At 44.1% G+C, this 112,728-nt stretch overlaps 2 protein-coding genes across 14 annotated transcripts; one reads left to right on the top strand and one right to left on the bottom strand.

The window, feature by feature from the left end:
• Window positions 1-13,127: 13,127 nt before the first annotated feature.
• SLC2A3 (solute carrier family 2 member 3) lies at window positions 13,128-102,648 on the bottom strand. Of its 7 annotated transcripts, none has more exons than XM_006933485.5 (11): window positions 102,524-102,648; window positions 100,569-100,646; window positions 27,112-27,204; window positions 26,431-26,591; window positions 24,283-24,523; window positions 23,850-24,012; window positions 22,959-23,146; window positions 18,504-18,608; window positions 18,039-18,140; window positions 17,364-17,567; window positions 13,128-15,680 (listed from the first exon to the last, which is right to left on the bottom strand). In XM_006933485.5, the coding sequence occupies exons 2-11, from the start codon at window positions 100,587-100,589 to the stop codon at window positions 15,462-15,464; spliced, it is 1,497 nt and encodes a 498-aa protein (XP_006933547.1). In that variant the 5' UTR covers window positions 100,590-100,646; window positions 102,524-102,648; the 3' UTR covers window positions 13,128-15,461. The 7 variants fall into 7 exon arrangements, with proteins under 7 accessions (XP_006933547.1, XP_006933546.1, XP_019690022.1 ...); XM_006933484.5 differs by lacking the exon at window positions 102,524-102,648 and adding an exon at window positions 102,097-102,365; XM_019834463.3 differs by lacking the exon at window positions 102,524-102,648 and adding an exon at window positions 102,103-102,365.
• LOC109501443 lies at window positions 49,156-92,069 on the top strand. 7 transcript variants are annotated; one of them, XR_006600521.1, is made up of 4 exons: window positions 49,156-49,565; window positions 49,985-50,065; window positions 65,919-68,368; window positions 91,934-92,069. XR_006600521.1 is itself a non-coding variant. In XM_045061333.1 (3 exons), the coding sequence occupies exons 1-3, from the start codon at window positions 49,530-49,532 to the stop codon at window positions 66,450-66,452; spliced, it is 651 nt and encodes a 216-aa protein (XP_044917268.1). In that variant the 5' UTR covers window positions 49,156-49,529; the 3' UTR covers window positions 66,453-68,639. The 7 variants fall into 7 exon arrangements, 2 of the variants coding, with proteins under 2 accessions (XP_044917268.1, XP_044917269.1); XR_006600519.1 differs by lacking the exon at window positions 91,934-92,069 and adding an exon at window positions 70,057-71,271; XR_006600522.1 differs by lacking the exon at window positions 91,934-92,069 and having other exon boundaries at window positions 65,919-67,318; window positions 68,230-68,639.
• Window positions 102,649-112,728: the final 10,080 nt, after the last annotated feature.

Genomic DNA, 112,728 nt, shown 5'->3' with positions numbered 1-112,728 from the left:
CTCTGCTAATAACCCTTATTCTCCTAAATGCCTTTCCCACCGTTACCTTGTAGACCTTGTAGGGCTTCTCCTCTGCTAATGGAAGTATTCCACGGGAGTCCGCCCTCAGACCTGTCCTATTACCAGTCTTCATGCTTTACCCTTCTTTGTCAGTGGCACCCCTACACCTCTAGGCTAATTGTTCTCAAGTCTGGATCTTCAGTTTAAGAGTCTGCAGCGCCCAGATCTCAGACATGTCTGCCTACTTGGTATCTCCATTTACACTAACCTGATTCTGCCACTCAGTTTCCTCATCTGTAGAATAGGCGTGAGTAAGGGGCGCCTGGGTGGCTCAGTCGGTTAAGCGTCCGACTTCGGCTCAGGTCATGATCTCACAGTTGGTGGGTTCGAGCCCCGCGTCGGGCTCTGTGCTGACAGCCCGGAGCCTGGAGCCTGCTTCAGATTCTGTGTCTCCCTCTCTCTGCCCCTCCCCTGCTCATGCTCTGTCTCTCTCTGTCTCAAAAATAAATAAACATTAAAAAAAATTAAAAAAAAAAAAGAATAAGTGTGAGTAATACTTTTCTTTGTGGTGAGGATTGGCGCTAACGTAGGCAAAACCCCCCAGGTAGGCACTCAGTGAATGGTAACCGTACTTCTTATGGACATTTCACTGGCATTGCAAATCTAGCACGTCCAAAATCAAAACCATTACCTTCTTCCCACACTCCTCTTTCAGGATTTTCTGTGCAGGTTCATGGCAAGATAATCCATCCTATTATCATAGCCAGATCCTGGCAGTTATCCTAGGATATTTACTTTCCTTCAACTACCATATCCAAATAGTTCCTAGTCAAGTCTACCTTATTATTATATTCCAAACCACCCGGCGGGTTTCCATATTAGCTACTAATATTGAGCACCAACTGTGTAAGAGTTTTTTTAATACTCCCTTGAATATTCATTTAAAGAGGATATTGTGGTGCACCTGGGCAGTTCAGTCAGGAAAGCGTCCAACTCTTGGTTTCGGCTCAGGTCATGATCTCACGGTTCGTGAGTTCGAGCCCTGAATCAGGCTCCGCGCTGACAATGCAGAGCCTGCTTGGGATACTCTCTCTCCCTCTCCCTGTCGGTTGTAGACTACTTAATATAAAAATTAAGAAGTTTAAAAAAAACATTACAGATTGAAGGGAGAGTGATTTGATATTTGGTATGGCCCTTCTGAAATGCAGTCAGATAAAAAGACCCAAACCAGGTTCTCTCCAATTAAACTACACTCCAATTAAAATCCCAGCCCTACCATTTGTGACCTTGAGCAAGTTACTCTGCAATCTTTTGTGTTTCAGTTTTCTTGTAAGTCATGCTTAAAGCTATTTCAAAAGGTTCCTGTGAAGATTGAATGAGACATTCATCTAATAGGATTTTTTTTTTTTAGCTCATGGACTATAGGCAATAAATAATGTCAGTTATGGGCATAGAAATACAAAATGTGAATAGCCTTCTATCACTCCTGCGAATGTATGCTAAGTCATTATTCAGCCAACTACATAAAGAAACTCATTGCATCAGTGTTGGGAGTAGCCAAAAAAAAAAAAAAAAAAAAAAAGAAAGTCTAAATGTCCATCAATAGGACTTCGCTTAAATATGTCCTGATAAATCCATCTACTGGAGTATTTTTACAGCCATTAAAAGCAAATAAGGGGTGTCTGACTGACTCAGTCAGAAGATGCAACTTTAAAAAAAATTTTTTTTTAATGTTTATTTTTGAGACAGAGAGAGACAGAGCATGAGCAGAGGAGGGGCAGAGAGAGAGACACACACACACAGAATCCGAAGCAGGTTCCAGGCTCTGGGCTGTCAGCACACAGCCTGACGTGGGGCTCGAACTCACCGACCGGGAGATCATGACCTGAGCTGAAGTCGGACGCTTAACTGACTGAGCCACCCAGGAGCCCCAAAGATGCAACTTTTGATACCCAGGTCGTGAGTTCGAGCACATGTTGGGTGTAGAGATTACTTAAATAAATAAATAAATAAATAAATATCGAACAAAAATTTTCTGGTGGTAAATTGTATTTTCTCCCTTTGTTTCTTAGTCTCCCTTTGTTACTGATTTATCAATTACATTAATCTTCAAAGAACTAATTTTTAAATGTTAATGTTTTTCTCTAGCCTGTCTGCTTTCTATTTCACTAATTTCCACTGTTTATTTTTCCTAAAGAATTTTTTTTAACGTTTTATTTTATTTTTTGAGAGGCAGAAAGAGAGCACAAGCAGGGGAGGGGCAGAGAGAGAGGGAGACACAGAATCCGAAGCAGGCTCCAGGCTCTAACCTGTCAGCACAGAGCCCGACACGGGGCTCGAACCCACGAACGGGGAGATCATGACCTGAGCTGAAGTCAGATTCTCAACCGCCTGAGCCACTCAGCCACCCCCCCCCCACACTATTTGCATTATTATTTTCTTTCTTTTACTAACTTTGGGTTTAATTTGCTTGTCTCTTTTTTAGCTTCATAAGAAGAAAATGATATTTGGGTTTTATTTATTTATTTATAATTTTAATGTTTATATTTGAGAGACAAAGAGAATGAGTGAGCATGGGGTGAGGGGGCGTGCGCCCATCAGCCAGGGAGGAGCAGAGAGAGGGAGACAGAAGATCCCAGGCCGGCTCTGCCACAGACAGCAGGGAGCCCTATTCAGGACTCCAACTCACAAACCGTGAGATCGTGACCTCAGCCTGGGCAACTGACTCAGCCACCCAGGCGCTCCACATATTTTTCAATATGATCACTTTCAGCTCTAAATTTCTGTCAAAGCTCTGATTCAGCTGCAGCCCACAAATGTTGATAAGTTGTATTTTATAATTTATTTAGGAATATTTTCCAGTGTTCCTTGTGATGTATTTTTTGGTCCATGGATTACTTACTCACAATTTTTCTTTCTTTCTTTCTTTTTTTTTCTTTCTTTCTTTCTTTTTTCTTTCTTTCCAAGTCTTTACTTTTATTTATTTTTATTTATTTATTTATATATTTTTTTAACGTTTATTTATTTTTGAGACAGAGACAGAGCATGAGCAGGGGAGGGGCAGAGAGAGAGAGAGAGACACAGAATCTGAAACGGGCTCCAGGCTCTGAGCTGTCAGCACAGAGCCCGACGCGGGGCTCGAACTCACAGACCGTGAGATCATGACCTGAGCCGAAGTCGGATGCTTAACCGACTGAGCCACCCAGGTGCCCCCCAAGTCTTTACTTTTAAATAGTCTCCACCCCCAACATGGGGCTTGTACTTACAACCCCAAAATTGAGAGTCACATGCTTCACCGACTGACCCAACCAGAGGCCCCTAAAGTTTGTTTTTAATTCCCAAGCGTTGTGATTTTCTAGTTGTAATGTTATTACTGATTTCTAATTCAGTTCTATTGTGGACAGAGAATATACTCTGTAAATCTCAGTGTTTTAAATTTTATTAAGACTTATTTTATGGCCCAGCATGTTGTTTACCTTGGTCAACATTCCGTGTGCATTTGAAAATGATGTGTATTTTTTAGTCACTGGGTGGGTGTAACATTCTTTAAATGTAACTGAGATAAAAGTGGTTGGTAATGTTCACATCTTCCATATACATGCTGATTTTTGACTACCCTGCTCGTTAGTGAGAGGTGGTGATTAAGCTCCAATATTTTTTATTTGTTTATTTCTCTCTTTAGTCTGCCTGTTTTTACTTCACGTATTTTTTTTTTTTTAATTTAATGTTGGGGCGCCTGGGTGGCACAGTCGGTTAAGCGTCCGACTTCAGCCAGGTCACGATCTCGCGGTCTGTGGGTTCGAGCCCCGCGTCGGGCTCTGGGCTGATGGCTCAGAGCCTGGAGCCTATTTCCAATTCTGTGTCTCCCTCTCTCTCTGCCCCTCCCCCGTTCATGCTCTGTCTCTCTCTGTCCCAAAAATAAATAAATGTTGAAGAAAAAATTAAAAAAAAAAATTAATGTTTATTTTTGAGAGAGAGAGAGAGAGCACACATGTGTGTGAGGAGGGGAAGGGCAGAGAGAGGGGGCCAGAGGATCTGAAGCAGGCTCCCCACTAACAGCAGAGAGTCTGATGTGGGGCTCGAACTCACAGAAACATGAGATCGTGACATGAGCCAAAGGCAGACTCCCCACCAGCTGAGTCACCCGGGTGCCCCTACTTCATGTATTCTTAAATAATTTTTTTAAGATTTTATTTTTCAGTAATCTCTATACCCAAGATGGGCTCGAACTCATAACCCTTAGATCCAGAGTTGCATGCTCCTCAGCACCTCAAGTAATTTTTTAAAAAAATTTTTAATGTTTATTTATTTTTGAGAGACAGACAGACAGACAGAGCGCAAGTGGGGGAGGGGCAGAGAGAGAGACGAAAGAGAATTCCAAGCCGGCTCCACACTGTCAGCACAGACCCTGAAGCAGGACTAGATCTCATGAACTGTGAGACTATGACCTTAGCTGAAACCAAGAGTTGGTTGTTTAACCAACTGAATCACCCACTCAGGTGCCCCCAATATTGTAAAGATAGTAATGCTTCTCAAATGAACTCATATTCAATGTTATCCCAGTTAAAATACCAGAAGGATTTTCACTGGAAGTTGAAAAAATTAATCCTGAAAAATTCCAAAGGAAAATGAGGAGGGAGTAGCCCTGCAGCCCTTAAAATATGTAAGCAATTTGGTGCTGCAGAAAAAAATAGATCAATGGGACAAAGATGATCCAAAATATCCCCAAGTACATATGCAAAAAAAATTAATTTTTTAAAATGATGGGGCACCTGGGTGGCGCAGTCGGTTAAGCATCCGACTTCAGCCAGGTCACGATCTCGCGGTCCGTGAGTTCGAGCCCCGCGTCCGGCTCTGGGCTGATGGCTCAGAGCCTGGAGCCTGTTTCTGATTCTGTGTCTCCCTCTCTCTCTGCCCCTCCCCCTTTCATGCTCTGTCTCTCTCTGTCCCCCCCCCCCAAAAAAAAATAAATAGATGTTGAGAAAAAAAAATTTTTTTTAAATGTTTACCTATTTTTGAGAGAGTGTGAGGGGAGGCGCAGAGAGAGAGGGAGACACAGATTCTCAAGCAGGCTCCAGGCTCTGAGCCATCAGCACAGAGCCCAATGCAGGTCTCAAACCTATGAACCTGAGCTGTGAGATCATGACCTGAGCTAAAGTTGGACACTTAACTGACTGAGCCAGTTAACCCAGGTGCTCCTAAACATTTTATTTTAAAGTAATCACTACACCCAATGTGGAGCTCAAACTTAACAACCCGTAGATCAAGAGTCACATGCTCTACTGACTGAGCCAGCAAGGTCCTCTAAATAACTCTCTCTTATTATTATTATTTTGTTAATGTCTGGGTTGACAGTTTTTGTTTTCTTTCTTTTTTTTTTTTTATTGAGAAATAGAGGGCACAAGTGAGCGAGGGTGTGGAAAGAGAGAATCCCACAATGGGGCAGACAGAAAGAGAGACAGAGAGAGAGAGAGAGAGAGAGAGAGAGAGAGAGAAGCAGGGCTCGAGCTCACCTGATGCGGGGCTTGAACTCAGGCACCTTGAGATCATGACCTGAGCTGAAGTCAGCTGCTTAACCGACTGAGCCACCCTGGTGCCCTAAATTAACTCTTTTAATTAAAGTTTGCCTGGCATGTCGTCTTCTTCTTCTTCTTCTTCTTCTTTTTAATTTGTTTTAAGTTTATTTATTTTTGACACAGAGAGAGACAGAGTATGAACGGGGGAGGGGCAGAGAGAGAGGGAGACACAGAATCGGAAACAAGCTCCAAGCTCTGAGCCATCAGCCCAGAGCCCGACGCGGGGCTCGAACTCCCGGACCGAGAGATCGTGACCTGGCTGAAGTCGGACGCTTAACCGACTGAGCCACCCAGGCGCCCCGTGACATCTCTTCTTTTATTCTTTTCCTTTTAGGTTTCCAGACTTCTAGACTCTCATTAAAGCCACATACCTGTTTGCCAATTCTTCCAGCTCCACTGGTCCCAAGCCATAGTCACCTCTTACCAGGATAATTACAGTGGCTTCTAACTGTCCCTCTGCATCTATCCTTGCCTAAATTTAGTGCAAAATTTCTTTTAGGTATATGACTAAGGATGGAATTGTTGGGGCATCAGGTAGTTGTATTTTATCAGTTACCTTTTGCTCGTACAGCCCCCGAATACAGTAGCTTCAAATAACAAATTTTTCTTATCCCTCATGAATCTGCAAATAGGCTAGGAGTGGTCAGCAGATCCAGGCTGGGTTTGGCTAAGCTTAAAGCCACAGATCGAGTTGAGTGAGGCTTCTCCCTGAGGCTTGGACTAAGATATCTCTACCTGCTTATTTTGGAGGCCAGTCTAAGTTTGCAGCAGTTACCCAGGGAAGCTCTGCCCTTGCCAATGGCAGATATGAAAGAGGGCAAATGATAGTAAGGCATGATCTCTTAAGGCAGAACTGACATAGCTATTTCTTCTGCCTTATTTTATTGGTCAAATCAAGTCATATGACTGAGCCTAAAGTTAAAGGAAAGCATAACAAAATAAAAAAAAAAGGGGCCCCTAACTGGCTCATTTGGAGATGCATGCAACTCTTGATCTCAAGGTCCTGAGTTCAAGTCCCATAGTTGGGTGTCGAAAATACAAATAAATAAACAAACAAACAAGGAAAATGGAAGCACACTCCTCTCTTATAGTAGAAGGAACTTGTCTTAGTCTGTTAGGGTGGCTGTAACAAAAATACCATACTAGGTGGCTTATAAACAACAAAAGTTTATTTCTCATGGTTCTGGAGGCTAAGAAGCCCAAGATCAAGCCACCAGCAGGTTCGGTGTCTGATGAGAGCCTGCTTCCTGGTTCATTGACTGCCATCTTTTTGCTGTAATCTCACATGAGGGAAAGAGAGAGGAAGCTTCGGGGGTGGGTGGAGAGCTTCTGTAAGGGCTTTAATCCCATTTATGAGAGCCCCACCCTTATGATCTAATCATTTCCCAAAGGCCATACCATCTAATACCATCGCCTTGAGGGTTAGGAAGGAGTTCACCATGTGAATTTGGGGTTGGCGGGGGACCCAAACATTCAGACCATAACAAAACTACAAAACCACTTAGTAGAGAGCATGGAATTGGGGGGTGGGATGGGGTGGGTGAAGAACTGGGGCGATGCATTTTCAATTTTTCCCAGAAAGCCACCGCTTTCTCAAGTGGTGGTACGATTTTACGCTCTTACTTAGCGGTAAAAACAGTTCCCATGTTTGCACAGCTGATGGTTACGGTTACGAAGTTTCGCCATGGCACGGACAATAACAACAAATGACTTAAAGTTGATCCAGTTAGAAAAATCTTAAAACCATCTTAACTGCTATACTGTGAGTGTCCGTGTCCCTTCCACCCCCAGTTTATTTGTTGAAGTCCTAATACTCAATGTGATGGTATTAGTTGGTGGGGTCTTTGGGAGGTGATAAGGTCTTGAGGGTAGAGCGCTCATGAATGAGATCAATGCTGTTATAAAAGGGGTCCAAGAGGGCTTCCCTTTCCCTTCCACCACCTAAGGATACAACCTGAAGTGTGCAACCCAGAAGGTGGCCCTCACCAAAGCAAACTGGCACCCTGATCTTGGACATCAGGCTCCAGACCAGAACTATGAGAAATAAATTTCTGTTGTTTATGAGCTACCTAGTCTGTGGCATTTTGTTAAAGCAGCCTGAAGAGACTAAGACATGAAGCATTTGTAAATGTGTAGATCAATTTGGGGCGCCTGGGTGGCTCAGTCGGTTGGGCGTCCGACTTCAGCTCAGGTCATGATCTCGCGGTCCGTGAGTTCGAGCCCCGCGTCGGGCTCTGGGCTGATGGCTCGGAGCCTGGAGCCTGCTTCCGATTCTATGTCTCCCTCTCTCTGTCCCTCCCCTGCTTGCACGCTGTCTCTCTCTCAAAAATGAATACACATTTAAAAAATTAAAAAAAAAAATGTATACATCAATTTGACTCAGGTCATGATCTCACAGCTCCTAAGACGGACCCCTAGTAGGGCTCTGTGCTGACCGCACAGAGGGGGAGGCTGCTTGGGATTCTTTCTCTCTGCCCTTCCCCCATTCATGAGAGTTCTCTCTCCCTCTCTCTCGCTCTCTCAAAATAAATAAATATTTAAAAAAATGTACAGATAAAGTAGTGTTAAGTATAGTCATGCTCCCGTGAAACAGAGATCTAGAACTTTTCATCTTGCAAATATGAAACTCTGTACCCATTAAACAAAAAGCTCCCCTTTTCCTCTTTCCCTGGTCCCTGACAACCAGTGTTCCACTTTCTGTTCCTGCGACTTTAACTACACGAATTTATTTACTTACTTACTTACTTATCTATTTATTTGGACTATTTTAGATACCTCATACAAGTAGGATCACCCAGTATTTGTCTTTTTTGACTGGCTTATTTCACTTAGCCTAATGTCCTCACAGTTCATCCATGTTGTAGGATATGACAGGATTTCCTTCCTTTTTAGGGTTAAATAATATTCCCTCAGATAAATATACAGCATTCTGTTTATCTATTGATCCATTGATGGATTTTGGGGTTACTTTCACTTATTGACTGTTGTGAATAGTGCTGCTATAAACATGGGTATGCAAAAATCTCTTCAAGAACCTGTTTTCAATTCTTTTGGATATATATCCATAACTGGGATTGCTGAATCATCTAGTGTTCTATTAAAAAAAATTTTTTTTAATGTTTATTCGTTTTTGAGAGACAGAGACAGCATGAGTGGGAAAGGGGCAGAGAGAGAGAGGGAGACACAGAATCTGAAGCAGACTCCAGGCACTGAGCTGTTAGCCCAGAGCTCAATGTGGGGCTCGAACCGACGAACTGTGAGATCATGAACTGAACTGAAGTCGGATCCTTAAGGGACTGAGCCACACCGGCGCCCCTTATGGTGTTCCATTTAAAACTTTTTGAGGAACCTCCATAGTATTTTCCATAATGGTTATACTATTTTACAAAACCACCAAGAAAATTAAAAACGTTTGTGCTTCAGGGACGCCTGGGTGGCTCAGTTGGTTAAGCGTCCAACTTCATCTCAGGTCATGAGATCATGCATGGTTCGTGGGTTCGAGCCCCAGGTGGGGCTCTGTGCTGACAGCTTAGAGCCTGGAGCCTGCTTCATATTCTGTGTTTCCCTCTCTCTCTTCCCCACCCCCACTCACACTCTGTCTCTCTCTCTCTCTCTCTCTCTCTCTCTCTCTCTCTCAAAAATAAATCAATATTAAATAAATAGAAATAAGAGAGGCAGAGACAGCGCACGAGGAGGAGGAGGGACAGAGAGGGATGGAGCATTCCAAACAAGGCTCCACGCTGCCCGCACAGAGCCCGATGCGAGGCTTGAACCCACGGAACTGTGAGATTATGACCTGACGCCCAAATCCAGTCGGAAGCTCAACCCACTGAGCCACCTTGGTGCCCCTGGAATTAATTTCTGAAATCTATCCTAACTCACGTGATTCAGTCCCATCAATTAAGTCACTAAGCCTAGGGCAATCCAGGAAGGGTAGTTAAAGTCGCTTCATAAGAAGACAGGTGGGGAACACCTGCATTGCAAGGTTTGCTGGGTTATGACCTGGACCAGAGCCAGTCAGTAATCGTTCTAACGCTCTCGAACAAAACGGACTCAGGACTACAGGTTTGCGGCCGCCCACGCCTGCGCAGTGAGGGCGCGGCCGAAGCCCCGCCTCTCGCGGGGTCTGCGGTTTCCCAGGCGCCAGACCAGCTTCCAGGGACGCCGCGGAGGGCGGAGGAAGTGGCTGGTCGAGGCCGCAGGGCTGGCGGGGCTCCGCGGCCTGGGAACCCCCGCGCTCAGTGCGCCCTGCAGCAGGGGTCGCGGAGAGAGCAGGGCGGCGACCGGAAGGAGGAAGGTGGCTGGGTGCCTTGGCGGACGGCGGGTTGCAGCCGCGCCGGCAACCAGGGCCCGGATCAAGGACACAGATGTAACACTGGGTGATTCGTTGGCGTCACTCTTTGGGGATCGACACCCGGGAGGTTCTCTGTGGTGATGGGCCGGCGTGGGGAAGACCGGGAACGCAGAGCCAGAGCTAGAGGGCTGGGGCCTCACCAGCAGCCTGGCCCCCCGCCTCATCCGGCAGCACCCACTCCAACCTCAAGGGCCACCTTCTCCCTTTCCTCTTTTTCACTTGCCAAAACCCTGGGCAGGGACCGCCAGCCCAACCTCAGCGGCAGCCGCACAGTGGGAACTTCAGCCAAATATCTGCAACAAACACTTTCGGTTATACATACATACATACATACATACATAAATTCATTCATTCATTCATTCAACTTGAATTTCATCGAAGCACAGGTAGGCTTTGGGAGGTGTGGAAATGGCAGATTCAGCCAACGATCGCTTCGGCCGGCCAGCCATCTAACAGCTGTGCCGCTTACCGATTTATTGCCTCACAGCTCCAAATTCATCCTTCAGTACCTGTTGGTAAGGGATAGAATTCCTTGAAATCATTTCTTCTTGAGAGCGTTAAGCACAGTGAAGTTTTCTCAGTAGATGGTGCTGCGGATTCCGGTGGCCGCACCACAGGTGACAGGACATTCGGGGGCACCCTGCCCCAGCCACACACCCAGAATGCAAGCTTCTTCAGTCACCTCACCGCCTCTGCCTCTGTCTGGCAATCACTTTCCACAAGGCCCAAAGCGCCACCCTCCCCCCCCCCCCAACCATGTTGATGTCCCGACTCCCTGGGTACCCTCGATTGTCCCGCCACTAGCTGTGGCTCACCTGCAGTTGTTCCCTGCTTCCCTGGCCACACTGGCTCTGGCCTGTGCAACCCAGCACATTTCTCTGCCATCCAGTAGACTGCAACCGTGCCTTTTCCAGTAAGATCTGAACCTCAGCTTTGGGGAGATGCCCTCTCTTCCAAGTCTCTCTTTGGATACTCTCCCTCAGCTCTAGGATACCATATTGACTTGTCCTATCTATTATCTTTTACTTTTATTATACCTCAGTATCTTTTTTTCCCCCCAGCCTCATGATCAAGAGTCGCATGCTGTACTGACTGAAACAGCCAGGCCTCCCTTGGTATTCTTTATATTACATTTTCCCTGCTTAAATACTTGTGCGGTTTCTTCGGTGTATTTGTTTAAAAAAATTAAAAATTATTTGTCCTCCCCCCCCCCCCCATCAATCAATCAACCAGTCACTGTGTGGTTTCTGTTTTCTGATTGGAACCAGACTGATAACGCTTAAACATGTTAGATGTTCAACAGTGTGCGACGTATGAGTGAGACAGACCAGGTCCTTGCTTTTATGGGGCTTATATTCTAGAGGTTGTTTACTAAGACCTAACTCACAAGGTAGACTGAGCCGCACAAAATGTCGAGGCCCAGGGGTGCCTGGGTGGCTGAGTCGGTTCAGCGTCCGACTTCAGCTCAGGTCACGATCTTGCGGTTCGTGAGTTCGAGCCCCGCATCGGTCTCTGGGCTGACGGCTCAGAGCCTGGAGCCTGCTTCTGATTCTGTGTCTCCCTCTCTCTCTGCCCCTCCCCTGTTCATGCTCTGTCTCTCTCTGTCTCAAAAATAAAGAAAGGTTAAAAAAAAAAATTAAAAAAAAAATGTCGAGGCCGAATATTCTAAGTACAAGGGGCCAAGTGTAAAGAACCTACTGATAATGAACTTGACGTCTTTGAAAACTAGAAGGCCCAGTGTGGCTAGTCTGTGAGCAGAGTGTCAAGAGATGAAGTTGAAGAAGCAGACGTTTTCCCCGAACACATTTTCAGGGCAGTTTTGAAAATGAATGAAAGCAGTATGCTGGAAGTTACACCAGGGCGATCGCAGTAAACTGGGATGTGTGGTCCCTGAATTAACAGGCCACAGGAAAGGAGTCTGCAAGCTAGTTTGTGACAAGATGTAATTGGAAGTCTTTAAGATCAGTCTGGTTGCCCGAGAATGAATTACAAGGAAGCAAAAACAGAAAAAGGGAGCTGCGATCCCCACAATCATGGAGAATATGGTGCTCTCCCAGGGCTCTTTCAGGTCAGGGTTTCATCCTCATTACCCGTCACGCAGAGTACCAGTGGAGGGGTTATGTTGCCAGTAAGGAAGGCTTTATGGAGCTCACGCCTGGACTAGATAGAAATAAAAAGTAGCCGTTCACGTGTCTTTAGGAAGTGATTGGAAATGTAGGGGAGTGTCAAAGTAATAAATGAGGGCATGAAAGGGTTAATGAGAGGGGTGCCTGGCCGCTCAGGTCATGATCTGGCGGTCCATGCGTGTGAGCCCCAGGTCGGGCTCTGTGCTGACAGCTCAGAGCCTGGAGCCTGCTTCAGATTCTGTGTCTCTCTCTCAAAAATAATAAACATTAAAAAAAAAAAAGTGTTAATGAGTGATGAAGTGGGTGTGGGTGTTTTCCTGTATAAATAGGAGCTACAATATGGTAAATCAAACTGAAAAGGTAGCAGGGACCTTGCCCTGGGTGGGTGGGGGAGTGATCCGTCGGGGGCTTAAGTTTTGTTTTGTTTTTTTCTGTAGTTGGCTGGAAGCTACTGAAGGATTTTGAGTAGGATGGCAATATACATACAGTATGGACGTCTTAATCAGTGTAGGATGAATTTCAGAGAGCAAAGACTAGCGGGGAAAGGAAGGAAGCAAGCTTTTCTCAAGAGAGAAAAGCAGAATTCTCATTCAGGAAAGGAAGCAACGGTGATTTATGGAGTGTGCAAAGCAACGCTCTAAGGCTTTTCATTTCATCTGTGTGATAAACATGCATCGCTATTTTTATGTGTACTAGACTCTCATAAAGAAACTTACTCAAGGGGCGCCTGGGTGGCGCAGTCGGTTAAGCGTCCGACTTCAGCCAGGTCACGATCTCGCGGTCCGTGAGTTCGAGCCCCGCGTCGGGCTCTGGGCTGATGGCTCAGGGCCTGGAGCCTGTTTCCGCTTCTGTGTCTCCCTCTCTCTCTGCCCCTCCCCCGTTCATGCTCTGTCTCTCTCTGTCCCAAAAATAAATAAACGTTGAAAAAAAAAAATTAAAAAAAAAAAAAAAAAGAAACTTACTCAAGGCAGCGACAGGCACTGTGTGGCCAAACCAGGACTTAAAGCCGATTTTGTGTTCCAGGAAGGACAGAAACACAGCAAAGCACAAATGAAAAAAGACAAGCCTGTGTGATGTCATATGTACATTCAGGATTTTTATTTCAAAACAAAGAACCACAATAACATTAATAATAGAAAATCCATTTGGAAATATTCACAATCCGGTCGCTGCGAAATGGGAAGACTTCCACCTGCTAACTGCCAACCCACTGTTTTTGAGGAGCCAGACGTAGAAGGGCGGTTAGAGGAAGTCACCTGTTCAAAGCCCCATTCCAAAAGCTCTGCGAGTTTTGTTTTGTTTTGTTTTGTTTTCCAGTGGCTCAACGACCAGAGGGAACAGTGAGAACTGGGAAGTAAAATACTGTCATAGGCAAGGGTTTGGCTAAAGGGCCTGAACTGTGTAAGCACCAAGGAGAGAGAGGGTGATCAAGCAACATACGAAAGAGGGAAGACAGAGTAAATGTCATGGGGTCCAATCGCCATTTATTCAAATACTGGGAAACTAGAGGATTTGTGGAGGTGTCCGTGAGCTGGGGCGAACAGAAACCCCTCCATCTCATCTAATTCTCCGAAATGCTCCAGAGTTAGAAGTCTTCAGTTTGTTTCTTTGTCCTCTTAAAAGAAAGGCCTCCCACTACCCCATGACTCCCCTCCAACGACCTCCAGAGGCCACATGTCCTGATCTCACACTTCTTTCCTACTCCCACTGTCTGGGTCTAGGGTGAGATGGAATCTACCACCAGTAGTCTCCTTAAGGAATTCTCCCCCATCTCTCCAACAGGGAAAGGTAGCCAGATGAGACTGAACTGTATAAAGTCTGGAAGAAAACCCTAGATGCAAATTCCACCCAGAAGAGGCAGTGTTCTCTGTATATAGAGAGATGAGTTTTAACACATTCTGTTCGAAAGGGGGGGGCTGTAGAACACCGAGGAAACAAGTTACCAATAAACTACCTCACCCAGAGCAAAGTGTCAGTGCACATACATTCATACTCTCTCAAGTGTGGGTTACACTGCACATTTACTCATAACTGTCTCAAATGTACGGCCCCGAAGGGCACTTGACGTAACACTATGGAAATATGGCAACAGATGAACACACATGCAATGACCGTAAAGCGACAACATATAGTTCAACTGGATAATAATCGTTCAGGAAAAGACCCACCCCCAGAGCTGAGGTTACAAATTCAAGGTAGTTACCAACATTCTCCTCTGAATTCTTTTAAAGCTATGGCTTAAAACAAAATAAAAATCAACAACTAAAATCTCCTAAAGAATAACATTTAGAAATACTGAACCTCTACCAAGAACCAATATTTTGGGATGCTCATTGGGGAGGCTCTCCCACCAGGCAGGTGGTAGGAGCTCATTAAAAAAACAAAATACAAAAAAGTGAGTCTACTACAAGGGGAGGGAGTTGTTTGGTCCAGCGAGGGGAGACCGGATTGCTAGAAACCGCCTTCCCTTCTCCGGACTCCAGCCAAAATTAGAACCCGTTAACCACCATTAACTACAATGCCCATCTCAATAATAACCCGAGATTTCAAGTAACACTACATAAAATCTTAAACAAAGAAAAAAGTTCCAAAGGTAACCAGTAGCTTCTTAATACAGGCACATGACTTCTCTGAGAAATTTAACTTGAGAGTTTCCACCTGAAGGACAGAAATCGCTGAGAGGCAACGCGCAACGTTCACGCGCCCCATCGTACCCCCTCCGATAACACATTACTTTTCTCCGCAAATCTTCCCTTATTGCACCTTGACCTCGCCAGTATCGAATCTTCTACCCTATAAACCTCTCTTTAAGCGCCTCCCTCTAACCTCAATTTCCTTACGTTTCCATTATTTGGTAAAATTACTTCACACTTAAAAAAATAAATATTTATGCAATAAAACCAGAAGGTAAAAATAAATAAAACTCAAGTTAATCTGCTCTGCAGAGAGCTGTATGGAAGCGAGGAAGGTGCTCGTATTTAATCCCTCTCTGCCCTCCACACTCCTGTAGATCTGCTTCCTGGTAAGTCTGGGGTCAGGGAAACTGTACCTCACTCTTACTCCCCTGTAGGCCCTTGTGGGGCCATAGTAGAAGCCAAGGGAGGAAGAGCTGGCAATGTTGTCATAAGCCAAGTGGCCAGTCCCTCCGGAGATGAAGCTAGGTTCACTTGGTCTCTTCTACACGGAAGAGAAACGTCCAAGAACTGAAATGTTTCGAAAGCCATTGAAGATACAACTAAGTCCAGCATTGGGCTCCTCTGAGTGCTCATGGTGTGTGAGGGAAGAGAAAGGAATCAAGTAGCAGCATTCAGAAACAGTCCTGGGTTACAACCTGATGAGGTCTCTCCCTCCTCTGGGGAGAGGTTGCTTTTCCGTGTTGGGAGGGAGGCGGGGAGGAGGCACGGCTTAGACGCTGGTGGCGGTCTCCTTCACGGGCTGGATGCTGTTCATCTCCACGATGGGGCCTTTCTCACCTCTGACAGCCTCCCTCGCCTGCCCTTCGAAGGCTCGTGTGATTTCCTCAAAAGTCCTGCCACGGGTCTCCGGGACTTTGAAGAAGGTGAAGATCAGGAAGATAACAAGGAAGCCGGTAAAGATGATAAAAACGTAGGCTCCTAAATAGAACTAGTGAAAAGATACAAAAAAAAAAAAAAAAAAAAAAGGAGCATCAGGGTCAAGTCTGGTCGTGGCCAAACTCGTTTCCGTGCCGTCCATTTCTAGTAGGCTCCAAGACATAACCTCTCCGCATTTAACAAGAACATCAAGGCTTCCTCAGAGATTTACGATGCCCTTGCTAACTTACTAGATTTCTCTGCAATTTTGAGCCGTTCTTTTCCCTCTTCACTAAAGTTCCCTGCTTCTAAATACCTACGGAGTAGTTTAGGACTGTTGAAGATGATTTTTAAAATCCGGGTTTCTGGGGCGCCTGCACGGCTCAGGTGGTTCAGTGTCCCACTTTTGATTTTGGTTCAGGTCCTGGTGCCAGAGTCATGGGACTGAGCCCCGCATCAGGCTCGGTACTTAAGCTAGAGTCTGCTCAAGATTCTTGCTCTTTCCTTCTGTCCCTCCCCTGTGTGTGCTCTCTCTCTGTCACTCTCTGTTAAGTACAATTTAAATAAAACAAAATCAGATCAAATCTGGGTTTCCGAAAGACTCACAGAAATAGGAACTGCTTTCCAGAAGTCCACTGCAAGTTCCTTTATTTAAGGAACCAACTCCAGGTCATTTTAGAATAGGAGCTGTCTCATCCATTCATTGACATCCCTTTGTGTAGTGAGCCTTAAAGGTCACGGAGTCATGAATGCGAATTCAAATTATGGATTTAAGTGTTGGTTTGGAATCCCTGGAGGCTTAAAACTATCATTGTTTCTAGACAGAACTATGCCTGTAATCACCTCGGACTGGTGGTCTTTTAATAAAAGTTCCCAGTTTTAGGGTGCCTGGGTGGCTCAGTTGGTTAAGTGTCTGATTCTTGATCTCAGCTCAGGTCATGATCTCATCGTTTGCGGACTTGAGCCCCGCATCGGGCTCTGCGCTGACAGCACGAAGCCTGCTTGGGATTCTCTCTCTCTCAGCACCCCCTCACCCATGCATGTGTTCTCTCTCTCTTTCTCTCTCTGGGGGGCGGGGAGGGGTGGGTTCCCAGTCTTAACCCTCCTGCTTCAATCCTTTTTTGCCATCATTCCTTCTTTTTCTATATGCCATTGAAAATGAGAAAGAAAATCTGTTTTAAAACACTTGATATCTAACCCTCTGTGGTGTCAGGAAACAGATTTTAAACCTGTTGGCTTAGGTGAGCTGTTTTGTTTTTTTTTTTAATTTTTTTTTTCAACGTTTTATTTTATTTTTGGGACAGAGAGAGACAGAGCATGAATGGGGGAGGGGCAGAGAGAGAGGGAGACACAGAATCGGAAACAGGCTCCAGGCTCTGAGCTATCAGCCCAGAGCCCGACGCGGGGCTCGAACTCACGGACTGCGAGATCGTGACCTGGCTGAAGTCGGACGCTTAACCGACTGCGCCACCCAGGCGCCCCAGGTGAGCTGGTTTTGAGACTGGCTAGGTGAATTTCATTTTCTTTCTTTCTTTTTTGAGAGAGAGGGAGAGGGCACAAGTGAGTGAGGGGCAGACAGCGAACCCCCACAAGGGGCAGAGAAAGAGGGAGGGAGAGAGAAGTGGGGCTCACCCAAAGTGGGGCTCGAGCTCACCTGATGTTGGAATGGAACTCATGAACCATGAGATCATGACCCGATGCTTAACGACGGAGCCACCCAGGCGCCCCTAGGGGAGATTCGTTGTAATTTACTTACTGCAGCTGAAGGGAAGAGTAGCCCCACCAGAAAGTTGGAGGTCCAGTTCGAACAACCAGCCACTGCCATGGCAGCTGGGCGGGGTCCCTGGCTGAAGAGTTCGGCCACAATAAACCAGGGAATGGGGCCTGGGCCAATTTCAAAGAAGGCCACGAAGACCAAGATAGCAGCAATACAGACAAAACTCATCCAGTTATAGTTATCCTATATGAGAAAGGAACAAAGGCAAGTGAGTACTAAAAGACAGCACAACCTGGCTAGGATCTAGCCTCCCAGAGACGGGGACCTACTGAACACGAAAAGCTCCCTGTGCCGGGGTCCAATGGGGTTACTGGACTATCTAGCCAAAAGCCCTGGGTTTTTGAATCCTAACCGTGTGCTCACCTCACACACAGGTCATTTTCACATTGAGATCATTTCACTGTCCGTAAAATGGGAGTCATTATTACTTCAAGATTACTTTAAGAATTAAATTACATAGGGTATTTTACAAGCCACATGTTATACGGATACAAGAATTGTAACAGCTTAACTACCTATCTCCGATGATCCACTTTTCTTAAAACTCTGGGCATGTGACCTTACGGATCTTCCCACCTGTGTCACGGAGGGTCACCTGTAACCTCTGCTACCCGCCTCCCCCCGCCCCCCTTCTTTTCCTCCAAGAGCACTCACCTTTAGCAACAAGGAGATGGTCATGAGGATGGAACAAAAAGCCATCCCTCCAAGGCCAATCATATGCAGGGTCCTCCTCCCTGCCCTTTCCACCAGAAACAGCTATAAGGAGAATAACAGAACATGAAATTTCTGCTTTCCCTTTCGTGAAAACGCCGCATGAGTTACCCGAATCTGCCTTCCCAATGGCAGGATACTTGTTATGGTCACCCCGCCCATTTTAGTTCCAAGCTCAAAGCATCCCCGCACACCTCCCTCCTTCTCATGCACTTCCTGTTTGCTTGGAGGGAGTGAAGTCTACTTACACCCATCACTCCATAGCTTTTCTTTCCCCGAAGAACAGGCCAAAAAGGTTTAGGTGATGGTAGGGAGGTGGAAGGCCATGAAACCCATCTTTGAACATGTGTAGTAAGAACTGCCCCCCACCGGCCCGGCCCCCGCAAACTACCAAAGCACCCAACTTACAGAAACAACGGTGAAGATGGTATTAACCACACCCGCACCAATGGTGGCGTAGATTGGCTCCTCGACGCCCGCATCTTTGAAGATGCCTGTTGAGTAATAGAACACCTAGTGGGAAACAAAAGATGCAGCTCTGAAACCGCAGTCAAACAGAGAACCCTCAAAAAATAAACTCGACCGTCCCAGGAGGTTAAGGGGGTCCTTTCTGGGGTTTTCTTGTTCAATCACGGTATCTTTTCTGCAAATGAATTATCTTCTGAATCTTACCTCTTATTCTCTTCTTAGTTCTTGTCAATTCTAGCTGCTTGTTTCCATTTTTTCTTGTACGCTGACTCCTGCTCCACTTAAGTCTCTTCCTTAACATCTTTTTTACCAACTTAGATCTAAAGGTTTAAGTCCTATTAATTTTTTCAACTAAGCCTTGTGTGTTTTAAAGTTTTTTTTTTTTTTTTTTTGGTAAGATCTACACCCAGTGTGGGCCTCGAACTCGTGACCCCAAGATCAAGAGTCAAACGCCCTTCCAACTGAGCCAACCAGCAGCAAGCCCCTTAAGTAAGCTTCTTCAATAGATAACTACCCTAGGCCTGAAAACAGTGATAGGTACACTGATATTCTAATTTGATGGTGAAGCAATTGAGGAGTAACCTCAAGCCTGCTCATGTAATTAGAGGCAGAACTCGGGCTAGAATTCCTAGCTCTGGGTCCATCCCAAGTGTTTCAGGAAGTAATACCTCCTATCATTTTAACTTTATACTATTCAATAAGCTGCTATTTAACGTGTACGGTTATGTATGGCTGCTACAACTACCCTGGTTAAAGAGATGTCAAAATATTGGACTCAGACTTCAAGGTAATAAGGGAACAGTGCCTGGCAGTGTCTAGATCATCTAGGCTCAGTCCCTCAGGTTTGAGTCAAGAGTTTATGATTTCATCCAGAGTGTTTGTTTCTACAGCAAAATTCGTCAGACTTTTTCATGAATATAAGCATCAATACTGGGATTTACCTTTCAAGAAACAACTCTTACCACCTCAGATAGAAGCCACGTATATTTGTATTTTCTAAAATAAGACTAAGGCTGTGCTTTTTACATTTTTTATTTTTTTTAAGTGTATTTATTCTTGAGAGATAGAGATAGAGCGCAAGCAGGGGAGGGGGAGAGAGAGAGGGAGACACAGAATCCGAAGCAGGCTCCAGGCTCTGAGTTGTCAGCACAGAGTCTGACGCGGGGCTCGAACTCGTGAACTGCGAGATCATGACCTGAGCTAAAGCCGGATGCTTAACCGACTGAGCCACCCAGGCGCCCCGAGGCTATGCTCTTAATAAATTTTTTTTCTTAAAGTTTATTTATTTTGAGAGTGCATGTGGGGGAGGGGCAGAGAGGGAGGGACAAAGAATCCCTACCAGACTCTGTGCTGTCAGCATGGAGACCAGTGTGGGGCTCGATCCCACAAACCATGAGATCATGAGCTAAAATCAAGAGCAAGATGTTCAACCGACTAAGCCAGACAGGTGCCACAAGGCTGTGCTTTTGGAAGCAGATCTGCGGGCTCTTGGCTTAGTCAGTAGAACATGCGACTCTTGATCTCAGGCTTAGAGTTCAAGACCCACATTGGGTGTAGTTTACTTAAAAAAAAAAAAAAAAAAAAGAAACTAGGGCGACTAGCCAGCTCAGTCAGTAGAGAATGCAGATCTTGATCTCGGGGTTCTGAGTTCAAGTCCCATTTTGGGTGTAGAGATTAGTTAAAAATAAAATCTTCAAAAAAGGCAGGCAGGCAGGAAGGAAGGAAGGAAGGAAGGAAGGTAGGGAGGAAAAAAGATTTGTAGTATCATCCCAATCAAAAATTGCTGCTCTAGAAGAGAAGGGGGAGCTAAGACTGCTAAAAAAAATTCTAATAATACTTAATATTATAAAGCTTGTGAGAAAAGACATTTGAACAGTTAAACCTAGCAATGAATAGTTATGGCAATACTCTCTCTTATCTAAAAGCCTATACAACAAAAACCTAATGCATTCGTACACATCTCATGGAAAGTTCTTACAGTCAAATTACCTTGCTATTTGCTGCTATCAAGCGGGATTCAAGCTAACTCCTACATCATCTCACCCTCAAGCAGTTTTACTCTGCTAGGTAAACACTACCCAACCTCTGACCCTCTGCCTTTTCTAAGGAAATTAGAAAACACCGTTTACTCAAATGTAGGTTGAAAAAGTGTTTTCACACATCATTTCCTGAAGTGGGAGGAGTCTGTACTGCAGAGTGCTAATTTATCATTTGTAATTTTTCCAAGAGTGGGCTTTTTCTGATCCTGCTTCACAGGGCCCGCATTGGAGCCTAAATTATGCATGCTGGGTGCGAGTGAGGCACCTAGGGTGCAGAATTTAAGGAGGCGCTCATGCTTAGGACCACTGACTTGCACCTCGATGCCTCACTCTAGTCCCAGCCCTGCTGTTCTGGAAAGTCTTCAGAGTGTATTTTACTACAGTGATTTTTTTTTTTATTAAAAAAAAAATATATATATATGTACACACATACAAATATACATATATATATACACAAATATACATATATATATATACATATATTTTTTTTTAAGTAACCTCTATAACCAGCGTGGGGCTTGAACTTACAACCCCAAGATCAAGAGTTGCATGTTATACAACTGAGCCAGCCAGGTGCCCCAGCAGTGATTTTTACAGCGACAAAATTTGAGAACGAGATTCACTGAACTATCTTTCCTCCCAATTTCTGATATTACATCCTCCAACCCTGCATGAGAAGCACTGCTATTTCAGATACAAGCAACCTTCTTGGCGTGTTACGGAGAAAAGGCCAAAGGCCAACTTACTACAAAATGATCTAATCATATTGATCAGAGAGTGATGAGAGGGGCATCCGGGGGGGGGGGGGGGGGCTCAGTTGATTTGAGTGTCCGACTTTGGCTCAGGTCGTGATCATAGTTTGTAAGTTCGAGCCCAGCGCAGGGCCCTCTGCTGTCAGCATGGAGCCTGCTTCGGCTCTAAGTAACCCCTCCACCCCCACCGCCCCTCCCTAGCTCTCTCTCTCAAAAATAAATACACATTAAAAAAAAGAAAGAAAAGACTGGTCAGAAGCTCTCAAGGCATTCATCTGAAATTTAAAGAGGCAGGACAGCAATGTGTCTCAATTACAAATATTTTATCTGCAAATGGATAGAAGGTAGGGGAATAAATACCCTCTCTTACCACACCGAAGACTCAAATGCTGAAAGGTGATTACATGCATAGAATGTAAGTTACCTGCCAACTGTCAGCTTCCATTTTGCTCCCACTTTAAACGATCAGAGTCACTATTCTAGTTGTAAATATACATATAGAATAGTACATGTATACCTCTTGAATGGATTGCCTCATTATTCCCCTGGGCTTTACCATGCTTTCTAGACTGTAAAGTCCTGGGAAAAAAAAGCCACAGCAGTAAATTCTTGGATCTACTTTAGTTGTATGGCTTACATTATCTTTGATGACATGAGATAAGACTGAGCAGAGTTAGGGGCACCTGGGTGGCACAGCTGGTTAAGTGTCTGACTCTTGATTTCAGCTTGGGTCATGATCTCATGGTTTCTGGGTTCGAGCCCTGCATCGGGCTCTGCGCTGACCTCGCAGAGCCTGCTTGGGATTCTGTCTCCTTCTTTGCCCTTCATGCACTCTCTCTCTCTCTCTCTCTCTCTCTCTCAAAATAAATAAAAATTTAAAAAAAGACTGACCAAAGTTAAAGACAACTGGAAATAAAAAATGAGTGGGTCAGAAAGAGGATTAATGAAAAGTAGATAAATTTGTAATGTCCTATATACTGAAAATTTGGAAGAGGACAAATGTGAACCACAAGTTCCAAGACTAAAGGTGATGAATTTTTTGTTTGAATTTATCTTATTTTTCCACATGGAAAACGTGCTGCAGACAGAATCTTAAAGCAATAAAACAGGGGCGCCTGGCTGGCTCAGTCAGGGGAGCGTTTGGACTCTTGATCTCAGAGTTGTGAGTTCGAGCCCCACGTCGGGTGCAGAGATCACTTAAATAAATGAACTCTAGGGGCGCCTGGGTGGCGCAGTTGGTTAAGCGTCCGACTTCAGCCAGGTCACGATCTCGCGGCCCGTGAGTTCGAGCCCCGCGTCGGGCTCTGGGCTGATGGCTCAGAGCCTGGAGCCTGTTTCCGATTCTGTGTCTCCCTCTCTCTCTGACCCTCCCCCGTTCATGCTCTGTCTCTCTCTGTCCCAAAAATAAACGTTGCAAAAAATAAATGAACTCTAGTAATAAGGAAATAAAAACCAACACTAAGTCAGAGCCTGGATAACCAACACTTTGGAGTGGCCGCCATGTGGCGAGCGTCGTGGGGTGACCACGCCAGCACCTGGCACCGCGGTCAGGGGAGTTAAGTGCAACGTGGGCCCGCCCCCTCAGACGTGGAGCAGATACTCACCGCGTTGATTCCAGAGAGCTGCTGGGAGAGCTGGAGCATGATGGAAATGATAATGGGCTGCTGGTAGCTGGGCGATCTGAAGAGCTCCAGCACCGTGGGTTGCTTTTCTTGTGCCATCCTAGCACTCTCATCTTTCATCTCCTGGATGTCCTGAGTCACATCCGGGGTGCCCCACAATCGCTGGAGGACTGGTAAAACAAGCAAACCAAGGATAAGGTTAAGGTGCTGACCCAAGGTCATTTTCCCCGTAACAGCTGGGAAGAGGCCACGCGAGACGAGCCTTGGCTAGCATCCGTGCCTTAATCGGCTTCTCTCTTAATTTTTTTTTAAGTGTTTATTTATTTTTGAGGGGGGGGTGGGGCAGAGAGAGGGGGGACAGAGGCTCTGCACTGACAGGCTGACAGCAGCAAGCCGATGTGGGGCTTGAACTCACAAACCACGAGATCATGACATGAAGTCGGACACTCAGCACTCCCCCCTTTTTAATTCTCACATCATTCTTTAGGGGTCGAATCGAGGGGTGCCTGGGTGGCTCAGCCAGCTGAGCGTCCGACTTAGGCTCAGGCCATACGTGAACTCACAGCTCATGAGTTTGAGCCCGGCGTCGGGTTCTGTGCTGACAGCCTGCTTCGGATTCTGTGTCTCCCTCTCCCTCTGCCCCTCCCCTGATTGTGCGCGCGCACTCTCTCTCTTAAAAATAAACATTAAAAAGAATTTAAAAAACAAAAAAAGAAAGAGAGAAGAAAGAAAGTTTCTGACATGAGAGCCATCAGGAAACCCTTCACTCGGGTTCTGAGGGGCAAGGGAAAGGAGAGGACAGACCCAACACCCTCGTCCTGAAACAGACCGCAGCCCTAAAATTCCTACAGTGAGGGTGTGAGGGATACTCACTGTCCTTGGCGTTCTCCTCTTCCTTTCTGTTAATGAGCAAGAATCGAGGACTCTCCGGGCAGAAGGGAAGGGCTGCGCTTTGTAGGATCGCGGGAATGATGGTGAAGCCCAACAGCAGGGGCCAAAGCTCTTCTGTCCCCAGGATGACTTTCAGGCCAAAGATCTGGAAGCCAGGCAAAGAGGCTACCATAAATCTCATCCTTTCCGAGCCACGGTGGATTAAAAACGAAATTCGGAAAACCCTCTGTGCTTTTACCACAGGAAAAGAAAAAGTCTGTTTCTTCTCCTTTCTCTACCCTCCCTTGCTTCCGAAGCTGTCTGGGAGTTGTAGTAATGATACCTGAAACTTACGTAGTTGAATGCGTGCTAGAGATTCAGGACTACTCTATGTTAACTCATTTAGGGAGCCATGAAACTGACATTCAGGAAGTACCTGAGCCACGAGAATCCCGACGACGATGCCTAGCTGGTTGAGAGTGCCAAAGGCCCCCCGCAGGGCGGTAGGCGAGATCTCCCCAATGTACATGGGCACAAAACCTGTGCAGAGGCCGCAGAAGAGGCCGATAATCAATCGGCCCAGGATCAGCATTTCAACCGACTTGGCTATTTTGCAGAACCCCATAAGGCAGCCACCAGCGACAGCCAACAGGTTGACGATGAGCATCGAATTGCGCCTGAAAGGTTACATGAAAACACAAGAGAAATTACAAAATAGGCCCAGTCTCTCTCCTTCTTTCCTTGTCTTTTCACCCTTCTCCAACCTTCTCTTTTTGGTCTGACTTTTCCTTTTTCTGTTATCAGAACATTTCTAGCTGGGATAACCAGGATCGGCGGTTCTTACACCTCTGTGTGCATAAAATCACCTAGAGAACTTGTTTAAGATTCTCCTAAGCCCCAGCTGTAGCCAGAATCGCAGTAACCACAAAGGCCAGTAGTTCCCAAAGTTGGCCACAGACTAACAGCATCAGCTAGAGATCTGCAACAAATTAAAATTGTCCCATCCACCCAATTTATTGCATCATTAGGGTGGAGCCCAGCAATCTGATCCCCAAAGCAGTCCAGGTGATTTCATTCAAAGAGAAGGTTTGAGAACCACCGCCCTGGGCAATTCTGCTACAGCTGGTCCAACACATTCTAGAGAAATTTTTGGACCAGTACTGATCTCTGTATGCTTCTTACTGAGTCTTGTTATAACGTAACTGCTTAGATGTCACCAACAAGTAACAAAGATAGAGTTCAGACACATGTTTTTCTATTTGTAAAAAGCAGACCGCCTTGCAGCTCGCCTTCTCTAAGGCTAACCTGTGGGGAGGCCGTCGACAATTAGTATTGAGAGCCAGAATAAAATAATAAATTGTCGCATTTGTGTGTTAGATGTGGGAGGCAAAGCCACTGGAACAGCTAAAGGATGACAAGGTAAGAGGTTAACACTGAAAAATTACCACAGATGTTGGGAAGAACCAAATCTAGATTCTCCCCTCGGGAGGCCCACTGGAATTACCCGGGGGAGCTTTGAAATCCTGGGGAGATCTTTGAAATCCTGGGGAGATCTTAAAGGTACATCCCAAATCATCCCTCATTCTCTCTTTTGCCTTTCTCTGCATTCCTTTCCCTGGGTCCCCACCTCTCTCTAGGAGAGAGGTTCTTTCTCTCAAGAAAAGAACAATTGGAAGAAAGTCACGTGAATTGGGAGGTCCACATTAAAATTTCAGTGACTTTAGTTGACACAAGGTGCCCTCGACAATGCAAGCCAAACAATGATCAAATAAAACTGGTTGCTTTAATTTTTTAAAAAGTTGAATTCCATTTGTGTTTCCAGGACATCTCATTAGCAGATGAAATGGTTCCTTCACCAGAATACTGGAAGTATTCTGCTAAGACATTTTAATCAAGTTAGCACAGAATGAGGAGATACGATTTTCTTTTGGGGGAGGGGGGAATGTCAGTTCAGTTATTTGGCCATTGTCCACACGTGCCACAGACCAAGGATTACAAAACGTTTCCTCCCGATCCGGCTTTGTAAAATAATGCAAACATCTGCACGAGACCGCAAAGTTTTTAAGAAAAGCAAACAACTTCTGACCTTGTGAATATAAACAGGTTTCTGGGAAATTCCACAGTGCACTTTATTAGGGAATCTTGAATTAGCTTATGCTGGACTGCCAAAGGCTAATCTCTTGACGGGCAACACGGCTTCAAGCAAGGGCAGTCCTATTCAGTGCCTGTTGGACTAAGCTTGCCTTGATCAGATTGGGGAATGCTCTCATTCAAATACATCCTTACCTCCTCCCCCTCCCTTTTTTTTTTATTTAAGTTTTTATTTACTTAGAGAGAGAGAGAGAGAACGAGCAGGGGAAGGGCAGAGAGAGAAGGACAGAGAGTCCTCCCAAAGCAGGCACTGTGTTGACAGCAGTAGGAAGCCCGGACGTGGGGCTCAAACTCAGGAACCATGAGATCTTAACCTGAGATGGACGCTTAACGGGCCACCCAGGCGCCCCATAGCCTCTCCATCCTGATTCTCAATACCTATTCTCAATGCAACCGGCATAGCCTCCTTCTTTGCCCAGTTTCTAGTCAATACCTGCCAAAGCGGTTGACAAAGAGTCCAACGGAGAAGGAGCCAATCATACCACCGACGGAGAAGATGGCCACAGCCAAAGACCAGAGGGAAGTGAGTAACACCTCATCGCGAGGGTTGTTGTGTGTGTTATTCAGAGTGTTGTTGAGAAAGTCCTTTATGATCTGCAAATTAAAATGGTGGGTGGGCAGGCAGACTGTTACACTTGAATGAGAGAAGGGACAAATATGGGCGATCTTCTCCTCCCTAAGAAAACAGCATTACGATTACTTTATAGGTAGAGAATCCAGTGAGTGAACAGATGGGATTGGAAGAGACCCAGAACATACTGGAGTTAATGGCAGCTCCGAAAAGAACAAGCTTGATTTGTCCTGAAAATCCCAGTAGGTAGTAGCACCGATATTCAGTGACTACCCCAGTCCTCCCAAGAACCCCCCACCTCCCCATTTTCCCACCATCACGACAGGGTGAGAGGAGAACGGGTCCAGTCACGGGTTTAAGGAGCAACTGAGTTTTTTGCTTTAATGATTCAGCTATAGACTTCCCCACCGTTATTCTGCCTCTTCAGCCTTAGCCGAGCTAGGCACCAAGTTTGACTGAAATTCTTCACTCTTGAAACCCTACTTCAAGGAATCATTTCCCTATTCCAAATTCTAACCCTTAACTCTAGTTTCCGGCACTCACCATCTCGGGAGCATTGATGACTCCCGTGTTGTAGCCAAACTGGAAAGAGCCTATCGTAGCGATGGAGATGGCAAAGATCAGCGGCGCCGTGACCTGGAGTGGGGAGGGAGAGAAGGGAAAAAAAAAACAGTCCTTACAACTCTCGATTGAGTACTAGGAGCACTTGGCTATGAGCAGTATGCAAAGAACAAAAACTTAATGACATTTAGGTAACGAATGGGGAACACAAAACAACAGGTTGTACTGAAGAACTTATCCAGAGATGTGCAGACCATTACGTAAACTTGGGAGAAGTGGCAAGATACTATGGGAAGAAAGTTAAGGGGACCTGGGTTAATTGGTTTGAAAGTATTAAAAAAAAAAAACAGCCCCAGATAAAAGCAAGCATAGACCTGGGGCTTCCTGGAAGTGGATTATTTTGGAAACAGTGTCTCTCCTGTACCCCAGATCCCACTGAAGCCCAGAGTTGTGGTGGTGGTGTCCTCATCACTGGGCTGTTCTTATCTCTCGAGATAATGTAATCTACAGCATCTACCCACAGGTATCCAGGTCCGATTTGAAATTCTTCCTGTTTACTTGATAACGTACCGCTGCCCCCACCCAGCAGGGGGCGTGCACTAGCTCCCTTCCATCCCAACACTGGGGAGACAAGGTGGGGAGGAGGGAGTCGTCTTTCACCTTGCTGGAGTAATTCAAGTGTTATCTGAAATTTCCAGCTCGAGGTAAGCCTAATTGTTAAGCCTGAAGACATCTTCTGCAGCGCTCTCCCAGTCCTTCCTTTCCTTGTACCCCCTCCCTGTCCGATTAGACTGAGTGGCTGGCTAGGAGTTTCCGTTCTCCAAGCTGACCTTGTACCCTAGGCAACTAGGCCTAAGTACCTGAGTGCCCCCGCCCGCCCCGTACACAGCTCTTTCTGCTTAATCCTTTTCCCATCAGTAAGCACCTCTTCTTTTCTGCCTCACCTCATCATTTACTATCCTGAGGGCCTTTTCCTCCCCGCCCCCCCCCCATCTTCATCCCTTCTCTTATTTTCATTTATTTTCAAATAAGTTTACCTTGGTGATGATGCTTTTCTCCTTGCAAATATTGCATACACAACACACGATGACCTATTAATGTATCGTGCACTCACAATCGCAATCACAATAAGGGCCCCGGGAATTCTATCTCCTTAGTATCCAGGAACTCCTATAGGTTATAGAGCAGATGGCTGAACACTGACCCAGGCCCCCAAACCAATCCCAGGCCTTTTCAAGGTCTAATGCTTCCAGAGGAATCTTTGCGCTCGCTCAGAGACCCACGCTTGTCATCAACACAGCCAGGCAGCCTTAACACTCAACCATCTCATCCTCGCATCCTCAGTGCATGTGATTATGTAACAAAACAAAAACACACACAAAAAACCCCCTGAGAAACACACACAACTTCTCCCGGTGTCTCTCCCTACGACGGAAAGGTGAGCGGGACGGGGATGAATCCTTGATAGGCTCTAACATCCAGAGTAGTGGCCAAATTGTGGCACTGCAGGCTGGAGAAGCGAAAAGGCCTGAAGATGGCTAGATGACTTAGAATAAAACCCAGCACAGTCATCACCACTGAGTTCGGCCTTTCTGAGTGTGCCCCGCAGGCGCAAAAATAATTGATAATCGTATCATCTCTTACCTTATGTGTCCCCATGGCCCTAATTTAATTCTTTTCCAGTCTTCAATAAAGATCTAGGAGTGGGATCCCAGAGCCACCTCTTGCAGTCAGCAAAACCTCCAAAATGTCCTTCTGGGCAGCAAGTTTTTCTCCAGGTCCCCAGGACCGCTCCACATGTCCCCCTCACTCTCACCGTTAGAGCTCGCCGGCTTACTTATTTATAATCTCTGCAAAGGGTGGAGCCTGCAAGGGAGACAAGCCCCCCGCCCCCCCAGCCCCACCCCACACCCGCCTCTAGTGATCCCGTGACCTCTCGGAATTTTGTGACCTCAAATTCTACCCCCACCCTAGACGACAACTCCCTCCCTCCCCTTGTTTCAAAACCACATCCTTCACCCTCCCCACTCCGTTTTTTAAGCTCGTCCTCCTTCCCTCTTCTAATAGCCGCTATATAGCCTCTTAGTTTCACAGACAAAATGCTACCAGGAAAGGCTGGAGGGAGGGCAAATACACTTTAATTTTTGCTCTCGCATCTGCTGGGAATTAAATTAACCTATAAAGAGAGAATAAATGCTATTTATATAAGGCAAAGTTGACTGGGTGCTACTATCTGAGAGTTAAGGTTGCTTGAAGGAGTGTAAGCAGAAAGATGCATAATGCTATGAATTTATCAGCTGCTTTTTGATTACAGGCTAGGTCTACAATCTTGAAGGGGAAGGAAGGGCAGTTTGAGAGAAGAAACGCAAACAAGGGAAGAATTGGACCAGGTTTTGGCTCTCCTTGTCCTCGGATTAGTACAATCTCTCCCAGGAGGAAGAAAACCTGAGTATCTGGGAGCCAGACCAACTTCCCTGGGGTGCAGGAAGGAAAAAATCAACTGCCTATGGGATCGGATCCAAACTCCTTAATACGGCATTCACCATACCACCCATTCTGAATCCTACCCATTCTACAATGTTTTGCCTCTACTCTCAGGTTTATAGCGTCTACAGATGGAACAATTACCAAATTCAGTTAAACACGTATTTGCTGCACACGCAGTACACGTCAGATGCTCTCCAAGAAGTTGGGGACTCGTCAGTATGTAGGGCAAAAAACTTCCTGGCTTTTAAGGAATTCATAGCATTTCCCTTCTTCCACTTACCATGTTTGTTAAAAAGGGACAAGCCCAACTGATTCTTACACACTGGAGAGAATGATCAATAGCCTATTAATTACGGACTGTGAATTTCTTGAAAGAAAAGAGTGAGATAAGTATCCGATTTCTAAGCCATAGGAGACAATTGACCAAGATGAGTAGGAAAAACAGATAAGAAAAATGTGAACAGAGGAAGATGGAAGGATAACAAGAGGAGAGAGAGAGAGAAGAGGCTCCAGGGTGAGAGTAAACAAAGAAGACAATTTAGTTCTGATTAAAGAGTTGGGGGAGAGATAGTATCGAGGCTTTGCTGGTGGTGTGTGTGTTGGGGGGTGGATAACACTGGTCAAATTCCTAATTTGTAGCCTAGCAACCCCTTCACTATGGGGGAAGAGGGTGCCCAGTGATAGAGCAGTAAATGGACATAATGTTTCTAGTTGGTAAACCAGGGAAAGTGCATCCCTCTTTGGGGTTTTGGTTGAGGGCCTAGAATTCAAACTGATGCTACTGGACCTGAAACAAACCAGAGTATGATATCTCTCTCTTTTTTACAGCGAGGATATTTTCTAAATCCAACTGTTAGCGGAGAGAACCGAGGATGAGTGAAACGTGACATCCAAGAAAACCTTCCCTGAGGTCACACCTCCCTTCCCCCCACTCACTCCGGGTCCTTCCAGGAAACACTGAGCCTAGAGGCCCCTTTAGTTACCACAGCAACTGAATTGAGCAGCCAAAGGACAAAGAATATCCTGTATGGCAGCGAGGTCCGATGGAAATAGAGTCCAAGCACTTATGTAATATAAAATTTGCCAGTAGCCACATTAAAAATTTTTAAAGAAACGAGAGGGATTAATTTAAAAGTAATTATTTTATTTGACCCACTATAGCCAAAATAATATCATTTCAGTATGACGTCCATCTAACAATTATTACTAAGGTAGTTTACTTTTTTTTCCCCTAAGAAGTCTTTGAAATTCAGTGTATATTTCACATTTAGCATACATCTCCATTTTAGGCTCTAAATGTTCTATAGTTAAAGTAATATGGCGTCTATCAAAACAACAAAGTTGTGTTTGATCGGAAAATATTTTAAATGAATAAAAATGAACAATTCAGCTCTTCAGGTGCATGAGCTACATGTAAATACTCAACAGCTACATGAGGCTCATGGCTGGACCTTGCAACTTAGAGTAAGAGGACCATGATGCCCTGTTTTCCTCTGGTCTTTTCTGCGTCCTTCCTTTCTTCCTTCCTTCCTTCCTTCCTTCCTTCCTTCCTTTTTCTTTCTTTCTTTCTTTCTTTCTTTCTTTCTTTCTTTCTTTCTTTCTTTCTTTCTTAAATTTATTCATTTAAATTCAAGTTAGTTAACATACAGTGTAGTATTGGTTTCAGGAGTAGAACCCAGTAATTCATCACTTATGTACAACACCCAGTGCTCATCCAAACAAGTGCCCTCCTCAATGTCCATCACCCATTTTCCCTGCTCCCCAACCCCCACCCCCATCAGCCCTCAGTTTGTTCTCTGCATTTAAGAGTCTCTTATGGTTTTGCCTCCCTCTGTGTTTTTATGTTATTATTATTATTATTATTTTGGTTTTGAAAAATTATGTTGCTGCTTCATCTTTTTTTTAAAATTTATTTATTTTTAAATTTACATCCAAGTTAGTTAGCATATAGTGCAACAACGATTTCAGGATAGATTCCTCAATGCCCCTTACCCATTTACCCCATCCCCCCTCCCACAACCCCTCCAGCAACCCTCTGTTTGTTCTCTATATTTAAGACTCTCTTATGTTTTATCCCCCTCCTTGTTTTTATATTATTTTTGCTTTCCTTCCCTTATGTTCATCTTAAAGTCCTCATATGAGTGAAGTCATATGATATTTGTCTTTCTCTGACTAATTTTGCTTAGCGTAATACCCTCTAGTTCCATCCACGTAGTTGCAAACAGCAAGATTTCATTCTTTTTGATGGCTGAGTAATAACTCCATTGTATATATATATATATATATATATATATATATATATACCACATCTTCTTCTTTTTTTAATGTTTTCATTTATTTTTGAGACAGAGAGAGACAGAGCATGAGCAGGGGAGGGGCAGAGAGAGAGAGACACACACACACACACACACAGAATCCGAAGCAGGCTCCAGGCTCTGAGCTGTCAGCACAGAGCCTGACACGGGGCTAGAACTCAACGGACTGTGAGATCATGACCTGAGCCAAAATCAGACGCTCAACCGACTGAGCCACCCAGGCGCCCCTAATACCCTCTAGTTCTATCCATGTAGTTGCGAATGGCAAGATTTCATTCTTTTCGATTGCCGAGTAATACTCCATTGTATATATATACCACATCTATCCATTCATCCATCGATGGACACTTGGGCTCTTTCCATACTTTGGCTATTGTTGATAGTGCTGCTATAAACACGGGGGTGCCTGTGCCCCTTCGAAACAGCACACCTTAGATAAATACCTAGTAGTGTAATTGCGGGGTCATAAGGTAGTTCTATTTTCACTTTTTTAAGGAACCGCCATACTGTTCTTCAAAATGGCTGCAGCAGTTTGCATTCCCATTTATCTTATTTCTTATCTTTGCTTTTATTTATTATTTGTCTCACAGTGTCACTCTTGGCTCTAAATCACTTTATCTTTTCTTTCTCCTTCTCCTTAGGCTTAGCATGATTATTCTTCAATGTTTTGCAAGGGCAAATGGCACAAATAAAAGTAAAAAGTAGGTCTGTATTACCCCCTTCATTTACTCAGAGCAGGCTCCGGCATAATTCCAGAACACAGTTTTTGCCCCAGTAATTATTTGCCCAATGGTTAATGAAATAACAAATGTAATCATGAAGGCGCAGGATTTATGTGTCCCAAATAAACGCGTGTAAAACAGCTATGGAGAAAGATAAGACTGCAGGTTAAGTTTTGGAAATAATTTTGTAGAATATTTCCTTCTTGGGGAAAAAGGAAGGAGGGCGAAAGGGAGAGAGATGTGAAACATATTTTGTCTGGCTAACTCAGTCTGAGAAAATTACCTTAAAAAAAGGTAAGCCACAGGAACAGAGAGCATTCTACTTGTGGCAATATATGTACTTTTTTTTTTAAAGGTTACAACTGGAATTCAACTGAATCTCAAGAATGTAAAAGTGTGCTGACATATTGAGACACATGCTTCTTGGGGACGAGGGACCTAATAAACTCCTGACCCGAAACCAGTCAGTGCTGGGCTTGTCCCCCAGAGTAACAGACATCCATTAGGTAATCCGCACCCTGGGCAATAGCTAACAGTTGCTCAATACATCTCTGCGTTGGTATGTTTTGGGGAGATTGGTTGGTTGATTGGGCTCTTCGATGCACTTTGAGAGTAGGTCCCACTAGATCCCCAACTCTAGTTAGGAGTTACAAGCTCTGGTGATTCATTTGGTGATTAAGCTAGGGAAGGCCACCAAGGTAAATAAAACATGTATCCTGTATCATTCGATTGCTGTGGGACGTTCTTCCACCTTTACTGAAAACAAAAGAGGAAATGTGGTGGATACATTTGAAAATGGAATAGACTGGGGAGAAATGTTACTAAATTCCCACCTCATAGTTTATTATTTTTTTTTTAATTTTTTTTTCAACGTTTATTTATTTTTGGGACAGAGAGAGACAGAGCACGAACGGGGAAGGGGCAGAGAGAGAGGGAGACACAGAATCGGAAACAGGCTCCAGGCTCTGAGCCATCAGCCCAGAGCCCGACGCGGGGCTCGAACTCACGGACTGCGAGATTGTGACCTGGCTGAAGTCGGACGCTTAACCGACTGCGCCACCCAGGCGCCCCAACCCACCTCATAGTTTAATGTAGGTCTGCTAAGAAGAAAGTAATGAACGAAATAATGGCCTGAAGTCTCCTAAATCCAAATACAGCTATCTGCAGACCACAAATCTCAATCCTAGCTTCTTGCTAGTCTGTGGGAGGCTGTTTGCTACTGCGATAACTCAGTGGGAAAACAAACCAAAAAATCCTGGAATCGAGAAATACGGGTTTGAAACACGTAGAGTTACAGACAGAGAAAAAAACTGCTTCTTTCACAGGCCAGTGTAAATGGCATTTCAAGGCTCACCAAATAGCTAAAGGCTAAAGATCGCCAGAGTTAATTCTACTCTTTGCTTTGTATTTGTAATTTTCCTCATAAAGAACAACTTTTGTTGCAGCGTGTTATTTTCTAATCTTCCTCTACCACGTTAAGTGCAGTCAGAGTTCATTTGGAATCCAAAAGCACCAAAGAAAACACAGGGTAAAGAAAGAAAAAATTTGAGAAATGTTGATTTTCTTGTCTGAACTGGGTTGCAACCATTCATCACTCTAGCTGATCCTGAAGCACCTAATCCCAGCTCTCAGACCCTTACCACTCTCCCCTCCTCAGATTTCCTTTAAAAATCACTCCATCCCACACCACCGCTGAGATGAATGACACTAAATCGAAATCTTAATCGGATCATTCTCCTACTCAAATATCTTCAATGCTTATTGAATAAAGTCTAGATCAGTGCTGTCCAAGAGAAACATGTGAGCCACATATGAAATTTAAAAATTGGGGCGCCTGGGTGGCGCAGTCGGTTAAGCGTCCGACTTCAGCCAGGTCACGATCTCTCGGTCCGTGAGTTCGAGCCCCGCGTCAGGCTCTGGGCTGATGGCTCGGAGCCTGGAGCCTGTTTCCGATTCTGTGTCTCCCTCTCTCTCTGACCCTCCCCCCCGTTCATGCTCTGTCTCTCTCTGTCCCAAAAATAAATAAAAACGTTGAAAAAAAAAATTAAAAATTTCCAGTAGTCACGTTTAAAAAAAGTGAAAAGAAATGAGTTAATTTCAATACTATATTTTATTTAACTTAATATATACATATGCCAAATATTACCATTGCAACCTGTAATTAATATAAAAGTTATTAATGAGGTACTTTCTGTCTCTTTTTTTGGTACTAGATCTTTGTTTATTTTTTGTCTTTTAATGTTTATTTATTTTTGAGAGAGAGAGAGAGACAGACAGACAGAGCGTGAGCTGGGGAGGGCAGAGACAGAGGGAGACACAGAATCGGAAGCAGGTTCCAGGCCCTGAGCTGTCAGCACAGAGCCAGACGCGGGGCTTGAACCCACGAGCCTTCGAGCTGTGAGATCATGACCTGAGCCAAAGTCGGCCGCCTAACTGACTGAGCCACCCAGGCGCCCCTGGTACTAGATCTTTAAAATGCAATCTGGGGGCGCCTGGGTGGCGCAGTCGGTTAAGCGTCCGACTTCAGCCAGGTCACGATCTCGCGGTCCGTGAGTTCGAGCCCCGCGTCAGGCTCTGGGCTGATGGCTCAGAGCCTGGAGCCTGTTTCCGATTCTGTGTCTCCCTCTCTCTCTCTGCCCCTCCCCCGTTCATGCTCTGTCTCTCTCTGTCCCCCCCCCAAAAAACAAAAAAAAACCAACACGTTGAAAAAAAATAAAATGCAATCTGTATTTTGCATTTACAGCGTATCTTAATTGTGACACTAAATTTTCAACGACTGAGGCGAAATGATGAAGTTGCATTTAACAAAAACATTTTGTAGTACTTCTAATATTTTTACACTGCTTCACTTTTTAAAAATTGCTTCTTTCTTTCTTTCTTCCTTCCTTCCTTCCTTCCTTTCTTTCCTTTCTTTCTTAATGTAATCTCTATGCCCAACATAGGACTTGAAATCAACACCCCAAGATCATGATTTGCATGCTTTACTGACTGAGCCGGCCAGGTGCCCCAACACTTCTTCAGATTTTAAATACAAACTTAAATGAATTAAAATGGGATGAAATTAATAATTAAACTCCTCAGTCACACTAGCCGCACGGTAAGTATATCTCCTCTTGCCCAGGCCAACCTGAGCCAACTGTCAGGGTTTGAACAGGCCCCATGTACCTTTTCATCGGTATGCTTTATTATATCCTTTTTTTTTTTTTTAATTTTTTTTTCAACGTTTATTTATTTTGGGGACAGAGAGAGACAGAGCATGAACGGGGAAGGGGCAGAGAGAGAGGGAGACACAGAATCGGAAACAGGCTCCAGGCTCTGAGCCATCAGCCCAGAGCCTGACGCGGGGCTCGAACTCACGGACCGCGAGATCGTGACCTGGCTGAAGTCGGACGCTTAACCGACTGCGCCACCCAGGCGCCCCTATTATATCCTTTATAATAAACTGATAAATGTGACTAAATGTTTCTTTGAGGTCTGTGAGCTGCTCTAGCAAATTAATCAAATCCAAGGAGGGGGCTGTTGGAACCTCTAATCTACGGCAGTTGACGACCTGGGTTTGCCATTGGTGTCTGAAGCGGAAGGAGAGGGAGGCTGAGCTTTTAATCTGTGACATCTGCTGCTATCTCGGCTGGATTGTATCAGAGCTAAGTTGAATTGGGAAGGGCATTCTGTTATCCTCAGCTGAGAATTGAGGAGTTGCTTGGTGGTGTGAAAATACACACATCAAAGGCTGCCGTAACTATTCACCACAGACTGGATGGCTTGAGCAACAGGAATTTATTTTTACACTTCTGGAGGCTGGGTGTCCAACGTCAAGGGGTTGACAGGTTGCGTTTCTCCTATGGACTCTCTCCTCGACTTGTAGATGGCCCTTTTCTCTGTGTGTATACATTCCTGGTGGCTCCTGAATGCCCACATTTCCTGTTCTTATAAGGACATCAGTAGGATTAGATTAGGCCTGACCCTAAAGGCCTCATTTTAACTTCCTCACTTCTTTCCAGGCCCTGTCTCCTAATACGATCACACTCTGAGGTACTGGGGGTTCGGACTTCCGTATGAATTTTGGGGGGACACAATTCGGCCCATAATACTATGTTATCGGAGACTCATTCTTCTGTACTCTTTCATCTTGAATATCCTTCCCAACTGGCTAACTAGTGGTCATGCATACAATAACCAGTATCTCTTCCCCCTTGTGAAACCTTCACAGACAAACCAAAGAAGATAAGGTTTCCTTCGGGTCACAATCTATCTCAAACATACCTATATTATATTACTTACTAAAATCCCATAGCAATTAGTTGTTTACATATTTGCTTACCTTTCTAATTTGTGAGCACTCTGAAGGCAGAGATTTTATTTACCTTTATGTCCACAATGCCTATCAAATAGGTGAACAAAAAATGTTTTTTATTTTTTTAGTATTTTTTTCTGTTTGTTTTTAGTTTTGAGAGAGAGAGAGAGAGACAGACAGACAGAACACAAGTGGGGGAGGGGCAGACAGAGAGGGAGACATAGAATCCGAAGCAGGCTCCAGGCTCTGAGCTGTCAGCACAGAGTCCAATGTGGGGCCTGAACTCCCAAACCGTGAGATCATGACCTGAGCTGAAGTCAGATGCTAAGCGGACAAAACCACTCAGGCGCCCTTATTTATTTCTAAGTAATCTCTATGCCCAATGTGGGGCTCAAACTCACAACCCTGAGATCAATAGTTGTATGCTCCACCGGACGCAGCCAGGCAGGTACCGCCTTAATTAGTAAATTCTACAACATGATTATAGAAGCGCTTTGTTAATAAAGGTAGTGATTCATAGATGTCTCAGAAACTATCCCTAGAAAAGAAACTTCTTTTAGGGATATACATGGGTGTGGCTTGATTAACTTGATTAAGGTAATACAGTTTCCTTTATTTCCCAAGAATCATTCCTTAATGTATTCAAAGTTCACAAGTATACTAGCATTCCTGAAGCTTTATTTTTTATTGGTAAAGCATAAAGCCAATTAAAGAAATGTACAATCAGTCTTGTGTCTGTTTCACTGGCACCACCCATCTCTGAAGCTCCATCTAATCAGCCAACCAAACCCTCTGACATTAAAACAAAACAAAATAAAACAAAAACACCTGTAGTAATAGCCTAAGCTATTACCACTTAATTTGTAAGCACATACTTTTGAGGACTTGTTATCCATACTCTTTAATGCTATCGGCTATACTCCTAAGTAAGTGTCTTGAAATGTGTGTTTTTGGTAAATATCTGTTAGGACTTCTAATTTTATGTTTAAGTCTGTCGCCAGTTTCAAAGTGGACACTTTCTAAATGTATTTAGCATAGACAAATCTATTATCATCCCATATTATTGTGTATATTACTTTAAAAACGCTTTGCTATTATTGGTTTACAAATTTATCTCCCCAAATACATTGTGAGCTTCCTGAAAACCATGAGTACACCTTATTTGGCTCAATATTCTGATTATCTGATACATTGTAAGTGATAAATAAATGTTTGTTGAGAGAACTGCATAAATGAGTGCCGATCAGGCAGTAATTGCTAAGGATTCAAATAGAACTGAACAGTTTCTTGGTTGTGTTTTTTGTTTGTTTGTTTGTTTTTAAGATTTTATTTTGGGGGCACCTGGGTGGTTCAGTTGGTTAAGCAGTGGGCTCTTGATTTCCCCTCAGGTCGTGATCTCACAGTCATGAAAGTGAGCCCTGCATCAGGCTCTACACTCTGCTTAGGATTCTCTCTCCCTCCCTCTCTCTCTGCCCCTTCCTCACTAGTGTGTGAGAGTGCTCTCTCTCTCAAATGAACAAATAAACAGAAAGAAAGAAAGAAAGAAAGAAAGAAAGAAAGAAAGAAAGAAAAGAAAGAAAAAGTAATCTTTACACCCAGTGTGGGGCTTGAATTCACAACCTTGAGATCAAGAGTCATATGTTCCATCAACAGAGCCAGCCAGGTGTCCCTGAACATAGTTTTAATTGTATTTATATCTTGGCTGTCTCTAAAAAGAATGTGTTAACAAACAAAAGAATAGTGGTCTGTATTTCGAAAACAAAAATACTCATTTGATGGTTAAAATTTGATATCATCTACCATTAAGATGACTAATTCCTTTTTAACTCATTCTGTAAGTACAGCATTACCCTTATACCAAAACCAGACAAAGACATTACAAGAAAAGACAACTATAGACCAACATCTCTCATAAATATAGATACAAAAATGCTTAAGGATATATTAGTAAATTTAATACAAACATTAATAATAAGAATTTTTATCCATTATGACCAATTAGGACTTATTACAGATATGCAAGGAGTGTTAATATTTGAAAATCAATTAATTTAATCCATCATACCAACAGGTTAGAAATGAAAACTCCCATGGTCATGTCAATAAATGCAAAAAAATCATTTGACCAAATCCAACAGTTTTTCATGATTTAAAAACTTTCAATAAACTAGGAATACAGAAGAACTTCCTTAACTTGATAAAGAATGTCTACCAAAAAACCCACAACTAACAACATACTGAAATGCCGAAAAACCCAAAGCTTTCCCACTAAGATCAGAAACAAGGTAGAAATGTTCCCTCTCACTACTCCTTTGCAATATTAGCTAGAAATACTAGCTAATATAACAAGACAAGAAAAGAAAGGAAAGACCTAAAATTCTGTTTGAACATGACAGGATTGTCTATAAAGAATAAAATACTGGGCTGCCTGGGTGGCTCAGTTGGTTAAGTGTTCGACTTCAGCTCAGGTCATGATCTTGTGGTTCACTAGTTTGAGCCCCGCGTCGGGCTCTGTGCTGACAGCTCAGAGCCTGGAGCCTGCTTCAGATTCTGTGTTTCCCTCTCTCTCTGCCTTTCCCCTACTTGTACTCTGTGTCTCTCTCTCAAAAATAAAAAAATAAAAAAATAAAAAAAAGAAAAAACATTAAAAAAAAAAAGAACTTAATAAAACAAACAAACACAAAGAATGAAATCCTGAGATGCCTGGATAGCTCAGTTGGTTAAGCGTTTGACTCTTGACTTTGGCTCAGGTCATGATTTCACAGGTTCATGAGATGGAGTCACACACTGGGCTCTGAGCTGACAGCTCGGAGTCTGCTTGGGATTTTCTTTCTCCCTCTCTTTCTGCCCCTCTCCCACTCTTTCTCTTTCACTCTCTCAATAAGTAAATAGATAGATAGATAGATAGATAGATAGATAAATGAACAAATAAATAAACTTGAAAGAAAACCAAAAACTATAGAATCAGTTTTTTGATTTCCATAAAATAACTTACTGGGACACTGAATGGGATTGCACTGGATCCATAGTTCAAGTTAGGAAGAAGACCTGACATCTTGAAAATGTTGAGTCAGCTGAGCCACCCAGACACCCCATGATTCTCAATTTTATATGAAGCGGCCTAAGACCCAGAATAGCCAAAACAATATTGAAGGAGAACAAAGTTGTGTAACCGATGTTACCTACTTGACTTCAAGACTTACTATAAAGCCACAGTAATCAAGACATTGTGGTATTGGTGAAAACAATAGACAAACAGATCAATGGAACAAAATAGGGAGCCCAGAAAGACCCGCATGAATACAGCTGACTGATTTTTTACAAAGAAACAAAGGCAACTTAGTGGAGCAGAGATAGTCTCCTTCTCAACACATCGTACTGGAACAATGGTACATCGACAGGCAAAAAAAAAAAAAAACAAAACCCACAACAATCTAGTAACAGACAGATCTAACACTTTTCGCAAAATTAACTCAAAATGGATCACAAATCTAAATGTAAAACACAAAGTTAATAAACTCCCAGAAGATAACATGGGGAAAAAAACCGGGATGACCTTGGCTATGGCAATGACTTTTTAGACACAACACCAAAGGCACAATTCATGGAAACAATATTTGGTAAGTTGGACTGTGTTAAAATGGAAACTTCTGCTCCGCAAAAGACACTTTTTCAAAATGGTTATTTATTTATTTATTTTTGAGAGAGTGAGTGTGAGTAGGCCAAGGGCAGAGAGAGAGGGAGACAGAGAATCCCAAGCAGGCTCCATGCTGTCAGGTGCAGAGCCTTACATGGGGCTCAAACTCATGAACCAACCATGAGATCATGATCAGAGCCAAAACTGTCAGCTTAACTGACTGAGTCACCCAGGGGCCGCAGACACTTTCAAGAGAATGAGAAGACAAACCACACACTAGAAGAAAATATTTGCAAAAGACACATCTGATAAAGGACCAATATCCAAAATATGCAATGAACAGTTAAAATTCGACAACAAAAAAACCAACCTGATTAAAAAAGAGGCCAAAGACCTCAGCAGAAAGAAGATGTACAGATGGCAAATAAGCATATGAAAAGATGCTGCACATTATATGTCATAAGAGAAATGCAAAATAAAACAACAATGAGATACCAGTACCACCTATTAGAAGGGCCAAAATCTGGAACACTGACAATACCAAATGCTGACGAGAATGTGGTGCAACCAGAAATCTCATACATTGCTGCTGCGATTGCAAAATGGTACAGCCACTTGGGAAGACGGGTGGTTTCTTACAAAACTAAACATACATCTACCATACAATCCGGCGATCCTGCTCCTTGGTATTTACTCAGAGGAGTTGAAAATGTATGTCCACACAAAAACATGCATACGCATGTTTACAGAAGGTTTATTCATAATTGCCCAAACTTGGAAGTAACCAAGATATCCTTGAATAGGTGAATGTATAAACAAACTGTGGTACATGCAAACAATGGAATATTATTCAGTCCTAAAAAGACATGAGCTCTTGAGCTATGGAAAGACATGGAAGTCTCTTAAATGCATATTACTAAGTGAAAGAAATCTACTCCAATTTTAAAAACAGTGGCTGTGTCCATTTCATTTCCGTGTCTCTTCCTCCAACATCATTTCCATCACCCTCTCCACACTTGGTACGATACATTATTTAGAGGAGACACTAGATAAGTATTCGGGGGGATTAAATAGTTTCGTTTTGGAGACTGTGCTCTGTGGGAGTGAATGTATTGACTGGACATGAACTCTTCATTCCACTGGTAAACCAGAATGCCACTTAAAATTTTATAATCTGTTTCTTTGCAATTTCATTAGCACAACTTGCCCTTTAAGCCCTGCCTAATCAGTCAACTAGGCTTGTTCCTTGTCGCCTCTTTAATGAAATCAAATGATTAATTTCAATTGAACAATCATTTGGTCAGAATGTCTCATGAAAAGAACAGTGAACACCATACCCCTAAATTTCTTTGAATATATACCCTTATTTGGTGCTCATGTTCTTAAAAACTTCATTTCATGCTTTTAAGTCTGCTTGTCAACACCAAGTAGTTATTTTTTTTGATCAAGTATTTTTTTAATACTTAGCAGAGATTAAAGTGATTTTACCATGCCATAACATCATGTATACTATACCTATTGTTAATAATCACTAATAATATTGTCAGGGGGCACCTGGGTGGCTCAGCCGGGTAAGTGTCCAACTCTTGATTTCAGCTCAGGTCATGATCTCACGGTTTGTGAGATCGAGCCCTGTGTCAGGCTCTGCACTCACAGTGATGGAGTCTGCTTGGGATTCTCTGTCTCTGTCTCTCTGTCCCCTGATCATACACATTCTCTCTCTCTCAAAATAAAGAAATAAACATAACAAATAATATTGTCAGAATATTCTTGACACAATATCTAGACAGATAAGTAGGTCATCATAGTAGACAAAGGGAGACCTGAAGAAAAAGGAAGAACCAGGTTACTGGTTCAGGAAGGAAAGGAAGTGAGTGTCTATGTCACAATTCAAACTAAAAAATACCACTGCCTTATACAATAGCTGCCCACAAGCAGCCCCATACTAACCTCTCCCATATGCCAACCTAATTCTGAAAGATAAGCAGCATGCAAAAAAAATATCGGGGTTTAGATTTATAGACACTCTCTAGTGTTTTCTTAACTGGTCTTTCGGGGTTAGAGAGCAAGTGACACTCTCTCCTTGCAGAGCATCTCAGTGCTTCCCTGAAATGATCACTTACCACTAAAGCAGAAGTTCCTTCTCTGACACCTCCCTTCACTGATTACAGCTGCCTTGAGTGGGGCATAAATATCTTCCTCACTCATTAAACACCCTTTTTATTTATTTATTTATTTATTTATTTATTTATTTATTATTAAAAAAAAAATAATGTTTATTTTTGAGAGAGACAGAGAGAGAATGCAAGTGGGTTAGGGGCAGAGAGAGAGGGAGACACAGAATCCGAAGCAGGCTCCAGGCTCCGAGCTGTCAGCACAGAGCCCGACGCGGGGCTCGAACTCACGAGCTGTGAGATCATGACTTGAGCCGAAGTCGGACGTTCAACCGACTGAGCCACCCAGGCGCCCCTTAAACACCCTTTTTTTTTTTTTAAATTTTTTTTCAACGTTTTTATTTATTTTTGGGACACAGAGAGACAGAGCATGAACGGGGGAGGGGCAGAGAAAGAGGGAGACACAGAATCGGAAACAGGCTCCAGGCTCCGAGCCATCAGCCCAGAGCCCGATGTGGGGCTCGAACTCCCGGACCGCGAGATCGTGACCTGGCTGAAGTCGGGCGCTTAACTGACTGCGCCACCCAGGCGCCCCTTAAACACCCTTTTTAACACCTAGCAGAGACTTGGCATTATTATGTTATCCACTGTCCTTATTATCAACACTAGGAAGAATAGGTAGGAGAGACAGAATAATCACAGCTTACTATAATTGACCAAGCAGAGGATTGGGGGTCGAAAGAGCAGAATCTGAGTCCCAGCTCTGAAACATGAACTAGAGTTTAGACATTTGAACAGGTCACGTAACTTCTCTGTCTCAACCTCAGTATTTTAGTTGAAGGCCATAATACTCAGCTCATGGGATCATTGAGAGAAATGAGATAATGTGAAAGAAAAGAAAGAGAGAAAGAAAGAAAGAAAGAAAGAAAGAAAGAAAGAAAGGGAAAGAAGGAAAGAAAGAAAAAGAAAGAAAGAAAGAAAGAAAGAAAGAAAGAAAGAAAGAGGGGGGAGGGAGAGAGAGAGAGAAAGAAAGAAACAAAGAAAGAAAGAAAGAGAAAAGAAAAGAAAAAAGAAAAGAAAAAAACCCTCAAACTCTAAAGCTCTGGCAAATATATACATTCATTCATTCAGTCAATCATTTATGCAGTTTCCCTCAACTGTTCATTGCCTACTACACGCTAGGCACAGTTCTAGGTGCAGGTAATACAAATGTCACTAAGACAAGTCCCTACCCTCAAAGTCCATACCCTAACCTTAAATTTGAATATGGAAGGCGTAGGTGATGGTTAATTGTTTAAAACGATTTTATTTATATATTTATTTTAGTGTATTTATTTTTGAGACAGAGCATGCACACGTACACGCATGGGTTGGGGAGAAGCAGAGAGAGAGAGGGAGAGAGAGAGAATCCCAAGCGGGCTCCACACTGATAATGTGCCCCTTTAAGATTTTATTTTTAACTAATCTCTACACCCAACATGGGGCTCGAACTTACAACCCTGAGATCAAGAGCTGCATGCTCGAGGCGCCTGGGTGGCTCAGTTGGTGAAGCATCCAACTTTTGATCTTGGCTTAGTTCATGATCTCACAGTTCATGAGTTCAAGCCCCATGTGGGGCTCTGCACTGTCAGTGCTTGGGAATCTCTCTGTCCTTCTCTTCCCTCTCTCTCTGCCCCTTCTGCAAAAAAAAAAAAAAAAAAAAAAAAAAAAAGAGTTGCATGCTCTACTGACTGAACCACCCAGGTACCCCTGTGATGGTTACTTTTATATGTCAACTTGCCTGGGCCACAGTGCCTAGAAATTTGGTCAAATATTATCCTAGATGTTTCTCTGGGGGAGTTTTCAAGTGAGATTTACATTTAAATTGGGGGACTTTGAATGAAGCAGATTGCCCTCCATAATGTTGGTGGACTTCACCCAATCAGTTGAAGGCTTGAAGAGAACAAAGACTAATATCCCCTGCTCCGCCTCCAAGCAAGAAAGAATTCTGCAGGCGATGGCCTTTAGAGAGTCTCCAACCTGCCAGCCCACCCTGCTTGGACTTGCCAGCCTCCATAAGTAAATTCCTTAAAACAAAAATCTTTTTCTATATATACACATCCTGTTGGTTCTGTTTCTCTGCAGGGCCCTGACAAATTTTGTTACCAAGAAATCGAATGCTGCTATAGCAGATACCTAAAAACCTAGAAGTGGCTTTGGAGCTGAGTAATGGGTAGAGGCTGGAAGCATTTGGAGGTACATACTAGTAAAAGCCGAGACTGTCTTGAAGAAATTATTGCTAGGAATACGAATGGGAAAGGTGATTCTGGTGAGGTGTCAGACGAAAATGAGGAGCATGTTATCGGAAACTGGAAGAAAGTTGGTCCTTGTTGTGAAGTGGCAAAGAACTTGGAGGAATTGTGTTCTAGTGTTTTGTGGAAAGGAGAACTTGTTTGTAATGAAATAGGATATCTAGTTGAGGAGATTTCTAAGTACCGTGTAAAAAGTATGACTTGGTTTCTCGTTGCTGCCGATAGGAACACAGGAGAAGAGAGAGATACATTGAAAGAGGAACCGTCAAGCAACAAGGAACCAGAAGATGAAAATTTGGAAAATTCTTAGCTTATCCATATTACAGAACAAGAATGCTTGCTCTGGAGAGGACACCAAGGGTATGGCTGAAAGTTCACTTGATACAGAGATCATGAGCACAACGCATGGCTTTAACCTGCCACCTTAGTAGAATCTAGGAATGGAAATGGTGTTATGTCAGTAGACACACGGCCAGCTTGGACTATGGGCACAGAGACAAGATAAAATGAAGGAAGGTGAAGCCTGCTAGGATTCTACAGGACGGGACAACAGAACTATCACCATGGGATGTCTTTCAATAAGAGGTAAGAATGACACTGAAGTTGATTCAGAGATCAGCAGGGTTGCCTCTCCTACCACAGGCCAGAGCACAAGGGCCCTCAAGGAAAGGCTGTCACCTCAGGGGGCCCCGAGGGCAGAGTACTGAGCCAAGGAGGGTTATCTTGAGACTTAAATCTAATGAAACAGATTTCTTGGCTAGGACACCAAAAGCACAGGCAACAAAAGTAAAAAAAAAAAGGCAAATGTGTCTCCATCAACCTTAAAAACCTTTGTTCATCAAAGGATACAATGAACAAGGTGAAAAGGCAACCTATGGAACCAAAGAAAATTTTGCAAATCATATATCAGATAAGGGGTTAATATTCAGAATATATGAACAGCTTAACAACAAAATAATTCAAATAACCTGATCAAAAATGGGCAAAGGATTTGAATAGACATTTTTCCAAACATGATATACCGGTGACCAACAGGCACGTGAAAAGATGCTCAACATCGATAATGATCAGAGAAATGCAAATTACGACAACAATGAGAAATCTCTTCATGCCCATTACAATGGCCATTATCAAAAACAACAACGACAGAAAATAACAAGTGTTGGTGAGGGTATGAAGAAATTGATACTCTTGGGCACTGTTGGTTGAATTGCAGAGTAGTACCATTGTCATGGAGAACAGCATAGTGGTTCCTCAAAAAAATTAAAAATAGAACTACCCTATGATCCAGCAAGCTCCCTTCTAGGTATATATCCAAAAGAATGGAAAGCAAAGTCTTTTTTTTTTTTTTTATTTTTTTTTAACGTTTATTTATTTTTGAGACAGAGAGAGACACAGCATGAACGGGGGAGGGGCAGAGAGAGAGGGAAACACAGAATCGGAAGCAGGCTCCAGGCTCCGAGCCATCAGCCCAGAGCCCGACGCGGGGCTCGAACTCGCGGACCGCGAGATCGTGACCTGAGCTGAAGTCGGACGCTTAACCGACTGAGCCACCCAGGCGCCCCTGGAAAGCAAAGTCTTAAACAGAAATATCTGCACATTCATGTAGCACACCCAGGACTATTCACTATCGCCAAAGGTGGAAGCAATCCGAGTGTCCATCAAGAGATGAACAGATAAATATCCAAGGAATATATATATATCCAAGGGAATATTATTCATCCTCAAAAAGGAAGGAAATCCTGTCACATCTTACAACATGAATTGACCTTGAGGCCATAATGCTAAGTGAAATAAACCAGTCATAAAAAGATAAACACTGTAGGATTCTACTTATAGGAGGTATCTAAAGTAATCACAGTCAGGGGCGCCTGGGTGCCTCAGTTGGTTGAGTGTCCATCTGACTCTTGATTTCGGCTCAGGTCATGATCCCAAGGTTGTGGGATCAGGTCCCGTGTTGGGCTCTGCGCTGACTGTGCTGAGCTTGCTTGGGATTCTCTCTCTCCCTCTCTCTCTGCCCCTCCCCCGACTCTCTCTCTCAAAATAAATAAACATTAAAAAAAATAAAAACCTTAACAATCTCTTTAAAGGACCTGTCTCCAACTACAGTTACATTCTAAGGTACTAGAGGCTGAGCATTGAGCCCGACTGAGATTCTCTCTTGCTCTGTGTCTCTGCCCCTCTCCCCCAATCGCGCGCCGTGCTCTCTCTCTCTAAAATAATAAACAAATAAATAAACAAAGTAGTCACACTCATGGAAACAGACAGTAGAATGGTTACCTGGAGTTGGAGGGAAAGAGAAAAGGGGAGTTGTCCTTTAATGAGTATAAAGTGTTTGCAAGATGAAAAGTTCTGGATATCTGTTCCGTAACAATGTGAATACACTTAACATGTCTGAACTGTACACTTATGGATGGTTAAGATGGTAAAAAACTTTTTTAATGTTTATTTTTGAGAGAGAGAGCACATGTGCATGTGCAAGCGTGAGCAGGAGAGGGGCAGAGAGAGGGGAAAGGAGGATCTGAGGCAGGCTTCAGACAGCCCGATGCGGCCTCGAACTCACGAACTGTGAGATCGTGACCTGAGCCAAAGTCAGACGCTTAACCAACTGAGCCATCCAGGTGCTCTAAGATGGTAAATTTTATGTTATGTGCTTTTAACTGCAATAAGAAAGAAAGAAAGAAAGAAAGAAAGAAAGAAAGAAAGAAAGAAAGAAAAAAGGAAGGAAGGAAAGGAAGGAAGGAAGGAAGGAAGGAAGGAAGGAAAGAAAGAAAGAAAGAAAGAAAGAAAGAAAGAAAGAAAGAAAAGAAGGAAGGAAGGAAGGAAAAAAAGAAGAAGGAAGGAAAGAAAGAAAAAAAGAAAGAAAGAAAGAAAGAAAGAAAGAAAGAAAGAAAGAAAGAAGAAAGGAAGGAAGGAAAGGAAGGAAGGAAGGAAGGAAGGAAGGAAGGAAGGAAGGAAAGAAAGAAAGAAGAAGGAAAGAAAGAAAGAAAGAAAGAAAGAAAGAAAGAAAGAAAGGGAGGGAGGAAAGAAGGAAGGAAGGAAGGAAGGAAGGAAGGAAGGAAGGAAGGAAAGGAAGGAAGGAAAGAAAGAAAGAAGAAGGAAGGAAGGAAGGAAAGAAAGAAAGAAAGAAAGAAAGAAAGAAAGAAAGAAAGAAAGAAAGAAAGGGAGGGAGGGAGGAAGGAAGGAAGGAAGGCAGGCAGGCAGGAAGGAAGGAAGGAAGGAAAGAAAGAAGAAAGAAGGAAAGAAAGAAAGAAAGAAAGAAAGAAAGAAAGAAAGAAAGAACGAACTAATGGGGTTTACCTTGCTAGATTTTAGATTTGTTTGGTAACTCGTCAGCCCTTTTTTCTTTCCAGTTTCTCCCTTTTGGAAACAGAGTGTCCGTCTTACGCCTGTCCCACTACTGTATTTTGGAGGCACGTAACTTGTTTGCTTTCACAGGTTCATAGCTGGAGAGAAATGTTCCCTTAGGATGAATCATACCTCCAGTCTCACCCATATCTGATCCAGATGATACTCAGGTGAGACTCTGTATGTAGACCAGATGCTAGAATGGGATAAGAAAGACTTTTGAGGCTCCTGGGATGGAAATGAATGTATTTTGCATGTGAGAAGGACATAAATCTGGGGGTGGGGCAGAGGGTGGGTGTTATGGATTGAACTGTGCCTTCCTAAAATGTGTATGTTGAAGCCCTAACCTATAATACCTTAGAGTGTAAGTATAGCTGGAGACAGGACCTTTAAAGAGGTTATTAATTATTTTTAATGTTTATTTATTTTGAGAGAGAGAGAGGGGGAGAGAGAGAGAGAGTGGGGGAGGGGCAGAAAGGGAGAGAGAGGATCCCAAGCAGGCTCAGCACTGTCAGTGCAGAGCCTGATGCGGGGCTCGATCTCCCAAACTACGAGATCATGACCTGAGTGGAGATCAAGAGTCGACGCGTAACTGGCTGAGCCATGCAGAAGCCCTGAAGTTATTAAGTTAAAAAAATTTTTCTTTAATGTTTAATTTGGAGAGAGAGAGACAGAGAGAGAGAGAGAGAGAGAGAGGAGCAGAGAGAAAGGGAGGTGCAGAATCCTAAGCAGGCTCCAAGCTCTGAGCTGTCCACACAGAGCCCAACGTGGGGCTCAAACTCACAAACTGCGAGATCATGACCTGAGCCAAAGCCGGATGCCCAACCGACTGAGCCACCCAGGCGCCCCAGAAGTTATTAAGTTTAAACGAGGTCATAAAGTTTAAATGAGGTCATAAGAATGGGGCCCTAATCCCAAATGACTGGTGTCCTTGTAGAAAGTGAGACACGCTGGGGATGTACACACAGAGAAAAGGCTATGTGAGAACGCCATGAAACGGCAGTTTACCGCGAGGAAAGAGGTCTTATGAGAAACCAACCCTGCCGGCACCCTGCCCTTGGATTTGCAGCCCCCAGAACTGTGAGAAAGCAAATTTCTGTTATTTAATACAACCCAGTCTGTGGTATTTTGTTACAGCAGCAGGCTAATGCGGCAGATAACAAGCAAACAAGTAAATATATAATCTCAGGGAATGATAAGGGAGCACTTTGAAGAACAGTGGAGCAAGGTAAGATAATAAAGAATTGGGGGGGGGGTATATACAATGGGGGAGTTAGGATTGATCTTAGCAGAGATGGCATCTGAACAGAAATCTGAGTGTCAGGAGGGAGCAAGTGTAGGGAGCTTTTTCGAGAACAGCATTTCAAACAGAAGGCAATTGAAGTACAAAGACGCCAAGAGGAGGGGAAGATGTGTGCTTGGCATGGGGCCAAAAGCCTGCTCTGCGGGAGTGTTGTGAACCAGGAGCAAAGAGGGAGGAGAAATGATGTTGGAGGGTTAAGCAGGATTCTGATCATCTAGGCCACTGCAAGCCGTGGCAAGGATTCTGGATTCTATTTTAGAGGTGACAGAAAGCCAGGAAGCTACCGGGCCATTTTAGGTTTTAAGGCAAACCAGTGACATTAGTTGATTTATGTTTTCCAAAAGGTCTCTGCTGTCCAATGGAGAAGATGCTGGAGGAGAGCAAGTGTGGAAACACAGAGACCAATTAGGAAGCTGCTGGTCCAGGTAAGAAATGATGGCGACTTGAACTTGGTAGGACCTGAATGAGAGTAGTAGTAGTGGAAGCAGTAAGTGGTTGGATTCGAAAAGATATTTTCAATATAGAACCTATAGGGTTAACCAAAGAGTCTAGATGGTGGGTGCGAGTGAAGAAAAGAAGGAGTAGAGAATGATCCTCAGGGTTTTGGTCTGAGCAGCTGCAGGCCTTGGGTTGCTATTTACTTCAATTAGGAAAGCAGAGAGAGGAGCAGGTTTGAGGGGTCAAATCAAGAATTTTGTTTTGGGGGCACCCAGGTGACTCGGCCGGTTAAGTGTCAGACTCTCGGTTTGGGCTCAGGTCATGATCTCACGGTTCCGTGAGTTCGAGCCCCGTGTGGGGCACTGTGCTGACAGTGCAGAGCCTGCTTGGGATTCTGTCTCTCTGCCCCTCCCTACCAACCCTGTCTCTGTCTCTCTCCAAATAAATAAACTTACAAAATTAAAAAAAAAACAAGAGTTTTGTTTTAGACATGTGAATACTTTAGGATCTGTGCTAACAACAGGACACTCTCCTCCTCTTCATCCTTAGATTCTGTGATTCTAAAGATGCAAAGGATTTGGTTTCTGTCCTCAAGGTCTCATGGAAGGGGATGAAGAGAAACATATAAACCAGGGCTCGGGGGTTTTATTATTCTTATTATTAGTACTTTATTTTAGGGAGAGCAAATTTAAATTTGCAGATAAACAGAGCAGAAGGTACAGAGGGTTCCCATATACCATCCCGGCTTTCCTATTTTTAACATCTTACATTAGTGGGGTATATTTGTACAACTGATGAACCTACCTTGACACATCAGAGTCACCCAAAGTCCACACTTTACACGGGGGTTCACTCTGGGTCTTGTGCGTTTTGTGGGCTTGGACAAACATGTAATGACATGTATCTGTCGTTACAGTATCATAGTGAATAGTTTTGCTGCCCTAAAACGGCTGTGTTCTGCCTATTCATCCCTCCTCCCCTCAACACCCCATCCCCTGGCAACCAGGGTTTTGACCGCTTCCATAGTAGTGCCTTTTGTAGAATGTCATACATAGGTATTCCTCGGTGAGGTTGCAGGTTCGGTTCCAGACCACTGCAATAAAGCAAATATCATAATAAATCAAGTCAAGTGATTTTTTTTTTTTTTTTTTGGTTTCCCAGGGCACAAAAAGTTATATGTACGCTATACTACAGTCTATCGAATGTGCAATAACACTGTGTCTGATAAAAAAAAACAACAACGATGTACATACATTAATTTAAAGTATTTTATTGCTTGGGCTCCTGGGTGGCTCAGTCAGTTGAGCAATCGACTTTGGCTCATGTCATGGTCTTGCGGTTCATGAGTTCTAGGCCCCACGTCGGGCTCTGTGCTGACAGAGCACATAATAAAAGCATTAAAAAATTATCTTATTGCTTAAAAATGCTGACCTTTATGCGAGCTTTCAGCAAGTGGCAATCTTTTTGTTGACGGAGAGTGTTGCCTTGATGTTGATGACTGATGACTGATCAGGGTGGTGGTTGCTAAGGAATGGAGTGATAGTGGCAACTTCTTCCTCCTCCTCTTCTTCTTCTCTCTTCTCTCTTCTCTCCTCCTCCTCCTCCTCCTCCTCCTCCTCCTCCTCCTCCTCCTTCTTCTTCTTCTTCTTCTTCTTCTTCTTCTTCTTCAAGTAAGTTGTAGGCCCAACGTGGGCCTTGAGCTTAAAAACCCCAGATCAAGAGTTGCATGCTCTAGTAACTGTATCAGCTGGGCACCCGTGGCAATTTATTTAAAATTTTTTTTAATGTTTGTCTATTATTGAGAGACACAGAGACACAGAGAGTGAGCAGGGGAGGGGTAGAGAGAGGGGGAAACACAGAATCCGAAGCAGGTTCCGGGCTCTGAGCTGTCAGCACAGAGCCCCACGCGGGGCTTGAACTCATAAACTGCGAGATCATCACCTGAGCCGAACTCGGTTGCTTAACCACTGAGCCACCCAGGCGCCCCCCATGCCCCATGGCAATTTCTTAAAATAAGAAAACAGTGAAGTTGGCCCCATTGATTGACTCCTTTCACAAATGATTGCTCTGTAGCATGCGATGCCCGTTTGATAACATTTCACCCACAGTACAACTTCTTTCAAAATTGGAAGCAGTCCTCTCACACCCTGCTGCTGCTGCTCTATCAGCTAAGATATATGTAATGTTCGAAATCGGCTGTGGTCATTTCGACAGGCTTCACACCGTCTTCAACAGGAGTAGGTGCCATCTCGAGAAACCACTTTCTTTGCTCATCCGCGAGAGGCGATTCCTCATCTGTTCAAGGTTTATCTTGAGATTCCAGCAACTCAGTCGCAGCTTCAGGCTCCACTTCCGATTGTAGTTCTCTTGCTGTTTCTACCACATCTGCAGGTCCTTCTCCACCGAGGGCTTGAACTTCTCAACGTCATCAAAGAGATTTGGAATCACCATCTTCCAAACTCCTGTTCACGTCGATACTTCAACCCTTTCCCATGAATCACAGATGTTCTTAATGGCATCTAAAATGGTAAATCCCTTCCAGAAGGTTTTCAATTTACTTTGCCAAGATCCATCAGAGGAATCACTGTCTATGCTAGCTAAAGCCTCACGAAATGTATTTCTTTTTTCTTTTTTTCTTTTACTTTTTTTGTTTATTCATTTTTGAAAGACAGAGAGAGACCGAGCACAGGCAGGGGTGGGGCGGAGAGAGAGGGGGACACAGAATCTGAAGCAGGCTCCAGGCTCTGAGCTGCCAGCACAGAGCCTGACGCGGGGCTCGAACCCAAAAACCATGAGATCATGACCTGAGCCGAAGTCGGACGCTTAACCGACTGAGCCACCCAGGCGCCCCCAAAATGTATTTCTTACATAAGACTTGAAGTAGACCTATTCTTCGATCCGCACCCTGCAGAATGGCTGTTGTGCTAGCAGGCGTGAAAACAGCAGGAATCTCGTCGGACATCTCCATCGGAGCTCCTGGGTGACCGGGGGCGTTGTCAATGAGCCGTCGTGTTTGGAAAGAAGACTTTTCTTCTGAGCAGTAGGTCTCAGCGGTGGGTAAAATATTCAGCAAACCACGTCGTAAACAGATGTGCTGTCGCCCAGGCTTTGCTCTTCCAGTTACAGAGCGCAGGCAGAGTCGAGTTAGCAGAATTCTTGAGGCCCTGGGACTTCCAGAATGTGCACGAGCACTGGCTTCAGCTTAGTCACCAGCCGCATTACCCCTTGCAAGAGAGTCAGCCTGTCCTCTGAAACTTCGAGGCCAGGCACCGACTTCTCCTCTGTAGCTATGAAAGTCCTAGGTGGCATCTTCTCTCCGTAGAAGGCCGTCTGTCTACACTGAAGATCGGCTGGCTGTTTAGCGTGGCCGCCTTCGTTAATTATCCGAGCTAGATCTTCTGGACAAGTTGCTGCAGCTTCTATGTTAGCACTTGCTGCCTCACCGTGCACTTTTATGTTATAGAGGTGATTTCTTCCCTCAAACCCCCTGAACCAACCTCTGTTAGCTTCAGACTTTTCTTCTGTGGCTTCCTTGCCTCTCTCAGTCTTCCTCGGATTTTTATTTTATTTTTAAAATAAAGTTTATTTATTTATTTTGAGGGAAAGGGGAAGAGAGAGTGGGAGAGGGGCAGACAGAGGGAGAGAGGGAGAATCCCAAGCAGGCCGGCACAGCCTGACGCGGGGCTCAAACCCACAAACTGTGAGATCGTGACCTGAGGCAAAACCAAGAGTCGGAGGCTTAACCAACTGAGCCACCCAGGTGCCCCTCAGCTTCATAGAACTGAAAAGACTTAGAGCCTTGCTCGGGGTTAGACTTTGGCTCAAGGAATGTTGTGGCTGCTCTGATCATCTATCCAGACCAGTGAAATGTTTTCCATATAAGTAATTAGGCTGTTTCATTTTCTCATCATTTCTGTGTTCACTGGCATAGTGCTTTCATTTCCTTCATAAGTTTTCCTTTGCACTCGTAACTTGACTAACGGGTACAAGAGACCCGGCTTTCACGCTCGCTTGGTTTTTGACGTGCCTTCCTCACTAACCATAATCATTTCTAGCTTTTTTTTCCGTAATTTTTTTAATGTACATTTATTTTTGAGATAGAGAGAAACAGAGTGTGAGTGGGGAAGGGGCAGAGAGAGAGGGAGACACAGAATCGGAAGCAGGCTCCAGGCTCTGAGCTGTCAGCACAGAGCCCGATGCAAGGCTTGAACCCACGAACCACGAGATCACAACCTGAGCCGAAGTCAGATGCTTAACCGACTGAGCCACCCAGTCACCCCATGATAGCTCATTTCTTTATCTCTTCTTCTATAGGTCATATCTTTTTTTAGCCCTGTATAATAGTCCATTGGATGCACCACAGCTTGTTATCTGTTTACCTCCTGAAGGGCATCTTGGTTGCTTCCAAGTTTTGGCAATTATAAACAAAGCTGCTATAAACCTTCATGCACAAGTTTGTGTGTGGATGTAGAGTTTATTTCCAAATTTGAATTTAAATTCTAGTTAGTTAACATAGAGTATAATATTGGTTTCCGTTGCAGAATTTAGTGATTCATCACTTACATACAACACCCAGGGCTCATCACAACAAGGGCCCCCCTTCATGCCCATCCCTACTTAGCCCATCCCCCCTCTACCTCCCCTCCAACAACCCTCAGTTCTCTATCAAGTGGATGTAGATGTTCAATTCATTTGGGTAAATACCAAGGAGTGTGACTGCTGGATCATAAGCAAGTATTTTAAATGTCAACTTCTGCACAATCGCTAATAGAAAACACAGACTTCTGCTTGCAAGAAGCAAAGAGCTCTGTTTAAGTTCCTTAAGTTTACTCTGGCAGTGCTCTAAAACCATAAATGTCTTTTGTTCTCTTTGTGGCTATTAGTCTGACACTATCACCAGGATACCCCTGCCTGGCTCATTTACAGGAAGACAGCTACTAAACACTGATAAGTGAAGTGTTCACACTGACTCATATCCACCCTTTCAAAAAACCATAACCAAGGGCCAATCTGTGGATGGCGTAAGGAGCAATGCCACTACAGTTCGATGCAGTGTTTCATAATTAAGGTCTGCCTTCTTTCAGCAGGACACTTACTTCCCCAACTTTGGTGGCCCTCCTGCCCGGCACAGGCCAGGTCCTCAGGAAAAAAAAAAAAAAAATCCACCAAGTTCTCTAGGAGGAAAAAGGCTGTTTGAAGCTCTGGGGTGGCATTTATTAATATGGGGTTCTGAGATGGACACAATCCCCCTGCAAGTCAATGCAAAAGTTGCGTTTCAGTGTACTTTTCTGACCATAAGCTCTTATGACAGTCTCAAAAAGGGAGTACAAGACCCAGAAAACAGGCGAAGGAGCTGCCAAGCATTGGCTATGGTAGGAAGGGGGAGGGGAGGCATCTGGGGGTTTCTGGGTCATCGGTGGAATTGCAGTGTGGAAACCACAGGCATTGTCTGCTTTCAAGCTAGTTCCCCTCCCACTCCGAGATGGTCTGAGCTCCAGGTGGGATCACAAAGAACAAGCTCTTTTTCAAGCCAGAGGCTCTAATTCCCTCCTAGCAGGGGGGAGGTTAAGAGAAAGCAGTCACAGTGCCATTTATTATTAGGGTACTTGAGCGAGAAGTATGACCAACCCTCCTAACAGGACAGACATAGTGGGAAGAGACTAAAAAACCTCCACCTTCACTCCTCCAAACAGCCACGTATTTTAGCTTTGGCGTTCAGCAACTCATCACGGAAGAGATGTGTGAGGCACTGGGGGCTTGAGCTAAACTGAGAACCGTGGATTCTCCTTATCAGAACTGTCCATACTACATGCACTCAACAAATTTCATCCAGTGTTTATGATGTGCCAGGCAGTGTTCTAGCCACTGTACTTATAATAATTTTATGTCTCCCATACGTGCTTCATTTACAAGTGCCATGCAATCTTTCTAGGCAGTGAAAAATCAGCTTCCCTAATTTACACATCTTCTTTTCAAATAGCTGAGGCCACCGGCCTTCTTGTTTTCAGCCCCGAAATTGAAGCAGAAGTCGCTGGAATATTTGGATGAGGCGGGCCCAGAAACCCAAGAATTTCTTCTTGGCTGTGCTACCCTGTAGGTTAGCCCCGCCTGCTTGCGTTTTGAGGCTACGTAAGCTGGTGCAGACGTGCTTTGTAGACCGTCTGCCAAATCTCCTAAGCGACCAGTTCCATCACTCAAGGGTGACCAAAGGTTCCTGTCGTTTTTTTTACTCTTCTGCTTCTCCCCTCCTCCCACGGAATGTATTTTCGTGCTGATGCTACCAGGGATGCAGGCAATATCTTTATCTCCCTTTTTTGGCTGTTTTTCATCCTTTCTGGTTCTTCCCTATTTGACACGAATCTGTACAATCTCCTGGGTGTGTAAAACTCGAGTTCTTCTTGAATGGTTGGATGTGAACTTATTGCATGATTATGTACCTATTTAAAAAATGTGTGCAAAAAAATGTGACTTTGATAGCCTGTCCCTACGATCCTGTAACCGTATGAATGTTCAAATGTGGGAGAGTTACTCTGATTAAAATCACAATCTCAATTCTTTAAATATTAGGTTCCAGGTGGGCTTTTTAAATCCAGTTTAATTCCGGTTACATATAAATGGGTATTTTCAGATAATTGGAAATAAACAAGTTTACACACGTTTTTGCAAAATTAAAGGAAAAAGGTAGTCGATTAAATTCATGCCCTTGTTCAGTGGTCCTTTAAGGGTTCGGGGCCTTTTATTGATATTCTTTGGCTTTCTCCCTCTTAATACTATTAGAGGGAAGAGGTATCAATTAGTTAACTAATTAATACTGTACTAAGAATAAGGAAGAAAGACAAATGGCCTGGAAAATCCATGATGGGATATAGGTCAGGGCTAATTCATCTATTCGTTCATACGGATCTGTAGGTTGCCAGGCCCAGTTTTAGATACTAAGGGTATTGTGGTCAAGGTGGTAGAACTCCATTCTCTGCTTGCATGGAGCTTAAATGTGTATTGGGGTTATGCACACATTTTTACTTTTTTTTTTTATTTGGTTGACAGATTAGCTTTAATATGATTTAGTACATTTTTACTTTTTATTTCTGCTTTAAAAATTTCTTTCTTTAGGCTTTTAATGCTTATTTTTTGAGAGACAGAGAGAGCGTGAGTGGGGAGGGCCAGAGAGAGGGCCAGAGAGAACCAGAGAGAACCCCAAGCAAGCTCCACACTGTCAGCACAGAGCCCTATGTGGGGCTGGAACCCACGAACGGTGAGATCATAACCTGAGCTGAAGTCGGACGCCCAACCGACTGAGCCAGCCAGATGCCCCTAAAAAATTATTTTAAAACAACAGTAGCTAAGACCATGGATTCTGGGGCCAGACATCTTGGGTTTGAACTCTAGCTCTGCTACTTACATGGTGTGATCTTGGGAAAGTCAGTTAGCTTCACTGTGCTTCTATTTCCTCATATGTAAAATGAAGGCAATAATAGTCTACTTCTCAAGATTCGTTATGAGGATTAGATTAAATCAGTCACACACAACAGTGCCCAGTATATACTGTCATGTAAGCATCCACAAAGAAAAGAAAAAAGAAACAGACATATCTACTTAAGAGTCGAACATATATATGCTCAGAGATAAAGAAATTACTGCAAATCACAAACGAAAGTCTAGATCTTCATTACTTTTAAGAACCTATACAGTTCCAGGGTGCCTTGGGTGACTCAGTCAGTTAAGCATCCGACTTCGGCTCAGGTCATGATCTCGCAGCTCATGAGTTCGAGCCCCGCGTCGGGCTCTGTGCTGACAGCTCAGAGCCTGGAGCCTGCTTCCGATTCTGGGTCTCCCTCTCCCCTGCTCCCCCTCCCCTGCTCGCACTCTCTCTCCCTCTCTCTCTCTCTCTCAAGGATAAAAAAACATTAAAAAAAAATACAGGTATGCATATTAAAAAAAAAAAAAAAGAACCTAAATACTTTCCAAAGATTCTCTAATTACATGTGAGAAGCTCACAAATTTTCTTCTCTGCAGTAATTGAAGCTGTATTTATTGAGTGCCAGGTTCTCACCACGTTACTTCGTTTACAATTCACAATAGTTTAAATTTAGTATTACCATCCTGATTTCCCGTGAGAAATCTAGAAGTAATTTGCTTAAGGACCATAGTTCGGGGCAAAGCTAATTGTCTGACTGTACTTCTACACTATATTGCTGTATATTACAAGAAAGATACAGTCCATGTAGGTTTACAGCAAAGTATCTGGGATAGCCAGTGTTTCCCCATCCCCACCCCCATCTCTTTCCTCCTAGAAATAGAGCTTGTTCTTGATCCCTTCTTAAGCCGCTGGTCATAAACAGGAAGCATGGCTGGGGTGCAATAACTCTGAGGCTGACGATATGTGGTTATTCAAGAGTTGTGGGGAAAGGGAGCCATCCCCCCTTAGTGGTGCAGTAAGGGTCTTTATTCTCAGGCTATCGCAAGAAGATCCTCATAGATGGAGGGGAGATGAGGAGAGCAGGAAAGGAGGCGACGTGAGGGACAGAAAGCTCCTGTTCCTCATCAGCGTTGGCTCTGACAACAGAAAATACCGAAGGGCAAAAAGGCAGCATCTCCTTCAGGAGTAATGGATTTGGGGAGCCGGTCCTTGTACCACCTATAAAGCAAGAATACTTTTGACATTTTCCCATGGTTGGAAAAAATGAAAAAGAATACTGTTTTGTGACTTGTAAAAATCGCATGAAATTCAGGGGCATTTGGCCGGCTCAGTTGGTGGAGCGTGTGACTCTTGATCTCGGGGTCATGAGTCCGAGCCCCATGTTGGCCATAGAGATCACTTTAAAATATTATATGAAATTCAAATTCCAGCATCCATAAGTAAAGTTTTGCGGGTACACGGCCACACTCATTCATTTACATATTGTCAGTGGCTGCTTGTGCACTACAGTGTCAGAGGTGAATAGTTATGACAGGGACCACGGGGCCCCAGCAAGCCTAAAATATTTAGGATCTGACCCTTTAGGTCAAACTTGCCAGCTCCTGAGTTAGACAATGGAGGAATCAAGTGAAATAGTTCCTAAGTCGGGAGAATCCAGGGTTACATAGGTCCAGGTCAGGGGAAGGAGAGCAAAGGGCAGTACAGCTGGATTAGAGTAAGGGGAGAATAGAATACAGCCGGGGGGTGGGGGGTGGGGGTGGGGGGGTGGATACTGACAGCTTGAGTAGCAAAAACCCCCTGGGGATTTCTTGTTAGGGAATGCAAAGTGGGCCTACCAAGATGGAGATGCAAAAGGAAATAGGGGTTCATTCTCCACCTTTCTCTCATGCTTTCTAACAGGGCATGGGAGGAACATTACCAGTGTTGAAAGTGCCTTCTCAAACTGGTTCCCTTGCTTCACGGTGGGGGGGGGGGGGGGGGCTGATAGGTTCATCTGGTTCTTTTTATTTATCTAGAAACACAGTGTATACCATAATGCCTAAATCCCTAGTGGCCATTTTGGTTTTTGGTTTTTTGCTTTTTTTTTTTTACATTTAATATTTCTTTTTTTCTTTCTTTTTTTTTTATTTTATTTATTTATTTATTTTTCAACATTTATTTATTTTTTTGGGAGAGAGAGAGAGACAGAGCATGAACAGGGGAGGGGCAGAGAGAGAGGGAGACACAGAATCGGAAACAGGCTCCAGGCTCTGAGCCATCAGCCCAGAGCCTGACGCGGGGCTCGAACTCACGGACCGCGAGATCGTGACCTGGCTGAAGTCGGACGCTTAACCGACTGCGCCACCCAGGCGCCCCTCTTTCTTTTTTTTTTTTAATATATGAAATTTATTGTCAAATTGGTTTCCATACAACACCCAGTGCTCATCCCAAAAGATGCCATCTTCAATGCCCTCACCCACCCTCCCCTCCCTCCCACCCCCCCATCAACCCTCAGTTTGTTCTCAGTTTTTAGGAGTCTCTTATGCTTTGGCTCTCTCCCACTCTAACCTCTTTTTTATTTTTTTTTCCTTCCCCTCCCCCATGGGTTTCTGTTAAGTTTCTCAGGATCCACATAAGAGTGAACACATATGGTATCTGTCTTTCTCTGTATGGCTTATTTCACTTAGCATCACACTCTCCAGTTCCATCCACGTTGCTACAAACGGCCACATTTCATTCTTTCTCATTGCCACGTAGTACTCCATTGAGTACTCCACGTAGTACTCAATTATAAACCACAATTTCTTTATCCATTCATCAGTTGATGGACATTTAGGCTCTTTCCATAATTTGGCTATTGTTGAGAGTGCTGCTACAAACACTGGGGTACAAGTGCCCCTATGCATCAGTACTCCTGTATCCCTTGGGTAAATTCCTAGCAGTGCTACTGCTGGGTCATAGGGTAGGTCTAGTTTTAATTTTTTGAGGAACCTCCACACTGTTTTCCAGAGCCTAGTGGCCATTTTGAACATAGCGACCTCCAAATTATTAGGGAGAGGAAAACTAAGATCTGGATTAGAGAAAGCAGCTAACGATGGGTTGGTGGCTAATCTTCAAGTCCTGTCTCCCTGTCCTTCTTAGCTGCATGGTCACTTCACACGACCCAAAAAGAGGAGCAGACACATTGAGTTTTACACAACCACTGAAGATGGGGCAGGCGAGAAGGACGGAAGGATGGCTGCAGTGTAATGTACTGAGCGCTAGACTGTTGCCAGAGGTTTCCCCAGCTTCTAATACTCCTTATTCCAGTGAAGTGCAAGTTGCAAAAGTTGGGGATGGAAACCGGAGCCAAAATGTTACCACCGCCGTTGCCCATTTATTCAACGAAGTGATGGGTGAGAAATGGGATGTGAATAGCAGAGGAATAAGGACCTTAGGGGAATTAAGTCTCTGAGTAAATCATTATAAAAAGAACACGTTATTAAATACAGATCATTAATCTGTCGATCCTATACTTACTGGTTTTCTGTCACTGTTAGATGCTGAGTCATATTTTTTTAAGCAGTTAAAAAAATTTTTTTTAATGTTTATTTATTTTTGAGAGACAGAGCGCGAGCAGGGGAGGCGCAGAGAGAGGGAGACACAGAATCTGAAGCAGGCTCCAGGCTCCGAGCTGTCACAACAGAGCCCGACACGGGGCTCGAACTCAAGAGCTGCGAGATCATGAACCGAGCCGAAGTCGACTGCTCAACCGACTGAGCCGCCCAGGCGCCCCCCGAGTCATATTTTTAAATATACTATGGGAGCTTGTTATAAAGAAAAAGTAAAACTCTAATAATTTTTTGAAGCCCTGCATAATTCTGTAATACAAATGACATTCTAATTCATTTCTTTGCAAATTCAGATTTTAATGTGGCACAATCGATGTATCTCAGATGGAACGGAATTGGATTTTCTTTTTTCTTTTCAAGTTTATTTATTTTGAGAGACAGAGAGAACACAAGCAGGTGAGGGGGGGAGAGGAGGAGACAGAATGCCAAGCAGGCTCTGGGCCATCAGGGCCATCTGTGCCCGATGTGGGGCTTGAACTCACATACTCCAAGATCATGACCTGAGCCAAGATCAAGAGTCCGATGCTTAACCGACTGAGGCACCCGGGCACCCCCAGAACTGAATTTGCTAATGACTGAATTTCTACGATACGATAGATACTGTTTTGTTTTTTCTTTTCTTTTTTTTTTTTTTTAACGTTTATTCATTTTTGAGACAGAGAGAGACAGAGCATGAACAGGGGAAGGTCAGAGAGAGAAGGAGACACAGAATCTGAAACAGGCTCCAGGCTCTGAGCTGTCAGCACAGAGCCCGACGCGGGGCTCGAACTCACGGACCGTGAGATCATGACCTGAGCCGAAATCGGACGCCCAACCGACTGAGCCACCCAGGCACCCCCGATAGATGCTGTTTTGAAGACACATAGAGACTGTATGTGTCTACCCATAGTCATAAAAAGTTTACATCAAGTGGCATGAAAGGATACTACCAAGTGCATCACTAAAATATAGTTCACAAATAGAATGTCATGATACGTAAATCACGTCGTTTTCATTTATTTATTCTAATTTTTAATTTTTTTTCAGAGCCCAACGTGGGGCTCAGTCCCACGACCACGAGATCATGACCTGACCCGAAATCAAGCGTCTGACACTTAACCAGCTGAGCCAATCACCTCGTCTTGAAAACATGGTGCTTGTTTTTCTCCATAGTACACGAAGGGAAAGAAAGATAAACACAAACAGAGGAACTTACACCTCAAGAGTAAGGCAACTGAGGCAGGAAAAGGGGAGTCCTTGATTTCGATTTCTTTCCTTTTCCTGGTTTCTACTTGCTCTCCTCTCAGGCGACTTCTAGGTCCAGAGCAAGCAGCATGCAAAACAACTCCTATTTGCCTGGGAAGGGAAGGAAATTCTTCCTTTACCCTTCAAGGCCTTCCAGCTGGACTAAGAGTTAAATTTACACGAGACGGATTAACCAGAGGGAAAAAAACTCCAAAGTTTTCTTAGGTGCACGCAGAGGCCCCATGATGAAATTGAGACCTCAAGCAATAACAAAGGTAGGCAGTTTTTACACTGTTTAGACAAAGAGACAAAAAAAATCTGAGGAATTGACACGGCAAACTGGGAGCTTCAATTAGTAAGGAATTGTAAACAGAATTGGGGTGGGGGGGAGGGGGGGAGTAAATTAGTACAAAGTAACAAAGGCTGTTTATACAGTCTTCCGGGCTCTAAATTTCCTACCTCTGGCGATAAGGATGTCTCCTTACCTCCTGGTACAGGGAAGCTACCTTTCACATGGGAGATTTATTTTCTGCTTTCAGGGAGACAGAGGAATGTCTGAGTGTCCTTCTTGCGTAGGCTTTCTTAAGTAAGGTTTTGTTTTGTTTTGTTTTGTTTTCCCTTAAGTCACTTTTATTTAAAATAATCAATATGTTGAAGTGACACGTTTGGGGGCAACCTGCCCTTGGCCCTTATACCTGCAACTTGCGTTTCCTCTATTTCCTTATAAAAGTTTATTCTCTTCTTTGATGCTCTCCACTCCCAATCTTGCCACACCTTCCCAGCATCTCCCCCCCCCCCCCGCCCTTTTTAAAGTTTATTTATTTATTTGCAAAGAGAGAGAGAGAGAGCATGAGCAGGGGAGAGGCAGAGAGAGAGAATCCCAAGCAGGCTCTGCACTGTCAGCCCTGAGCCAGACGCTGGCTGCCCCCTCGAACTCACAAACCCTGAGATCACGACCTGAGCTAAGATCGGGTCAGACGCTTAACCGACTGAGCCACCCAGGCGACCCCACGACTCAGCATCTTCATCAGTTCAAAATCATTGCTCTCCTCGGACTCTTCTCATGGCAACTCAGTCCCCCTCCTCCCCTAACTGCTCTTTCTCCCTCCTTCTCACACACATTGGGCTGCCCGGTTTCCAGGTCGCCTCTTGCCCCAGCCTTGCACTCTGCTCAGTCTTTTTTCTCCTGAGCTCTCCCTGCCCCTTTCCACTTTCATTCTTTTCATTGCATTCCCTCCTTGACCAAAACTGGCCCAAGAGCAGACACCGAGGAAAGCCCTGTGTACGGGGGATTCTGGGGCCCGGCCCCTCCGCGAGGATTCCCAGGTCTTGGGCGGGGACAGGATGAGCGCGCGCCGAGAGCGCGCCGCGGGCGCCGTGCCACCCCGCACGTCCCCTGCAGTGACGAGAAGGTGACGCTGAGCTCCGAGCCCGCCACCCGCCGCGCCCGCCCTTCCGCTCCGCCGCACAGCTGCGCGAAGCCCCGAGGGGGCACGCAGGCCTGCCCACCCCACTGGCCAAAGTTGCAATTTCCAGGAACTCGAGGCATCTCTAGAGAGATGCAAAAGGTTAGACAAGAGTTCTGCCTCCAGGGCAGGTGTTTCTGGTCTGCACAACTAATCCCCAAACGTCCCTTTAGGCATCACTGAGCAGGGTCAGTCTGCAAGCCCCCATTCCTCCGTTTTGCCCCGACAACCATGCCTGTTTAGCCCCATGTCTGGTCTGGTCTTTTCATTTTTTCTGCTCTTTTCTCACCTCTGATCCCCTCTTCTCTATGTAGGTTCCACATTTCACACTTTTCACCTGATCTCGGATCTTTACAGATTCTTCTTAATGCCCCTGCAGCATTTTGATTCTATGTTTAAAAGTCAGTTTTACGTATAAAATATATACAATTCATACACTTTAGGTGCACAGATCATGACTTCTGACAGATATACACACCCATGCAAACACTGATCCACAGATTTGTATCTCAGAAAGTTCCCTTAGCATGCTGATTCTGGGTGTGGTTACTGTGTCATTTTTCAGACGCACGTTATATTTCTCCCCATGCATTACGTTTATTAAGTACCTTCTATGAAACAGACACTGATGTTACAGAAAAAAAAAGAAACTAGAGCAACACAGTTTAAAAGGGAAAGGACATATCATACAACTCATGGTTTCTGTTCTCTCTCCACTCATATATGTTTCTGATAATCTCTCCTTTTTAGACCCGCAGACAACTTGGTCACCTGATTAATCCTCTGAGAAATAAATGATTTCTTTCTTTTGAAAGTTTTCTTTTTACCTAAGCTAGGCTGAGGGTGAATGAAACACAGCAGAATCGTTGCTGAGGAAAGGAAGGCGGGAGAGGACTATGCTAGGGAGATTTCCCCAGAAGTGGGAATGCCACAGGCACATTTCAAAAACAAGTCAAGTCTGGGAATACAGCTGTAAAAGCTACTGGAAGTCTCCCTGGCAAGGGGAACCGGATGTGAGTCCCTGGAATAGACTCTTAAAAGGAAACGTCAGCATGAACCATTCAGTTTAATGAGACACATGAGAAAAGATGTCAAAGTGGGCTACTGATGGGACAGACACAAAGAAAAAGTGAAGACCACTCCTCCCCTCCCCCTGCAGCACACATGAGGGGTGTGCTGGGGGCGGGGGAGGGGGGGGGGGAGGGGAGTGAAAAGCCAATCTAAGAAAAGTAGGCCTACCGGCACCAAGATGAAAAATAAGAAAAGGAACAATAAAAACAAAGATTTGTTGCAATGTTGATGTAAACCTGGCCCTCTTCCTGACCAAGTGACAAAGGGTTTCCACTTCCCTTTACTGTCATATATTACTCAAGTCTAGAAAGCAAGATATCTGAACAAGGAGATGACCTCTAAATCCACATGTTAGGTGTTCAAGTCACAAAGCCAAACCTGATAGTGTTGGGGCTGTTAGAAAAATTTCAAGAACAAGAATGTGTTTTCTAGTGGGGTCAGAACTGAGGGTGAGTTCTTTCTTTATGCCTTCTTTTTTTCTTTTTTACATATAATAAAGCAGGTAAAAATGCACTAATGTTAAGTACATTACACCCAGTACAGCTGGGTGAATATTTACGTCCATATTCACCTGTATAACCACTGTCCAGATCGAGATCTAGATTCTAGACCACTTCTAGCTCCCCAGGTTTCCTTGCATCTCTTCCAGTCTATAGCCTCCCTTTCCAGAGGTAACCACTATACTTACTTCTATCATCATCAATTCATTTTGTTGTTCTTTTTTTAATTTATTAAAAAAATATTTTTAATGTTTATTTTGAAAGAGAAAGAGAGACAGAGAGAGAGAGTGGAGGAGGGGCAGAGAGAGGGGGAGACACAGAATCCAAAGCAGGCTCCAGGCTCTGAGCTGTCAGCACTGAGCCCAACACAGGGCTCAAACCCACGAGCTGTGAGATCATGACCTGTGCTGAAGTCAGACACTTAACCGACTGAGCCACCCAGGCGCCCGGAAATAGGGAAAATTTAAATATCCAATTTACAGTCATAAAATTAATACATTGTAAATTAGGACTAGAAACCACATTTTCTTAGTCAAATTCATTTTCTTTTTATATTCCTCTTATTTCACTAGCCTCGTGTAAACAGAGAGATCACCCCAATGTCCACTCTGCCCTGGACTGTCCCAGTTTTGGCACTGAAAGGCCGTGAGCAAACGGGGATTGTCCGTCACTCTACAGAGCAAAGAAAGCTGTCAAATGGATATCACAGCTTGCAAATAAATGGGCAGGAAAAAACAAAGCCTGAGTTAGCTCATCGGTGCTTTTCCATGCCCCAAGAAAAAGATACTTTTAATCCAAGAGTAAGGCGATATCCGCACGTTTATGTACTCTGTATGTCAACTGCATTCTTTGACTTTGGGATCTATCTACACCAGTGCTACTCACAGGTGATCAAGGGATCGGCGACATCGTCTCCAGGGAGCCTGTTAGAAATACAACTTCATACCCCTTCCACCATCCCTCCCTCCAGCCCCAGGACAACACCATCCCAATCTCTAAGGGTGGGGCTCAAAAATTTGTCACCACACATGTCACTTTTATCTTTTAACAAGCTCTCCGGGTTAAGGTCAAGGGAAGCAAGTGGGAAAAAGGAGCTTAAAGTTTGAGATACACCGATCTAGCCAATTTCCTTTACAGATATACAGATAACTACTCGGTTTTAAAGATCACTGGAAAGAAGGACTCCATTACTTCACTTTCCTTATGCAAAACAAATCCCGTGGTTTGTGAAACCTTCTTTCTTACTTAATAAACCTCTTGTCTAACATTCTGGTCCTACACGAGAGTGCACAGTATCATTAAATATATTCTTCTGTCCTTTTCTAAGGCCACTCCAAGTGTTCTTTATTATCACATAACGATCACTTAATGTCCAGAAGGGATCCTTGTCAAAAGCTGCAGGACCTCAAAAGAACCACCTTGCAGTTCCAACGTGAATACTCGTGAATCTTTAAGAAAATCACTTGTCAAGTTATAACGTATCAGACACTATAACCGTATAAGAATTACGAAGCCTAGAAACAGAGAAAGAAAGAATAGTTCATCTGGATCACGGGAGAAGGAAAAACAGATGACAGCTTGGCATAAATAGGAGGAATTTGCTGAGTGAGTATGCTAACAGGGGCTGGGGTCAGGCCCCCCAATTTGTGTTCCCTTAAGGTTTTGTGTGACTTGGCCGCAATCCATCTACATGGTGTGTTTCTATTCTGTTCCAGGACAGAAGGTTGCCCTCAACTCCAATCCGGCTTCTCATTGTCCATTTATTCTAGGCTCTCTCTTACTTCCCTTTCCCCTCATTCTTCCCCAGGGAGGGGTTGCCATGGAGATGAAATCATAGTAAGCCAGTTGGTAAGAAAGGCAGTGACAGAAGCGGAATGGGAGAGAGTGCATAGAGAAAAATAAAAGATGAAGGCAAAAGGAAAAGACATAGACACAGATAAGACCTGATACCGTCCAAGGAGGAACTGCACAGGTGATAAGATGCCATAAACTTACTTATGGAAATGGGTGGAGACATACTGCCCAGTAAGAGGCACACAGTGGAGGTTCTAAGGCAACAGACATAAGCAAACCCAGGGACCTGAAATATACGTAGACACACAGGAGGGGAGGAGACACACAGTCAGGGGTTGAACCAGATCATACAGGATTCTGGTGAAAACAGCTTCGCACAGAACTTTGGCGCGAATAGCAACAATTCCAAGAAAACGTTTATTTATCCTTATATGTAACCTCTTTGAGTCATTCCTATTTCCAAGGAAGGGACCAGTGGGAGGTTATACAGAGGACACCCTTACTTCTATGTTGTTTTTCACTTCCTTTTCTTGCCTGCACACAGAAAGGACCTCCCAAAGACAACCAAAGGCTGCGCTCTTTCTCTTAGACATAACCTTTTAGTCTCTTGACTATTCCTCCTCCCATCTTTTCAATGTTTGGATCTCAAATATTTGGACCTCAAATTTTCTACAATTCCTTCTCTTTCTTGCTCTCTTTTCTTTTCTTTGCATTTATCCCAGGTTATAAGCCATCTTCTTAATGCTCCTTTTGTCTAGCCCACCCTCTTTTCCAATATCTCCCTTCACCTAAAGTCAGACTTGTCCCCACACCCTAGCCAGAAACTTGGCCTCTTCCAATTTCACTCTTCTTTTTCGCTCATTAGCTGCATTCTTACTTGGACCTCTCCATCTTTGGATAAGACAACATCTAATAAAAACAGTAAGAAACAATGGTTTTCTAAATACAGAAAAATTTTAATGAGTTTTTTTTTTAAATGCAATGTTGAGAAAAGTGAAGATATACACATAAACATGCATTGAGAGAGCCTACAAAATGCACGGCTGACTGAGTAATGCAGAAGACCCAAAGTGCCCCCCCTCCCTCCAGAAGTTGATTACGATCTGGCCACGGAGGGGACAAGATAAAAAAAGTTCTGAAGGAAGCCAAAGGATTCTGTTTGTGCGGGAAGAATCGAGAAAGTCTTCATGGAGTCAGAATTTGGAGTAGATCTTGAAAGACGAGTAAGGTAAGAGACAGGTAGACATGAGAGAAGGGCATTTTGGGAAAATGGAATGGCCTTGGCAGAGGTATGGTGGTAGGAAGCTGGTGTGGAAGGTTGGGTAATAGTGCTTCGACCAGTTGAGCTGAAGAGCAGGATGCCTATAGGAGTCTAGTGAGAGAGAATGCTGGAAAAGCAAGTTCAGGCTACGCTGCTGGAGTCTTTGAATACCAGACATGCTATTTTGACTGTAAGCCCTTGGGTGTGGAATGAAGGAAAATCTTATTGCATTTTTTCCTTTTTTTTTTTTTTTTTTTTTTTTTTTTTTTTTACAATACTACCTGTATTCCGGAGATACCAGACTTATCACTTTTTTTTTTTATTTATTTAAAAAAAAATTTTTTTAATGTTTATTTTTGAGACAGAGAGAGACAGAGCATGAACGGGGGAGGGTTAGAGAAAGGGAGACACAGAATCCGAAGCAGGCTCCAGGGTCCAAGCTGTCAGCACAAAGCCCGACGCGGGATGAACTGACGGACGGGGAGATCATGACCTGAGCCGAAGGCGGGCGCTTCACCGACTGAGCCACCCAGGCGTCCCACTTGTCACTTTTATCTTATATGCTTTGTCCCAACTAAAATATGGTCTCCTCATTCTGTTGCTTTTTCTAATCTCTTCTTTCCATTGCTTCTCTCAACCCCACCCCTGAACTCCAAATTCCGTTGTTTCATTTCACTTTCCTGTCCATTGTTGCAATCAGAAGGCTTTCTGGATAGAAACCAACCTGGGGTGGTTTTGCATTTTCTGTAAACAATCTTCTCTCAGTGCTATTTTCAGAGCAAAGACAAGGTTGAAAATTAGAAAATCCAGGTAGTGGTTCAGTCTATGGGAGTGACCTGCTGTGCTCCCACCATCTAGGAATTAATTAAGTCATTCAACCTGTGTCTTGGGCCTCTCATTGTAAAAAATGGTCCAAGCTGTTTTATTCTCTGCAATCTCAAGAGTTCCACAAATAGACAGCCTATACAAACATTTAGTGGCTTATTACCATGGAAGAAAGGTGGGAAGTTATAGGACTATTTTGACTATTAATGGGGTATTCACTTATCATTCCTCTTTCAAATATACACTTGAAATTTCCATATTTTTAGAACCTTCCTTGGTTCATTTAGGTACCTGGTACATATAGGCACATTCAATAAATATCTGAATGAATGAATGAATGAATGAACTTCCAGCTCTAAACACAAAGATACTGGGGAAGGATGACTTTTGCCACTAGATTCTGAGTGGTAACACAGTTGTCATTTGAAAATTTAGAAGCATCCAAAAAGAACTGCCTGGCTGTCGTCTTAGGGTATGGCTGAGGAAAGACTTTATTTCTTCCCTTTGACTTAAAAAAAAAAATTTTAATGTTGATTTCTGAGAGAGCGAGAGACATAGAGACGGAGTGTGAGCGGGGAAGGGGCAGAGAGAGAGAGACACAGAATCGGAAACAGGCTCCAGGCTCTGCCCAGAGCCCGACGCAGGGCTCGAACTCACAGACCGTGAGATCACGACCTGAGCCGAAGTCGGACGCTTAATCGACTGAGCCACCCAGGCGCCCCTTCCCTTTGACTTTTCAGTTTCGATTCAGCCCTGCTCCTTTCAGGTGCTCAGAGAATGAAGAATTTACTCTTGTCTCATTATTTCCCCTTTGATCTTGACACCGGCAGTCAATACCAAGAAACAAAACAGCCCCAGGAAGACTGGCATGTTCCCACGGCGGAGGACGTGCACCCAACTGCATTCTTCTGTCTCCCACACCTCTACCTCTAAGTACAACCAGTGACAGGACACTGACTTCTGCCGCCGTCTGACTCACTGGTAACAAACTAGTGAGTAGAAAGTAGTAAAGCCACATCCCAAAATAGCTGCATGCCTCACTGGGGCACCCGAAAGATAAGGAGAACAAAGCCTCCAGTCCAAGTTGTATTGTATTTATCTAATATTAAGAGATGACAGAAGAAAAGGAGGGTGATTCCTCTTCTCAAGAACCACGACCTTTCTCCTGGAAAAAATGAACAAAGTACGGACAAGAGAAAGTAAAGGCCAGAAAGGGCAAGGAGAAAAGTGAGAGTGTAATTTTGCCTTAAATAAATGCACATAGAAATGCCCAGATTTGATCACTGACCACCTGTTAATATTCTAACAATTACAGAGACTGAGAGAGGTGCCAAAAAAAATCGGAGGGGCGCCTGGCCGGCACAGTGGGAAGAGCACGTGACTCTTGATCTCGGGGTCGTGAGTTCGAGCCCCACGTTGGGAGTAGAGATTACTAAAAAAAAATTAAAAAGTAAACTTAAAAAACAAAAGAAATTGGAGTTATGAATTTTTTTTCAGTGAAAAAGGGTGGGGCTTCATTATTTTCCCCTTCAATTCTAGAAAGATTACTAACAGATAGTTGGCATGCAACAAAAGGAAGGAGTACTAATTAATTGGATGCAGAATTAATTTAAGTTTAAGTACATCATGTCAGTTTTTTTACCGAAAGTTTTCCTAACCTTTTTCCAATAAGGTTATTTAAAAAAATTCAGAGAAATACCACAGACCAGCGTTTCTAAATCTAGGTACTATTCTGGGCTTTGTCTTTGGGGCAGTTCTGTGCATTGTATGATGTTTACTAGAATCCTTGGTTTCTGACCACTAGATACCGGTAACATTCTCTTTGCCGCAGTAACAGCAACCAAATATGTCTGCAGAAAATACCCAATGTCCCTGGGGAGCAAAGTCGCTGATGAGTGAGAACCATCATTCCCTTGGAAAATCTCTAATGAGATCCTTGGGTGAAAGACCTCACCTCTCTGGAACTCAATTATTTGGAATACTAACTTATTTTATTTTATTATTACTTTTTAATGTTTCTTTTTCGAGAGAGAGACAGAGCACAAGCAGGGGTGGGGCAGAGAGAGGAGGAGGCACAGAATCGGAAGCAGGCTCCAGGCTCTGAGCTGTCAGCACAGAGCCCAATGCGGGGCTCAAACTCACGAACCATGAGATCATGACCCAAGCTGAAGTCGGATGCTTAACCTTAAGCCTGTGCCACCCAGGCACCCCTCTCTCTTTTTAGATCACTGGAAAACATTGCAAACATACAACGCAAAATGTTAATATCTGATACAGAGCACAAGTTTTTTACCTGATGCCCAAAGCAGCAACATATTAGAAGAAAATTATAAGAGATGTCTTATGCCACAGGAGGGGGGGCCCTAACACGCTAATGACAGCAAGAAAAGAGACAAATTATAAAAAGTGAACAAACATATTTAAAAAATTTTTTTAATGTTTATTTTTTGAGAGTGTAAGTGGGGGAGGGGCAGACAGAGAGGTGGACAGAGGAACTGAAGTGGGTTCTGTGTTAACAGCGGCGAGCCTAGTGTGGGACTCAAACTCACGAACCGTGAGATCACGACCTGAGCCGAAGTTGGATGCTCAATCAATGGAGCCGCCCAGGTGCCCCATAAACGTATTTTTTAAAAAGATTTTATTTGGGGGGCGTCTGGGTGGCTCAGTCGGTTGGGCATCCGACTTCCGCTCAGGTCATGATCTCGTGGTTTGGGAGTTCAAGCCTCCCGTCGGGCTCTGTGCTGGCAGCTCGGAGCCTGGAGCCTGCTTCGGAATCTGTGTCTCCCTCTCTCTCTGCCCCTCCCCTGCTCATGCTCTCTCTCTCGGTCTCAAAAATAAATAAAAACATTTTTTTTTAAATTAAGGGGCGCCTGGGTGGCGCAGTCGGTTAAGCGTCCGACTCCAGCCAGGTCACGATCTCGCGGTCCGTGACTTCGAGCCCCGCGTCGGGCTCTGGGCTGATGGCTCAGAGCCTGGAGCCGGTTTCCGATTCTGTGTCTCCCACTCTCTCTGCCCCTCCCCCGTTCATGCTCTGTCTCTCTCTGTCCCAAAAATAAATTAAATAAATAAATAAATAAATAAATAAATAAATTAAAAAAAAAATTTTATTTTTAAGTAATCTCTCTACCCAACATGGGACTTGAATTCACAACCCTTAGATCAAGAGTTGCGGGCCCTTCCAACTGAGCTAGCCAGGGGCCCCAAACATAGTTTTGAAAGAACAGCAAGTCAAAAAGCTATTGGTCCTATGTTTGGGATATGTTATCCAGGTCACTTTAAGTCCTTGGCGTCCTACTTCACAAAAGGTGTGACCAGGATGATGAAGTATTTGGAAACAAGGTAATGAAGAGAAGCTGAGGGAACTAGGGTTATTTAGCTTAGAGACGAAGACGATGGGTAGAACATGAACGTGGCCTCCAAATATTTGGTGTGCTTCCCCAACTATGTACTTTTCAGTATCCCGAGAGAAGTAGGCATCCCATTTATATTACAGATATCATAGAAAGAACTTTCTAGTAATTAGAGATATTGAAACTATAATGAGCTGCTTTGTAACTGTAAGGCAGTAAGTTTCTCATTACTGACTTGCCTCTTGATCTCCAAAGTCACGAATCTATTGCCTGTCTCATCTCTCTACCTGAGTGGCTAAAAGGCAACTTGAGCTAAGCGTAGCCAAGATAGGAGTACTGATTCCTCTTCCAAATCTCCAAATGTTTTCCTTCCTTAGTCTTCTCCATCTTAGTAAACATGATCACCATTCGCCCTGTTGCAAAAGCCAAATTGCTAGGGGCTATTCAGGATTTCTCTCCTTCTCACACCTTCCACGTTTCGTACAATGGCAAGTATTGTCAGCTTTACCTCCCAAATATCCCAGATTTTCTTCTACCCTCCCATCTCCACTGCACCACCCTTGTGAAAACCATCATAATTTGTCACTTGCTCTATTGCAATAAGTCCTTCTCCTTTTTTATTTTTATTTTTTATTTTTATTTTTTTTTCAACGTTTATTTATTTTTGGGACAGAGAGAGACAGAGCATGAACGGGGGAGGGGCAGAGAGAGAGGGAGACACAGAATCGGAAACAGGCTCCAGGCTCTGAGCCATCAGCCCAGAGCCCGACGCGGGGCTCGAACTCACGGACCGCGAGATTGTGACCTGGCTGAAGTCGGACGCTTAACCCACTGCGCCACCCAGGCGCCCCATCCTTTTTTAAAGATTTTATTTACTTTTTAAAAGTAATCTCTACACCTAATGTGGGGCTCAAACTTATGGGCTATGATCCAGGACACTGTTCCATCCATTCATTATTCCCATTTCTGCCTTAAATTTCTCACCTTCTGCTTGTCCTTTCCTATTACCAATGAAAGTCTAAAAATTCTTTTATTTTAACGTTTATTTATTATTGAGAGACAGAGAGAGACAGAGCATGAGCATGGGAGGAGCAAAGAGAGAGGGAGAGGCAGAATCCGAAGCAGTCTCCAGGCTCCGAGCTGCCAGCACAGAGCCCGACACGGGGCTCGAACTCCCAAACCGCGAGATCATGACCTGAGCTGAAGTCGGACGCCCAACCGACTGAGCCACCCAGGCGTCCCATTACCAATGCAATTCTAAAGTACCCGCTCCTGAAATACTCTCATCCTTCCTATACCTCAACTTCTCTAGCGGACTCTGTCAAGGTACTCTCCATTGTCAAATTCTTCCAAAGAGGACTCTATACTTCCTGTTTCTATTTCTTTCTCTCCTATTCAGCATCAACATATATCAGAATAGCTAGTGGTCTGCATAGAAGTTCGGACCTCTGTATGAAATTACACACCTGCTACTTAGCGATATCTTTGGTATGACTGAAACTTTTATTTATTTTATGGAAATAGGCTACGGCCTGTGCCTATGGCGACATACTTGTGAGAAGGTATGGTTTCCTTCAAAGAAGTAGACGTTCTTTTAACTGGAGAAAAGAGGTTAAGTCCGGAAAAAGGAAACCAGAGCTCTTACACATATGTACGAGGAAACTTGGACCTCGTTCCTTGAGACTTTGAGTTTGATGTGTTTGAGGACCCTCCCAAGAGGTACAAGGGACCGCTGGCCTCTGATAAATGGAACGAGGCCAAGAGCTTCTCAGGAAGATAAGTCTTCAGTGAACCACTTCACTGAAAGAGAAGTATGTATTAAAAAAATTTTTTTAAGGTTTAATTTTTGAGAGAGAGAGAGAGACAGAGCGTGAGTGGGGGAGGGGCAGAGAGAGAGGGAGACCCCGAATCGGAAGCAGGCTCCAGGCTCTGAACTGTCAGCACAGAGCCCGACGCGGGGCTCGAACCCACTAGTCAAGAGAACATGACCTGAGCCCAAGTCAGCCGCTTAACTGACGGAGCCACCCAGGCGCCCCGAGAGAAATATCTATTAATTGTAAGTTGCAATCTTCTTTTTTTCTTTTTTTCGTTCCTCGTCTTTGGAAAGTCTTGCTATGACATTCCAGGCTTATCTGAGCTGTTTTAAGTTTTGGAGTATAGGGACAGGATTAGAGCAAAAGAAAAGCACTCTGCCCTCCTCGTGCTCCTTCCTTGAGGCTACCAAGATGGTAGGTACAGTCTTTAGCAATAATTTCCAAAGGAAGAAACGTTTTTTTGCTTGAAGGTTCAAGCACTCTTCCCCACATTCCACTGCAACCTCTCTGTCGAAGCTTCGGGTGCAAAAGACATGAACAACCTAATGTAAAACCAGTGACCTTCCTAGCTATCGTCCAATGCATACTCTTTTCATCATTAAAAAAAAAAAAAGATTATTTATTTAATTTTATTTTTAGGTTTATTTATTTAGAGAAAGGACAGGAGGGGCAGAGAGAGAGAAAGAGAGAGAGAGAGAGAGAGAGAAGAAATCCAAGCAGGCTCCACACTGTCAGCACAGAGCTTCATGTGGGGCTTGAATTCACGAATCGTGAGATCATGACCCGAGCAGAAACCAAGAGTCAGACGTTTAACTGACTGAGCCACCCAGGCACCCTTAATGTCTATTTATTTTATTTATTTTTTTTAATTTTTTTTTTCAACGTTTATTTATTTTTGGGACAGAGAGAGACAGAGCATGAACGGGGGAGGGGCAGAGAGAGAGGGAGACACAGAATCGGAAACAGGCTCCAGGCTCTGAGCCATCAGCCCAGAGCCTGACGCGGGGCTCGAACTCACGGACCGTGAGATCGTGACCTGGCTGAAGTTGGACGCTTAACCGACTACGCCACCCAGGCGCCCCATGTCTATTTATTTTTGAGAGAGAGAGTGCACAAGCTGGGGAGGGGCAGAGAGAGAGAGAGAGGGAGACAGAGGATATGAAGCAGGCTCTACACTGTCAGTTCAGAGCCCAACACGGGGCTCAAACTCACAAACCGTGAGATCATGACCTGAGCCAAAGTCCGATGCTCCACTGACTGAGCCACCCAGGTGCCTCCTTCTTTTCATCATTTAAGCTGTTCATGAGCGCCCCCCCACCCCAACCTCAATCTCTCTCAGCTCCCACACCATTTTCTAGGTAGTCTTCAACTTTTCTAATTTCTACTTTTTTTCTTTCTCCATTGGGCTCTTCTTCAATGACTCTTAAACATCAGGTTCATCTTTGAACCGATTCTCAAGTGGTCTCAACCTCACTCACAGAAGGGACTTCAAAATTTGGCTTTTACTCCAAACATTCTTTTGATTTCCATAGCAAATTTATAATTGCCTGCTGTGAATCTCCACCTGGATACCCTGTAAGTACCTCAAGTTCATTAGGCTCAAAACAGATCTTCCAAATCTGCTTCTGCTTTTCTTCCCCTAATTGATTTCTCCACTTTGATTAATGAAGTTACCATTAATGGTTAATGAAGTTAATGTTAGTTCTTAAACTAAAATCTCTGATGTTTCTGTCTCCTTCCCTTTCCAACTGTCAAGTACTTTTAAGTCTGCTTTAAAAAAAATGTCCCTAGGGGCGCCTGGGTGGCTCAGTTTGTTAAACACCTAATTTCCACTCAAGTCATGATCTTGCGGTTCATGAGTTCGAGCCCCACGTCAGGCTCTGTGCTGACAGCTCTCTCCCCCTCTCTCTCTACTGTCCCCCTCTCTCTCTACCCTTCCCCTGCTCATGTTCTGTTTCTCTCTCTCGGCAATATTAAAAAAAAAAAGAAAGAAAAAGTTTTAAAAAATGTCCCTCAATACTGGCCTAGTTATTGATAAGATCAAAGTTTATTTTGAAAATGGTGCCGTTACAACTGGATATCCATGAGCATAAAAATGAAGTTGAATCCCTTCCTCACTTAAAAATTAATTCAAAATGGTTCACAAATCTAAATATAAACACTTTTGACTTGGGTTAGACAAAGCTTTTTATGTTATAATTTCAGAAGTACAAGTAAGGAAAGAAAAATTTGATAAAGTGAACTGCATCAACATAAAACTTTTGTGTTTCAAAGAACACCATCAAAAACAAAACACCAAAGAATACCATCAAGAAAGTGAAAGAACAACCTATACAATGAGGAAATATAATTCATATATCTGATAAAGAACATAAACGGAATATACAAGAGATTACAACTCGGGGCACCTGGCAGGCTCAGTCAGTAGACCATGCGACTTGTGATCTCTTGGGGTTGTGAGTTCAAGTCCCACATTGGGCACAGAGCTCACCAAAAAGAAAAAGAAAGAAAAAGAAAAAAAAGAATTTACAACTCAACAAAAGATAATCCAATTAAAAATGTGCAAAGGACTTGAACAGACATGCCTTCAAAGAAGATGCACCAATGGCCAATAAGCAAGAAACATCTTCAGTCTTTGAGGGAATGCAAATTAAACTCATATTGAGATGCCAATTTATATGCACTAGAACAGCTGTAATAAAAATGACAAAATAACAATTGTTCCAAGGATATGGAGAAATGAGGATCCTCGCATATGGCTGTTGTATATGTAAAATGGTGCACTGCTTTGGAAAATAATTAAACGCAGAATTACCGTATGACCTAGCGATTTCACTCCAATGTAAATACCCAAGGGAATTGAAAACCTATGTCCACAGAAAAACTTGCACATGAATGTTCATAACAGGGGCGCCTGAATGGCTCAGTTGGTTAAGTGTCTGACTCTGGATCTCAGCTCAGCCATGATCTCATGGTTTGTGAGATTGAGCCCAGAGCCATGATCTCATGGTTTGTGAGATTGTGCTGACAGCCCAGAGCCTGCTTGGGATTCTCCCTCTCCCCCTCTGCCCCATTCCCTGCTTGCCATATACTCTCTCTCTCTCTCTGAAAATAAAAAAAAATAGAATATTGTTCATAACAGTATCATTCATAAGAGTCAAAAATGGAAAAAAAAACCCCAAGTGTTCATTAAGCGATCAACGGATAAACACATGCAGGATTATCATCGTATAATCAAATATTATTTGTCCACAGAAAGGAAAGAAGTACATGTTACAACATGGATGAGCCTTGAAATATGCTAAGTCAAAGAGGCCAGTCCCAAAAGGTCTCGTACTTTATGGTTCCATTCATGAAATGTCCAGTATGGGCAAATCTAGAGAGGCAGAAAGTACCTTAGTGGTTGCCGAGGGCTGGGAGAGGTTAAGGAGGAATGCAGAAAGACTGCTAATGGTTGTGGGGCTCCTTTGGGGGTGATGAAATGTTCTCAGATTGATTAATGGTTGGGAATCTCTGGGAACACACTAAAAACCCTTGAATTGTAACACTTTTTTTTTAAGTAGGTGAATTATATGCTATGAACTGTATCTCAATCAAGCTGTTATATTTAAAAAAAAAAAAAAAGTCCCTCAAATCTGTCTTCTATTCCCCACGCTCATAGTCAGTCACTGCTTCAATTTGCAGTGGATACCAACTGGTCCCATTTTCTTCAATTTTCCCAGGTATAATCATATACTTCATTATCACTATAATCGCCTTTTTAAAATACAGATCTGTTCTCAGCAAAACCTGTATCGTGCAAGTTATAAAGAGTAAACCTTATAAACATGACCACAAAAAATTAAAACTTTCCATTTTTTTAAGTTTATTGATTTATTTTGGGAGGGGGTGAAAGCCGGAGAGTAGCAGAGAGAGAGAAAGAGAGACAATCCCAAGCGGGCTCCGCACTGCCAGCAGGTAGCCCGGTGTGGGGCCTGAACCCAAGAACCGTGAGATCATAACCTGAGCCAAAATCAAGAGTTGGGTGCTCAACCACCTGAGCCACCCGGGTGCCCCTAAAATTAAAACTCTCTATGTGATAAAACGTGATCAAATTAAAAAAAAAAAAACTGGGGCACCTGGGTGGCTCAGTTAGTTAAGCATCTGACTTGTCTCAGATCATGACCTCATGGCTGGTGGCTTTGAGCCCTGCATCAGCCTGTATAGGGTCAGTGCGCACCCTGCTTGGGATTCTCTCTCCCCTCTCTCTGCCCCTCCCTGACTTGCACTTTCTCTCTCTCTCAAAATAAATAAATTAATTAATTAAAATAAATTAAGGGGCCCCCGGATGGCTCAGTCGGTTAAGCGTCCGACTTCAGCCTAGGTCATGATCTCACCATTCGGGAGTTCGAGCCCCCGTATCGAGCTCTGTGCTGACAGCCCAGAGCCTGGAGCCTGCTTCGGATTCTGTGTCTCCCTCTTTCTCTCTCTCTCTGCCCCTCCCCTGCTCGCACTCTATCTCTCTCTCTCAAAAATGAATAAACATAAAAAAATTAAAACTAAATAAATAAATAAATAAATAAAATTGAAAAAAATTGGCAAAGAAGTGTGCAACTCATATGACAAAGGCTTAATTTTCATAATATACAAAGAGCTCTTTCATAGCAATAAAAGAAAGTGAACAATGAAAGACAATAACAGGCCAAGCACAGGAACAAGCACGTGTACAGGAAGATTCAGTAATGGCCCAAACAAAAAGACATCCAAACTTAGGAACAAAACAAATGAAAAGAAAAAGGGTTTTGTTTTTGCTTTTGTTCTCCCTACCGAGATTGTTAAAAACTATGATGACTGACAATCCCCAGGCCTGGCTAAGGTTTTGGACAATAGACACTTGCAGGGTGCCTGTCTGTGCTGACAGCATGAAGCCTGCTTGGGACTCTGTCTCCCTCTCTCTGCCCCTCCCCTACCCGTGCTCTCTCTCTCTCTCAAAAAACAATAAACATTTTAAAAAATTAAAAAAAAAAAAAAAGAAAATAGATACTTGCAATACATGTAAAGTTTGTAAACATTCATTTTATTATTATTTTTTTAAGTGTTTATTATTTCGAGAAAGAGAAGGAGAACGTGCGTGGGAGCCGGGGAGGGGAGAAGAGAGAGGGAGACAGAAGATCTGAAGCGGCTTCTGCACTGTTAGTGCAAATCCCGATGGGGGGCTTGAACTCATGAACTGTAAGATCATGACCTGAGCCAAAGTCGGACGCTTTACCAACTAAACCACCGAAGCGCCCCTGTATACGTTATTTATTTTTGAGAGAGAGAGACAGAGTGTGAGTAGGGGAGAGGCAGGGAGAGAGGGAGACACAGAATCTGAAGCAGGCTCCAGGCTCTGAGCTGTCAGCACAGTAGAGCACACAACTCTTAATCTCAGGGTCCTGAGTTCAAGCCCTACATTGGGTGTGGAGCCACCTTAAAAAAAAAAAAAATGTTACCTATAATCTCACCTTGCACTATATATTCTCCCTAACATACCAGTCACAACTACATCGATATTATTTTCAATTCCCCAGGAAACACCAAGCTCTCTTGCACCTTAGGGCTGTCTATATATGTTCCCTCTGCCAAGAATGCTTTTTTCTCCCATGGCTAGCATATTTTTTTTAGGTCCCAGCTTCCACGTCACTACTGAGAAAGGACTTCCCTACTCACTCTTCCTAAAGAAGACCCTTCTCTGTTAATTTGTTTTAAGTGCTTGTTGTTTCCTTCAATGCCCGGCTTGGTATCTGCCGTAGAGTAGGCTCTCAATAACTGCAGAAGGAATAAATAGTATAGGTATCAATAAAATACTATGTCCTTATTAAAAAGAATAAAATATAAGTATATATATGGACTTGAAAACTTGTCTAGGTAGGGGTGCCTGGGTGGCTCAGTTGGTTAAGCATCCAGCTTCAGCCCAGGTCATGATCTAGCGGTTCATGAGTTCGAGCCCAGAGTGCAGCTCTGTGCTGACAGCTTGGAGCTGGGAACCTGCTTGGGATTCTGTGTCTCCCTCTCCTGCTTGTCACTCTCCCTCTGCCCCTCTCCTGCTTGCACTCTGTCTCTCTCTCTTGAAAATAAACATTAAAAAAAAATGGTTTTAAAAAAAGAAAAAAGGAAACATGTCTAGGTATATGCTTCTTCCCTGTATATATATATTTTAATGTTTTATTTATTTATTTTGAGAGAGAGCATCCACATACTCGTGCACTGGAGCACAAGTCAGGGAGGGGCAGAGAGACAGAATCCCAAGCAGGTTCCACGCTGTCAGCATAGAGCCCGTCGCAGGACTCCGACCTGCAAACCGTGAGATCGTCACGTAAGCCGAAATCAAGAGTGGGACGCTTAACCAACTAAGCCACCCAGGCGCCTCTCTCTACTGTATATTTTACCTCTTTTTCTTTTTTTTTCCAGGTAAGCTCTATGCCCAGCACAGGGCTCAAATTCACAGCTCTGAGATCAAGATCACATGCTCTACTGACTGAGCCAGCCAGGTGCCCTTCTTCACTGTGTATTTTTAAAATAACGTATGTTCATTTTTGTAAATGTATTTTTTTACTTAAAAATATGAAAAGTAAAAAGTGAAAGACACACTGCATTCCTGTTCAATTTCAAGATTAACAAGGGTTAAACTTTGGGGGTGTAATACACAACACATATACATACAGACGTTATAGACATTAACAAGGGTTAAACTTTGGGGGTGTAATACACAACACATGAGCACACATATACATACACACGTTATAGACGAATGCGTACCCATGCTTTCTGCTTGTCTAGATGTACGATTTTTAGAACGGTTTCTATAAATACATATACCATCTTACCACTCGGATATTTTTTCTTTTAGCAACATATCAAAAACATTCTTTTTGTATCAGTACATTTCGATATGCTACACAGTAGCCCATAATATGGTAGGGGACACCACAATTCATCATTCCTTTAGGATGCACTTCTATCGAAAATAAGTCTGCAATAAACGTCTTTGTGCATTTCTACTAGGAACGTCTCTCAGAGAATCTTATAGGAAAAGTTTATAGATACGACATTGTTATTTCAAAGGTAGATATAGATTTTTAAAAAAGTTTTGAAGCGTATTTATTTTGAGAGAGAGGTAGAGCACGCACATATGCTTGGGAGTGCGAGAGGAGTAGAGAGAAAGGGTGATAGAGAAGATGCCATGCAGGGATCTTTGCTATTAGCAGAGAGCCCGGTGGAGGGCTTGAGCCCACAAACCGCCAGATCATGACCTGAGCCGGAATCAAGAGTCAGATGCTTAACTGACTGAGCCACCCAGGTGTCCCTCAAAGGTAGATATACTTTAAATTCTGAATAGAATTGCCAGATTTCCCTTTCCTAAAGTCCTGATTCTTATTCCCACCACATCCATAAAGAGTGTCTTGTTATATCCCCGCCAAAACTCAATATCGATCATTCTTTTAAATTTGTCTCGTCTCGTAGGTAAAAATAGGATATCATTTCTATGTTGAATATTATTAGTGAAGAAGGATATAGTTACATATGCTCACGTTTTTGTTGCAGTTGATCATGTTTGTGTGATCTGCCTCCTCATAGAAGATATTTATTACTTCCAAAAAGGCAGTGGCCAAAAGCATGGTTAGAATGATCTCCTTTCTGGGGTGCCTGAGCCAGTGGAGCATCGGGACTCTTGATCGTGGCTCAGATTATGATCTCAAGGTTTGTGAGACTGAGCCCTGCGTCAACCTCTGCGTTGACAGCACAGAGCCTGCTTGGGATTCTCTCACTCCCTCTCTTTTACCCATACCCTGCTCGTGTGTGCACGCGCTCTCTCTCTTTCAAAACAAATAAACATGGGGGTGCCTGGGTGGCTCAGTCGGTTAGGCGGCTGACTTCGGCTCAGGTCACGATCTCGTGGTCCTGAGTTCGAGCCCCGCATCGGGCTCCGTGCTGACACCTCAGAGCCTGGAACCTGCTTCCGATTCTGTGTCTCCCTCTCTCTGACCCTCCCCTGTTCATGCTCTGTCTCTTTCTGTCTCAAAAATAAATAAACGTTAAAAAAAAAATTAAAAATAAATAAATAAATAAATAAATAAACAAACAAACATACATAAAAGACAGGAATGATCTCATTCTTAGGAATGAATGAGATATATAAACACATGCACATGTGCACAGGAAAAATATGGAGCATTATACGAAATGCTTAACTCTAGTGAGTGGGATTATAGAGGCCATTTGCTTTATCTGATGTATATTTTTGTGGAACAAATGAAGAGAGAAAAAAAAAGAATAGGTGTGCTTTGTTTGGTAGTAAAAAATAATAGTGAAAAATATTTTTAAACAGAACTAATTATATCACTGGTTGTACTCAAACCTCTTCAATGACCGCTGCCTACAATATAAAATTCATATTGATTAATGAAGCACTCAAAACCCTCCACCACTGACTTTATTTCCAGCCTCCTCATTCACTCCTATCTAATCGGGTCACACAGACTACCTTTACGCTCTTTGCGTTATACTTTCTCTGTCTGGAACATGGTTATTTACCGTATCCGCCAGTGGCCATCCCTTCAAGGCCCAGCTCAAATGTCCCTCCACTTGTGCTCTTTCCAATGCCCAGAAACAATAATCTCTCTGGAGTACTGACACAGAACTTTTTTTTTTTTTTTTTGACAGTTACAGTTCCATTATGGGACTATCCACAACCTTGTTATGTTTTAAAATTGGACATACACATTAATTTCTTTAGTTTCCCTTCATTTTCTCCCAGCACTCAGTACAGGGCCTAGAACTGTAAAGGAGCCCTCGTGTGGGGCAGAATGGCAACAGGCCGTGTCACTACTGAATTATCAGACTTATGAGAGATGGAAACACGGGGGACTTAAAGGACTCATCAACTCCCATGATGACACCACATGACTGTGCAGATCGTGTCTGCACACCCCATGTCACCGTGCACAACAGAGTTATGTGAATAAACTCCCCCCACACCCTCAGCAGTGCATGACTTCCGGTCTTGCATGGGGGACTTGGGGAAGAGATACAAAATTCAGGCAGAAGGAAGGGTGTGGTAGTGACCAGGAAGGTTTCCTCTTTGAGAAGATAAGTTGAGAAAGACCTGAAGGCCTGACAATTTAGGAGGGACAGAGATAGGAGAAAATAGTGTTCTAGGTTGAGGGTACCGTGTGAGAAAGAGCTCGAAGGATAGAGTATGGTATGTTTGTGAACCTGCCAAAACGTCTGCATGGCTGAGGTGTAGAGGGCCAAGGGATGAGAAGAGGCCGGGAAGTTAAGTAGGGATCATATCACAAAAGGCTTGATATGCTAGGCGAAGGAGTTTGGACTTTATTCTGAGTACCACAGAGACGGCCAGCAGGTTCAGCACTCTAATAACATGAGCACAAATTTTAGAAAGATTACTAAGATTACTAAAACTAGTTAGGGGCTTTCATACTCACAGAGGGTGATGACTGGAAGGTGGGCTCAGAATATCAGGTAAAGATTGGGGGCCTGGCTGGCTCGGTCAAAGGAGCACGCGACTCTTGATCTCGGGGTTGTGGTTCAAGCCCCACACTGGATGTAGAGATTACTTAAATAAATCTTACATGGGTGCCTGGGTGGCTCAGTCAGTCAAGCGTCCGACTTCAGCTCAGGTCATGATCAGGTCAGTGAATTCAAGCCCTGAGTCGGGCTCTGTGCGGACAGCTCAGAGCCTGGAGCCTGCTTCGGATTCTGTGTCTCCCTCTCTCTCTGCTCCTCCCCCACCCATGCTCTCTCTCTCTCTCTCTCTCTCTGTCTCTCAAAAATGAATAAACATTAAAAAAAAATTTTTTTTAGGGGCGCCTGGGTGGCTCAGTCGGTTAAGCATCCGACTTCGGCTCAGGTCGTGATCTCACAGTTCGTGAGTTCGAGCCCCGCATCAGGCTCTGTGCTGACAGCTCAGAGCCTGGAGCCTGCTTCACATTCTGTGTCTCCCTCTCTCTCTGCCCCTTCCCTGCTCATGCTGTGTCTCTCTCTGTCTCAAAAATAAACATTAAAAAAATTTTTTTTAATTTGTTTTTAAATAAATGAAATCTAAAAAAAAAAGAGTATCAGGCACAAAAGGACTTAATACGTACATCTGATGTAAACTTCTATTTTCAGGTAAATTTCCCTGACAGGCAGATGGTATGATTACTTGTTCGATTTTGTTTTTCCTAAACTACAGACAACAAAAACAATCCATAGAAATAGTCGTGACAAAGCAGGAAAAATAATACAGAACCTGACCTGGGGGTGTTTATTCAATAAACATTTACTGATCAACTATTATATATTGAGTCTTTGGCACTAATCTCTGTATACCCATAGAGATGTATTATGGATTAAAGCCACTGTAAGCTTCTAGACATGTCCTATCTGATCATGGAGAAAACCCTTTCTGAGAGCTGGTGACCCTCCTCGTAGAAGAAAGTCTTTTAGAAAATATTTCAGCTAATCTCAGTTTGTTTCTCCACAACAAAGGCAAGGTTACATATTCATTAGAGATCAGGTGCTGACTAACTTGACATTTACTGTCCTTTAGCATTCACGGCCTTGAATCCTATTGGTTTTGGAAGAATAACCTCACGTTTAGCCACTACAAGGAGCCTGTGCAGACTGACCTTTCCCTGTCTCTCTCTCCCTCACTGGGAAGAACTATACTTCTTCGGGCCTGTCACAGTTTCACCAAGGGGATTATCTCATGTCTGGGGCATGTTTATTTTCATCTCTAATTGTTCCATATCACTTTCCTTCTCCTTTATCACCGCCACTTTGGAGCCATAGATAACATATTACAACCTAGGAACAAAAAACATTTGGAATGTTTGGTACTCAGACAGGGAGAGGTGTCTGGGAGGGAGCATAGGCAAGAAAAGGGGAAAGGTAAGGTGTGCTGACACTCCCTGGCAGTAGGCATGGGAAACCCCACCTGCAAAGTCCTGGAGACAATGGCTCTTGCTTAAGAATCAGAGTCAGGGGCGCGTGGGTGGCTCAGCCGGTTAAACGTCCCACGCTTGATTTGGCTCGGGCCATGATCTCATGGTTCCTGAGTTTGAACCCCACGTCAGGCTCAGTACTGACAGCACTGGGCCTGCCTGGGATCCCCTCTCCCTCTCTCTCTGCCCCTCTGCCACTTGTGTTTGCTCTCACTCTCTCTCAAAATACATAAATAAACTTAACAAAATAAAAAAATAAAAAATAAAGAGAGAGTCAGAGCCCGGTTCTGGAAACTGCAAAAATTACATAATCCGTAAGGTCTCTTCCAATTTAAAAAATTTACAATTCTCATTGTAAGACTTCACCGACATGTCTATTCGTCAGGTTGATGGGTAAAGAGAAATAAATCATTCTCCACTGAAGTTAGGACTGAGGACTCGAGCCTCAGAAAAATCTTGGAATAGTAGAAGGTAAATTTCTGGGATTTCCTACAGTTCCCGCAGTAGAGTCCTGTAAACGTTATCTAAAGCATTAACAACCCTCCGCCTCTAACTTTTGGCTGCTCTGCCAATATAATCGTCAGTAGGACAAAATTACAGGCATACTTTTTTTTTTTTTTAAACTGCACTTGGCTTTATTGTGCTTTGACGATATTGTGTTTTTTATAAACTGACGGTTTGTGGCAACAGTGCGTTGAACAAGTCTGTTGGCACCATTTTTCCAACAGCATTTGCTCACTTTGTATCTCTGTCACATTTGGTAATTCTCACAATATTTCAAAATTTGTCGTTATTATCATACTCCTTTTGGTGACCTGTGATCGGTGATCTTTGATATTACTACTGTAATTGTTCTGGGGTGCCCCAAACCGTGCCATATAAGATGGTGAACTTAATGGATAAATGTGTGCGTCCTGACTTGCTCCACCGACTGACCATTCCCCCAACTCTCTCCTTCTCCTTGGGCCTCCCTATTCCCCAAGGCACAAATTCCCCAAGACACGACAACATTGAAATTAGGCCCCTTAATAACCCTACAATAGTCTCTAATTGTTCAAGTGAAAGGAAGAGTTGCACATCTCTCACTTTAAATCAAGAGCTAGCAATGAGGAAGCTTAGTGAGGAAGGCATGTTCAAAGTTCAGACAGGCTTCTTACATCAAAGGGTTATAAATGCAGAGGAAAAATTCTCGGAAATGAAAAGGAAATGGAAAGTGCTACTCCAGTGAACACAGAAATGATAAGGAAATGAAACAGCCTTATTGCTGATAATGGAAAAAGTTTTAGTGGTCTGGATAGAGGATCAAACCAGCCATCACATTTCCTTAAGCCAAAGCCTAATCCAGAGCAAGGCCCTAAGTCTCTTCAATCCGATGAAGGCTGAGAGAGAGAGGAAGCCGCAGAAGAAAAGTGTGAAGCCGGCAGAGGTTGGTTCAGGGGGTTTAAGGGAAGAAATCACCTCTATAACATAAAAGTGCACGGTGAGGCAGCAAGTGCTAACGTAGAAGCTGCAGCAACTTGTCCAGAAGATCTAGCTCGGATAATTAACGAAGGCGGCCACGCTAAACAGCCAGCCGATCTTCAGTGTAGACAGACGGCCTTCTACGGAGAGAAGATGCCACCTAGGACTTTCATAGCTACAGAGGAGAAGTCGGTGCCTGGCCTCGAAGTTTCAGAGGACAGGCTGACTCTCTTGCAAGGGGTAATGCGGCTGGTGACTAAGCTGAAGCCAGTGCTCGTGCACATTCTGGAAGTCCCAGGGCCTCAAGAATTCTGCTAACTCGACTCTGCCTGCGCTCTGTAACTGGAAGAGCAAAGCCTGGACGACAGCACATCTGTTTACGACGTGGTTTGCTGAATATTTTACCCACCACTGAGACCTACTGCTCAGAAGAAAAGTCTTCTTTCCAAACACGACGGCTCATTGACAACGCACCCGGTCACCCAGGAGCTCCGATGGAGATGTCGGACGAGATTCCTGCTGTTTTCACGCCTGCTAGCACAACAGCCATTCTGCAGGGTGCGGATCGAAGAATAGGTCTACTTCAAGTCTTATGTAAGAAATACATTTTGGGGGCGCCTGGGTGGCTCAGTCGGTTAAGCGTCCGACTTCGGCTCAGGTCATGATCTCATGGTTTTTGGGTTCGAGCCCCGCGTCAGGCTCTGTGCTGGCAGCTCAGAGCCTGGAGCCTGCTTCAGATTCTGTGTCCCCCTCTCTCTCCGCCCCACCCCTGCCTGTGCTCGGTCTCTCTCTGTCTTTCAAAAATGAATAAACATTAAACAAAAGGAAAAGAAAAAAAGAAAAAAGAAATACATTTTGTGAGGCTTTAGCTAGCATAGACAGTGATTCCTCTGATGGATCTTGGCAAAGTAAATTGAAAACCTTCTGGAAGGGATTTACCATTTTAGATGCCATTAAGAACATCTGTGATTCATGGGAAAGGGTTGAAGTATCAACGTGAACAGGAGTTTGGAAGATGGTGATTCCAAATCTCTTTGATGACTTTGAGAAGTTCAAGCCCTCGGTGGAGAAGGACCTGCAGATGCGGTAGAAACAGCAAGAGAACTACAATCGGAAGTGGAGCCTGAAGCTGCGACTGAGTTGCTGGAATCTCAAGATAAACCTTGAACAGATGAGGAATCGCCTCTCGCGGATGAGCAAAGAAAGTGGTTTCTCGAGATGGCACCTACTCCTGTTGAAGACGCTGTGAAGCCTGTCGAAATGACCACAGCCGATTTCGAACATTACATATATCTTAGCTGATAGAGCAGCAGCAGCAGGGTGTGAGAGGACTGCTTCCAATTTTGAAAGAAGTTGTACTGTGGGTGAAATGTTATCAAACGGGCATCGCATGCTACAGAGCAATTATTTGTGAAAGGAGTCAATCAATGGGGCCAACTTCACTGTTTTCTTATTTTAAGAAAATGCCACAGGTGCCCATCTGGCACAGTTGGTAGACTATGCAACTCTTTTTTCCCCCCAAGTTTATTTATTTTTAGAGAGAGAAAGAGAGAGAGAGAGAGAGAGAGATCTAGAAGGGGAGGGGCAGAGAGAGTCAGAGAGGGCGAGAATCCCAAGCAGGCTCCATGCTGTCAGCACAGGGCTTGATGTGGGGCTTGATCTCACAAACACTGAGATATGAGCTAAGCTGAAGTCAAGAGTCAGACGCTTAACCAACTGAGCCACCAGGTGCCCTGAGCATGTAACTCTTGATCTAGGATTCTTAAGTTCAAGCCCCACATTGGGCCTACAACTAGAAAGAAAGAAAGAAAGAAAGAAAGAAAGAAAGAAAGAAAGAAAGAAAGGAACTGCCATAACCACCCCATTCTTTAGCAACCACCACCCTGATCAGTCATCAACATCAAGGCAACACCCTCCACCAGCAAAAAGCTCAGAGGATGGTTAGCATTTCTAAGCCATAAAGTACTTTTTTCTTTTTTTAATAATTTTTAAACGTTTATTCATTATTGAGAGATAGAGAGAGACAGAGCATGAGCAGGGGAGGGGCAGAGAGAGGGGATGACACAGAATCCGAAGCAGGCTCCAGGCTCCGAGCCCGACGCGGGGCTTGAACTCACAAACTGTGAGATCATGACCTGAACCGAAGTCGGACACCCAACCGACTGAGCCACCCAGGCACCCCTAAAGAACTTTTTTTCTTAAAATTTATTTTAGCGGGGTGGAGAGGAGCAGAAAGAAGAGAGAGAATCTCAAGCGGGCTCTACACTCAGTGAAGAGCCCAATGCAGGGCTCGATCCCATGACCCCGGGATCATGACCTGAGCCAAAATCACAATTCGGACACTTAACCCACTGAGCCACCCAGGTACCCTTACGGTATTAAAAAAAAAAAAAAAAAAAAAAAGTTTATTTATTTTCGAGAGAAAGAGCAAGCAAGCAAGAATGCATGAGCTGGGGAGGGGCAGAGAAAGGGAGACAGAGAATCCCAAGCAGGCTCTGCCTGTCAGCCCCACGTGGGACTGGAACTCATGAACTGTGAGATCATGACCGGAACTGAAAGAGTTGGATGCTTGACAACTGAGCCCCCCGGGAGCCCCCTGAAGTATTTTTTTAATTAAGGAATGTACATTGTGTTTTTCAGCCATGAAGCTGGCGTACACTTAATAGACTATAGTATCGTGTACGTATAACTTTTATATGCACCGGGAAACCATAAAATTCATCCGACTTAGCGGATTGTGATATACGCTTTACTGTGCTGGCTGGAACTGCACCTGCAGTATCTTGGAGATAGGCCTTTATTAGCTAGGCAATTCGTTGAAGGAGTGTAATGTGTTGCAATGTGTGTGTTTTTTTTTTTTGCAACGTGTTTTTTGAAGAAAAGTAATTCATTCTAAGCATGAGGGATAACAGAAACAGGGAAGAGTTGCCAGATTTAGCAAAAACCAAACAAACAGAATGCTGTTACCTCTGAATTTCAAATGAATAATGAATACTTTTTATAGTGTTAATATGCCCATGCAATGTTTGAGACATACCTACACCGAAAACCTATTTTCTCTGGCAACAACCCTAACCAGGGAGCTGAAGTTCTGTTCCATCTCATACATTGTCAAGAGGATTAAATCGGAAAAAGTGGCAAAGTACCTAATGCAATTATCAGTAAATAAAAGCTCTCCGTGCCTTCTCCTTAGGCTGAGGAATATGATGCTATTAATTTTCAATTATCTGTGTCGATTACACGTGTACATTGTCCCAGTCACCCACCATACTTCTGGGTCATTCCCCGCCCCCGTCCATCTCTCTCAGCTACAGCAATGAAAAATAGGAAAAAATACTTGGTAGTGAATGAAACATAATTATAAAAGAAAATCTGCTAGTGGATATCGAAAAAGTCATAAATCGTTATGTTTTAAGCATACAATAGCTTCCATTATGACAAAGAATTCGTTTTATGCTTTGCAGCTTCAGATGTTTGAAAGAATTTATTGTATAAAGTGAAAGGGCCTATTACAAACCTGTATACCTTGGCTGATTTGGGCTTTATGGATTAGTTCTGTAGCATCAGAGCTAGGCACTGAGTTATTGAGAGGATTAAATAACCTATATTAAAGTGCTTTGGAAATCGTAAAGTTCTGAGCTGTTGGTGCCGAGGGCCACAAAGCCCCGGAAGTGAAGGTTCCTTGCCAGAGGTCAGTAGACAGTTCATCCCACAGGTGGACTTTCCTCAGGGGCCTTTCTCTTTGTTTGTAGTGCTGGAAATCAAAGAGTGTCATTTGCTCAGTAAAATGACTTCATCACTTCCTTGGGTAACCCCTTAACTCCCACTCTGGACATTAGGCAACCCAACATGGGTTACACCCTTTTAAGATAGTTATGTCAATTGCAGTGCTTATTTATTTTCTGATGACAGGGCTTTTGGTTTGTTTTTTTTTTAATTTTCTTTTTTAATGTTTATTTATTTTTGAGAGAGAGAGAGAGGCAGAGCGTGAGTGGGGGAGGGGCAGAGAGCGAAGGAGACACAGGATACGAAGCAGGTTTCAGGAAGCAGGTTTCAGTTGTTAGCCCAGAGCCTGACGCGGGGCTCGAACCCACGCACCGAGAGATCGTGACCTGGCTGAAGTCGGACGCTTAACCGACTGAGCCACCCAGGCGCCCCTATTGTTTTTTGGTTTGTTTGTTTCAAGATCCATTACCAACCTCCCTCCCCAGAATGTTACATTTGTTACAGTTGATGAACCTATAGTGGCACATCATTACCAGTCAACGTCCACAGTTTACATTAGGGTTTACTCTTGATGTTTGGACAAATGTATAATGACTTGTATCTCCCCTCTGTATCATACAGCATGGTTTCACTGCCTCAAAAATCCCCTACGCAGGACCTACTCACCCCTTCCTTCCCTTCCAACCCATTTTTTTCCAATATATGAAATTTATTGTCAAATTGGTTTCCATACAACACCCAGTGCTCATCCCAAAAGGTGCCCTCCTCAACACCCATCACCCACCCTCCCCTCCCTCCCACCCCCCATCAACCCTCAGTTTGTTCTCAGTTTTTAAGAGTCTCTTATACTTTGGCTGTCTCCCACTCTAACCTCTTTTTTTTTTCCTTCCCCTCCCCCATGGGTTTCTGTTAAGTTTCTCAGGATCCACATAAGAGTGAAAACATATGGTATCTGTCTTTCTCTGTATGGCTTATTTCACTTAGCCCTTCCAACCCATTTTTAATGAAATAATTTTCCTGATCTCCAATTTTCATGTGTTTTCTTTCACAAGACTGCTTTTCTTAAGAATGTGTGCCTAGTTTGGTGCACCTGGGTGGCTCAGCCCGTTAAGCATCTGACTTCGGCTCGGGTCATGAGCTCATGGTTCATGGGTTCGAGCCTCGAGTTGGGCTCTATGCTGACAGCATGGAGCCTGCTTTGTATTCTGTCTCTCCCTCTCTTTATGCTCCTCCCCTGCTCACACACAGGCTCTCTCTGTCTCTCTCTCTCAAAATAAATACATAAACTTAAAAAAAAAAAAAGGTTTGCTCTTTTTTCTTTCCCACTTGTCACTACTTTCACCTACTCGGCAAGAGAAAAGCTAATGTCTAACCTATCTTAAATTTTTACAGTGGTGCAACAGGCAAAATCTGAGAGCACATCGCTCCTCAGGGACAGCACTGTGACAGTCATTATGGCATTGACGGGAAATATTAAAACAGCCAATGCCGGGGCGCCTGGGTGGCGCAGTCGGTTAAGCGTCCGACTTCAGCCAGGTCACGATCTCGCGGTCCGTGGGTTCGAGCCCCGCGTCAGGCTCTGGGCTGATGGCTCAGAGCCTGGAGCCTGTTTCCGATTCTGTGTCTCCCTCTCTCTCTGCCCCTCCCCCGTTCATGCTCTGTCTCTCTGTCCCAAAAATAAAAAACGTTGAAAAAAAAAAAAAGCAGCCAATGCCTTATTTCATCCAGTGTTATTCAAAGTGTGATCATCCATGGAGGGACCACATGGGCATCTCCTGGGAGCTTGGTAGACAAGCAAATGTCCAGCTCCTCCCTAGACCTGCCGAGTCTCAGAATGCCAGTAGGGTGGGACCACGAAATTTGTATTAACAAGTGACTCTCCCAAGTGAGTCTTAAGTGTGCTAACGTTTTAGAAGCAGCAACTGGCAAAGAAACCCGAAGCAAAGTTCCACAGCATCTGTCTGTCTTAGAACTAAGTATGATGGCTGACACAGGGCTATAAATTAGCATTTTTATTTGAAATGAAACAACTTAAGACTTTTTCTGACAGAACATAAGTGTGAATGGGCTTCCTGGCTTTTCCATTTAGTCTGTATTTCTGCAAAGGTTTTTATACGCCAAAAAGATCTACAAGGCCGTGTGGATGGCTGTGTGGTTGAGCGGCAGGTGGAGGGTGAAACCTAGTTGTGCAGTTTCCTGGGGTAAGTAGAGGCTGAAATATAGTCTGCATCCCGCTGGCCAGGCCCTGCTCCTTGGCCAACAGGGGATGCGCCTTTTTTCTTTGCACAGGGCCCCATCCCTAGAAAATCTGCCCATTCTTTTTTTTTTTTCCCCAGGGAATTCGTTTCCAAATTTGCACAAAGGCACTGGAAAGTCCAGCATTGGCCCTGAAAGCACGTATTTCATATACTAGACAGCAGAAAAATTAATCCCCGGAAGCTCTTTAAACATCGAACATTTTTCTTAGCTGTTAACTTAAAAATGTGTAAGGAGGGTATGTAGTTTTTCAAAACTGCTCCAAATTGTGAGTAAATAAGTAAAAAAAAAAAAAAAAAAAAAATTAGGAGGAGGAGGAGACCACTGCTTCTGTCTTTCAGTATTGCTCTGGTACCCACTTCCCGCCCTGTGCTTCCTTCTTTGGGACTTTACTTCTTTTTTTTTTTTTTTTTTTAAAGTAGAGTTGACACACAGTGTTACATTAGTTTCAGGTATACAACAGAGTGATTCCACAAGTCTCAATGACAAGCTACACTCACCACAGGAAGTGAAGTTCATCTGTCACCATATGACACTGTTATCATACCGTTGACTCTGTTCCCCAAGCTGTGCCTTTCATCCCCATGATGGATTCATTCCATCACTGGAAGCCTGTCCCTCCCACTCTCCCTCACCCGTTTTGCCCATCCTCGTGCTCTCCTCCCTTCTGGCAACCGGAAGTGTGTTCTCTGTCGCTGTGTGTCCACTTTCGCTTTGTTTGTGTGTTCATTTGTGTTTTAGGTTCCACACAGAAGTGAAATCATATGGTATTTGTTTGTCTCTGTCTGACTTATTTCACTTAGCATAATACCCACTAGGCCCATCCGTGTTTTCGCAAATGGCAAGATCTTTCCTTTCTTCCGGCAGAGTACTCTTTCATTGTATATAGACACCACATCTCCATTTGCAAACATCCTCTCCCAGTCAGTAGGTTGCCTTCTCGTTTGGTTGGTGATTTTCTTCTCTGTGAAAATCTTTTTGTTTTGGTGTAGTCCCGAGAGTTTAGTTTTGCTTTGGTTCCCCTTGCCGGAGGAGACGGATCTAGGAAAATGTTGCTAAGGCTGACTGATGTCAAAGACATGACTGCTTATGCTCTCCTCTAGAAGTTTTTATGGCTTCAGTTTCCACATTCAGGTCTTTCATTCACTGAGTTTATTTTTGTGTATATGGTATAAGAAAGTGCGGCCTTTACTTCTGACACATCATACCTTTGTCTGGAGACCGCTTCCTTTCATCTTCTTCCTGATCTTTTGCCTAAATGTTCTCAAGTTTATTCTCTTGACGGCTTTGCCCCTTTAATGCTAAGACCGTGACAACACTTTGAAGCCTTACTAAATACACCAATCCACACATCACTTGCCTCCCCTCGGCAGTGCTGGGGCTAGATTTTCATTTCCAGCCTTCACAAAAACCCACAGTCCCAAGGAGGACTGTACCTCCTCAAGGATATGCACTGCCACCTAGTGGCCTATGGACACCCTACCGCAGTTAACAACACGGCAACAGGCCCGAAGGCAGAAACACCAGTCATGGGCGGAACAGTCGGTGTTAACTCCCTCTTCTTTCGTAATAATATTTTCTCTGGCTGGCGATATCTTTCCAAAACGATTTCTCTCAGAATTCATTTCACCTTTCAAAGTCCCCCGTAAATGCCATTTTTTCCATGAGCCCCTTTCTGAACTTTCAAGTCAGAGTTTCTCACTCCCGTCAAAGTACTACGGCCCGGGTTAGCATTTCATTTGTAATTCTTAACGAAGCTCCACAGTGTCGCTTCCAAACTACTTCTCATCGTCTAGTTTCTCAAGACTCGGATCCTTTGAGGTACATGCCATCAGGATACTGTAATCATCTGCTGATCTCCTGGCTTACTTCCCCTCATTCCCTGGACATTTTAAAACCTGATTCACTCTCTTGGTTACACCCCTCCTACCATCATCATTCCTAGGCACTCTGTCATCCCTGGAAACAATGTGCTGGGCTCTCAGTTCCTTGTCTACTCATTTCCAGTCATTTTATTTTCCAACCCACCTCAGTCACTTAATCCCATGGTGACACTCCAGGCCTGGCCATTAATGATAGACGTATTCCTTCCAAAACCTCTTTCTTGCATCTCACACTGTCCATCACCTCCTCTACATTCTTTTTTTTTTTTTAATTTTATTTATTTTTTTATTAAAAATTTTTTTAATGTTTTTTATTTATTTTTGAGACAGAGAGAGACAGAGCATGAATGGGGGAGAGGCAGAGAGAGAGGGAGACACAGAATCAGAAGCAGGCTCCAGGCTCTGAGCCATCAGCCCAGAGCCCGACGGGGGGCTCGAACTCACAGACTGCGAGATCGTGACCTGAGCCGAAGTCGGACGCTTACCCAACTGAGCCACCCAGGCGCCCCAATTTTATTTATTTTTGAGACAGAGAGAGACAGTGAGAGCAGGGGAGGAACAGAGAGAGAGAGAGAGAGAGACAGAATCCAAAACAGGCTCCAGGCTCCACGCTGTCTGCGCAGAGCCCGACGCGGGGCTCGAACCCACAAACCGTGAGATCATGACCTGAGCTGAAGTCGGATGCTCAACCGACTGAGCCATCCAGGCGCCCCATAAATTTTTTAATTTTTTTTTTTTTAATTTATTTTTGAGACAGAGAGAGACAGAGCATGAGCAGGGGAGGGGCAGAGAGAGAGGGAGACACAGAATCTGAAGATGGTTCCAGGGTCTGAGCTGTCAGCAAAGAGCCTGATGCGGGGCTCGAACTCACGGAGTGTGAGATCATGACCTGAGCTGAAGTTGGATGCTTAACCGACTGAGCCACCCAGGCGCCCCTAACAATTCGTAATACAAGTAGGATCTCTAAGCCATCGACCCCATCAACTTTTCACTGATGAGCACTTTTCTGTTTTTATTTCTGACATCACCCAGCTTGAATCATTTCATTGGTCCCTCAACAGGCTCCTTTGCTCAACCTGCGACTCTGGCACTCCTTCCCCTCCCGTTGAATTCCTTGGTAAGATCCCAGCCCTTGGTTAATTCTAACTCTACTTACTCTGCTTGCTTGCACTCACTAACTAAACAAATGGCTGGGGAAAAATCCACAACCCTGCTTAAGGGATTAATTTAGATTAGGTGATGATCTTAAGTGGGCTCTCAGCACTGCTCTGCAAAGCTTTCTTTTTTTAAGCTTATTTATTTTGAGAGAGAGAGAGAGAACACGAGCAGGGGAGGGGCAGAGAGACAGAGAGAATCCCCAGCAGGCTCCGTGCTGCCAGAGCAGAGCCAGACTCCGGCCTGAAACTCACAGACCATGAGATCATGACCTGAGCCAAAATCCAGTCCGGACACTTAACGAACTGAGCCACCCAGGCGCCCCACCAAGCTTTCTTGTCTGAAATCAGTTCACTCCCTACTCTGTAAGAAAACAAGTTCACACCTTTTCCTCACTCTTCAAATGATAATCTCCTTTCTAATTTCACTGAAAACCGGAGACGAGAAATTCCTCATCTTCCTACTTCACTACGAAGTCTACTAACTTGACCTTGTCTGAATCCAAACACTCAGCAGCCCCCCCCCCCCATTGAAATGTTTGTGTCTCCTGCTCCCATCTGGTGAGGCCAGCCTCTCGGCTAGAGACCTGGATCCCTTTCCCTCTTACCTTACTCAAGAATTCTGACCTGGGGCGCCTGGGTGGCGCAGTCGGTTAAGCGTCCGACTTCAGCCAGGTCACGATCTCGCGGTCCGTGAGTTCGAGCCCCGCGTCGGGCTCTGGGCTGATGGCTCGGAGCCTGGAGCCTGTTTCAGATTCTGTGTCTCCCTCTCTCTCTGCCCCTCCCCCGTTCATGCTCTGTCTCTCTCTGTCCCAAAAATAAATAAATGTTGAAAAAAAAAATTAAAAAAAAAAAAAGAATTCTGACCAGAAAGTATTTCCCTTATATCATCAAATTTTCCCTTTCTACTATATCCATACCATCATATCTCTTAATAAGACTTTCACTTAGACAGACAAAAATTCAGAAACATGGAGACGTCTAGCATGGTAAGAAGCTAGAGGAGACTCTTACATTACCTGTAAGATTCTATTTCGCAAGCAGGGAGATGGTTCTCAAGATGTTCGTTTTATTTTTTTTTCAATTTTTTTTTTTGGGGGGGGACAGAGAGAGACAGAGCATGAACGGGGAAGGGGCAGAGAGAGAGGGAGACACAGAATCAGAAACAGGCTCCAGGCTCCGAGCCATCAGCCCAGAGCCTGACGTGGGGCTCGAACTCACAGACCGCGAGATCGTGACCTGGCTGAAGTCAGACGCTCAACTGACTGAGCCACCCAGGCGCCCCAGGAGATCTTAAAACCCTTATAAATTCCTAAGTGATGAGAGCACTCGGAACATCCTTTGTTCTAAAGAGGTGACTCTTCAGGTTAATGAGTGGATTCCGGATGGGGGCTGGTCACCAGAAAGACCAAGCCATGGTTAAAAGCTTGGAATTTTCAGCCCTACCCCCTCACCCTCCAGAGCAGGGAGAGGGGCTAGAAATGGAGTTAATAATTGATCACACCTACGTGAGGAAGCTCCACACAATCCCCATAGTAGGGGGTTCAGAGAGCTTTCGGGCTGGTGAATACATGTCCACTGGGAGGGTGACTCACCCCAATTCCAGGGGGATAGAAACTCCTACGCTCAGGAACCCCCCAGACCTGCCCTATGTATCTTTTCATCTGACTGTTCATCTGTATCCTTTATCATATTCTTTAATAAACTGGTAAACACAAGTGTTTCCCTGACTTCTGTGAGCTGCTCCAGAAAATTAGTCAAACCCAAAGAGGGGCACATTGGAATTCTGATCTACAGTCAACTGGCCAGAAGTACAGGTATAGGGGTGCCTGGGTGGCTCAGCTGGTTGAGTCGGACTTCAGCTCAGGTCATGATCTCATGGTTCGTGAGTTCGAGTGCCTGGTCGGGCTCTGTGCTGACAGCCCAGAGCCTGGAGCCTGCTTTGGATTCTGTGTCTCCCTCCCTCTCTGCTCCTCCCCTGCTCACACTCTTGTCTCTCTCTCTCTCTCTCTCTCTCTCTCTCTCTCTCTCTCTCTCAAAAATAAATAAACATTAAAAAAAAAAAAAAGTACAGGTATAACCAGGGCTTGACTGGTTTCTGAAGTGTGTGTGTGTGTGTGTGTGTGTGTGTGTGTGTGTGTGTGATGGGGAGGTCTAATGGGACTGAGTCCCTAACCTGTAGAATCTGACACTGTCTCCAGGTAGACAGTGTCCGCATTGAATTAAACTGTAGGACAACCAAGTGGTGTCACAGAAAATTGCTTGGTGTGAGGAAAAACCTCTACACACGTGACCGGAACTGAAGTGTTTTATGTGAGTAGTAATGAGACCCACAGGAGACAATCATAGTAGGGAAGAACTGGATGTTTCCCTCCATAGCCCAATGCCTTGCCGAGAGCTTAGAACATATGATCTAATTTAACTGTCACAATAATTGGCAAAGAGAGATGTCATGCAAAGAGCTAACTGTAGTGTAGCTAATAGATATGAAATAGGACAAACTTTCAGAGCCATTTATATCTGGCTATGTCAAAATGACCATGTCAAAAGAAAAGTCACTGTTTTTAATGCCAGTAACAACACAAACAACCATCTAAACCTTTGCTTATCCTTATTTACCACCAAAATTTAAGAGACTTTGTCCTTTGATTTCCGTATTGTTGCAAGGTTTTGTGGGCATGTACTTCTTTTAAATTAAAACAACCACCATGATATATGGTATCTTTTTAAATTTTTTTTTAACATTTATTTATTATTGAGAGACAGAGCACGAGCGGGCGAGGGGCAGTGAGAGGGGGAGACACAGAATCGAAAGCAGGCTCCAGGCTCTGAACTGTCAGCACAGAGCCCGACACGGGGCTTGAGCCCATGAACCGTGAGATCAGGACCTGAGCCAAAGTCGGACGCTTAACCAACTGAGCCACCCAGGCGTCCCCATGATATATGGTATGTTAATAATGACAAGGTCAGCATAAGTAGAAGCCCACAATTAACAGAGGTAGACAGTCCTGTGATTTTTGAAATGGAAAACAAAGTAAGGAGTCAAATCTAATTATTAAATTAAATAAATATGTGGCAGGGGGAGCTGGGTAGGGGTCTGGGATGGCAGGGGCACACTGGCTTTGCTCTTGATAGGTATAGAGGTTTTTAAAAATAATTTAAAAAAATAATCACTCTAATTTCTGTGTTTCATATCTTGCTGTTACAGAGCTTCCTCCAATGTCTTTCTAAAATAATCCTAACAGGGACCTCTGGGTGGCTCAGTCAGTTAAGGGTCCAGCTCGACTTTGGCTCAGGTCATGATCTCTCAGTTCGTGGGTTCAAGCCCCCCACTGTGCTACCAGCACAGAGCCTGTTTGGGATTCTGTCTCCCTCTCTCTCTGCCCCTCTCCCACTTGCTCTCTCTCTCTCTCAAAATAAATAAAAATAAACTTAAAAAGATAGTCTTAATAATTGTCATATAAATGCATCATCTTTTAAAATGGGTTGACTGGGGTGCCTGGGTGGCTTAGTCGGTTGAGCGTCCGACTTCGGCTCAGGTCATGATCTCGCGGTCTGTGGGTTCGAGCCCCATGTCGGGCTCTGTGCTGACAGCTCAGAGCCTGGAGCCTGCTTTGGATTCTGTGTCTCCCTCTCTCTCTGCTCCTCCCCCGCTCATGCTCTGTCTCTCTCTCTGTCAAAAATAAATCAACATTAAAAAATAAAATAAAAAAATAATAAAATGGGTTGACTTTAAAAATTTTCCAAAATGTTCATGTTTTGGAAAGTATGCTAAAGAAGAGCAATTGCTTCCCCAGGTTTTCTTCCCTTAGCGAGACTATTAAAAAGTTCAGGAGAAAATCTGGCAGGTTGAAATGCCAGCCATGCAAGGTACCAAAGAATTCCCAGAAGCGACCTTATTTAAAGTCTTTCTAGATGTGATCACACGCGGTAAACCACTCACTTCAGGCAGTATGTAATTTTAGCCACCAAATGATGTCTACCATACCCCCATCTCATTCCAAAGGGTCAAACGTGACTTAGTACCTTTTTGGGGATTTTTACCGCGATGCTTTGTTTTATTTTTAAAAAAAAATTTTTTTCAACGTTTATTTATTTTTGGGACAGAGAGAGACAGAGCATGAACGGGGGAGGGGCAGAGAGAGAGGGAGACACAGAATCGGAAACAGACTCCAGGCTCTGAGCCATCAGCGCAGAGCCTGACGCAGGGCTCGAACTTCTGGACCGCGAGATCGTGACCTGGCTGAAGTCGGACGCTTAACCGACTGCGCCACCCAGGCGCCCCTTTACCGCGATGCTTTGTAACTGACAGGCTTCAGTTACATTCTAGAGCCTGCTCTATAAGAAGAGTTCTTATTATTGTACGTTCATATATCGTATCAGTCTTCACATCTACACAGCCACAGCTCTTTGCAAGGACATTCCTCTAAGACCGCTTGGGTATAATTTTACCAAAGCCTATTTGCCATTACAATGCTGAAACGGATATTTTGTCCTTCTAATTGTTCTCGGTGACATCAAAGCACAAAACACCCCAAGTGGCAAATGCTCATTGATTGTGAGTAGAGAGGATGTGGGAACGGACCAAGTCTATGGGCTGCAATCGTCTCTCCCACCACCACTCGGGTATGTCATACATGATCAAGACAACAAAAGTTTAGGGAGATGATCGGTATTAACATAACCACGACAAAACAGTTGGACACCAATCTGAAATACGTTCTCAATACTCACATCCTGTTTGCTGCTCTCCATCTCTCTGCTACACTAAGAATTGACTCTCCCTCCACTTCCTCTTCAAGGTACTGCTTCCTGTAAATTGCAATTGGCTAGTTATTTATTCGCTCTATCGACTTAAAACTCCTTGAGAGCTAAAAGTATGACTTAGCCCGCTGGCCATCGGGCATACCAATAAATAGTTGTGGAAGAAAGTGAAACCTCATGTGATTCTAACGATGTGTTAGATGAACTCCACTCTGGGGTCTTCAAACAAAGCTCTTTCGCTCGTTCGGCAGCCAGTGGGAAGAATTTTATCAAGTTAAGGGTTCCAGGGGAGAGAAAAGGGACAGAGGTGGATGTGGTAAAAATGGAACCTCTACATTTTGAGTCATTGCTCTGTCACCAACCAGCAGTTTCTCCATCAGCCAAATAAGGGGGGGGGGGGTTAGGTAATCTTGCTGTTACAAAATTCCTTGATTTAACGTGGCTTATTTTGCCATTTAATGTAAAATATTTGAAATGAGCCACCTTTGGCCTAAACTGCTCTAGTGAGCTGCGGTTGACTCATGTCTGAGTCTGTTCCCTCCTCTCCTGTGTATAGTTGTGGGGATTGGCTGGGATGTTGGAGCACCAGCATTTCCTGAGCTTAGGAGGCAGAGAATTAGGACAGATCATTCCCTTGACTCTCCCACAGCCTTCTTGTGACTTCTCCTTTCCATTTTGCTCTTCAGACTTCTTACCCCAGCCTCTTCTCTCTCCCTTCCCTTTGCTACTTATCTCTTTTGGGGAATGGGGCGCAGGGGAGGAAGTGGGAACAAAACCAGAAACAGAGGAACGCAAACAAAATTCATTCAGGTGATCTCTTCCGGAAAACAAATGGAAGTTCTAAATTTAGTCTATGCATTCCACTGGAACAAAATTATTAAGAGTGTATTGCCAAGGGCACCAGGCCTTACTCTCCTTCTCTCACACTTAAGGAATAAAGCACTAAATGAATGGATGACCCATAATTTTCTAAGAAAATTCCAGATTTCACCTACAAAGCTAATCTCGTCTGCGTAGCAGTTAAACTCCTGGTAGACACCATTCAAGGTCAACACAGTCCCCTCGGCCTGAATCATTCTTGGAGGCTTCCTCACTTCTTTCTGGTCTCTGGTCAAAAGACACTTCCTTGGAACAGAGTTCCCAGACCCACCCCATCACCTTCCTCTGACTTGACATGCGACCCCTTCTCCCTCGCCCAGGTTAATACACCAGTCCCCTCCCCATTCCTCACTGTGCATTTTCTTCATAAGATTTATCATCGTCTCTCTGTGTTTTCGTGTCTGTCCCTTCATTAGAATATAAGCTCCAGGAGGCCAGGGCCATTGTTCCTACCTGGTTCCCGGTAGGCTTCCTAGCACTTAGAGCAGGGACTGGGACATAATAGGCGCTCAGGAAATAATCAGTATTCTTTCCACTGCTCTGAGACGACTTGCCAGTTTCTGCAGAGCCGCAGGACCCCTTCTCCCTCAGCCCACCCCAACTCTGGGTCACCACCCACCTTCACCTGGTCCCAGCTCGCGGGCCGGTCCTCCCACCTGCCGGCCACGGGGGCAGGGCCACTGGGACAGCGCAGCGCGCCCACCACCCGGACCCGGCAACTGCAGTTGGGCCCTGCGGCTCGGCTCAACCGCCCATCTTCAGGGCCCGCCACGCTTTCCCGCTGGTCCCAGGCCGCCGCGCCCGGGAGTGGCAGCGACGGCGACGGCGCCACCGCGCTTCCGCCGCGCTCGCTGAGCGGCCGTTAGGACGCCCGCGCTGCTACCAAATGCTAAGGATTCTTTTTGGACGGATCCGTTGATGTGGTAGTACAACGTGACTCGTTTATCCGGCTCCCTCCGGAAGGAAGACGCATGCTTCCCCCCGCGGGCGGCGCAGGGGCCCCGCTCCCGAGCCCCAGCCTGGCCGGCCCCAGCCCTGCTTCTCACCTCCGCATCAAACTGACCAGCCCGGGCCTCCGCCGCAAGCCCCATCCCGCGTCTTCGGATGGAGGCAGCAGGGGCGACCCTTTACGGGGAAACGGCGCTGGGCCCCGCCATCCTCAATGTCGCCGTTAACAGGGTGTTAACATTTCTGCTTTAAGAGATACCGGTTCCCCCTCACCGCCCCCTCGCCCCGGAGATGATGCCCCCAGATATCCCTGCGGGGCGGGCCTGAGTGCTTGCCGAGAAGGCGGGGTTGGGGGGGGGGCGGCAATTCCTGGTAGTTCTTTTGGCCCCATTAGCTGTCTTCTGATGGGAAGTCCAACTGTCTACCTTGCCGCCTCCCAGAAAGGACTCTTCAGAGTTTGGGGGTTAGGAGTAATAAATAAAGGTCGTCCCCTGCTGCCTTTTTGTGGGTGCTCCCCAGGGGAGGGGAGGGGCCAAGAGACAGATACACAAAAGTTTTAGAGAGATTATTCTTCCCCGAACCTAACCTGGAATTATTTGGAGCCTCCCCATGGTGGTTTGGCCTTTAGTAAAGAGGCGAGGCAACAGTGACAAGGTGGTTTTTTTGGCTTTTGGGGTTTTTTTTACAGATCTACACTGCCCTTCTCAAAAGAGACCGTCCTAATGCACAATAAACGCGTGAAAAAGTGTGCAGCTGAGTTGGTCCTCAGGGGACCCCAGATTAAAACTGCTTGAGAGACCACTGCACACCCACCAGAAGGGTTAAAATGAAGGCGGAGGAAAAGAGAACAAAGAGGGAATGTCAGTCGTGGGAGGGAGGGTGAGGAATCAGGAACTCATACACTGTCCAGGGGAGTATACATTGATAAATTGGGTGCAATCACTTGGGGAAACTATTTAGCAGTATTTATTAAAACAGAACCTAGGCCTAGCCTATGACCCAACAGTTTCATTGAAAGGTATTTCGACATAAATGCGTATACATGTTCACCAAAACAAAAAAACAAAAAAACAAAACCAGGTACCAAAGTGTTCATCTCAGCAGTGTTCCTAATAGCTTCAAAACTGGGAATAATCCAAATGTCATTGAAAGAAGAATGGATAAGTACATGGTATAGTCACTCAATGAGAGTGTAATAGAGCCCTGAGAGCAAATGTCCTACAGTGGCACGCAGCCATATGGATGAGTCTTGCAAAGTTAAGTAAAAGAAATCGGGGTGCAAAGAATGTAGTCAATGATTGTGTGTATATAAAGGTCAAAAACAGCAAAACTATGGTGTCATAAATCTAGATTGTGGTTACCCTTTGGGGGATTTGGACTGGAAGGGCTTTTGGAGTATGTTCTGTCACTTGGTCTGAGTGCTGTTAACTTTATAAAAACAACCATCCAATGAAAAATGTTTCCTTACCTGCTTCACTTGTAGAAGTTTTCAATCGAGAACGACAACAAAAAAGCCTGGGGCGCTTGGGTGGCTCAGTGGGTTGAGCATCCTGACTTCCAGCTCAGGTCATGATCTCTTGGTTCCTGAATTCGAGCCCCACATCGTGCTCGCTGCTGTCAGCACAGAGCTCCCTTTGGATCCTCTGTCCCCTTCTCTCTGCCCCTCCCCCGTTTGCGTGCACACTCCCCCCCCCCAAAATAAAACATTAAAAAAAATGGCTGCTGCTAAAACACAAAGAACAAAAAAGCTTGACAAATTACTTTGTCCAACTTCTCTCTTCAATTCAACATGCATCCCTTTTATTGTCACTATCTAAAGGCACTAGTAGGCACTGTGGAGTCTGGGAAGGATGTCTGTGCCTTCCAGGAGTTCATAATCGGTGCTACAGACATAAAAGTCATTGCTTAGGAATAGTCTTTGATACTATGCTAATTGTTAAGGAAATCCCAAATAATTACTCTGGAAGAAAGTTGGGGGAAAGAATATGCATCTAGGCAGAGTGTCTGAGTTGGAAGGGGCCTTAAGAGCCTTATAGTTTCTTGTGGACAGGGGCTAGGGTGATCAACTGTCCCAGTTATCCCAGGACTAAGGGGTTTCCCAGAATGGTCCTGGGCAACCTGGGATGGGTGGCCACCCCAACAGGGGCTAGGCCTGATTCATTGTTAAACTTGAAGCTTCTAACACAGTCTGGTGCATGGAAGATGCGCAGTAAGCTCAGTGAGTATGAGTTGAAATAAAATGAGGGAAAATAGTAGCAAAAGCACCTAGTCAGGCGATACCAGCTCTTCTCTGAAGGTTAGGGAATTATGGATCAGGTAGGGATTAGGATCAGGTTGAGGAAGGCCTTGAATGCCAAGCTGAATAGAGTGGATTGTGTTGACAGTTGGTAGCTTTTGAACAAAAAGAATGACATGGAAAAAAAAATCTGTGCTTTTCTTTATTAAATCTAGGTCACTGAAGGGGATGAGTTGGCCTTAGTAGAGTCTACAAGCTGAAGTCCAGGGAGAGGGTAATTAGGAGTCCAGAAAAAAGTTGAATAATGGACTTTTAGAACTGTAAGGGAACTAAGGGTTCCATTAGTCTAATGCCTTTTTAATTTTTTAATTAACAATTTTTTCCTCGAATATGTTCCTTTTAGAAACTGCTCCTTCCACATCTTTTCTAAGTCTTTTTTTTAACTTAAAAAAAAAAGGTTTATTTATTTTGAGGGGGAAGGGGCAGAGTGAGGGAGAGAGAGAGAATCCCACGCAGGCTCTGTGCTGACAGCACAGAGCCCAGCTCCAGACTCCTCATGAAATGTGAGATCATGACCTGAGCCAAAATCAAGAGTTGGAGGCTGAACTAACTGAGCCACCTAGACGCCCTAAGGTTGTTCGGTAAGTCTTGAACAGACTGGACGAGAAGCCAAGTTTCTTCTCTGCACTGGCAGTGACCTTATACTACTTCAGTGGCTTCGCAGCTCTGTCACACTGAAACAAGATGTTTCTTGGGAAAGGAAGGAACGAGGTAGTATTTCTTTTTTGGGGGAAGTGAAATTTATCCAGTTCTTAAATTCTGAGAGTATAGCCTTCCCGTCTTTTTTTGTATTAAAAATGTAAATTCTCAGGGGCCTGACTGGCTCAGTTGGTTAGGCGACTGATTTTAGCTCAGGGCATGATCTTCGAGCTTCATGAGTTCGAGCCCTGCATCAGGCTCTGTGCTGACAGCTCAGAGCCGGGAGCCTACTTAGGACTCTGTGTCTCCCTCTGTTTCTGACCCTCCCCCACTCACACTCTGTCTCTCTTTCATTTCATTAAAAAAATAAATAAATAAATAAAGATGTGAATTCTTTTTTTTTTTTTAATTTTTAATGCTTATTTATTTTTGACACACAGAGACAGAGCATGAGCAGGGGCGAGGACAGAGAGAGAGGGAGACACAGAATCGGAAGCAGGCTCCAGGCTCTGCGCTATCAGCACAGAGCCCGACGCGGGGCTCGAACTCACAGACCGCGAGATCATGACCTGAGCTAAAGTTGGATGCTCAACCGACTGAGCCACCCAGGCACCCCAAAGATGTGAATTCTCTTGTGAAATGATGGTTATGGTAGAAGATAGTTGGTAATGTTTTTTTTAATTTTTTTTTTTAATTTTTATTTTTGGGAGAGACAAAGCAAGGGAGAGAGAGAGAGAAAGCAAGGGAGGAGCAGAGAGAGAGGGAGACACAGAATCCAAAGCAGCCTCCAGGCTCTAAGCTGCCAGCACAGAGCCCGACATGGGTCTCAAATCCACAAACCGTGAGATCATGACCTGAGCCAAAGTTGGACGCTCAACGGACTGAGCCACCCAGGCACCCTGGTAATGTCTTTATGTCACTGTATCAAAAGTTCTCTGTTCCCCATTATATCCCGATTGGTTTATAAAATAAAAAAGTGTGAAACAGACTTTTCTTCCTTCTTTTGCTGGTTCTGGCTCAGAGTCCTTTCATTCTACTTATTTATTACCAAGCATGTTCTTTTTTTTTTTTCCTTCACAGTTTTTTATTTGAGTAATCTCTACACCCAATGTAAGGCTCAAACTCACGACACCGAGACCAAGAATGGCATGCTCCCCTGACTGAGCCAGCTAGGTGTCCATTACCAAGAACATTTTTAAAATGTAAAGAGGTGCCTGGGTAGCTCATTTGTTTGAGTGTCGACTCTTGAGATTGGCTCAGGTTAATGATCCCAGGGTCGGAGGATGAAGCGGAGTGGAGCCCTGCATGGAGCCCGACCAGGGAGGAGCCCCTCCTGGAGCCTGCTTAAGATTCTCTCTTTCTCCCTCTGCCCCCTCCCTATCTCATGCTCTCTCTCTTTTTTTATTGTTAAGTTTATTCTTGAGAAAGAGAGAGAGGGAGAGAATGGGGAAGGGGCAGAGAAAGAGGGAGACAGAGAGTCTGAAGCAGGCTCCCCAAGCCCAATGTGGGGCTCGAACCCACGGAATTGTGAGTTCGTGACCTGAACCGGAGTCAGGCGCTCCGCTGACTGAGCCACCCAGGTGCCCCTTGTGCTCTAAAATTTAAAAAAAAAAAAATTTTTTTTAATGCAGGTACATATATACTTGTGATAGGTATGGCTGACACCCATTCTCTCTCTTTATATCTTTCCCTGTACCTACAGAGGCTGGAAAACCAAAAACTCAATTTCCTCGATTTCCTTGCAGCTAGGGTTCTAGTTGTTAAGTTTTGATCTATCAATAATTGGCACATCCAAGAGACTTGAAAAGTGGAAGTGAGGCAGGGGCCATCTTCTGGCTGCTTTGGTTGTTGCTACTGGCCAGCATGGTCATGGGATGTAGGGTTTTTCTGCAGCAGTGTTCCAGTATCCACTTACAAGCTTCATGGTCCCTAAAGGCTGCTGAGGCAGTGTGAGCAACAGTAGCTTCCTGACTGCTGGGTCATAACCAAGGCACTATGTTCTTGAACTCAATAGTTTCAGCAACGGTCTTGATTCCTCCCCTTTCTGAAGGTTCCCTGCTGAGTGAATTTACCAGTCTTGTTTTTGTTTTGGCTTTTAAGTTTATTTACTTTGGGGGGAGGGGGTGGGAGGAGCAGAGAGAGAGAGAATCCTGGTGTGGGGCTCCAACTCACTAACCGCGAGATCACATCCTGAGGCGAAATCAAGAGTCAGACACTTAACCCACTGAGCCACCCAGGCGCCCCAGTAGTCTTGTTTTTGAAGCCATTTCTGGGATGCGGCAGAGGCCCTGCTCCTTTTAGGTCCTTCCAACAATTTTGTAAGTACCCACGTTCCTGTATTAAGACGTTTTCTGCCTAAAATAAAGTGGTTTCTGTTTATTGTAGCCAACCCTGACAGATAGAACATCTAAGCAATAGTACTTTGTCCCACCTACACCTCTGCCTTCCCTTTTCCTCTTCTTTCCATAAATTCCAAGTGCAGCATAACCTGGTGCTTGCTTTCTTCGTCTTTTGGAGCTGTGTAGCCATTCCTTGGACCTCCATGGAAAGAAACAAGATTACTGTGTTTCTCAAGGCAGGTGGTTGGAGAGGTGGGCGCAGTTAGGCTCCAGAAGGTTAAAGATTTTCCTAGGGCCTAAGATTCTATCTGACTCAGTGTCTTATATTCTCACCAATCAAGATGTCACTGGTTTATCTTTACGTGCTAGAGGGCTTGGATCTTTGATCAGGAACAATGCAAGTTTCTTTCTTTTTCTTTCTTTCTTTTCTTTTCTTTCTTTGTCTTTTCTTTCTTTCTTTCTTTCTTTTCTTTCTTTTTGTCTTTTCTTTCTTTCTTTCTTTTCTTTTCTTTCTTTTTGTTCTTTCTTTCTTTCTTTCTTTCTTTCTTTCTTTCTTTCTTTCTTTTCTTTTCTTTCTTATCTTTCCTTAGACTTGATGCTAGGCTCTATTTTCCCTCAGAGACAATTTCTGCTTTGATTTATTGCACATCATCAAAAGGAAAGTGACAGACAGTGCTTAACTGTATGAATTATTAACCCCAAAGTAATTTTGTATGTTTCCACATAATTCATATAACATTACTAGGGGGGAAAATGCACTTTTATCTCATAAATATAATTCTTAAAAAAATTTTTTTTATTGTTAAAATTTTTTTTTAACATTTATTTATTTTTGAGACAGAGAGAGACAGAGCATGAATGGGGGGAGGGCCAGAGAGAGAGGGAGACACAGAATCTGAAGCAGGCTCCAGGCTCTGAGCTGTCGGCACAGAGCCTGATGCGGGGCTCGAACTCATGGATCGCGAGACCGTGACCTGAGCGAAGTCGGACGCTCAACCGACTGAGCCACCCAGGCGCCCCTAAAAAAATTTTTTTTAACGTTTATTTATTTTGACAGAGAGAGAGAGAGAGAGAGAGACAGAGCATAAGCGGGGGAGGGGCAGAGAGAGAGGGAGACACAGAATCCGAAGCAGGCTCCAGGCTCTGAGCTGTCAGCACAGAGCCCCACGCGGGGGCGGGAACTCACAGACTGAGAGATCATGACCTGAGCGGAAGTGGGATGCTCAACCGACTGAGCCACCCAGAGCACAGTTTTTAGATCATGTTAAAGCATTGATGAAATCTTGCTATTAACTTGCTGGAAAGCAAGCAATTCCATAATCTCTAGTATAGATGTTTATCTCTCAACACTCTCAAAGAGTTAAGTTCTTCCTACCCTCGAATCTCAGATTTTTCCATTCATTGGATGTAGAAGACATCTTTTTACTAATTCCATCTCTCTTTTCAATTTTTCTAGAAATGCAGGTTAAGGGGAAATCTGCTTGCAAAATTTAAAGTCCTCAGGGTATTAAGGGGGAAATGGTAGTGTTTTCACAGGTAGGTAGCTTCCCAGGTAGGTCTAGGAAGCAGATCTAGCTTTCATTTTATGGCTGGATTAACCAAGGTGGTAGGTGTGAAACATTTCTTCAGGATCATAAAATTGACATAAATACTTTAAAAAGTCTTATTCTTGTTTGGTTTAGATCACCTGCCAGTACCTGACGCTACGAGGCATCGGAGACAGAATGATGAATACCCAAGCTTTCTTTTTTGATTAATCCTTTTCCTTCAGACAAATCGTTTCAGTTCTCTTCACCTCCGCCCACTCTCTTCAATTATTTTATGAATGCTTTCTTTAGGAACCCACTTGCTTGGATACTGTGGTCCAGGGTCCGTCCTTAGCTTTCTCTATTAAAGCCTCAGTTTCCCTAGCCTTCCCTTCGGGCAAGGTTAAACCCCATGCTTTTCCTTTCCTCTGTCTCATTCTTGTAGGTAATGTAAGTAAATGGGAAGCCTGGGACCAAAGGCTCCTAAGAATGTTAATTATCATGTGTATTCCAGAAAGCCAGGGTACGCGCTGACTTCTTCGAGTAAACAGGAAATTATCGATCCTATGCAGGAAATGACCTTGTTTGAGGGCAACGAAGGTGCCGCGGATTTCCCTCTTTCCTTCAGTTCCCTTCTAAACTCATTTCCGGGTTTCAATCACTTTGGTCCTTCAGTACCATAACAGAGTCCAGCTCGCTCTTCTCAGTCCCACCCCACACATCGTCCCTGAGAGGATGGCCAATAAGCCCTTCACTGTACTGGACATTTGTATGCCTTGTTTTTACCTCACTGCAAATCTCCACCAATCAGTAGTTGCGGTAGGCTGTACCAAAATAATCTTCACTTCCTCCCCCAATAGCCACCCCCTCGCTTGCGTCATCCTGATGGATTACTTCTGTAGCCAATCAACAAGCAAGCTTGGGCCCAGCCTACCTTAAACTCAATCAATTAAAACGAAGACGGGGAATTGGGGCGGAGAATGGAAAACTTGCCCCCTCTTTTGGAAATGGCTTGGAGGGGCGCGTCCGGATTTCGTGAATTTACAATTTTCGACTAACAGTCACCGCATACCGTATACCTCACATGCCTCAGTTCTGTTGTCTTCGACCCCACCCCAAGATGAGCCCCACCCCTCACATATTCCTCCCCCATCCCCGCCAATTTCAGCCGGACACGCCCCCATCCTGAAGCCTCCGGAAAAGAACCAAACCCAATGGCCGGTGCTTTACACGTTCCTCCCGTGCGCCTAGAGTAGGGGAAGGAGAGACCCTGCGGCCTCGGGCGCCAATCTTTCCATTCAGTGCGTCTTTCCTCCCTTCCCCACGTTCCCGGGTCGGAGCTGACACGGGAGTGGGAGGAGCTGAGTGCCCGCTTGGCTGGGGGAGAGGCCAAAGCTTCTTAAGGTGGAACAGAGCTGTTGGGAGGCTGGGCCTCAAAACCACTGGGATGTGACGTCCTCCTGCCTTCCAACCTCGCTTCCTACAGTTTTTCATCCCGTAACCGTAGTTCTACCCTTGGTTTTAGGGAGAATAAACAGGTTAATAGAGGACATAAAGTTAGCATAGGAAACTTAAGGTAATAAACAGTTATGTATGGGAAAGAAACATAACATGGAGAGAATTTAATCCCCTCTGCTGTGTTCTATTCTGTGCTCCCGACATTACCCTTTAAAGTAGCAGCTAGAATTTTTCTGATGTGCAAACGTGAGCGCAAATTTCGTCTGTAAATATTAATAAATTGATCGTTTGTATGTTCCTGTATTCCCTACCCACTAGATCTGACTTCAGCCATGAAAGGAAGCAAGAATCCTGTGCTTAGTGGCTTGTGGGTTACTTCCTACACCTTTTACCAGCAGGTCCCCTGGAAAACTGGAAGAGTGTAGGCGGTGTATGACACAGCCTTGCAGTCTGGCTCTGGTTCACTCTTCTCGGTTGTAAAATTGGGATAATAATAAAAGACATCGTGTAAATGAAAACGTTGTAATCTGAAAACTGTAAGCAAACATTAGATAATACAGTATTATAAATACAAAGCATATAATTATAGGACATATTTACATAATCCTTGCTATCTTGCATTTTTTAAACAGTATTTAAAAAAACTTTTTTTTTATTAAAATTTTTTTTTCAACTTTTATTTTATTTTTGGGACAGAGAGAGAGAGAGCATAAACGGGGGAGGGGCAGAGAGAGAGGGAGACACAGAATCGGAAGCAGGCTCCAGGCTCTGAGCCATCAGCCCAGAGCCTGACGCGGGGCTCAAACTCACAGACCGCGAGATCGTGACCTGGCTGAAGTCGGACGCTTAACCGACTGTGCCACCCAGGCGCCCCTAAAAAAACATTTTTTTAAGTAAATTCTCCCCCCAATATGGGACTGGAACTCAGTACCCCAAGATCAAGAGTCCCATGCTCCAGGGACTGAGCCAGCCAGGCTCCTCTTAAAAAATTTTTTGGGAAGTGGCACTTGGGTGGCTCAATCCCTTAAGCGTTTAGCATCAGACTCTTGTTTTCTGCTCAGGTCATGATCTCCTGGTTTCTTGAGTTGGAGTCCTGCATCCAGCTCTGCTCTGACAGGGTGGAGACTGCTTGGGATTCTCTCTCTCTCTTTCTCTGCCCCTCCCCCACTGGCACTGTTTGTGTCTCTCTCAAAATAAATAAACTCAATCTTTTGGAAAATTTCAAACACATACAAATGTACAAAGGATAGTATTTATTTGTTTATTATTTATTTAAGATTTTATTTTTAAGTATCTCTAGACCCAACATGGATTTGGAAGTCACAACTCTGATTTCAAGGTTCCCCCAGCCAGGTGCCTTGAGAATAGTATTATTTATTTTTTTTAAACCATATTGGAGTGATCTAGCTGGCTGAGTTGGTGGAGCATGTGACTCTTGATCTAGGGTTGTGGGCTTGAGCCCTATGTTTGGTGTGGAAATTATTTAAAATACAATTTAAAAAAATAAATAATTTTAAAAACCTGTTGTAATAAGCAACGCTTGCTCAATCTTTTATCATCTGTACCTCTCTCACCTGATTATTTTGAAGGAAATTTCAGGCATTTCATGATTAAATACTGCAGTATGCGTTCTTAAAAGATAAAAATCCTTAAATAAAAACACAGTATCATTAACACATCTAATACAATAACTCTTTGATATCATCAGAGTCAAGATTGAAATTTTACCAGTTACTTCATAATATTTTTTCCAGTTGCTTTGTTCAAATCAGGATCCCCCAAATGCCCACATATTGTATTTGGTGGATATGTCTCTTTATCCGTATACATTGCATTTAGTTGTTATGATTTTTAAGTCTCTTTCAATCTTCAAGTTCTTCTTCCCTCATGCACTTAACTGAGTCATAGTTTTTTTCACAACACTGTGAAATAGGTATGAATATTATCCACATTTTACTGATGAGGAAACCGAACAGTTAAGTGATTTAAGTTCTCACAGTTATTGAGCACCAAAGCTGGGATTCGGATACACAAATCTTATTATC

The sequence above is a fragment of the Felis catus genome, chromosome B4, assembly GCF_018350175.1.
Source record: "Felis catus isolate Fca126 chromosome B4, F.catus_Fca126_mat1.0, whole genome shotgun sequence".
Classification (NCBI taxonomy): Eukaryota; Metazoa; Chordata; class Mammalia; order Carnivora; family Felidae; genus Felis; species Felis catus.
This window is presented reverse-complemented; position numbering and strand designations above follow the sequence as displayed.

Excerpts from the sequence above, each read along its gene's own strand:
- LOC109501443 (XM_045061333.1), top strand. The coding sequence starts at position 49,530 with ATGATAAGGGAGCACTTTGAAGAACAGTGGAGCAAG. Across the intron at positions 49,566-49,984 it reads TTGAAGAACAGTGGAGCAAG|GTCTCTGCTGTCCAATGGAG; the intron begins GTAAGATAATAA and ends GTTTTCCAAAAG. Across the intron at positions 50,066-65,918 it reads TTAGGAAGCTGCTGGTCCAG|CCTCGTGTAAACAGAGAGAT; the intron begins GTAAGAAATGAT and ends TTATTTCACTAG.
- SLC2A3 (XM_019834462.3), bottom strand. The coding sequence starts at position 102,568 with ATGGGGCTTGCGGCGGAGGCCCGGGCTGGTCAGTTTGATGCGGAG. Across the intron at positions 26,592-27,111 it reads TCATCAATGCTCCCGAGATG|ATCATAAAGGACTTTCTCAA; the intron begins GTGAGTGCCGGA and ends TTTAATTTGCAG. Across the intron at positions 18,609-22,958 it reads AGCTCTCTGGAATCAACGCG|GTGTTCTATTACTCAACAGG; the intron begins GTGAGTATCTGC and ends GTTTCCCACTAG.